Source organism: Salvelinus alpinus, chromosome 23 (genome assembly GCF_045679555.1).
Source record: "Salvelinus alpinus chromosome 23, SLU_Salpinus.1, whole genome shotgun sequence".
Taxonomy (NCBI): Eukaryota; Metazoa; Chordata; class Actinopteri; order Salmoniformes; family Salmonidae; genus Salvelinus; species Salvelinus alpinus.
The window spans coordinates 20,852,802-20,996,980 of NC_092108.1; the positions used below are offsets into that span (position 1 = coordinate 20,852,802).

General features: G+C 42.6%; 7 protein-coding genes and 1 pseudogene across 15 annotated transcripts in view; 5 read left to right on the forward strand and 3 right to left on the reverse strand.

Moving 5' to 3' along the window:
* The first annotated feature begins 12,047 nt into the window (after nucleotides 1-12,047).
* On the forward strand, nucleotides 12,048-13,209 carry LOC139550543 (guanine nucleotide-binding protein G(I)/G(S)/G(O) subunit gamma-5). Its single transcript, XM_071361492.1, has 3 exons — nucleotides 12,048-12,206; nucleotides 12,594-12,757; nucleotides 12,926-13,209. Exons 1-2 carry the CDS (start codon nucleotides 12,126-12,128, stop codon nucleotides 12,717-12,719), a joined length of 207 nt encoding a protein of 68 aa, XP_071217593.1. The 5' UTR covers nucleotides 12,048-12,125; the 3' UTR covers nucleotides 12,720-12,757; nucleotides 12,926-13,209.
* Nucleotides 13,210-13,263: 54 nt separating this feature from the next.
* Nucleotides 13,264-16,340, reverse strand: LOC139550541 (sterile alpha motif domain-containing protein 13-like). Of its 3 annotated transcripts, none has more exons than XM_071361491.1 (5): nucleotides 16,156-16,340; nucleotides 15,540-15,659; nucleotides 14,743-14,785; nucleotides 14,519-14,630; nucleotides 13,264-14,426 (listed from the first exon to the last, which is right to left on the reverse strand). In XM_071361491.1, exons 3-5 carry the CDS (start codon nucleotides 14,778-14,780, stop codon nucleotides 14,277-14,279), a joined length of 300 nt encoding a protein of 99 aa, XP_071217592.1. In that variant the 5' UTR covers nucleotides 14,781-14,785; nucleotides 15,540-15,659; nucleotides 16,156-16,340; the 3' UTR covers nucleotides 13,264-14,276. The 3 variants fall into 3 exon arrangements, with proteins under 3 accessions (XP_071217592.1, XP_071217591.1, XP_071217590.1); XM_071361490.1 differs by having other exon boundaries at nucleotides 15,536-15,659; XM_071361489.1 differs by lacking the exon at nucleotides 15,540-15,659.
* Nucleotides 16,341-16,417: 77 nt separating this feature from the next.
* fuz (fuzzy planar cell polarity protein) lies at nucleotides 16,418-19,175 on the forward strand. The gene is made up of 2 exons (XM_071361488.1): nucleotides 16,418-16,648; nucleotides 17,254-19,175. Exon 2 carries the CDS (start codon nucleotides 17,357-17,359, stop codon nucleotides 18,686-18,688), a length of 1,332 nt encoding a protein of 443 aa, XP_071217589.1. The 5' UTR covers nucleotides 16,418-16,648; nucleotides 17,254-17,356; the 3' UTR covers nucleotides 18,689-19,175.
* Nucleotides 19,176-24,141: 4,966 nt separating this feature from the next.
* On the forward strand, nucleotides 24,142-48,001 carry LOC139550537 (alanine aminotransferase 2-like). Of its 4 annotated transcripts, none has more exons than XM_071361486.1 (12): nucleotides 24,154-24,291; nucleotides 24,789-24,980; nucleotides 38,604-38,693; nucleotides 38,929-39,037; nucleotides 39,532-39,665; nucleotides 39,890-40,133; nucleotides 40,912-40,991; nucleotides 41,097-41,233; nucleotides 41,399-41,573; nucleotides 42,026-42,181; nucleotides 44,110-44,243; nucleotides 44,446-48,001. In XM_071361486.1, exons 2-12 carry the CDS (start codon nucleotides 24,843-24,845, stop codon nucleotides 44,534-44,536), a joined length of 1,488 nt encoding a protein of 495 aa, XP_071217587.1. In that variant the 5' UTR covers nucleotides 24,154-24,291; nucleotides 24,789-24,842; the 3' UTR covers nucleotides 44,537-48,001. The 4 variants fall into 4 exon arrangements, with proteins under 4 accessions (XP_071217584.1, XP_071217585.1, XP_071217587.1 ...); XM_071361485.1 differs by having other exon boundaries at nucleotides 24,155-24,315; XM_071361483.1 differs by having other exon boundaries at nucleotides 24,142-24,980.
* Nucleotides 48,002-52,266: 4,265 nt separating this feature from the next.
* Nucleotides 52,267-55,617, forward strand: LOC139550539 (complement C1q-like protein 3). Its single transcript, XM_071361487.1, has 2 exons — nucleotides 52,267-53,346; nucleotides 53,676-55,617. Exons 1-2 carry the CDS (start codon nucleotides 52,729-52,731, stop codon nucleotides 53,853-53,855), a joined length of 798 nt encoding a protein of 265 aa, XP_071217588.1. The 5' UTR covers nucleotides 52,267-52,728; the 3' UTR covers nucleotides 53,856-55,617.
* A 137-nt stretch (nucleotides 55,618-55,754) lies between these two features.
* Nucleotides 55,755-59,512, reverse strand: LOC139551241 (N-acetyltaurine hydrolase-like; annotated as a pseudogene).
* Nucleotides 59,513-72,926: 13,414 nt separating this feature from the next.
* mmp16b (matrix metallopeptidase 16b (membrane-inserted)) lies at nucleotides 72,927-115,445 on the reverse strand. Of its 4 annotated transcripts, none has more exons than XM_071361495.1 (12): nucleotides 114,990-115,444; nucleotides 106,840-106,988; nucleotides 100,182-100,196; nucleotides 95,576-95,692; nucleotides 93,322-93,488; nucleotides 92,554-92,691; nucleotides 81,840-82,001; nucleotides 81,318-81,535; nucleotides 80,934-81,072; nucleotides 77,054-77,204; nucleotides 76,067-76,182; nucleotides 72,927-75,661 (listed from the first exon to the last, which is right to left on the reverse strand). In XM_071361495.1, exons 1-12 carry the CDS (start codon nucleotides 115,116-115,118, stop codon nucleotides 75,294-75,296), a joined length of 1,869 nt encoding a protein of 622 aa, XP_071217596.1. In that variant the 5' UTR covers nucleotides 115,119-115,444; the 3' UTR covers nucleotides 72,927-75,293. The 4 variants fall into 4 exon arrangements, with proteins under 4 accessions (XP_071217596.1, XP_071217594.1, XP_071217597.1 ...); XM_071361493.1 differs by having other exon boundaries at nucleotides 81,822-82,001; XM_071361496.1 differs by lacking the exon at nucleotides 100,182-100,196 and having other exon boundaries at nucleotides 114,990-115,445.
* A 17,859-nt stretch (nucleotides 115,446-133,304) lies between these two features.
* Nucleotides 133,305-144,179, forward strand: part of LOC139550546 (epidermal growth factor receptor-like) — a 97,852-nt gene continuing 86,977 nt past the window's right edge. Inside the window, exon 1 of the mRNA XM_071361498.1 lies at nucleotides 133,305-133,534. Coding sequence (XP_071217599.1) covers nucleotides 133,441-133,534 — 94 coding nt within the window. The 5' untranslated portion in view covers nucleotides 133,305-133,440. The remainder of the gene's footprint in view (nucleotides 133,535-144,179) is intronic.

Genomic DNA, 144,179 nt, shown 5'->3' on the forward strand with positions numbered 1-144,179 from the left:
CAGAGCACACAGGCTTCAGTGTGGGAAAGAGTCCAAAAAGCTACTGCAGTTTGCCTTACCACTGACTGCTGTGTAATATTCATATGTGTAAACATACTGAATTATAATTGGATGCATTTTACCGCCATATCATACTGTGCTATGATTGGTTAAGACCACCCAAATGGTTAGGTCATGGTCAGTTTGATTCTGGTTTGCGATACGTGAACATGCCAGTTATAGCTAGCTAATAAAGAGCTACGTTAAGAAATATCCTGTAGTACTGCATTTTATTATTTTGTACAAAGTGTGCAAAACAAGACATGGTGTCAGAGTAAAAGGTCTTACAAGATGGATTTTTCTGGAGTTCCTTCACCTCGAATGGACTGGGAGTCTACAAACTTACCCGATGCATGGCGTAAGTTCAAACAGCATGTGGAGCTAATGTTCACGGGTCCTCTGAAGGACAGAGGCGAAGAGGGAAAATGCAGCTACTTGCTCCTCTGGATCGGTGAAAAAGTGAGAGATATTTACAACACATGGACACTTACCGAGGCTGAATCAAAGGTACTGAAAACATACTACGATCGTTTTGAAGCATATGTTGTGCCGAAGACCAATACGATATTCGCTAGGTACAAATTCCATGAGAGAGTACAGGGAGCTAGCGAGTCTTTTGAACAGTTTGTGACAGAGCTGTGTCTGCTTGTGAAAGACTGTGATTATGCAAACAAGGATGAGATGGTCAGGGACCGTATTGTATTTGGAATACACTCACCGCGAGTGAGAGAGAAACTTTTGAATGTTGGGTCTGAGGTAACGCTGGACAAAGCTATCGACATAGCCAGATCTCACGAGCTAGCACAGGCTAGCAAATAATAGGACTCAACATTTTCCACAGAAATACGAAATAACATATAAATTGTTCTTACTTTTGCTGAGCTTCCATCAGAATCTTGTACAAGGAGTCCTTTGTCCAGAATAAATCCCGTGTGGCTCAGTTGGTAGAGCATGGCGCTTGCAACGCCAGGGTTGTGGGTTCATTCCCCACGGGGGGACCAGGATGAAAATGTATGAACTTTCCAATTTGTAAGTCGCTCTGGATAAGAGCGTCTGCTAAATGACTTAAATGTTAAATGTTAAATCGTTGTTTGGTTTTAGAATGTCCTTCTCTCCTTTCTCTCGACGCAGAGAACGGAAAACTCCAAAAGTCCCATTAAACGTTGAATAAACTGATGAAACTCGGTTGAAAAAACCTACTTTATGATGTTTTTCTAATATGTATCAAATAAAAACAAAGCCGGAGATATTAGCCGTGTATACCGAACGCTTATCATAAGACAATATGGAGGTGCTTCCCGCGCCTAGGTAGAGAAAGGAAATTCTGGACACGTCATTCCAAGAGCTCTTGTTCGACCTCAGATCAAGCTAAACACCCCATTTCACCTTCCACTGCCTGTTGACATCTAGTGGAAGGCGTATGCAGTGCATGCATATCCATGATTATAAGGCAATTCAATAGGCAGGCCCTGGAACAGAGCATCGTTTTCAGATTTTTCACTTCCTGTCTGGAAGTTTGCTGCAAAATGAGTTCTGTTTTACTCACAGATATAATTCAAACAGTTTTAGAAACTTGAGAGTGTTTTCTATCCAATAGTAATAATAATATGCATATTGTACGATCTAGAATAGAGTACGAGGCAGTTTAATTTGGGCACGATTTTTTCCAAAGTGGAAACAGCGCCCCCATATTGACAAGAAGTTTTAAGGTAATTTAATACAACAAGGCGGTGAAATTAATATTATAGTGTTATTATATTTTCTTAGATGAATATGGTGAGACAATTAGTTAGGATACGTTTAAAACAAATAATAGACTCATGTTAAGTATTTAGAACATATTTTAAGCCAACAGGGCAGGAAAAAAGATGATGGTAGAAAAAAAATTATTATGAAAATAAATATGTTGCAGTTCTTAGGGATGGTAAATTACTGTAGATAATGGATCCCATACTATGCAACATATTAAATTATTGATGAGACTGATGTAAGATTAACCCAGGTTATTGTTAGATAAAATACAGTGGACTCCCGAAGGAGAGATTTCATTAGTACAAAAAACATATGCTATGTTTAGCAGTATTTTGGCTTTATCTAATCATTTGAAGATTTGTATTTATGTAGTAGAAAGATGACAAGGAGATATGGCATCTGTTGTGATCCAGGATCATTGAGTATCGGGATAATTAAGTTGAACTATATAATTATCTTATAGATTACTACATAGAAATGTTGAGTTTTATAAAATTCATTAGTGCAAACAGGGAGACAGACTAATGACAGTTAGTCAATATTTGGAAAACAGAAACCATATCTGATATTGACTGTAATGGGAAAGAAAATTAAATTTGATCTTCCATGTGTAAGTGAAATTTTTATATATGTGGATGATATTCTGTTGTCAAATCCCTCACAGGAGGGCTGTATAGTTGATACTCTTGCTCAGTTCCTCTTTTTAGCAGACCACGGTCACAAAGTTAATATGAGGAAGTTACAGCTCTGGCAGGAACAAATTATCTATTTAGGATATAATATAACACTCAATTCGACCAGAAAAAAGGCCATTATAGAAGCACTCAAATGCTTAACAAAAAGCAGATGATGAGTTTCTTGGGAATGATTAACTATTGTAGGGCGTGGGTCCCACACTTTGCATTGTATACAGGGTCACTTAGTGATTTGATCTATGGTAAGGCTATGACAGCAAAATACAAAATTGTATGGACAAGAGAGACGGAGAAAGTAGTTCTCCCCAGACCAGATCTAACTGATTTGCCTTTGCCAGATGCTGAAATTACTATGTTTGTTGATGGGTCTTGCAGAAAGAACCCAGATTTGCAGTACTATTGATACATGGGCGGAGCCATGTATCAAAATGGGGATAGTGGAGGAGGTAAAGCAGGTTAGGAAAGACCTACTTATTCTAGCTAATCAGATAGAATAAATGAGAAATTGTTTGTTAACCAAACCTGTATGTCCAAGATTTTATGCACTACAGGTGAATTACAGGAGAAGGTGATTCACGCAATCCAGTCCATGAGGAGAATAGGTGGAATGCAGCCCCGTTGGGAGGGGCCATACCAAGTATTCCTGGTGACAGCCTTTGCGGTGAGAATAGCTGAAAGAGCTACCTGGGGGCATATCACACATGGTAGGAAGGTAAGACACACTGACACTGCCGAACCATCACAGAGTTAAAGAGAAGAACCGAAACCAATATGGCTCAGGGTTGAACTCTCTAACGAAGTTTCCCTGACCCCGCCCTCTCATCACTGTGTACGTTCATAGAAGTGAAAGTGTGGCTTGGCCTCTGGCTGATGATGTGTTCTCTGGGAGAGTGTGGGGCTTTACAGGAGTGCTGGTCGTCCTGAGCTGTCTGATTGTGGGAGCCATATTCCTGATACACCATGGGCCCCCCGAGAAGGCTACAGAGGGTAACCTGACCCATAGTTTAGACGATGAGGATTTGGTATTAACCAAGCATGTGGGATCACTTAATCTGGATAAGCAGGGAAGAAATTGAGATATTTGTGGAACCAGGATAATTGAGCCAAAATGTTTGGTTTTAACATCTGTGTATGGGAGGGTGCCAGTGTACCTGTGTAATGGAGGAGGGGTTATCCATACAGTGTAGGGGATACTTCAAAAGTAGATAGAATGTCTATCTTATGGGGTGGGTCTGGGAATACGCAAGAACCATGTAAAGGTGATGAAATCCTACTAACCATAAAGTCTATTAAACTCACAGATGCAGGTACCTACACCCTGGGATTGGAAAGAACCGGGGCGGATACAATGGGGATGTTTACCATAACAGTGCTGCCTAAACCACCACCAGTTTCAACCGAACAGAGACAGATCCAGGCGAACCGCTCCACCACTCCAGGTCCAGCTCTAAATCCACCAACTAAAATACCAAACCCGGTACAGGTAATTAATGTTAGGGATATTACAGACAGCGATCAATTAGGCACTGAAATGGGATAAGAGGGAAGAGAAAATATGTGGTTGGCATACATGCGATATACAGCTAAAACACTGAAAAGACAGGACTGTGTTATCTGTGGTCATGCTAGGCTCGTTCTGGCAACACACCCATTTGCCTTAAGTGACGGGGAGGGATGGATGTGTATATTGGAGGGATTTTACCATGTTAAACCCAATTCAACCCTGTGTAAAGCTTTGAGTCTAGTGTTCCCAGAAGTTCCTCCCCAGAAGGCCCCGTGGGGTGTTAAGGCATATGGGGGCAACTACAGCTGCATCACGGGTACAGGTAAGGGTATAGACTATGGGCGGTTGCCTGAAGCCGATTGCATCAGTAATGTAACCATTAATGCTACCTGGCCGGTAGAATGGTTGAAACATACTAGAGGCTTTGATATGTGGACCAAACAGGCGCTTAACACCTATTCTTAGAGGTGACTGACAGGGTACGTGCGCCTTAGCCAGTCTGATAATACCATTAACCATTATTGAAGTTACAGCTAACCAACTTCTAGGATCCACACAGGGGGGGCATGCACGTGACCCATCCATTAGGAGACAGAGACGTAGTGCACCGTGGACTGAGGGGATGGACAACATCCATACCAACCTGTTGTGGGTGCCGGTAGGTGTCCCACAGGAATTGGCCCTGAACAGAAATTATGGTTTATGGCATCTGTTACCCATTATTGGTCCAGCAATTGTTGACGCTAAACAAACCTCCTGGATAAATTATATGTATTATAATCAGCAGCGTTTTGTTAACTATACTCATACGGCACTCACAGGTGTGGCTGAACAATTCGAGGCTACCTCCAGAACTGCCAGGCAAAATAGATTAGCCCTAGATATGTTCCTAGCCAGTCAAGGTGGGGTTTGCAAAATGTTTGGTGAACAATGTTGTATGTTTATCCCTAACAATACCAGCCCTGATGGGAGCATTTCGAAACCCCTAAGTGGTTTAGATAAACTATCAGTGGAAATGAAAGGCTTGGCTGGAGTGGATGGGAGCGGACTGTTCTCTTGGTTGGGGAGTGGTTTGGTAAGTACGCTGCCTTAGTGGTTACTGGATTTCTGACACTAATTGTTATGTTTCTTACTTTAATGTGTTGTGCAGCCTGTATCATCCCCTGTTTGAGGAAATCTGTTACAGATGTCGTGCATGCCGCCGGTATGATACCTTTGCTGGAGGCTCAAGAAGGAGATGCAGACACTGAGTCTAACTTTCAGAGGAAAATGGGTTTGACTAAGGATGACCCTTGGTTTGCTGTTGGTGAGGTGGTGGAGTGACACCCGTGAGGGACGCTTGCTTAACGTTTAACGCTCCGCTCGCTCATCTGTGTTTGAAAAGTTTATATATCATTGTTTTCCTGTGTGTATTGTCAGTCCTTCCTTATGTGAGGGTTTGAAGTTCCTGGGTGGCTGGTAGCCAACCCAGTACCAGTTAGGTGTCGCAAGGTGGACTAGAGGGTTTTTATTCTTTATACAATAAATGTGTGTTTCTTTTAATCTTTATATTCTGTGTCACACCCTTGTGGGTGTCAAAAGGGGGAGTCGAAAAGCAGTCGAAAAGCATATCATTTGTTGATTTTTTCTTTGTTGATTTTTTTCTGTTTTTCTGTTTAAAAAAAATGTTTTTTTAAATGAATAATAAACTTTTTATTATTTTCATGAAATGCTATTAACATATTACTATGTTGTGACCGCTGAAATAAAGGATAATGAGTGACACCCTAGGGGGTGTCAAAAGGGGGACTCAAAAAGCGTTCATATATTTAATTAATGAGCTGTTCTCCTTTTTTTAAATCAGTGACAGCACCAGTAGAGACAGACAATGTACTGGAGGAGTTTGCTGATGTTTTTACAGGAATAGGATTATTCCCAGGAGAATGTACCATTCACCTTGACCCAGACGCAATCCCTGTGGTCTACCCCCGAGAAAGATTCCCCTTGCTCTCCGTGCCCGTCTGAAGAAAGAGTTGGAGAGCATGGAGCAATCTGACATAGTCACCAAGGTTACAGAACCGACTGACTGGGTAAATGCGTTAGTGGTGGTGGAGAAACCACTTGAACAAGGCTATCAAACGCCCCCATTATCCTTTACCGACGCTAGATGGCATCACACACAAGCTAGCGGGAGCACACTACTTCAGTGTCATGGACGCTAGATCAGGCATCTGGGCTTTTTGTGGACGACATCCTTGTCTATGGTCGAACCAAAGAGGAGCACGACCGAAACCTCCGCGCGATGCTGCAAAGGTCCCGCGAGAGAGGAGTCCGGCTCAACCCCGAGAAGAGCACAGTCGGAGCTACAGAGGTCAGCTACTTCGGACATCTTCTCACAGCGTCTGGAATCAAGCCAGATCCACAGAAGATCTTAGCCATAAAAGAAATGGAGCCACCAAAGAACCGTACAGAGCTGGAAAGTGCTTGGCATGGTCAACTACTTAGCCAAGTTCGCACCCAGCCTCTCCAATGCTAATGCACCCCTGCGTCAACTGCTAAAGCAGTCCAGTGAGTTTCTCTGGGACAAGAAACACGACATTGCTTTCCAGAATGTGAAAAACTTGATCACGAGAGAACCAGGACCAATCCTTGCCTACTACGACCCCGACAAAGAGCTCAGACTCCAAGTGGACGCGTCGAAGTATGGACTAGGTGCAGTGCCACTGCAAGAAGGAAAGCCCATCGGCTACGCTTCCAAATCTCTCACAGACTGTGAAATGAACTACGCTCAAATCGAAAAGGAGCTCTACGCCATTCTGTTCGGATGTAAACGTTTCTATCAGTACATATATGGACGACAAGTCATTGTGGAATCCGACCACAAGCCCCTTGAGTCAATTATGAGGAAACCACTAGCCGCAGCCCCGCCAAGGCTACAGAGAATGATCCTTCAACTACAAAAATACGACTTCACAATCACTCACCGTCCAGGCAAAGACATCCCTGTCGCAGACACACTCTCCAGGAAGTGTCTTACCTATAAGGACAGCAGCCTCAGTGAAGGCATGGACATGCAAGTGCACACTGTGTACAGCAACTTACCAGTTAGTGACACAAAACTGAAGGAGATCCAAGCAGAAACAGAAAAGGACTCGCAACTCGCACAGCTGAGGAAAGTCATACAGGATGGATGGCCTGAGGAGAGGAGAAAATGCCCTCAGAGCGTCTCAGAATTCTGGAACCATCGTGATGAACTATCACAGATCAACGGAATAATTTTCAAAGGAGAGAAAATCATTATTCCTACCAGTCTCAGAGAAGAGATTTTGACAAAGATTCATGCTGGACACATGGGCATGGAAAAGTGCAAACAGAGAGCACGGGACATTTTGTTTTGGCCCGGAATGTGCAAACAAATAGAGGACATTGTTGGTAAATGCGCCATATGTCTTGAACGACGCCCCTCAAACACCAAAGAGCCAATGTTACCTCACTGTATCCCAGACCGACCCTGGCAGGTCGTGGCAACCGATCTGTTTACCTGGAACAACGAGGACTACATCGTAAACGTGGACTACTACAGCAGATACTTTGAACTCGACAAGCTTTACAGCACCACATCTGCAGCTGTGATACACAAGCTGAAAGCAGCCTTTGCCAGGCATGGCATTGTAGAGACTTTAATATCTGACAATGGGCCCTGTTACAAATCAAATGAGTTTGAATCCTTCACAAAAGCATGGGAGTTCACACATGTCACCACAAGCACGCATTACTCTCAAAGTAATGGCCTCGCTGAAAAATCTGTGCAGATTGCTAAATCACTCATGGATAAAGCAAAAGCAGACAAGAGAGACCCCTACCTCAGTCTCCTTGAATACCGCAACACTCCAGTTGACAACTTCAAATCACCAGCCCAGCTGTTGATGAGCCGCAGACTTCGCTCAATCCTTCCCAGCACCAACCAGCAGCTGCAACCTGAGGTCGTCAGCTACAAGGAAATGCATGAAAAATGTGCACAGAGACAACAACAACAAAAGCGATACTACGACTACAGCTAGACCACTGCCACCACTGATCAACGGAGAGTCAATTAGAATCCAGGAGCATGGCCTCTGGAAGCCAGCAGTCGTCATCCAGCCAGCTGACACTGAACGTTCATATCACGTCCGCTCCGCAGAAGGATAGGTGTACCGCCGCAATCGTCGTCACCTACTGAACACAAAAGAACAACACACTGATGAGATGAACTGTTCCCCTGAAAGAGAACGTGATGGACTAAACACACACACAGCACAACATACACCATACTTACCTGCAACACCACAAGAACTGTTGACTGACACAGAAGCATGCTCAGCATCATATCGCACAAGGTCAGGAAGAGAGGTCAAGCCCAGAGCTGTCCTAGACCTGTGAAATGTCAAAGGGTGTAGGCGGATCGCTGCCCTAAAAGAGTTCCAGACTGTAAACTTGTTATTGAAAGTATACTTGAAATGTTTTCATATTGTATTTGTTTGAAATGTTAAGATGTAATTTCTACTGTAAAAGCTGAGTTGCTGAGAATCCCTTGTTCGAAAAGTAACAGTATGTTGGATCATTGTTCAGAGTCTATGTTGATTCAGTTGGTGTAGTATGCAATATAAATGGTTACTTACCTTGAGTTCAAACTGCAGAGCATGTTTTCAAAAGAAACGCTTAGAATATGTAAACATTTTTCTCTTGTTTTAAAAGAAGGGGGATGTAATATTCATATGTGTAAACATACTGAATTATAATTGGATGCATTTTACCGCCATATCATACTGTGCTATGATTGGTTAAGACCAACCAAATGGTTAGGTCATGGTCAGTTTGATCCTGGTTGGCGATACGTGAACATGCCAGTTATAGCTAGCTAATAAAGAGCTACGTTAAGAAATATCCTGTAGTACTGCATTTTATTATTTTGTACAAAGTGTGCAAAACAAGACATGCTGGACATCAAGGGTAACCACTTCTTACATGTCGGTTACATGTCACTTCATTGAAGATTTTTTTGATGTCTAGCTGTCTTCTGGACTGCTTTGAGTTCAGCGACAGACACACCTCAGATAACTTGGCAGAGGAACTGTTGAGTGGCCAGAGAATGGCAAGTAGATGGAAAAGTGGTATGTTGTGTTAGTGACAATGCAGCTAACATAACCAAAGCCATGAAAATGTGGCCATTGTCAATGCACCTGTTGATGCTCTGACCCAAGAGGAATGGGAGGTGGAGGAGGTGTGCAGAGTCCTGGAACACTTTGAGCAGGTCACTGTGGAGATCAGTGGAGAGGTACAGTAAGCAGTTATTACTACATCATTATTTAATCCAGTATTATATATGTATATGAGCAGTAGATGAGAATGCAGTGTCAGTAGACAAAACATGAACCTGAACTAATACGTTATTGTCTTTTCAGCTATGTGACAGCCTCAAAAATGATACTCCTGTGTAAGGGTCTGCAGCGAATCACAGCCAGTCGCCAGAGAGAAGCAAATGTAACTACAGGACAAGTGACAGAGTTGATGGACACTATGTTCATCAATGGACAGAAAGTTCCACAGAATGGAATATAATCACATGCTATCAGAAACCGCTGCACTTGAGAAGTTAGCTTTCAGTGATGCCAGAGCGATTGATGAGGCTCTTCATAGAATAACCTCAGCAGCAGGGAGGGACAGCCCCAGCAGTCAGCTGTCTCAGGCAACAGGAAGAAGAAAGAGCAGATGGAGCAGAAGCACCAGCAGTAGTGCCACAAACGTCTGCTGTTTGAGGAGAGAGCAACTGGGGATGCAGCGTGAAGGAATCCGACAGCAGATGCCATAATGGAGGTCCGATCCTATTTGGAGGAGCCCCTCCTGAGCTGGTGGGAGAACAAGGCCTCTGTCTACCCACGGCTTACTAAAGTCATGACAGGGAGAAACTGCATAGTGGCCACGTCTGTTCCCTCTGAGAGGGTCTTCTCAAACGGGACAAATAATTACTGAGAGAAGAAACCGCATCAGCCCCTCAAAAGGGAGGCAGCTTGCATTTCTGAATGCAAATCTCTCATAATAGCAAAATATGGTCAGCATTGCTGTGTGCTGCTGGTTATAACATGGCAATAAAGGAGAGAAAAGAGGGACCAGTTTAATGTTTTAAAGTGGGATGCTGCAGTTTTGCACATTGTTATTTATTTTTCTTTGATGTGGTGCAATATTCTGTTATTATGCTGTTCAGATTGTATTCGTTTTGAATTGTTACATTTATATGCACTTTGTTTATATTCATTAAAAAGTTGTACTTTAAATGCAAATGTTTTAATAGCATTCTTTTTCATAAAAAAACAATGTATTTTTAAATACATTGTGGTTAAGGTAGAGTATGATTTCATTTAATAAGAATCGTTTTAACACCAATCATAGTCAAACTATTGCAAACTGTTTGACTTGAAAAAATACAAAACATTTTTTTTAAAGAGCCGTTTGGGAGCCAAAAGAGCCGGTTCTTTTTGGTGAGCTGAGCCGAACGAGCCGGCTCACTGAAAAGAGCCGGAATGCCCATCACTAATGAACGTCTTTACTTCGTACAAAACTCACGCCTCCGTTCATGCACCGTGCCTGATTACATTCTTAAAGCAACTGAGCTACGACACCATATTACTGAACAAAACAGTAAATTATGAGTGTTTGTGTGCCCCAGGCTATTCGTCAATAAAACAAACTGTGCCATCTCGTTTGAAAATATTCACTTTTACTTTTGATAAAGATTATTTTAGCAATTACATTTACTTTTGATACTTAAATATATTTAAAACCAAATACTTAGACTTTTACTCAAGTAGAATTTTAGTGATTGAATTTCACTTTTACTTGAGTCATTTTCTATTAAGGTATTTTTACTTTTACTCAAGTATGACAATTTAGTACTTTTTCCACCACTGCCAGTGTAAGAAATTGTATTAGATACTGGTAACTTGTTTTAACCACTTCTCAGCACAAGCTATACTTGACACAACATGCACCCATCCCCACTACTTTGTCAGACCCACACACACACTCCCCTCCCCCATGAATAGGGCCCTGTGAAAACAAACGCACATGCAGGATGCCTTTGGATGAGACTAGGACAAAGAACTGTGTGAAAAGCCAATGGAATGTCGACATCAGGCCCGGACAGGACTACCCACGACCCAGATCGACCAATCGGAAAGCCAGACTACAAGATCAACCTACTTTGCTTGTTGCCTATATAATCTGTATGAACTGTTTAGAGGGCACTCTTCCGACGATTCCATACGAGTCAGACAGAAGGAGCCGTGCTGCACGATTTACTAAGATATCTTTACATGTGAATAAACGGCCTTATTATATAATTATCCACCTCGTCCTATGTCTCCACTTGATCTCCTGTCTCCAGTAAACGTTTTACTAACATCAGCACACCTGTTGCTTCACAAACTTTTTCTCCATTTCCCATTACCTTAACGCATTTCTGCAATAGTGAAACAAGATTCAACAAATTCAAACATCTCTCACTTGTAGTCAAACAATCAGTCTCATTAGCTTCTAGACTCCTCCTTACACAGTTTAACCGAGAACGTGTCTCTAAGTCATGTCCAAACAATTTAATTGGCTGATAGGTGCACTCCAATCAAGTTGTAGTGACATCTCAATGATGATCAAAGGAAATTGGATGCACCTGAGCTCAATTTGGAGTGTCATAGCAAAGGATGTGAATACTTGTAAATTAAATATTCATATATTTCATTTTCAGTATGTTTGCAAACATTTCTAAAATCATGTTTTCACTTTCATTATTGGGTATTGTGTGTGTAGATGGGTGAGAGAAAAACATATATTTAATGATATATTTTAATATATTTAATTTTGAATGCAGGCTGTAACACAACAAAATGAGTAAGCCAATGGGTGTGAATACTTTCTCGTGTTTATGGTCTACTGTAATTTATAGTATATTTTTACTACTAATATATTAATTACTGCTGGCAAGAAAGGCGTTTCACTACTTCTGCACGTGACAATATTTTGAAAGTTGAGTCGCGGTCGCTTACTGAGCCACACTGCAACTGCGCAGAAGATTCAAAACCGGATGTGTGATCAACTATTCGATTTGTCTCCGCTTCTTTTCTAAGATGTCTGGCTCATCAAATCTCGTTGCGATGAAGAAAGTTGTACAGCAGCTGCGTTTTGAAGCGAGCATCAACAGAGTGAAGGTAATGTATTTCACACTCAAACATACTTGATAAACCTGCTCAGGGAAACTAGTCAGCTAGCATCAGTATCTAGCTAACAGTGGCTAATAGCTAGCTAAGGGCGTGGAATCTAGGCACAAAAATGGTGATCTTGCGATAACACAATATTTTGCTTAATCGTCTCTAATGGAATTGGAATTGTCGGTCATTATAGAGTGTGGCCTACCGCCCTAGGATCATTCATAGCCTAATTTAAGGATCTGTGTTCACACCTGATAGCTAATATTGGCAACATTCAAGGGGGATAGTTGTAGGAGTCTTAAAGTTAACAATGAGTGCAATGTTACCCGTTGAAACAGGTCGTTTTTTTGATCACAACTATATTCCTGTATTATGGTTTCTGTTCAGGTGTCCCAGGCAGCAGCAGACCTTCAGCAGTTCTGCATGCAGAATGCCCTCCAGGACCCCCTACTCACTGGGGTCTCCTCCAGCACCAACCCCTTCAGACCACAGAAGGTGTGCTCCTTCTTGTGAGACAGACCCATAGGACAGACAAACCACAGCATTATTTGGTGAGTCTCCCCTCGTGTCAAAACAAAAATGTGCTCTTCTGGTTGTGTATGTAGTCCTTCATTGGATCCAAACGGAATCAGTGTGGATTGCAGACTAGTATTTGGTTGCAATGCAGAGACATTCAAGATACATGCATGTGCTTATCTCACTCTGTTCCTGTCTTGCAGGCCTTTGTTTTGATGCTACAGGGAAAAAGTTGACCTCAACACTGCTATTCAGTTCCCATGGCATTCCACTGCCACAGAATCTCATGAAGTGTAGAATAACATGTCAGAAATCATGTAAGGAAGACTTGCCATCTATTTTCAGCAAACCACCTTAGAGGAAATGATTACAGGTTTATTTTTCATGGCACAGGATGGTTTAAGTAAATTATTGTGCCTTTTTCTATTTTATTCATTATTGTTCTTGACTTTTTGTATTTAGAAATTAAAACATTCTTCTTTCTCTACATGATTGTTTGCTAATCGTTCTTTGGTCAGACTGATAGTGATATCTCAAATCATTAAAGATGCAAGTAGTTTATTTCATAACAGAATGCAAACAGAGCACCTTAACAATACAAAAGGGAAAGACTACAACTTTTGATAAAAATATCCAAAACAATAAAAAAGCCACCCTTTTAAGATGAAAGAATATGGTGAATAAGGAAATCAAAGAACACTTATTAACCTATATTCCCCACCCCCAAGTGCTTAAATATGCAGTCCGGGATCTTAAGCACAAATTCGTAACATAGTACACAAAACGGGGACCCGTTTTGGCTTGTAAGCACCACTTTCAAAACTACAGGCTGAAATTATACAAAGTTCCCAGAGCATCACTTTAAATAGATCATTGATGTACATGATGCTTAAAGATACTGATTTGATCATCTAATATTCATAGTGGCTCATTAGGGAAAAAATTCACAGTGATGGAGGAACAGTAATTCTAAGACTAGGGTTCAAACACATTTCCTCCAACTAATTACCATGCAATTTTTTCTGAAATCAAAACCGTGTTCAAAAGTTTGTATATAATGAAAATATCAAGACAAGGTTAGGACATTTATCAGCAGGTCAGACATCTAGTGCACCTTTGCGTCCATCTGAAAAGGACTGTCCCCTAAATTAACCAATTCGGTTGAATCCGCTTCAGTAGCATGCTTGATTAGAATATTTTGAAACTAACTCTTAGAAAGGAAAAAAAAACTACAGTGTACTTTAAGACCTGTAAAATAATTGTATTCAAATAAAGGAATCAAGTCCTTACTTTCATAAACCAATATCACTCAGTTAACTAAAAACCGTATGATCACTGCCATGCTTTTGTAAATTAATTTCACGGCGTAAACCATTTGGCATCGGTCATCACTTCAAGTAAAAGAACATTGACTTTGCATAAGGATGCAAATAAGTTTTCTAAGCACCATCTTCTGCTGTCCATAAACGTCTTCGGCCTGGTCTGTCCGTCCAGCCTCTCAACCCTCCTCCATAGATGACTGTCCTGTTGCACATGGAAGAGCATGGGGTGATGCTATGATGCATTAGCATTACTCTTCAGATGCTGGGTCTGGAGTGGCTTCACATGGTACTCGTAGATCTTCAGTGCTGGCCCCAGTTTGATGGACAGGCCTGTCAGGACATCGTTCCGCGTCATCAGAAGCAGAGACTTTCCATCGATTTCCTACGAAAAGAAGGGATTGGGAAGCTCTGACTCACGAGAGAGAGAAGAATGTGTAACTTGCAAGGTTAGTAAATTATGTTCTGTTAATTTACCTGGTCCTGGAAAGCAGTAGCCTGCTCTTCAAATCCTGCAGCTTTGAAATAGTTAACGACATCAGTAACCGCCCAGTCAGCAGGATCCGGCAGCTGTCCATTCTCCACCTTACTAGAAAGACAGAACAGAGAGGACAGGATAATGGGTATAGGGACAAGGCAGAAGGCCATCAATCTTATCCCTCATCTATAGCCTCAGAAGGAAGACCACCCTCTAAACTTACGGCTTGGCTTCCAGTGATCCATTGGTTTTGTTCTCCATTCCAGCTAGTAAAATAAAAAATAAAAGTTAGATTTGTAGAAAAGAGAACACAAGAATCTAATCCAAAACTAGATTAGGTTTACTAAATAAACCCAAGGTCTGTCATGAACTGAATACATTCACTACTTGCATGAAGTTTGTTCAATATAATACGATGTGTTGAGAGGTTATCTGGAAATTGATCAATTTGGTTTCTGAAACCAACTACAGAGCATCTGATGTACTGAGTGTTGAATAGAGAAGCCAGAGTTGATTTGGAACAAAAAACTTCAATGATGCAATACTGACATGCATGAGTACTCAGTTGCTAAGCGATGTGGGGAACTTGATACTGTTGAAATAGTAGGGTAAAAATGCAAAGACCAGAAAGTGCATTTAATGATGCCCAAAAAGCACAGTCTTCATTGGATGATGGATATGGGCCATAAAGGGTATACATAACAAATGTGGAGGATATGATCATCCCATCACAGTAGTGGGCACACTGGAATACAAAGAGAGGTATGTGGGTTCATTAGTTGTGGATTCTGCTCTGATCAAAAGCCAAGGAACTCGTTGTGCTCGGATGAGTCAATTTCAAAGACAGAGGAGCCATTTAAAGTCCCCTTATCTGCATTCTTAGAACTTCCCTATTCAATGAACATCTTCTACATGACCATGTGGTTTTATCATGAGCTGAATAGTCTAGAATTTACCCAAAGGCAATCTGTCTGTATTTGTGAAGCATTGTATATAGTTCATTATTAGCTACCTACCTACCAATCTACCAGATGCTACCTACAGTCTTGGATTTTCAGCAGGTTATCTTTGGATGGACAATTTCCATCAGAAACTTCACTCTCACAGTTCTAACTTTAGACACTGCATTTCATTCAGGACCTATGCACATCAGTGGAAAGAAAGATCGCGGATCGTGATGATATTGTGGACAATATTACAATGTGTAACATAAATCAGATGCAGCATGAAATATGGAGTAATTCATTACAATCTCGGAATAAGGAAAGCGCAATTCAGGCTACTTTATCTATTACTATACCTTGATACCTTAAATTCTATTATTGACACCATGAGCATTTCTTACTGACTTTAAAAAAAAAAAAAAATTTAATCTCATCTAACATGTTATACGTTTTGTCAATAAGTATGTCTTGCTAATGCAGGGTTTCCCAAACTCGGTGAACGTTTTGTTTTTTGCCCTAGTACTACACAGCTGATTAAAAATAATCAACTAATCATCTAGCTTTGATTATTTGAATCAACTGTGTATTGTTAGGGCAACAAAACAAAAACGTGCACCCCTTGGGGTCCTGAGGACCGAGTTCGGGAAACGCTGCGCTAACGTGTTCTGCTTCGGTCTATATTTGACACTTACCTTTTTATTGTTTATTAGTTGGCTTCGTTGATAGTTCTTCTGACAGCGTAAATGAATATCCTGTTTATTCACGAATGTATGCCTGGCGCTGCGCAGTTTATTCGATCTATAAACCACCTAAACTCCTCAAACGAATTAAATTATTCTGTTCTAATGTTGAAAGGATCTGCGAGTTGTCATGCGCCGCCTAGACAATACGCTCGTGAACAGCCGCAACATTCTCGAACCTGACTGGCCAGTTCACCAGAGGCAAAGGCGGAAATAGGAAGAGGGATTATGCACCCGTAAACACTGATCTAAAGTCAGTTTATTTTATTTATTCTCCAAGTGGTCAATTAGGATTGTGGTATGATAAACTGATATAAGATCTGCTTTAGAGACATCATCTGATTGATTGAATGAATGGATCATGTGAGAACGGCCAGTGCCAGTTGCTGTGGAAACGTGAATGGAGTCAACTCGTTTCGTGATGGAAGGAATTCAGCAAAGAAAAGTAAGAGGGAAAAAAACATTAGATAGTGAGCTAGCTATTTGCCGGCAACACGTATTTTGGTAAAATAGATAGCTACCAAGTTTATTTCGATCATTTTGTCCTGTTTACAGTGAAAAAGTTATCGCTACGTTAGCTAGCTAGCTAACACACACACAGGGCACAAAAATAAGTATCATAACAAAAACGTCTGAAATCACGAATGCTCATATTCCTGCCAACTTTCTGAGCGATACAAAATTAATCTGTACAGGCGCAGTCTGGTTGAAAGGCCCTGTGTGTGTGTGTTAAAGACCCTCTTTGTTGGGCTCCCAGTCAGTCTCAGTTGCTCCCAGTCAGTCTCAGTTGCTGTGCACCAGTGTGACGAAGAGAGAACAGAGGGAGATGGATCCTGTCCAGTGTTAGTTGACTTGAAAACAATGAAAAAGAGAGGTGGCATTTTGCGTGTTTGCTTAGTTATAGTAACTAGCTAAATGCTTAAAAGTTGTCTGCAAATACACATCTGCGACATGTTTGCATGACAAGTGATATCTGCTTGTATGCATTATGTAATCACGATCTATTATATAACTTCTTGTTGCATGCATCTGCTCTTGTTTTCTTGCAAGTGTCCCATAACCATGGACTAGAGCTGAATCTTCTCCATCATTAAACCAGAGGGCCAGTCAGTGGATGGTTCAGGACAGCGCCTAGCCTGGCCACCCCAGCCACATGATGCTCCAACAGGCAGGCTCTGTGCAGCTTCTCTGCCTCACTGCCAACAGTGGGGTTCCTCTCTTCACCCGGGGGGCCTCTAAGCAACTCCCCTTCTCCATCATCGGCTCCCTGAACGGTGTGCACATGTTCGGAGCGGGCCAGGGGGTGGTGCTGGCTGGCTGTGAGACTGATCGCGGAGGCCGGATGGTGTGGAGGGTATTTCAGGACAGCGTGATGCTCATAGCGGTGAGCAGCGGTGGGCAGGCCCAGCAGGGAGGTGGTGGTGCAGGAGAAGACCTCCACCTGCGGCGCCTGCTGGAGAACGTGTGGAACTGCATGGTGCTGGTGCTGGGGCAGGATGAGCTGGCCAGCTTGAGGAACGTGGAGCGGCTGAAGAGGGACCTGCGCTCCTGCTACCGCCTCATCGACCAGCTCCTGGAGGGGGGACAAGGACAGGAGGGCACTATGGGGGACCTGACGCATTGCGCGGACTGCCTGCTGCCCCCCAACGCCACCCTGCTTCAGGAGGGCCTAGACGGCTTTACCCAGGCTGCAGATAGCGAGTTTGGTTGCCTGATGGTCCACGGACGGATAGCCACCGCCACGGAAAAATGGTGGCGTCTGGCGCCGCAGGAATTGGTTCTCCTATCCGTTCTGGCCCGCTCTCTCTCCCTCTCAGGCTCTGCGTCCTGTGACACCCCTGTCTTCCTGCCTCAGGGCAGCCCCACGGTGGCACATCGCCTGCTACGCTTCCAGCTGCTTCCGGGGGCGGATGTGTGCGTGCTGTGCGGCCCCAGTCCCACCCTGCACAGGGCTGAGAGCGAGCTGGTGGGTTGTTTCTGGTCTCCTCTACTGGAGGCCCTGAGAAGTAGCCTGGCCGTGGGGGAGCGCTGCCTGCCAGGCTCTGTGACCCTCCGCCCTGATGTCCTGGCTCTGCTGCTCATCAACAGAGAGTCCCGTCGCTCTGTCTCCTATGTGAAAGCCATCATTACTAACCCCAACCATCCTCCCAGTGACCATCCTCTGCCCTCCAAGGCACGCTGCTGGGAGCTGCTCAGGCTCTTCTACACTTTCACCACCACTCGCTACTTTCCTCTGGAGGAGACCCCGGCCCTGACCCCAGGGGAGAAGGCCCAACGTGGGGACTCCCTCCGGGAGGACTTTGCCCTGGGCTTCTCCCACCAGCCGCTGCAGTGCTACCTGGTGACTGAGGAGTGTAAGTGTTTTGGCCTGCAGACTACCCAACATCAGCTCTACCTGCTCACCCCTCTCTCAGTGCCTACCTTCGCCCTACGCTCCGTGGCTACACAGACCCTCTCCGCCATCACTTTAGCCACTGGATTTTAGGCCAGCTTTTATAATGGACATGGGCACATTGCTGTGAAACCTAGAGATAGCGTTACACTGTTCACTATATGTACCACTTTCATCATAGACAACCATTATGGAGCAAGGAATGTTCCTTTTACCTCAATTTGATACTCCAGAATATTCTTGTGTGTGTGTGTGTATATATATATATCACACTTGATGGTTTTTGCGACTGCACTTGAAGAAACTTTCAAAGTTCTTGACATTTTCCAGATTGACTGACCTTCGTGTCTTAAAGTAATGATGGACAGTCGTTTCTCTTTGCTTATTTGAGCTGTTATTGCCATAATATGGACTTGATCTTTTACCAAATAGGGTTATCTTCTGGATACCACCCCTACCACCCCTGTTTAACACTTTCTTTGGTTACTACATGAGTCTGTGTTATTTCATAGTTTTGATGTCTTCACTATTATTCTACAATGTAGAAAATAGTAAAAATAAAGAAAAATTCTTGAATGATTAGGCGTGTCCAAACTTTTGACTGTGTGTGTGTGTTTAAATATATGTATATATATATAAATTGGTGCATGTTGCATTTTTATTTATATTCAGTATAAATGCAGAACCCCTGCAGTACTTCCACGGACCCCTAGCAGGCTGCGAACCCCTGGTTGAATACCCAGGTTCTAGAAGAAAGAAAAAAAATATATATTAAAGATTTTATGGAGTTACAGTTCATATAAGGAAATCAGTCAATTGAAATAAATAAATTAGGCCCTAATCTATGGATTTCAAAGATACCTACAAACAAAATGGGCCTCACAATGGGCTTCAGGATATCGTCACGGTATCTCTGTGCATTCAAATTGCCTTCGATAAAATGCAGTTGTGTTCGTTGTCTGTAGCTTATGCCTGCCCATACCATAACCCCACCGCCAACATGGGGCACTATTCTAAGACAAAATAAGAGCTAAAGAAAATATTTACTAAATCAAAATAAAGTTACAAAAATAACAATAAAATAACGAGGCTATATACAGTCGGTACCGGTACCAAGTCAATTTGGGGGGGTACAGGTTAATTTAAGTAATATGTACATGTAAGTAGGGGTAAAGTGACTGCATAGATAATAAACAGCGAGTTGCAGCAGCATCCCTGCCCAGTCATGTGAAATCCATAAATTCGGGCCTAATGAATTTATTGCAATTGACTAATTTTCTTACGTGAACTGTAACTCAGAAAAATATTTGAAATTGTTGGATGTTTCATTTTATATTTTTGTTCAGTGTGTGTATATATATATATATAAAGTAAAAAATGAAAAAGTACCCGCGAATAGGCTACCAGTGCGGCAAGTACCTCTGCCTGCTGGTAAGCTTTCATGACTCAGACATACATTTTTGCCAATACATGGTTAACCTTTGTTTAACCAGCTAAACAGCTCTTCATAGCGAAAATGTGTTTCAAGTTACCTTTTTAGCAGGTAGTCTAGTGGTTCGAGCATTGGGCCAGTAACCGAACGGTCGCTGGTTTGAATACCTGAGCCGAAAAGCTGAAAAAGCTGTCCTTGTATCTTGATTACTTATTGCCATTAACATTCATTTTTTTGCTAGAGTATGCTTGGGTGTCCCTGGGTCGCCGGTTTGCCTGGGAGGGTGTCCTTGGGAAAGAAAAGGTTGTTTTCTCTCACCGGCTCCTATACTTGACTTACATAAGTGCTGTTGGAAGACCGAGGAAAAGTGTTCAGCTGACCAAACATACCAGCAATGCGGGTTACGCAGGAAAATGTCCAAATAGAATTTGGAGTATAGGTTGTTAATCAACTTCAGTGCTGTTACTGTGTCTATTTTCTTATGATCATAAATAGTTTTGACAAAAACAATGTTTGTTTGAAATATTGTGTTTAAAAAACTCCTGTTTCTATTGAGTTACTGCTGATAGAGATTATGGGTATTTTTCACTGTTTTTATACATCTATGTGGATGAATGTCATCTACTTTTGAGTTGTCTATTGTGTTATTTCTTTGTGTGCAATAGTGATAAATACTTATAACATGGCTAAGGTTGCCCCCTACTGGTAAAAGAAAACAACTTGTTGTTGACCATGGTGAGAAACCAGGACCAGGATTTGTGTGGACATTTTTAAAGGAACTGAAATATTGACTAAACTGTGGTGTCACCAGATGGCTGACCACAGAGAAAATATTGCTGATTGTTGGAAGTAAAGAAAAACTGAATAGCTTTTATATGCTGTAGTGTCCTGAATTGCAACATCAACATCTAAAAACACAGCACAAGAGATCTTTTCCATGGGTACGTGTTTTTGCATGGAAAACCTTAACCATTTTGGGTTATTGACTATTTTTCGACTTCCTATTGATGATGTTGAAAGTATCAATGGGAGTCTGAGACGATGTGGAAGAGGTTTTAGATCACGTAAACGGTCTGGTGTAGGAATCTAAAATGAATGTGCAGCTAAATCTTAATCAACCTGGATCTGTTCCTCAGTTGTGCCAAAATCAAGTCAGGGTCAAATAGTTGGAACATCTGGCCCTACTTTCACACAATAGCTGATGGTATGTCATAACTGTTTACTTTGGCTGCAACACTTTCAAGCATCGCTGATATAATGATGACCGCATAGTTCAGTAAATTAACCATGAGGAAGATGGTTTCCCTCGGCTCTACCTGATTCCACTTTCTGTTCACTTCAGGCATGGATGAATGGGATGATGACTGAACCTATAGTTCTTGATGGCAAAAGCTCATGTCGCAAGAAGGAAACAAATCAGAGTAAGCAGTTGAGCCGCACTGCTTTTACGTTTCAGTGGCTGGTGATAAATAGATGATGCCATATGAGTACATTGAATATACTCAAACTGTTCCATTTATTTCTGAAGTTTCAATGGTGTGAACTTTCATATCTGTCTTGCTGTGTACTGCTCTCAACCCTTATCTTGTTTCCACTCAATGTACCTAGTGTCAAAGACCCAGATGAGGTTGCAATAGATTCTCATAAACTGAGAAGGTATGTTATTTTTTTTGTATGTTGTACAGAGGAACTGAGGAAGTGGTTTGCTCAGTATCTGCCACCAGCATATTGAGTCATTATCTCTGAAGCTTTACTTGGTTCATATGACCCATGGTTACATTTGTTAGAGAAACTCTATAGTTGTGGTCACACACATACACACACTCTAAATACAGTATTTACTTTTTAGTCATTTAGCAGATGCTCTTATCCAGAGCGACTTACAGTTAGTTAGTGCATTCATCTTAAGATAGCTAGGTGAGACAACATAATCTCTGTTATTTTTCCTCAAAAATGTAGCTATCAGCAAAGCCAGCGCTAGTAGGAAAAAGTTAATGAATGAGACTTGTGTGCAGACACTTGAACTGGAGTACGTAAAGGACCTAGTGGAAATGTGGAAAAAAATGAGGTAAGTGATTTTATTGACCTGATGAAAGTTATGTAGAGGTGAAAATATATTATTGAGAGGACTTTGATTGGGAGGAATATAACTCCTTTTCCCCAAGATGGTAGGCCTACGTAGATAAAAATTATCTTTTGGTGGAGTAATTTGGACCTTATCACTATAGTGGGCAGGGTGCTGAGGAAAACTTATTAGGACAAAAGAAACCATTAACAGATTGTATGCAGACGGTAGCAGGTATTTAACAACTCTATCATAACATTAGTTAATGATCACATGTTATCCATAGTTATATAACATCCATTGGGGACAGAGATCAAGCCATTGAGGGAAAGACCAACTGCAAAGCAGGAAAATTGTCTTTAAATAAATCTCCCTGTCTAAAACAATTTGGATCCATCTCATACTGTCCTTGTAACACATATAGTGGTGGATCTAATTTAGATGCATGCAAATCAACAGTGCAATGATTTAGTTACGATAGGGACTGCTGCATATTGGAAGATACATGTATTGATTGTGAGCATAGCCCTTGGTAACTAAGTTGTATGGTTGTATCTGAAACTGAGTGACTGATAGATTTCCAGTGTGGGAAGGGGGGTGATATTGAAAGGCATTGTATGGAAACAATTATGTTGACACACTCAAGAGCCCACGCAAAGCAACTTATCTAATCACACTTATTTTTCAATTGCTACTTGACTCTGCTTTGTTTTTACAACCATTGTGCTCAGTGTGCCTTTTGTACTAAGTTGATTTCAGTTTCATGGATGATTGTTTGGCCATGGAAGAAATTATCAATGGAGTTTTCTCCAGGAAACACTGAAGATATGAAAGGTTGAATGGCTGGACTCTCCATTGGTGTCATGGTAATGCTGTAGTACAATGAGATGCTTACTTGCAGGTACACCCCTCAATTATGTGACAAAAATACAAATAGAAGTTTAAAAAAATACATACAAATAAAAGTTCAATAGAATAAACTGGAATAAAATTTGCCAGAGATATAAATCGCCTAAATGGAAGGCACTCGAAACAAATGTATAGTAAAATATTGACTTACAGTATGTATGGAGAGCAAAGTGTTTGAATTGTGCAATACGTTGTGCAATAATAAAGGTGTGTGTGTATGGGTGCGTGTTGCAGAAGGACAGATGCTGTGTTTCTTCAGCAAATAGACAGGTTTGTTAGACAGCTGATATGTGACCCTATTCCTCTGTCAGGTCTGACCTTGTTCCTACACATTCCCAGAATACCACAGGCCTCAAATAACTGGACTCTGGGAGCTCAGAAAGGAAGCCCATCTTTTTTTATTTTTTTTATTTAACTAGGCAAGTCAGTTAAAAACAAATGCTTATTTAGAATGAAGGCCTAGCCCAGCCAAATCCTAACCCGGATGACGCTGGGCCAATTGTGCGCCGCCCTATGGGTCTCCCAATCACGGCCAGTTGTGATACAGCCTGGAAATGAACCAGGGTCTGTAGTGACGTCTCTAGCACTGAGATGCAGTGCCTTAGGGCTCCCGAGTGGCACAGCGGTCTATCTTAATACAGAACTAAATCACTTTGACTAAATTATGTCCCTTATCAGACCACTTTGATACTTGAAACTTTGTAAGTCAATGGTTGATCCGGTTCTTTGAGTCACTTCTGTCCACACTGTTGCAATGGAAATCTACTATCCACTGTCACCATGCTCATCAACCCAATGATGTAATTAGGAAAATTGCACTGGGGGTAAGGCCTACTGAAAGTAGTCTATATGAATGGTTATTTAGGAATGCTGTATCATTTGAATTTAGCATTTATGTTAAAGAACTATCAGCTATAAATAAAGCAACATCTATCTCAGTCATTCACACTAAAACTTAACTAGCCTAGTGTGGAGGGCCCTTAAAACATCACCAGTTGAGCAAACCAGTTGAGCACAGTGCACATTCCGTGTAAATATGCTGCTGCTACAAGCAGTGGGAGAACGGCTTGAGTCCAATTAGGAGGAGTTGCGCAAAATGTCTGCAGAATGGCCTGGTCCGTAGTCTCCTCCCAGTAGTCTAGAGCGCGCTGCCGTTGTATGTGTTAACAAACGAAAGAGAGGGAGTTCCATGGAAAGCGAGCAAGCTGCGCCCGGTCTCCTCGCATAGGCTTATCGCTTGTGTCTGTCGTCTCGGTAACCGGAGATCCGACCCTGACTGACAACTTATCCGTGCGTAGGCAAATGGGGATGCAGGTTGGATTCAACTCACAAAAGGGGTGTATGTGGGAGTAATGTTACAATGTGTGCGGTGTGCAGAAGAGAAAAGAGTGCACCAATCTGTGAATAACGGGTTTGGGAAACAGATCTACTATCACTTCCCCTGAAATTTTTTTTAAACTCACCTCATTCGATCGTAATTGTAAGGTTCAAAGCCCTGCTTGACTTAAAAAAAAATAAAAAATTGCCTACTGCACAACAAACAGTTGTCTGTGTGTGTGCATTCATTGAGCGTAGATGGGTCGCAGCACTTCACAGCTAAAGGGATATAATATTGTAACATGTCTGCTTCGCGCATAGGACAAATGTTACCATCCAGAAGCGTGAGCGTTTTAAACGGAGGAAATGTATGGTTTTTCGGCGGCAGGGCGCAATACCCCGCGGGGTACCTCGTCTCTGGGGTCCGCTCAATGCTGATTCCCTCTCAGCTGTCACCCTTTTCCCCCCAGAGTATAGCACTTTCAGGAGTCAGTGAACGGCGGCGTGGACTTGCCCAAGAGAAAATGACCGAGAATGGAGTGTTCTCCCGGGACAAGGTGTTGACCATCGACACCATGAACCCCACGGTGAAGAACGTCGAGTATGCGGTGCGCGGACCCATTGTACAGCGCGCCATGCAGATCGAGAAAGAGCTGAGAGAGGTATGCTTAAAATAAACGTTATTAATTAAATAATATTGTGATTTAGACTACCCTACACGCTACCCTCAGTCATCATTTTCATTTTTTTTCATTTAAAAAAATTATTTGTTTCTCTCAGTTTGAAATATATTTAAGTTTTCAAAGTGGGAAAGCAATCTCTGACACTGTCCCATGCACTGTCAGTCTTTCAACTAGACTCACTGCACCAGTCTGACTTTTAACCTACCTGGACACTACTCTCCTGTGGCCTCACTGGCTCTGCTTTTCTGAAATTGCAACTGTAGCAGAGTGACACGCAGCAGCGTGTTAGGCTTGCGTAATATAGGGTGAGCAGCATACCACCCTGCATACCACTGCTGGCTTGCTTCTGAAGCTAAGCAGGGTTGGTCCTGGTCAGTCCCTGGATGGGAGACCAGGTGCTGCTGGAAGTGGTGTTGGAGGGCCAGTAGGAGGCACTCTTTCCTCTGGTCTAAACAAAGATCCCAATGCCCCAGGGCAGTGATTGGGGACACTGCTCTGTGTAGGGTGCTGTCTTTCGGATGGGACGTTAAACGGGTGTCCTGACTCTCTAAGGTCATTAAAGATCCCATGGCACTTATCGTAAGAGTAGGGGTGTTAACCCCGGTGTCCTGGCTAAATTCCCAATCTGGCCCTCAACCATCATGGTCACCTAATAATCCCCAGTTTACAATTGGCTCATTCATCCCCCTCCTCTCCCCTGTAACTATTCCCCAGGTTGTTGCTGCAAATGAGAACGTGTTCTCAGTAAAATAACGGATAAATAAAAAATAAACGAGACGATTTTGGTGGCCTGTCCCCGTAAATGCCCTAAGAAAGAAAAAAGCAACTCTGAAGATAAATTGAGGCTGATTATTTAAATAATCAAATGCTGATTCCAATCAGATTTGCATGTACAAATTATGTACAGTACCTGTTCAAAGTTTGGACACACCTACTCATTGTAGAATAATAGAGAAGACATCAAAACTATGAAATAACACATATGGAATCATGAAGTAACCAAAAAAAGTGTTAATTTGTGGAATTTCTTTCCTTTTTAATGCGTTTGAGCCAATCACTTGTTTTGTGACAAGGTAAGGGTGGTATACAGAAGATAGCCCTATTTGGTAAAAGACCAAGTCCGTATTATGGCAAGAACAGCTGAAATAAGCAATGGGAAACTGTTGTTTACTTTAAGACATGAAGGTCAGTCAATTTGGAAAATTTCAATAACTTTGAAAGTTTCTTCAAGTGCAGTCAGAAAACCATCAAGTGCTATGATGAAACTGGCTCTCATGAGGACCGCCACAGGAAAGGAAGACCCAGAGTTACCTCTGTTGCAGAGGATAAGTTCATTAGAGTTACCAGCCTCAGAAATTGCAGCCCAAATAAATCCTTCACAGAGTTCAAGTAACAGACACATCTCAACATCAACTCTTCAGAGGAGATGCGTGAATCAGGCTTAATCGAATTGCTGCATATAAACCACTACTAAAGGACACCAATAATAAGAAGAGACTTGCTTGGGCCACGAAACATGAGCAATGGACATTTGACCGGTGGAAATCTGTCCTTTGGTCTGACGAGTCCAAATTAGAGATTTTTGGTTCCAACCACCGTGTCTTTGTGAGACGCAAAGTAGGTAAACGGGTGATTCCCACCGTGAAATAGATGATTCCCACCGATGATGCCCACCATGGTTCCCACCGTGAAGCATGGAGTAGGAGGTGTGATGATGTGGGGGTGCTTTGCTGGTGACACTGTCAGTGATTTATTTAGAATTCAAGGCACACTTAACATGGTTACCACAGCATTCTGCAGCGATACGCCATCCCATCTGGTTTGCGCTTAGAGGGACTATCATTTGTTTTTCAACAATGACCCAAAACACATCTCCAGGCTGTGTAAGGGCTATTTGACCAATAAGGAGAGTGATGGTGCTGCATCAGATGACCTGGCCTCCACAATCACCTGACCTCAACCCAATTGAGATGGTTTGGGATGAGTTGGACTGCAGAGTGAAGGAAAAGCAGCCAACAAGTGCTCAGCATATGTGGAAACTCCTTCAAGACTGTTGGAAAAGCATTCCTCATATAGCTGGTTGAGAGAATGCCAAGAATGTGCAAAGCTGTCATCAAGGCAAATGGTGGCTACTTTGAAGAATCTCAAATATAAAATATATTTTGATTTGTTTTACACTTTTTTTGGTTACTACATGATTCCATATGTGTTATTTCATAGTTTTGATGTCTTCACTATTATTCTACAATGTAAAAAATAGTACAAATAAAGAAAAACCCTTGAATGAGGAGGTGTGTCCAAACTTTTGACTGATACTGTATATCCCTGTACCAAGCTCTTTTGCCATCACTGCTTTGCCACAGACCTGTTATGACAACATTTGATCCATAGGCAAAATTTCCACAATATATACAGTTCTTCAGAAAGTATTCACACCCCTAGAGTTTTTCCATATTTTGTAGTGTTAAAATGTGAGATTAAAATGGATTTAATTGTCATTTTTTTGTCAATGATCTACACAAAATACACTGTAATTTGAAAGTGGAAGAACAATTCTAACATTTGTAAAGAAATTATGAAAAATAAAACACAAATATATCTTCATTACATAAGTATTAACCCCCCTGAGTCAATACATGTTAGAATCACCTTTTGCAGCAATTACAGTCTTTAAGAGCTTTGCACACCTGGATTGTACAATATTTGCACATTATTATTTTGAAAATTCTTCAAGCTCTGTCAAGTTGGTTGTTGATCGTTGCTAGACAGCCATTTTCAAGTCTTGCCATAGATTTTCAAGCCGATTTATGTCAAAACTGTAACCAGGTCACTCAGGAACATTCAATGTCATCTTGGTAAGCCACTCCAGTGTATATTTGGCCTTGTGTTTTAGGTTACGCTTTGTATTCAGGACATAAAGTTAATTACTATATATATATATTGGTTGGGTGCCCACTGGAGGTCAGGGGGCCCCCAGATAGCATATGAACATGTTATAAGCAATGTCAAAATGTACAGAATTGCAGGAAATTGAATTTAACTGTCGACTTGACACTCCGGTACTGCTTGCCGTGCGGTAGCAGAGAGAACAGTCTATGGCTAGATGGCTAGATTCACACACACTCACACATACTGTGTACACACTTTCACACTCTTCACATATGCTGCTGCTACTCTGTTTATTATCTATCCAGATTGCCAAGTCCCTTTTACCCCTACCTACATGTACATGTTACCTCAATTACCTCGACTAACCGGTGCCCCCACACATTGACACGGTACCAGTACCCCCTGTATATAGCCTTGTTATTGTCATTTTATTCTGTTACTTTTTTTACTTTAGTTTATTTAGTAAATATTTTCTTAACCAACAATGTCGTTTTAAGAAAATAAGATTTTGTAAGTACACATTTCACGCTAAGGTTTACACCTGTTTTATTCGGCACATGTGATAAATAAAATTTGATTTGATTAGAATTCCTTTTGAGTACCTTTTCTTTCACTGAGACCGGAAGCTCTATTATTACGTACAGGTAAAAATCTGTCGTTCTGCCCTGAGCAAGGCAGTTAACCCACTGTTCCTTGGGTGCTGAAGAGGTGGACGTCGATTATGGCAGCCCCCCGCACCTCTCTGATTCAGAGGGGTTGGGTTAAGTGCAGTAGACACATTTCAGTTGAATGCATTCAGTTGTACAACTGTGTCGTGTCTTTGGCATCATTAAACTGAAGACTTATTTATCAAATAACTCTCTGTAATTATTATTACGCGATTAAACTGATTAATCATGTAACTGTAGTTAACTAGGAAGTCGGGGCACCAAGGAAAATATTCAGATTACAACGTTATAATTTTCCTAATATAACTCTTCAGATATTTTTATATCTGATCAATTAGTCTTATAATTAATGAATTATTATTTGCCTCATGTTTGTCTCATTCCAAACGTCGTAAATTGTTGGTTATCTGCACGAACCCAGTCTTCACTATGAGTCATCCATACATCAATTGTCTTAAATCATTTATTTACTAACTAAGTAATTCACAGAACTGCATAAACAAACAGTAGATAGTTACAAGGAAATGATAACGGAGTTTCCCTAGTGGGATAAACCGGTATCACGCCTTGGTGGACAAAATGGGAAGTTGGGGTCAACTGAGATGAGACACTACAAAGTTGATAATTATAACAATTGAAATGCTAATCCTTTGCACATGAACGCTCACTCATTCGGGAACAATTGCAATCAATATATATATTTACGCTCAGTGTGTCGTCGGGATCTCTGTGGAAAAGTTTGTTTCTGTTGGAGAGTCTGTCCGCCCTCTCTCTCTCTCTCTCTCTGTCGTGGTTAGAATGCATAGTTCAGAGTGACATTCATTCATGTCGTTATAGAATAGATGTTTTGGCGGTTGTCGGTCTTCGCGTTCAATGATACCGAATTCCTAGCTGCAGACTAGTAATTAATATCAAAGACTTGTTCTTATTCTGTCGGTATCGATAGTCTAAGAGTTTAACCACGTGGTGTGGTTAAAATATTCAGCCATCTACTCAAACCTTAGGTTTATGGTCTCCTCTCAAAACCTTGGCCCTCTCGTTATCGAGGTAAGCTGGTCTCCAACCTTTAGCCATCTCGTAATTGAGGGAAGCTCGGTCTGGTGATAGAAAACCCGGGTGGGGGTTTTATTTGGAAGAGCAGAAAAAGGCTGTCTCATGACGCCAGGTCCTAACTGGGCTCATGGGCGGTCCTCTGATTTAGTTAAACTCCCAAGGGAATTGGAGTTTCCTTCATTAAACAGTCCAAAATCACATAACACAATTTCACAAACAGTATCATCCTCACTCATTCATCTTACACAACAATTAGATGTAAACCTCATATCTGAGGCTATTATATAAACAGCGTTATGGTAATGTGGCCGTATTGTCTCCCATGAGTTTCACAAAATTGTACCAAACGGACCAGTTCGTGGCTGGATTCTTCACTGATCTTTTATACATTCTCCAGAAAAATAAATGATGTTCGGACCTCAAGTTCTGTGAGGTGGAAGAAATTCCTTTGTTCTCTCTATGAAAACTCACTCTCTCTCTATACTGTGGCCATGAGGAGATAATCTCCTCCAGGAATTTACGACCTGAGGTCGCAGCAGCCTGAGTGTAGGAGACAGAGAGAGGGGGATGGTGCTCACTGTACCCAAAGAGGGCAACGTCATGACAACTGACTAGGTATCCCCCTTTCCCTTTCTCTTTCCATTTCACTAGAATAAATCACATTTTGATCTTGTGAATCCCATTTGTGTGTAGCCTTGTACTAGTTGTGCAATAACTGGTTTACAGTGACTTGAGCAACTCTTGTCATGTGTTTGCACTTCCCTTTGCCCTCCAACCTAACTGTTCACCAAAATATAGACTTTTTGGGTGCATTTGCGCACACACCCAGTGTGTCACCCTCCTGCCAAAGTCTACTACTTTGAAGGTTAGTTGACATTTTTGCAGGTTTGTTGAGCCTTCTGTTGGTCATCTGTTGATTTTTTCACCTCTGTCTCTGTGTCTCTATCTCCCTCACCCTCTGTGTCTCTCTCCCTCACCCTCTGTCTCTGTCTCTGTGTCTCTCCCTCACCCTCTGTCTCTGTGTCTCTCTCTCCCTCACCCTCTGTCTCTGTGTCTCTCCCTCACCTTCTGTCTCTGTGTCTCTCTCTCCCTCACCCTCTGTCTCTGTGTCTCTCTCTCCCTCACCCTCAGTCTCTGTGTCTCTCTCTCCCTCAATCTCTGTTTCTCTATCTCCCTCACCCTTTGTCTCTCTCTCCCTCTGTCTCTGTGTCTCTCTCCCCCTCTATCTCTGTGTCTCTCTCTCCCTCACCCTCTCCCTCTGTCTCTGTGTCTCTCTCCCCCTCTATCTCTGTGTCTCTCTCTCCCTCACCCTCTGTCTCTGTGTCTCTATCTCCCTCACCCTCTGTCTCTGTGTCTCTATCTCCCTCACCCTCTGTCTCTGTGTCTCTATCTCCCTCACCCTCTGTCTCTGTGTCTCTATCTCCCTCACCCTCTGTGTCTCTCTCTCCCTCACCCTCTGTCTCTGTGTCTCTCCCTCACCCTCTGTCTCTGTGTCTCTCCCTCACCCTCTGTCTCTGTGTCTCTCTCTCCCTCGCCCTCTGTCTCTGTGTCTCTCCCTCACCCTCTGTCTCTGTGTCTCTCTCGCCCTTGTCACTGTTTGTTCTCTGTTATACAGTATCAGAGTTGTTCTCTGAGCTGAGAAAGATTCAGGTCAAAGTCCACAAGTCAAACAGAAAACTGAGAGATTCAGTTCAGTCTGTGGTCTGTTTTTACATCAGCTCTATTTAAACGTCTGACCTCACAATGTCGTACAGTATGTCATCTATCATCAGAGGTCAGAGGTCAAATCCTCACTTTACCCCAGACCAATACCACTGTCTCCTTTAACTCTCTTAAAAGCAATAACTCATCACTCCTATAGCCCCCCTGCAGTCCCGTGACATTTGTTATGTGAAATGGGTGAATGATCTAGACCAGAGATGGGAAACAGTGATGGGGGGTGGTGGCCACAAAAAATCTGAACTCATCATGAGGGACTTTAGTTGCTTGTGGGTCTGTTTACCCACATCCATACCCACACATGCAGTCTGAGCCGGCCTTAGCCTTTTGGGGGGCCCTTAGTAAAATGTAATTCTCTCCCCACCATCGGGTGAAGAGAATGATTAGCAGTTTTACAGAAATGTTCCTGCAATTCTACAACTTCTGCCATAGGGTGGAGAGAAATGTTCGCATTTTTAATATGATAAATGGTTTTAATATGATATCTGATTGAGAGTGACACACAAAATGAATGGGGGCCCCCCGGTCGGAAATCTACTTTTGTAACCGATGTGAAATGGCTAGCTAGTTAGCGGGGTGCGCGCTAATAGCATTTCAATCGGTGACATCACTCGCTCTGAGATCTTGAAGTAGTTGTTCCCCTTGTTCTGCAAGGGCCGCGGCTTTTGTGGAGCGATGGGTAACGATGCTTCAGAGGGTGGCTGTTGTCGATGTGTGCAGAGGGTCCCTGGTTCGAGGCGAGGAGAGGGACGGAAGCTATACTGTTTCACTTGCTGCATAAAGATCCCATAATACCCCATAAGTGTAACCCTTACCTGCCCTATCCCCTCTTGCTTCATTTCAGGGGTTGACATGGAAACACAGAGATAGTTTACTGATTCCAGTGTAGTGTGCAAAGTGGAACAATCTGAGTGCTATTTCCAGGAAAAAGATTGAAGTGTCTCTGTGTTTGAGAGAGAGAGAGGTACACTCTCTAGCTGGGTAGGGGGGTGGAGGGACTGCCATATGGTCTATGGTGACCAGACGGCCCTATGGCTTTACCAAAATGCAAAACGTCATCTTCATGGATTTTCTCTCTTTTATTTGTTCTGACTCATCCTCAAACACCCCAGCCAAACAGGAGTCTACCTGGCTTTGGGGCAGGTTGGTCATTCAGGAGTCTACCTGGCTTTGGGGCAGGTTGGTCATTCAGGAGTCTACCTGGCTTTGGGGCAGGTTGGTCATTCAGGAGTCTACCTGGCTTTGGGGCAGGTTGGTCATTCAGGAGTCTACCTGGCTTTGGGGCAGGTTGGTCATTCAGGAGCCTACCTGGCTTTGGGGCAGGTTGGTCATTCAGGAGTCTACCTGGCTTTGGGGCAGGTTGGTCATTCAGGAGTCTACCTGGCTTTGGGGCAGGTTGGTCATTCAGGAGTCTACCTGGCTCTGGGGCAGGTTGGTCATTCAGGAGTCTACCTGGCTTTGGGGCAGGTTGGTCATTCAGGAGTCTACCTGGCTTTGGGGCAGGTTGGTCAATCAGGAGTCTACATGGCTTAGGGGCAGGTTGGTCAATCAGGAGTCTACCTGGCTTAGGGGCAGGTTGGTCATTCAGGAGTCTACCTGGCTTAGGGGTAGGTTGGTCATTCAGGAGTCTACCTGGCTTTGGGGCAGGTTGGTCATTCAGGAGTCTACCTGGCTTAGGGGCAGGTTGGTCATTCAGGAGTCTACCTGGCTTTGGGGCAGGTTGGTCATTCAGGAGTCTACCTCAGGGGTTTCCCAATAAGTTATTACATCGTTATGTCATACGGAGCACCTAGAAATAGAAACAATGTGTGTTTTGTTATGTATGGGAACATCCAAATATCCAACTAACACACAAACCATGTGCTGTATCAGGTGTATCTGTAGACTCTTCCAAGTATAGCTGGGCCAAACCAGTCTTGTCTTTTGTAACTAGGAATACCTGCTTTTTAAACTGAGCTCTGGTGAGTGTTAGGTTTTTGTGTGAAAACAGGGTACAAAGCTTACAGTCACTTGCTTACCTTTATCTAAAATAGGTAAGGAAAGAACACGCACTTTCAACAAAATACATTTAGTCTTTCTCTGCTCTCTCTATACTCTTTTCACCCTGTGTCTATGTTGTCTTACTAACACACAAACCTTTTTTGAGGGCTCAGAGGAACTGCAGTGTTTCAGTTGCAGATAAAGTTCAGGAAAATGTTCTGATACCTGAGACGACTTAAAACCTCTACCGCTTCTCTCTCCCGGATCCGGGATCGTCCTCATCAAAAAAGCTGACTAGCATAGCCTAGCCTAACGCGACAGGGATATCATATAATATAATTTTCAGGAAATCACAAGTCCAATACAGCAAATGAAAGATAAACATCTTGTGAATCCAGCCATCATTTCCGATTTTTAAAATGTTTTACAGCGAAAACACATGTATTTCTATTAGCTAACCACAACAGCAAAAGACTCAACCGCATATTTTCACCATTTTTCTACCGCATAGGTAGCTATCACAAAACCGACCAAATAGAGATATAATTAGTCACTAACCAAGAAACAACTTCATCAGATGACAGTGTTATAACATGTTATACAATAAATGTATGTTTTGTTCGAAAATGTGCATATTTGAGGTATAAATCATAGTTTTACATTGCAGCTACCATCAAAAATATCACCAAAGCAGCCAGAATAATTACATTTACATTTACATTTAAGTCATTTAGCTGACGCTCTTATCCAGAGCGACTTACAAGTTGGAAAGTTCATACATATTCATCCTGGTCCCCCCGTGGGGAATGAACCCACAACCCTGGCGTTGCAAGCGCCATGCTCTACCAACTGAGCCACACGGGACCGTGTGGCTCAGAGAGCAACGTGAAATACCTAAATACTCATCATAAAACATTTATGAAAAATACATGGTGTACAGCAAATGAATCTTGTGAATCCAGCCAATATTTCCGATTTTTTAAGTGTTTTACAGCGAAAACACAATATAGCATTATATTAGCTTACCACAATAGCCTAACACACAAATGCATTTATTAGCAGCAAAAGGTAGCGATCGCAAAAACCAGCAAAATATATCAAATTAATCACTAACCTTGACCAACTTCATCAGATGACAGTCTTATAACATCAGGTTATACAATACACTTATGTTTTGTTCGAAAATGTGCATATTTAGAGCTGCAAACCGTGGTTATACATTGTGAATATGTAGCATCGATTCACCAGAATGTCCGGAGCTAGTTTGGACACTCACCTAATCTGACCAAAGAACTCATCATAAACTTTACAAAAAAATACATGTTGGACAGCAAATGAAAGATACACTGGTTCTTAATGCAACCGCCGTGTTAGATTTTTTAAAATAACTTTACCATAACAAACAGCTTACGTTATAGCGAGACAGCGCCCGCCAAAACGCGGATAATAGGACTCAACATTTTCCACAGAAATACGAAATAACATCATAAATTGTTCTTACTTTTGCTGAGCTTCCATCAGAATCTTGTACAAGGAGTCCTTTGTCCAGAATAAATCGTTGTTTGGTTTTAGAATGTCCTTCTCTCCTGTCGAATTCACTCCACAAGGCTAGCCAATGTTGATGACGTTCCCAATTTCTCTCGACGCAGAGAACGGAAAACTCCAAAAGTCCCATTAAACGTTGAATAAACTGATGAAACTCGGTTGAAAAAACATACTTTGTGATGTTTTTCTAATATGTATCAAATAAAAACAAAGCCGGAGATATTAGCCGTGTATACCGAACGCTTATCATAAGACAATAGGGAGGTGCTTCCCGCGCCTAGGTAGAGAAAGGAAATTCTGGACACGTCATTCCAAGAGCTCTTGTTCGACCTCAGATCAAGCTAGACACCCCATTCCACCTTCCAATGCCTGTTGACATCTAGTGGAAGGCGTATGCAGTGCATGCATATCCATAAATATAAGGCAATTCAATAGGGAGGCCCTGGAACAGAGCATCGTTTTCAGATTTTTCACTTCCTGTCTGGAAGTTTGCTGCAAAATGAGTTCTGTTTTACTCACAGATATAATTCAAACAGTTTTAGAAACTTGAGAGTGTTTTCTATCCAATAGTAATAATAATATGCATATTGTACGATCTAGAATAGAGTACGAGGCAGTTTAATTTGGGCACGATTTTTTCCAAAGTGGAAACAGCGCCCCCATATTGACAAGAAGTTTTACATAGTCATAATTAGTTAATTCTCCTCTTAGCCAAGCAGAAAGAGAAAAAACAGTGTGAGCAAAACAACGTCACATCAACAAATCCAGCCCAAATCATGTCAGTCAGAGCCTTTGTTCCTTGCTCATCGGTTGGCCGATGAACGGGGAACAGAAGGCCCACTAGTTGGTTCACAGATCTGTTTTTGCTCTCTTACCAACTCCTAGTCATAACAGATCTGGGACCAGGCTAGAGGCCCACGGAGATGCCTTCTACATCCTCAGGGGTAACCGTGGAGACTGCGGGAAGATTGTGGAATAGCACAGCACGCTGTCACTTTCTTTAATGAATGAAAGTCATCATGTTACATCTCCTGCCTTGAAGAGTAAACTAGAATCCATAATGATGTCACTTTCTTTGGCCAGACTTCAAATTTGTTTTGCCAGACCAATTAGAATGCTACTTGTCAGAGACAGAAAATGAGAGGCAAATAAACGTACACATGCAGAAAGAGCAAAAACCACTAGAGAACTGAGTTAAGCATTAGAGAGAGGACAACATCAACCATAGGCTAGTCTCAATCATCTTACAAAGAACATGCAATAGACAGCACTCTGACGAGCCATAGGACTTAATCAGTGTACGTGTCAACAAGGGGTCTGCTAGGTGTTCTTAATCTGTGACAATTTAAAAAGCATTGCTGAGATAAAATACCTTCTTAGGAACTCTTAGGAAGCTTCTTAGGACATTTTAGAAAGTTCCCGTTTTTTTTGCACCTATGTTTTTAACAGTAGTCTGTACTCTCTACTCTCAGAATGAATGCTGGGGACTGACTTTTCTGTTAGCAGTAAAATGTAGGCTACTCTCTACTCTCAGCATGAGTGGAATGGGAGATCCTTTGTATTCCGTGGGTGTCACTCTCCCTGCTGTTTGTGATTGGTCTGGACTGCAGAAACACCTCTGTCGTGTGACCGATTGGAGTGTAGTAGTTTTTTCTTCTGTTGTGTACTCTGGTGGTCATTGCTGGTTCAGCTGGCCCAATTAGATTCGATAAATGTCTCTGGTGGGTAGAACAACAGCGGGCCTGCTTTGCTTCCCACTGAGTTTGAATGAGTTCCACTTGTGGCCACCAACCACTGTCTATCTTGTTATATAGGGTGTCAAATACCAAACATCTGGACACTCACTGAGGAGTCTGTGTTCTTGGCCAGTTCAGTTCCATCATCCATCAAGGGCAGTTTGATACGTTCAACTGCTTGACATATTGTTCTCCGATACTGTATTCTGAGAGAAGTAGCTAAGTAGTGGCATTTTATTGACCTATAAGGACAGAGAAAATGGCATAGACAGCTACCCCCTGTTTCTATTGGCTTATAAGGACATAATGTCACCACACTCCCTAAAAACCTTCCCAAATTCAGTTTTTACCATTATCCATGTCTCTTTTGAGTCTCTTTTTTAAAAACTCTGCAGTTGACACCTGCTTTACTACTTAACGTCTGTTTGTTTCTACAGCTGGAGTCTAGCTGATGTAACACTTGACAAGGCTTTCAGGCAGCCTGGGAATGTGTATGTCTCCTTTTGTTTTCCAGATAGCATTTTCTCTGCTTTAATATACACTGAGTGTACAAAACATTATGAACACCTGTTCTTTCCATGATATAGACTGACCAGGTGAATCCAGGTGAAAGCTATGAACCCTTATTGATGTCACTAATTCAATTCACTTAAATCAGTGTAGATGAAGGTAAGAAGACAGGTTAAAGAAGGATTTTTAAGCCTTTAGACAACAGAGACATGGATTGTGTATGTGTGCCATTCAGAGGGTGAATGGTCAAGACAAAAGATTTAAGTGCTTATAAATGGGGTATGGTAGTAGGTGCCAGGTGCTCCGGTTTGAGTGTTTAAAAAAACTGCAACACTGCTGGGTTTTTCAAGCTCAACAGTTTCCCGTGTGTATCATGAATGGTCCACCACCCAAAGGACATCCAGCCAACTTGACACAACCGTGGGAAGCATTGGAGTCAACATGGGCCAGCATCCCTGTGGAATGCTTTCGACACCTTGTAGAGTTCATGCCCCGACAAATTGAGGCTGTTCTGAGGGCAAAAGGTGGTGCAACTCAATATTAGGACGGTGTTCCTAATGTTTTGTACATTCAAGGTGGTGTTAGGCTAAAATGTCCCATCTTGTTTTGACTCCCTCCACTCTGCTTCCAAACACACGTAGACGCACATTATGTGTATGCATTTGTAGGTAGGTGTGTCTTATCTTATCATTTGCAAACCCTGCCCCCATTTACACATTACACCTTCACAGAGACTGCTAACATTGGATTGTATTACTCCTGTGTTTTATGTTTTTTAACAGCGCTAATGTTCTACATTTTAGGACAAAAGGCAAGGGGAGTGGAGAGCATGTATTGAACCAATGCATGTTGGCATTCTGCCAAGTCATTTCTCCTGGAAAAGACTATACCTGATTTTGTGTTTGTGCTTGAGAGTTGAATAAGTAAAAGCACTTGGTATAGAAAATTATAAAGAGCTGTTTGGCTGTTACTAAGGGTTGTCTATTTTAGTGCATTTGCTATCGACTAACATTGTTTGAGAGAGAGAGAGGTTGGGAGAGGAGGGAGGGAGAGAAAGAAAGAACGAGACAGAGAGTGTGAGAGGGAGGGAGAAAGAGAGAGGGAGAAAGAGAGTGAGACAGAAAGAGAAATATAGCTGACGCCAGTGCCAAGCCTTTTCCAGAGCTCTTGTTTGTTCTCCTGATAGCATGACTACAGTAGATGGGCATCTTTAGCTTTACCTGAGGTAGTGGAGACATCTGAGATTAGAGAGTACCGCCGTGGCTGGAGTCTAGGAGGACGTGACCTCATACTCATGTCTTAGTTATAGAGGGACACACGCAGATTAAGTAGTTATAAATGGGTTTATAAGTATGAGTTTATAAGTTTATAAAGAATAAGGTGACTTATTGGTCTGCATTTCTGCACTGCACACCCCTGGGATCCAGCATATCATTCATCCATCTCTTTCTTCCTTGCCCTAGTCTTCTCATCGTTTTGTGTCTTGTTTCTGTGTCCTGAAGGGAGTGAAGAAGCCTTTCACTGAGGTCATCAAGGCCAACATTGGCGACGCCCATGCCATGGGCCAGCAGCCAATCACCTTCTTCAGACAGGTCTGCTTTTATTCCCTAAGTTCCAAACCATTTATTTAAAACCACAGTTCTCTTTTTGATTACAGGATGTCTTTCATTCTCCTTTATCATTTGAAACCGTTCTGTCTAAGGCAAAAACACATTGTGACCTTTTCATGCAGATTCATGTGGTGTTCCATGCAGATTTGTGTACATTATTCTGCATCAACTCCTGTCTGTTCCTCACCTTACTCTCTGTCCTCTCTTCCTCCTCAAGGTCTTGGCACTCTGCTCCTACCCGGAACTATTGAATGAAAACATGTTTCCAGAGGATGCCAAAAACAGAGCACGACGCATTCTGCAGGCTTGTGGAGGCGGTAGTGTGGGTATGTTGTTCATGCACTGGATAGAATGTGTATTGTAAGGATGTAAGTTAAAATATAATTATGTTTTGGCTAATAGGCCCGTGTTAGCCTTTTGGTGACCGCGTAACCAACGAAATGACCTCCAACTCCGGTCCTGGAGCACTGTAGTGTATTGAGTTCTCTCTCCTCTCTCTCTCTCTCTCTCTCTCTCTCTCTCTCTCTCTCTCTCTCTCTCTCTCTCTCTCTCTCTCTCTCTCTCTCTCTCTCTCTCTCTCTCTCTCTCTCTCTCTCTCTCTCTCTCTCTCTCTCTCTCTCTCTCTCTCTCTCTCTCTCTCTCTCTCTCTCTCTCTCTCTCTCTCTCTCTCTCTCTCTCTCTCTCTCTCTCTCTCTCTCTCTCTCTCTCTCTCTCTCTCTCTCTCTCTCTCTCTCTCTCTCTCTCTCTCTCTCTCTCTCTCTCTCTCTCTCTCTCTCTCTCTCTCTCTCTCTCTCTCTCTCTCTCTCTCGCTCTCTCTCAGGTGCATACAGTGCCAGCCAGGGAATAGACTGCGTGCGGCAGGACGTGGCTCGCTACATCGAGCGTCGGGACGGGGGTGTACCCTGTGACCCAGACAACGTCTACCTCACCACCGGCGCCAGCGATGGCATCGTAGTAAGAACAATACAAAATCTAATAATTGTGTTTTAAAGTAACATTCTCACTGCAGATAAAGAGGAAGGCGGAAGGAGAGCGTTGAGGACTATAGGCTTGATGTGCACCTATCAGTCGGTCTATCTCCCAGCAACTTTATCACCTATTATTCTTGATTTATTGAATTAATTATCTATAATTTGCTTACCAACTCACTCCCTTCTCCTCTCCCCTGTCTTTCCTAGACCATGCTGAAACTATTGGTGTGTGGTGAGGGTGCATCGAGGACAGGGGTGATGATCTCCATCCCTCAGTACCCTCTGTACTCGGCTGCCCTGGCTGAGCTGGGCGCTGTGCAGGTCAACTACTACCTGAATGAGGAGAAGTGCTGGAGCATGGACCTTAGTGAGCTAGAGCGCTCCCTAGCGGAGGCCAGGAAGCACTGCAACCCCAAAGCCCTCTGCATCATCAACCCTGGTAACCCCACTGGTAAGTAGCCAAGCTTAACGGGGGCTGAACTTCCTGATTTAGCCTTGGTTTCAATTCTCCTCATTAAGAAATGCGACTAAGAACAAGATTTGAGTCTTGAAGGCGTGCTTTGATGTGGGTGTCTCTCTTGTGTGTTCGAACATTAGAAGTGTATGTATTTTTGCTCTGCCAAAACAGTACACAGTTACACTCACTCACCCTTCTAGATAACTTGCAACTTTCTAACCAGTTCATGTGTCTGGAGGTAGCCTAGACTAGCTAGCAAACTTATTTTGCCAATTAGCTTCAGCCGGTGGTGTGTGTCCTTGGCAAAATTGGTTTGACTTTGGATAGCCTATCTCTGGGGCTAGTTAGTGACCGTCAATAAATTACACAATGTAAATGGGACAATATTTCCATGTTGCACATCTTTTAGTTGTCTCATTAAATTAATTCAGTATTTGTTTATGCATTTCTACAATTTATTGAATGTCAAACCAATAACCATGGGCATTATTATTGGGTCTTGTGCAACTGCGCTCCGAATTTATGATTACTTGGGTGCTGCCAGCTGTGGGAATGTGAGCAGGATTTAAATAACCCAACCCAAGGAAAACTGTTACGTACCCTTCATTCTGTGACATCCCATTTATTCCTAATTATCTCGCAAAATTTCAGTTTTCCTCCCAGTCATGACACTAGATGGCGCCAGAGGACATAGATCCCACTTGGACAGAAACCAAAATGTCCAGTTCTACTAATATGATTCTGAACCGTTCCCTCTCCAACTCTGTGATAGGTCAGGTCCAGAGCAGACAGTGTATTGAGGACGTGATCCGATTCGCTGCTAAAGAGCGACTCTTCCTGATGGCTGATGAGGTAAACCAATCAGACCTTTTTGTCATCCTCCTCATAAACATAATTTCACCTCTACATTCATCTCTTACCCCCTGACATCCCTCTCTCTCTGTCCCTCTCCTCTAGGTGTACCAGGATAATGTGTATGCGGAGGGTTGCCAGTTCCATTCCTTTAAGAAGGTGCTTTTTGAGTTGGGACCAGAGTACTCTGACAATGTAGAACTGGCGTCCTTCCACTCCACCTCTAAGTGCTACATGGGAGAGTAAGATCATTCTCATTAATTTAACATGACCTGAAATATGAACCATTATATGACCTTACTACTTCAACCAATATAGAAATAGCTAGACCTGTAGATATGGTGCAGTTGTGTCTTGCCTTCTGAATCTCTGTACCTGGTTTCTCTCTCTCTTCTCCTGCCTGCTAGGTGTGGTTTCCGTGGGGGTTACATGGAGGTGATTAATATGGACCCGGAGGTGCAGGCCCAGCTCTCTAAGCTGGTGTCGGTCAGACTGTGTCCCCCCGTCCCTGGTCAGGCTCTGATGGACCTGGTGGTCAACTCTCCCCAGCCTGGAGAACCTTCCCACACCACCTTCATGAAGGTAATAATATATGGTCATTAAGCAGACATTGACTTAAATGACATACCAGACTGTCAACATTGACAGGGACACACATTCAATATACACTGAGTATACAAAACATTAAGAACACCTGCTCTTTCCATGACATAGACTGACCAGGTGAATCCAGGTGAAAGCTAGGATCCCTTATTGATGTCACTTGTTAAATCCACTTCAATCCGTGTAGATGAAGGGGAGGAGACAGGTTAAAGAATGATGTTTAAGCCTTGAGACAATTGAGACATGGATTGTGTATGTGTGCCACACACGCACGCACGCACGCACGCACGCACGCACGCACACACACACACACACACACACACACACACACACACACACACACACACACACACACACACACACACACACACACACACACACACACACACACACACACACTCACACACTCACACCCTCTTCTCCATGTCCAGGAGCGCACAGCCACCCTAAGTCTCCTGGCAGAGAAGGCTAAACTGACAGAGCAGATTCTGAACACAGTACCTGGGATCACCTGTAACCCTGTTCAGGGAGCCATGTACTCATTCCCTAACATCAGCCTGCCAGAGAAATCCATCAACGAAGCTAAGGTCAGTCAATACCACTATAATATACCACGGCCCCTTTTGTGGGGTTAGCCCTGTATACACATCAATAAACAACAATTACTCTATATATATTATATACACATCAATTACCCAATTATTCATATGATTGCAAAACACAATCATATGAAACAAACACAATTACAACACAGCAGCTCTGGTGTTGAGGACTGAAATACTAATCCAGGAAATTAGAAAATTATAATTTGGCAATTTCTGAATTATGGAGTTTATGGTCCCATCACCTGTTGATATATACACACCAATTAAGTTGATATATTTGATTGTGAGATGTGTTTCCTGTGTACAGTATATACAATACCAGTCAAAAGTTTGGACACACCTACTCATTCAAAGGTTTTTCTTTATTTTTACTCTTTTCTACATTGTAGAATAATAGTGAAGACATCAAAACTATGAAATAACACATATGGAATCATGTAGTAACCAAACAAGTGTTAAACAAATCAACATATATGTAATATTTTAGATTCTTTCAAGTAGTCATCCTTTGCCTTGATGACAGCTTTGCACACTCTTGGCATTCTCTCAACCAGCTACACCTGGAATGCTTTTCCAACAGTCTTGAAGGTGTTCCCACATATGCTGAGCACTTGTTGGCTGCTTTTCCTTCACTCTGCGGTCCAACTCATCCCAAACCATCTTAACAGACTCATCTCAACATCAACTGTTCAGAGGAGACTGCATGAATCAGGACCTCATAGTCGAATTGCTGCAAAGAAACCTCTACTAAAGGACACCAATAAGAAGAAGAGACTTGCTTAAGCCAAGAAACACGAGCAATGGACATTAGACCGGTGGAAATTTGTCCTTTGGTCTGACAAGTCCAAATTAGAGATTTTTGGTTCCAACCGTTGTCTCTTTGTGAGACGCAAAGTAGGTGAACGGATGATCTCCGCATGTGTGGTTCCCACCGTGAAGCATGGAGTAGTGATGGTGGGGGGTGCTTTGCTGGTGACACTGTCAGTGATTTATTTAGAATTCAGGGCACACAACCAGCATGGCTACCACAGCATTCTGCAGCGATACGCCATCCCATCTGGTTTGTGCTTAGTGGGACTATCATTTGTTTTTCAACAGGACAATGACCCAACACACCTCCAGGCTGTGTAAGGGCTATTTGACCAAGAAGGAGAGTGATGGAGTGCTTTATCAGATGACCTGGCCTCCACAATCATAGTTTTGATGTCTTCACTATTATTATACAATGTAGAAAATAGTAAAAATAAAGAAAAACCCTTGAATGAGTAGGTGTGTCCAAACTTTTGACCGGTACTGTATGTGTCATCCCACTGTAATACCTCTGTAAGGTCAGGTGATTGTGGAGGCCAGGTCATCTGATGCAGGACTCCATCACTCTCCTTCTTGGTCAAATAGCCCTTACACAGCCTGGAGGTGTGTTGGGTCATTGTCCCGTTGAAAAACAGTTTATCTTTGCTTATTTGAGCTGTTATTGCCATAATATGGACTTGGTCTTTTACCAAATAGGGCTATATTCTGTATACCACCCCTACCTTGTCACAACACAACTGATGGGCCAAATTCCACAAATTAACTTTTAACAAGGCACACCTGTTAATTGAAATGCATTCCAGGTGACTACTTCATGAAGCTGGTTGAGAGAATGGCAAGAGTGTGCAAAGTCTGTCTTCAAGGCAAAGGATGACTACTTGAAAGAATCTAAAATATTACATATATGTTGATTTGTTTAACACTTGTTTGGTTACTACATGATTCCATATGTGTTATTTCATAGCTTTGATGTCTTCACTATTATTCTACAATGTAGAAAAGAGTAAAAATAAAGAAAAACCCTTGAATGAGTAGGTGTGTCCAAACTTTTGACTGGTACTGTATGTGTCATCCCACTGTAATACCTCTTTCCCTCTCAGTCTCTCTTTCTCTCCCCCCAGGCGCTTGGCCAGGCTCCAGACATGTTCTACTGTATGAAGCTGTTGGAGGAGACTGGCATCTGTCTGGTCCCAGGAAGTGGCTTCGGACAGAAGGACGGCACCTACCACTTCAGGTCTGGACAACCCAGTTTACTCAAACATTTTATCACAGCCTTTCACAAACTTAGATGGGTATAATTTCCCTTTTTGATATACCTTTACAAGGTAGAAATGTTTGCAACAGAAAAATAGTATATATGGCTTTTAGTTTCCAATGCCCTGCATTTCGTTCAAAGTTCCCTTTCTCTCTCTCCCTTCCTCCTTCCCTCGTTCCAGGATGACCATTCTGCCGCCCACAGACAAGCTGAAGATCTTACTGGCTAAAGTAAAGGAGTTCCACCAGAAATTCACTCAGCAGTACTCTTAACTATCCTCCTTAACTTCCTAACTTTCACCCAATCAGAAGAGAATAGCACACTGAACACTATGCGCACAGTCTACCAGCCAAACTACCAGAATGTATCTGTCACTAAGTGCCTACTGTGTTAGTGGCTCTGTCGCCAGTCGCCTTGATCATGCACTTTAGCCCCTTAGCCTACAAAATTCCAAGAAATGGTGGACTCCGACTGTACATGTAAAACTGTAGTGATTATGAACACCCGGGATATTGGGAGATGTAGTTTTTAGAAATCAGGATAAGAGCTGTAGTTTTTTATGTTGGGACATATCAAATTCAGTTCAATCTGGCATACTTGATAGAATTTATATTAATTGTCATCTCAGTTGTGTTTGTGTGTGTGCGTGTGTGTGGGAAAGAGGGTATGTGTCCTTGTGTGTGTGTCATGATCACAAGTCAAGGCCAGTATGATGGTACAGTAATGTAGTGCTGTATGAAATGAAGAATCTGAAAGCACTAGTACATTATTTCCAAACTCTGTAGAAATGATTTTGTCAGTATTGTAGACAAAGGCACAGGGAAGTATTGTATATTAGAGAAACTTTCACAATGATTTTAAATTGAAAGATGATTTTATTGTATTGAAAATCTCCATCATATAGTCTTTTATATTCATAGTTTCAGTTTGGCCCTTTTTTGTGTGTACATTTTCACCATCGTACATTCTATATAGCAAACTAATGGAAAAACCTGGACAAAGAAAAGACAGCAGGGAGAAGAATTTTCAATAGCAGGAAAATGAAATTCAAGGTTATTAAAGTGAGAGAAAATGTTTTTTAAACGCTGTCAGGGATTTTCTGAATTATGAAGACAACAGCCGTGCATGACAATTATCATGGGAGTGAGTGAGGAGGTTACTGAACAAACACACACACACACACTCCCCTGGGAGAGGATGTCTGTCCCCTGCGGAGTCTGTCAGATCTAGAAGATAAAAGCACATCATGTTCCACCACTACCTACATTACACAACAACCACCGTACAATACACCAGCCAGCACCACCTTACAACCATACATCCAAACCCTCCTCTCCAGCCGTACAGACAGCCCTCCTGAGCCCCCATACCTACAGAGTGGGAAAGGGAGTTGGGGTGAGTCCATTAAAACTCAAGCTTTTAGTCTGTAAAGATTTTTCTCCCTCCTTCTCTCCACAGCAGCTGCCAGCCTTCATTATCCATGACAAAACAGAGCCCCTTTCTTAATTAACCACCTTTTAGTCTTTCTCTAACCCTTACAATCCCCCCTCACAGCCCTTACAACCCCCCCTCACAGCCCTTACAATCTCCCCTCACAGCCCTTACAATCTCCCCTCACAGCCCTTACAATCTCCCCTCACAGCCCTTACATCTCCCCTCACAGCCTTTACAATCTCCCCTCACAGCCCTTACATCTGCCCTTACAATCTCCCCGCATAGCCCTTACAATTTCACCTCACAGCCCTTACAATCTCCCCTCACAGCCCTTACAATCCCCCCTCACAGGCCTTACAATCCCCCCTCACAGCCCTTACAATCTCCCCTCACAGCCCTTACAATCTCCCATTACAATCTCCCCTCACAGCCCTTACAACCTCCCCTCACAGCCCTTACAATCTCCCCTCACAGCCCTTACATCTCCTCTCACAGCCCTTACAATCTCCCCTCACAGCCCTTACAATCTCCCATTACAATCTCCCCTCACAGCCCTTACAACCTCCCCTCACAGCCCTTACAACCTCCCCTCACAGCCCTTACAATCCCCCCTCACAGCCCTTACATCTCCTCTCACAGCCCTTACAATCTCCCCTCACAGCCCTTACTACTCCCCTCACAGCCCCTCACAGTTCTCACTAATTTAATTGTGTGCGCTTGTTTTACACAGTCACCGTTCTACATCTTTGTTCCCTGAGAGACAGCAAAAATGTTATCTCTTTGTCATTATAGTGGTAACTCCTCTTTCGGATAATAATTCAGATATGCATGATATTCAAGTGGGTGAATAAGTGATTGAAACAATCAAGCCAACAAGTTTGAAACAAATCATTTGAGAGAGAGATAGACTGAGGGGGACCATCTGTCCAGAAAGCCTTTTCTCCGTGTCCAGCAGATGTCCTGATATTGGATGGCATTTAGCTGCATGGTATTAACTCACAAGTGGAGAAATGGGGTGTCAACAACATACTAGTACTATTGTTCAAATATGACAAATTCAGATAAGGCTTGATTCCCAGTGGATTATCTGATCCTTATATCTGACCATAACCTACTTTGCCATACTATCTACATGTATACTTTGGAATATTAACATGTAATAACCATGTAATAATGTTAACTTACAGTTGAAAAAACATTTTCACAACCACTACCAAACTATTTTATATAGCAATACAAAATGACAGAAATCTCTATATTGCAGGCTCTTGGACACAAGAAAACACAAGCTTAACTAGCAATTGTCTCATGATGACACTGTGTCGGTTTCTCTGCCTCTAGTACTACAGACCTGGCCCAATCTATGATTTCCTCTCCTTTCACTACATATTGTCATTTTAGTGCAATTAAAGCGCCGCTAAGATATGTGCTGCCTGTTGCATTGTGGGAACTCAGATCAACTGTTGTACCGAACACTCTCATCTTCAATCAGGGACTCCATTGTTCTCGTACATGCTTATTCAAGGTCATGTGCGACGGATGATAGTGTAGTTTGCTAAGCGTGACTACTGTCAGAGCTGGGACCAAACCCAAATGCAGACACCACTCATGTTGCAATCAGAGAGGGTGTGGTGGAGCGATTACTGAACTGAACTGAAGTGTAATGACTTGAAGAGTGAATGAGAGGGGAAAGCAATTAACTTCTGATTGTGATTTGTGTTTTTCCTGCAATTGTTGTGTACTGTATGTATTATTTGCCTCTCTCTCTCTCTCTCTCTCTCTCTCTCTCTCTCTCTCTCTCTCTCTCTCTCTCTCTCTCTCTCTCTCTCTCTCTCTCTCTCTCTCTCTCTCTCTCTCGCTCGCTCTCTCTCTCTCTCATGTGGACGTCCATGATGTTACGAATTACAATTTGAATATGTTACGAATTGCAATTTTACGTTATGTTACAAATTTGCTATATGAATGATTAGATAAGAATTCCAATTTGTTGTGGCTAACGTTAGCTAGGTGGCTAATGCTAACGTTAGCTAGGTGGCTAATGTTAGGGTTAAGGTTAGGAGTTAACGGACGGGTTAGCTAACATGCTAAGTTGCAAAGTAGCTAAAAAGTAGTTGGAAAGTTACTAATTAGCTAAAATGCTAAAGTTGTCCATGATGACGTTTGCGTTATACCTCTACACATCCACCACGACCAACCACTTTTTTTTTCTTTAGTAACCTTATTGTCTTATGTAACCACTTGCTGTTTTCCTCCTTCCTTTCACACTCATTCATAAACCTCTGCCATCACACGTTAACATGATAGCCCAATGACTCTGCATTTTTGAATAACACATGTATTATTCTACCTAATCTACCTATCATTCTATAATTCCTATCATTCTACCTAATAAAAGGGGTAAACAAATATAAAGCGTGAGAGAGCTAGTGGAGATTGGTGGGAGGTGATCTATCTTTTTATGATCAGGTTTCTCTGTCACTCCAGCAGCACCTCAGAACCTCTTGCAGCCAGAGTAATTAATCAATCTCAGACTGGCTTGATCGATCGGTGTCTCTGTGTTCCCCTGGCGTGTTTACAATCCTCCATCTCATTTGCCACTAAGCTCCTCGCCACCGCTCAATCTCATTGGCAGAGAGTGTGACACCCCGCCCCACTGATGTCACCAGCAAGTGAAGCATGGATCGGTGCCCCTCTAAGAATCCATCCTCTCTTTTTCATTTGGGGGATTTGTTTTTGTCTAGTGTCTACCTGTCACATGCCTTTGCAGTTAGGGTGTGCCAAGTCCATTTTACTGTCTGTTTCAGAAGGCCTACTTTAAAGTCTGTGTAGCACCTCATTTTCAATGCCAGAATGCATAATCAGCTAAGACCCCAAAATGCATTCTCTAAATATATGACCAATACCAGTAGTTTTGCTTTTGAGATGCTTCTATTTCAATCAGTGATAAGAATTGATAGGTTCTAGAGGTGATGTAACCACCATTGATCAGCTAGCCTGGTAAGCTACAAGACACACTTTGGTATAGGACACGCTTTGAGGGGGTGGTGGTGTGGTCACGCTTGCGTCTCCTTCCTGCTGAGTTGAACTGTTATCTATCTGTGCCATTCACTGTTGTATGGAGAGAAAAAGGTTTACAAAGAGATTCTGCAGAAAGAGCAGAATGTGTGACAAGCATCCTTTGAAACATGCAGCCATCCAACAAACAGGACAGATTATTAATTGATAAAATGACAAATTTAATCAATATCTTAACTTTGACACACATACATTTGTGTCATTGGCATGAGATTCCTAACGGCCCCTTACGTGAGGAATATATTGTATATTTTGCTATCCAAACTTGTGGAATAGTAATGACAAGATTCTTTACACTACAATGTTATCCACTTGATCATTCTTATAGGCATATAGAGTTGTATTGACTCAGGCAGCATTGAATACTATTTTGCCACTCTAGTCAGGTTATCCACCTGTCATTCATATTTCATGGAACTCTCTCACTAACTGACAACGAGAAGTTTAGGTGAACTGACAGCGCACCTCATATCTCGTTAGAATACTGAAAAAGTCTTCATTTTGATCAATTGGCTTGATGTTTTATTCATTCATCCTTCGGAGGAGCCACTGTCCCAGGCTGATTGTAAATTAACTGCATATTGCAAAATCTGAAGTCTCCAAGCAACCTATCAAAGCTTAGCATTACGCCTTGTTTATACATCTTACCCACTGAATCTTTTAATAGTCTACAGCAAAGGGGTTCTTATGAACTGAACAACATTCTGGGTTGGATACCTTCAGACACACATAGCACGTTCACATGACATACTGTATATACATTCTTGAAAGTAGATGTACATGTACATACACAACACACACACGTGAGCACGTGTCCACACACCCACATATGGAGGCTGAGTCAGTGAACACTTGTTGCAGGCTGGCCTCTTCCCCCCCATGCTGGCATGGGCCTTCTGTGATTCAGTGTGACTTAAAGATCATGAGTTTAAATTAGACTACAGTAGGCTACTATATCACTGTAATGTCACTGTGATGTACTGTAATGCAGACCTGGGATAACTGTAGTTTCAACTATTCTTTTTGGAAAGTAACTATTTTCCCGGGGTAACAAATAGTTACTTTGGAGGTGACTACAACTATTCGAATACATATCCCAAAAAATGACTACTTTTAAAACTATTTGAATACAGATCCCAAAAAATGACTACTTTTAAAACTATTTGAATACACATCCCAAAAAATGACTACTTTTAAAACTATTTGAATACACATCCCCAAAAATGACTACTTTTTAAAACTATTTGAATATAGATCCCAAAAAGACTACTTTTTAAAACTATTTGAATACAGATCCCAAAAAGACTACTTTTTAAAACTATTTGAATACAGATCCCAAAAAGACTACTTTTTAAAACTATTTGAATACAGATCTCAGAAAGACTACTTTTTAAAACTATTTGAATACAGATCTCAGAAAGACTACTTTTTAAAACTATTTGAATACAGATCTCAGAAAGTGACTACTTTTCAAAACTATTTGAATACAGATCAGAGAAATCAACTACTTTAAAAAAATATATTTGAATACAGATCTCAGGAAGTGATTACTTTTCTGAAACTATTGGATCGGCAGCTTTTAACTAATGGCAGGGCTGAATCTGGAACTACTTGAGATAACATACAATCTCCTATACTATTCCAATCTCTCTGACAGTTATATTTCATCTACACAATACATTTATATCTGAAAATGTCTAAATGTCCATTCTACTGAATGTCCATTGCCCCAGGTGTATTTAATCAAGTCAAACCAATTAACCAATTATATTTTGTACAGATAAGTATAAATAAGTTGTGACACATAACTACCGTAAGACTCTTTCAACATGCCACTGAAAAGGTTGAAAGCTGAAATAAATTGTATGATATCTGAAAATGCTGCAGAGGGAGGAGGTATCTGAGGGTAAGTGTTCTTGTTTCAAACACACACCATGCCATCTTTAAAGGGATAGTTTACTCAGAATACAAACTAACTTGATTTTCAACCTACCTTAGCTGTAGTTGACTCAAGAAGGCAGTTTTGGGATATTTTGTTTCCTTTCAACACTTAACAGCCATATTTTGTTACCGTTAGCATTCTCCTTAACACTTAACATTAAATTGTTCTTGTGCCTGTGTAATCAAACTGTAATTACTTTTGGAGCAAGATTTTATTAGCATGTTGTTACATAATACTTTGGTAATTACATTTTAATTGCATAGAAATGAGCTGTGAGTTTGTGTAACTACTGTACACAAGTGGAATAGTGACTGTTCCTTATTCCACTTGTGCAATAACTCCAATATTATGCAATCATAAAACAATTTCCAAAGTCCTATGTAACCACAATGTTGCTATTGTAATATTTACTAAGTTACTACACATGTATAAGAACTGGATGTTAAGTGTTACTGGATATGTCACTCATTATGAATGTATTAGTCATTTTGTTAGTCTACTCTAATGTAGAGGTGATTCCATGTCCCTCATGTATTTCATTCTAGGCTAAAGGCTATGTTAAGATTAATATCTAAGAGCCTTCTAAACCATGTGCTTGTGATAATATACAGTATTTAGATTAATTCAACTAACTGTTGACGTTTTTGGTTCTTCATTAAATATTTGGCAGCCATCAAGTAAATATTTTTTTATTATTTGGTTTTCTGAGAGGTATCCAAAATCGTTAAAATGTTAAGAGACCTGTATTGGAAAATCAAAGAAAATAGTTGCCTTTTAGTTAAAATGTTATATAAAATCGACTACCTTGAGTATTCGAAAAGTTGTTATTTTCAAATAAAATACAAAATACAACTATTTTCTGCCCAAGTCTGCTGTAATGTACACAACTACAGTGAAGAAACAAACAACTTCTATCAGTACCGTTTTACCTTATCAATATCACCCTATTGCATTGTTGTTGCAATGCCGTTCTTCCCAAAATATGTCTTTCCTCTGCCTCTCCGCAGCCACACCACCCATGGTAACCCATGGCAACATCCTATCGTCATCCCTCCCCGACTGCACCAATTAGCTCTTCATCAGTCACACAACACTCCGACACACCTTCTGTGGTTCTAAAGTTATCTCACATCCATGCCATGGGATCTTTAATTACCACGGTGAGATAGGACAACCTCTCACCCTAAGACTGAATCTGACATCTGAACCTCAATAAATGAAATGTCTCTCAGTTGATTGCGTTATCATTCCGAGGTATCCCGTCATTTCATCTTTCAATGTATATGGGGTCATACACCCACCCCCCACCAAATGCCCTCTGTCTCTTTGACTTTATTGATTTCCTCCGGAATGATTAATTGGACAGAGGGGGAGCTGAGGTGTGACCAGGTACCAAGCGTACAGCCGATGTCCTCTGTGGCCATCCAGAAAGGCCATTCTACAAACAACTCCGTTAGTGGACATTCAAAAATGAGACTGCAAACCCCCCCCCCCCCCCCCCGAGTACCTTTCCCTTAACATCCATCTGATATCAGAGCTAGCCTACTCCCCTCCCCTCTCCAAACATTCACGAAAAGGTAATCACTGTGACCATCTCGAAGACATCGTAGCATGGTGGCAGGTGAACTTGTATGTGTATGCTTTATCCCAATTGGCGTAAAGCGTAGGTAGAAAGTGTATGCTAAATCTATAAACTATTGCGAGTGTTAGTTTAATACACATGAAAGGCTCCAATGTGATGTTATTGAGCCATACCAGTGCGGAAAGGAGAAAAAAGAATGGACTTTGTGGGGCGTAAAAGTTGAATTTATCAATACCATTTCAAGACAAGGACGCGGGACAACATTTCAACAGCCTGCCTTGTATAGATTACGCACACACATTTATTCATTATTTTCTTATTTTCTGATCGTTAAAGTGCACCGGCAACAAGAATCCCTCTCATCCGGCAAGATTTCGTCCAGAAGCAGACTGGAAGACCGTCCACTTCGGAGGTTGGCCGGTAGGACGCGGATGATCGCGACAGGTGTTTGTGGAGTAGTCATGGTGCTAGTGTTGGTTATCCTGATTCCGGTGCTGGTCAACTCCGCCGGAATATCCGCGCGGTACGAAATGCTCGGATCCTGTCAGATGGTGTGTGATCCCCACGGGACCAAGTCCACGGCCACAGACAAAGCCAATACCATCAGAGACAGCCGCTTGGTCCAGTCTCTACCAACCTTAATCCAAGGTCCGAAAGGGGAGCCCGGACGCACAGGAAGAATTGGCCCTAGGGGTCCTCATGGCGAGCCAGGACCACCCGGACCTGCCGGCCCGCCTGGGGAGAGAGGAGAGCCCGGTCCGCCAGGACTACCCGGAACGCCCGGAGCTAACGGAGCCACAGGTGCCATAAGCGCAGCCACATACAACATGGTTCCAAAGATAGCTTTCTACGCCGGGCTGAAAAAACAGCACGAGGGCTACGAAGTTCTGAAATTTGACGACGTAGTCACCAACCTTGGCAACCACTACGACCCCACGACGGGGAAATTCACCTGCTCGATACCGGGCATCTACTTCTTCGTTTACCATGTGCTGATGCGAGGCGGGGATGGCACCAGTATGTGGGCTGATCTTTGTAAGAACAACCAGGTGAGCCATATACTGACTTGTTCAATCAAATTACACTGAAACATAACACTTCTTTCTCATCTATAATGTGTAACTGTTGATTAGGAATCAAAACATAAAACAGCTTAGGCTACAATTTACGCACAGATAAACTGCGTTTTACGCAAGTACCCCGCTTTCATCAAAGCGTCGCTGTCAGTGGTGTTGAAGTTCCAGCTCTGCGCCCCTTTCATTACTGAAACTCCAGTTCACTAACATGACCAAATGATACTACATTGATTGTTGTGTTAACGGAACATAAATAAAACATGGTATCAGAAAGATTGGTGACTAATAACAATGCTCTCCAGGTGCGAGCGAGCGCTATCGCCCAAGACGCCGACCAGAACTACGATTATGCCAGCAACAGTGTTGTCCTACATCTCGAGCCCGGCGATGAGATCTACATCAAGCTGGACGGGGGCAAGGCGCACGGGGGCAACAACAACAAGTACAGCACCTTCTCCGGCTTCATTGTCTACGCCGATTAACAGAACACCATATATTCTACATTAGGCTGTTCACTGCACCTTCATCTGCTATTATTCTCTCTTTTGGATTGGTTACACCGCTGTCGTTAAGAAGACATGTGGTTACAGAGAGACTGGGGGATTTTGACGCAGAAGTGAACATTAACACGCTTAAATAGACCTTTCCTTTCGTGCGTAAAACCCCAAATTATGCAATGCCCAGTGATGAACTTGAACACGTGGAAACATGGAAGGAGATGAGTCAAAGTTGCATGTGTATAAGCCCATATTATGTACAACAGGTTAAACAGGAATGGTGTTCATGCTTCATTGCTTTTGCCATTGGGTCAATTAATTAATGTTTGAATTGGTCTTGTAACGCATCTCAGTTCATGTTAGAGTCTATGGAATAGGAAAACATAGGCAACGCATAGAGGTGATTAAAAGTGTACTGCAGGAAGTAATGATTGGTGTGTTTCTGTCTGCATCTTCTTACTTTACCTTGGGTTACTTACTGCAGTGTTGTTCTGACAATTACTAGTGTTTTATCAGACTACTGCATGAGTGTAAAATAGCTATCATGATCATAATGTATATAAATGCCTTCTGTCCAATTCAACATTTTCCTGGAGAATGAATTAAGTGCTCAGTGCTTGACTAAGATTGATTAGGCCTACAGCCAGTATTTGATATGGAAATAGCTACATTATCTGGAAGAAAAACATGCCATCAGAGAAAATAAATCTAACTATTTTAATGATTTCTGCACAGTATTCATGTTCTACAAAAAACAACAAATCAAAAAGTAAATTCTAATTTAAACAGAGCATTGAAAATAGTAGAAAATATTCCTTGGTCACATTTTTCCTCTGAATGTTCCATTTGGTGATGTATCAGAACACAGGAGACTTTCCTACGGTACCAGCACTTCCTAACTTTTTAATCCTATCACACACTGTCCTGAAGTGACATAATGGTTATGTATTGTCTGCTGTGATGTCATTGCTCATGTGGTGAAGTCACTCTGTGATGCCACCTGTTCCCAGAAGGAGAGACCATGTCCTTCAGGATGACCTACCGGCCAACCAGCTCCCTCCTATAGCCACCCCACCATGTGACACCGCAACAACTCATCTAACAAGCTTTGAATGCCCAGTATACTGATTAAGAACACTTTGAAAGAGTTAGCTCTGTCAGTGCCCTTTTGGTACCCTAGTCTCTATTAGCAATACAAAAATATCAAATGGGAAATACATATTTTTTAATGCTACTACTTATCACAAAGACTGTTTGTGAAATGTCATTACTACTGACAGAGCAGTTACTGCTTTCAATAAAACTAATCAGCACAATACTTACAAGTAAAGCATCATGTGCAGACCATGTCCTTGAGTTTGATTGGACAGAAATCTTGGCTTTGTCTTGTTAAATTATATTGGGCTTCTGTGTTGCCGCCGCATTTACATTTAGTCTTCCATTTCTTTTCAAACGGAGAATTTTGGATGGAAATTAGTCTTTTTGTGCGACTAAGGCTATAGTATTGAGGATCACTCTGCCAAGCAGGATGGTTTTGTTTTTTGCTTACAGTATTAATGATTAATTACAAACATTAATTGAAGCTTTGATTCAGTCATAGCTCTTATGTGAAATAAATTGAATAATTTCCTCACTCAGCTGTCAGAATGTTCAACAATAAAAAGAAATCCCCATGTTTACTTCTCCATAATACATTTCAATTCAGTACATCACAGCGAAGTAGCAAGAATAAAAAGTGTCAACTTCTTGACGTCAATTATGTTTGGTGATTTGCAAGTAATAACAAATGTTTAAAAGCATTTTTTACTGGGTTCAATAGCTGATACAAAAGAGAAAGGCCTACGGAGCAGCCTTCCTCTGTCTGGGTGATCTGATTATGATCCTTCATTTGAATGTGAGCCAGCGTTTAGAGTTTTCTATGAGGGCCTTGTCCACCTGGATCTGGTTGATCACTCTGCTCAGCATCTTGGCCACAATGTTCTTCAGGATGTGTGAGTAGTCCTGGCCTCCGTACTTGGTGAGACGGTTCTTGGTGTGGATGTCATGGGCGATGACAATGTTGTCCTCATAACCTTCCTGGACCAGGAACGCCACACTGGAGAGAGGGAGGTCCACACTTGCACTCACGCACACTCACACACAACGAAACAGATACATGGGTGTTATTTTGCTGTTTACATTTTGTAAAGTATCGTGAAGTAGATAGAGACAACCACATAGACCTTGTTAGGCTGTTGGTTTTCTAGTGCAGGATGTAGGATCTTCATTTGATCACCCTTTAGTTGCAGGAAATGCAAACCTGTAGTGTATTTGAGATTTTAAAAGGCTTCTAAAGTTTGTAATTTCAACTTAAAATTGATTTGTCCTAACTAAACATGTATCAACCCCTACAAAAATGTCCATAAATTATAATTCACACAATAATTCACATTTCCTGTTCCTGCAGGATTATGTTCATGCTGTTGGAAACAGGGTTAAATAAAGATCCTAAATCTGTAGGTAGTTTGGTAGCAACATAAAGAGTTCTCACAGTTTGACTCTCTGGCTGTCACTGGGCATGTCCACCTCCAGGTTATAGGCATAGTTCAGCATCTCTGTTCCAAACAGGTTGTACTCCAGGTTATAGGCATAGTTCAGCATCTCTGTTCCAAACAGGTTGTACTCCAGGTTATAGGCATAGTTCAGCATCTCTGTTCCAAACAGGTTGTACTCCAGGTTATAGGCATAGTTCAGCATCTCTGTTCCAAACAGGTTGTACTCCAGGTTATAGGCATAATTCAGCATCTCTGTTCCAAACAGGTTGTACTCCAGGTTATAGGCATAGTTCAGCATCTCTGTTCCAAACAGGTTGTACTCCAGGTTATAGGCATAGTTCAGCATCTCTGTTCCAAACAGGTTGTACTCCAGGTTATAGGCATAGTTCAGCATCTCTGTTCCAAACAGGTTGTACTCCAGGTTATAGGCATAGTTCAGCATCTCTGTTCCAAACAGGTTGTGTCAGGTTTTGGCCAGGACTGTTTGGTTTTGTTCACTAGATGTCCCCCTTGCACCTTTTTTGTACCTTTTGTTTTTCTTGCCCTAATTATTGTTTGCACCTGTAAGTCATTCCCTTGTTAGTATTTAAACCCTGTGTGTTCCTTAGTTCCTTGCTCAGTGTTTGTATGTTAGCACCCAGCCCCAGCCTTTGTGAACATTTTTCTCTTGTTGGATTTTCCAGAGGTTCTCTGGTTTTGTTCTCGTGTATTTTTGGATTGGTCTTTTGAGGTTTGTTTTTTCCCTTGCTGTTTTTACCACTTTGTGGATTTTCTTTTGTATTTTGGAAGATATCTATTTTTTATTAAACCACCATCTCTAGTACTGCTGTGTCTGCCTCATCTTCTGGGTTCTGCCAATTATTAGTGACTGTTTCTCGCACCGGGTCCTGACAGGTTGTACTCCAGGTTATAGGCATAGTTCAGCATCTCTGTTCCAAACAGGTTGTTCCAAATAATTTACAGTCCCGCATCACAGAAGCTACTGTACCGTTGTCTTCACCAGATGAAAATACTCCACAATAAGCATTATTACCTTGCTAAACATAACAGGTATATAGAAGCTTGATTTATAAGTAGAATAGTTTATACTATATTATAAACCCATGTAGGGCCCATCGTTTTTCCAGACCAGGAAAAACTCTTAGCCATAGCCATATCATAAGTCCTGTCACCCCCTCCATATCCAGTCCAGTCTGGGTCCTGAGAACCCTCACCTGTCCAGGTGTGGCATGACGGTCTTGCTGATGTCTTCTCCAGCCTCCTGCAGGAGGCAGACTATCTCAGTGATGCGCCAGGGTTCCGTCCCAGGTGGAGGATGACTGGGCAGCCCAGCTCGATATGAGCGTGTGCAGTGGCCTGCAGCAACTTCTTCTCACTGTCCATGATTGGCCAGCTGCAGCTGATCTCGGTCCCGTCCACCCCCTGGAGCACCTCGCTGACGATGATGTCTGTGAGCTGGACAGAGACATCAGGTGTTATGCCTCATTCACATTAACTATAGGCACTCCATTACATTGCGCCGGATGTCAATCATTTCAATGGGGTCGTCCACAACACAGTGGACTCGTAACACCCCCTTGTGCAAAGTTGTAATTTTTTCAAAACTTTGTCGCCTTCAGTCCAGTTAGAGTTTGTTGAAGAACAGGAAGTGACCAAACCACAGAAGTTAGATTAAATATGTGGTTTTCAGTGATGGCTTTATAGGATACAGTAGCTAGCAACTTGTAAGCAATGACCCATTTCTATTAGTGAGTACTATTTTAATAGTAATGTTAAGTAATACACATTGGCTGTTAAGCCAATTATGTTATATGACTGCCTCCCGTTTAAGTTTATTGTGATGGTAATCTTGTTTGTTTTTGATGGTGATAAGAATTAACAAAAATTCAGGAGAGAGGACCAGACTTGAATGCAATATTTTAACTACTGTAGTTTCCTTGAATGCAGCTCCCTACTAACTTAACAAGCACCAGCTGTTACTAACTGCCAATCAGTTTACAATACTTTTGCAACACTTTAACTAGTTGCCGTGAACACAGCTCCTCAACAGCATTAGTTGCAACACATTGCTGATCTGCCTTCACACCTGTCCTCACTCTACTTAATCACCACTGCCACCCTACTTAAACCTGACCAAACTAACAGTCCTCCTCTGTCTTCTGCAGTGCATGTTGCGTTGCACGACACTGTGCATTACTAGCCTCATCAAGTTTTGCATCCCCCTTCTATCTATTATCTCCTGGGGGGATTGCCATCCTCACAGCAGTCTAACTAACTATTAGACAATGGACACAAACTGTCCATAACTCCTTCAGGTGGGAGACAGCTGACCAAAGCCAATTGGAAGCGTCTTACTGAGACACCGTCTTCTACAAATAGGCCAGTACACATCAGACACAAACTATACTACACCATAAACCTTCCCCACCTTCTTCACTGTCATCTTCCTGGTGTCCTCAGAGTGGGTGGCATCCACATAGTACCCTTCCCCTTCTATGATGTGTACACCTGTACCTTGGACAGCTGTTTAAGGAAGAGCAGGTCCCTGGCAATCCTCTGGGTAGTGTTTTCTCTGATGGGTCACCCTCCTGCCTTTTGGTACTGTCACGTTCTGACCTTTATTTCCTTTGTTTTGTCTTTATTTAGTATGGTCAGGGCGTGAGTTGGGGTGGGCAGTCTATGTGTGTTTTTCCTATGTTGGGGTTTTGAATTCGGCCTGGTATGGTTCTCAATCAGAGGCAGCTGTCAATCGTTGTCCCTGATTGAGAATCATACTTAGGTAGCCTGGGTTTCACTTTTGGTTTGTGGGTGTTTGTTTCCGTGTGAGTGTTTGTTGCCACACGGTACTGTTTCGGTTTCGTTCGTTTCACGTTTATTGTTTTGTATTTTTGTAGTGTTCAGTTTATGTCTTTAAATTAACATTATGGACACTTACCACGATGCATATTGGTCCTCCGATCCTTCTCGCTTCTCCTCGTCAGAAGAGGAGGACGACAGCCGTTACAGGTACTCACGAAACGCTTCCCGCACAGCACTGGTCTCCTGCAACAGAAGCAGGTTCTCATGGCTAAAGAAGAAGATGATGAAGAAGAATACTTTATTGTCCATTGTCACAGAGATTTAACAGGTTCTAGACTGCCTGCTGTGTGGATTATAGACTACCTGTGTAATAGTTCTAGAAAACTGCCAACTGTATTGGTTCTAGACTACCTGCTGTAAGGGTTTTAGATTACCTGCTGTAAAGATTCTAGACTACCTGCTATAACAGGTTCTAGACTACCTGCTATAACAGGTTCTAGACTACCTGCTGTAAAGATTCTAGATTACCTGCTATAACAGGTTCTAGACTACCTGCTATAACAGCTTTTAGACTACCTGCTATAACAGGTTCTAGACTACCTGCTATAACAGGTTTTAGACTACCTGCTATAACAGGTTCTAGACTACCTGCTGTAAAGATTCTAGATTACCTGCTATAACAGGTTCTAGACTACCTGCTATAACAGGTTTTAGATTACCTGCTATAACAGGTTTTAGACTACCTGCTATAACAGGTTCTAGACTACCTGCTGTAAAGATTCTAGATTACCTGCTATAACAGGTTCTAGACTACCTGCTATAACAGGTTTTAGATTACCTGCTATAACAGGTTTTAGACTACCTGCTATAACAGGTTCTAGACTACCTGCTATAACAGGTTCTAGACTACCTGCTATAACAGGTTTTAGATTACCTGCTATAACAGGTTTTAGACTACCTGCTATAACAGGTTCTAGACTACCTGCTGTAAAGATTCTAGATTACCTGCTATAACAGGTTCTAGACTACCTGCTATAACAGGTTTTAGATTACCTGCTATAACAGGTTTTAGACTACCTGCTATAACAGGTTCTAGACTACCTGCTATAACAGGTTCTAGACTACCTGCTATAACAGGTTTTAGATGACCTGCTATAACAGGTTCTAGACTACCTGCTATAACAGGTTTTAGACTACCTGCTGTAAAGATTATAGACTACCTGCTATAACAGGTTTTAGATTACCTGCTGTAAAGATTATAGACTACCTGCTATAACAGGTTTTAGATTACCTGCTGTAAAGATTATAGACTACCTGCTATAACAGGTTCTAGACTACCTGCTATAACAGGTTTTAGATTACCTGCTATAACAGGTTCTATACTACCTGCTATAACAGGTTTTAGATTACCTGCTGTAAAGATTATAGACTACCTGCTATAACAGGTTTTAGACTACCTGCTATAACAGGTTTTAGACTACCTGCTGTAAAGGTTTTAGATTACCTGCTATAACAGGTTCTAGACTACCTGCTATAACAGGTTTTAGATTACCTGCTATAACAGGTTTTAGATTACCTGCTATAACAGGTTCTAGACTACCTGCTATAACAGGTTTTAGATTACCTGCTGTAAAGATTATAGACTACCTGCTATAACAGGTTCTAGACTACCTGCTGTAAAGATTCTAGATTACCTGCTATAACAGGTTCTAGACTACCTGCTATAACAGGTTTTAGATTACCTGCTATAACAGGTTTTAGACTACCTGCTATAACAGGTTCTAGACTACCTGCTATAACAGGTTCTAGACTACCTGCTATAACAGGTTTTAGATTACCTGCTATAACAGGTTTTAGACTACCTGCTATAACAGGTTCTAGACTACCTGCTGTAAAGATTCTAGATTACCTGCTATAACAGGTTCTAGACTACCTGCTATAACAGGTTTTAGATTACCTGCTATAACAGGTTTTAGACTACCTGCTATAACAGGTTCTAGACTACCTGCTATAACAGGTTCTAGACTACCTGCTATAACAGGTTTTAGATGACCTGCTATAACAGGTTCTAGACTACCTGCTATAACAGGTTTTAGACTACCTGCTGTAAAGATTATAGACTACCTGCTATAACAGGTTTTAGATTACCTGCTGTAAAGATTATAGACTACCTGCTATAACAGGTTTTAGATTACCTGCTGTAAAGATTATAGACTACCTGCTATAACAGGTTCTAGACTACCTGCTATAACAGGTTTTAGATTACCTGCTATAACAGGTTCTATACTACCTGCTATAACAGGTTTTAGATTACCTGCTGTAAAGATTATAGACTACCTGCTATAACAGGTTTTAGACTACCTGCTATAACAGGTTTTAGACTACCTGCTGTAAAGGTTTTAGATTACCTGCTATAACAGGTTCTAGACTACCTGCTATAACAGGTTTTAGATTACCTGCTATAACAGGTTTTAGATTACCTGCTATAACAGGTTCTAGACTACCTGCTATAACAGGTTTTAGATTACCTGCTGTAAAGATTATAGACTACCTGCTATAACAGGTTTTAGATTACCTGCTGTAAAGATTATAGACTACCTGCTATAACAGGTTTTAGATTACCTGCTGTAAAGATTCTAGACTACCTGCTATAACAGGTTTTAGACTACCTGCTGTAAAGATTATAGACTACCTGCTATAACAGGTTCTAGAGTACCTGCTATAACAGGTTTTAGATTACCTGCTGTAAAGATTATAGACTACCTGCTATAACAGGTTTTAGATTACCTGCTGTAAAGATTATAGACTACCTGCTATAACAGGTTCTAGAGTACCTGCTATAACAGGTTTTAGATTACCTGCTGTAAAGATTATAGACTACCTGCTATAACAGGTTTTAGATTACCTGCTATAACAAGTTCTAGACTACCTGCTATAACAGGTTTTAGATTACCTGCTGTAAAGATTATAGACTACCTGCTATAACAGGTTTTAGACTACCTGCTATAACAGGTTTTAGACTACCTGATGTAAAGGTTTTAGATTACCTGCTATAACAGGTTCTAGACTACCTGCTATAACAGGTTTTAGATTATCTGCTGTAAAGATTATAGACTACCTGCTATAACAGGTTTTAGATTACCTGCTGTAAAGGTTTTAGACTACCTGCTATAACAGGTTTTAGATTATCTGCTGTAAAGATTATAGACTACCTGCTATAACAGGTTTTGGATTACCTGCTGTAAAGGTTTTAGACTACCTGCTATAACAGGTTTTAGATTACCTGCTATAACAGGTTCTAGACTACCTGCTATAACAGGTTTTAGATTACCTGCTATAACAGGTTCTAGACTACCTGCTATAACAGGTTTTAGATGACCTGCTATAACAGGTTCTAGACTACCTGCTATAACAGGTTTTAGACTACCTGCTATAACAGGTTTTAGACTACCCTCTGTAAGGTTTCTAGACTACCTGCTATATGGGTTGTAGAAAAGTGCCTGCTGTATTGGTTCTAGACTACCTGCTGTATGGGTTCTAGACTACCTGCTGTATGGGTTCTAGACGACCTGCTGTATGGGTTCTAGACTACCTGCTGTATGGGTTCTAGACTACCTGCTGTATGGGTTCTAGAAAACTGCCTGCTATATTGGTTTTAGATTACCTACTGGAAAGGTTCTAGACTACCTGTTGTATGGATTCTAGACTATTTTCTGTATTGGCTCTAGACCATCTGCTGTATGGGTTCTAGATTACCTGCTGAAAGTGTTTTAGACTATCTGTGGTAAAGTTTCTCGACTAACTGCTGTATGGGTTTTTCAGCAGCAGGGACTGGGAGACTAGTCAAGATCGAGGAAAAGATGAACGGAGCAAAGTACAGAGAGATCCTTGATGAAAACCTGCTCCAGAGCGCTCAGGACCTCAGACTGGGGCAAAGGTTCACCTTCCAACAGGACAACGATCCTATGTACACAGCCAAGTCAAAGCAGGCGTGGCTTCGGGACAAGTCTCTGAATTTCCTTGAGTGGCCCGGCCAGAGCCCGGACTTGAACCAGATCGAACATCTCTGGAGAGACCTGAAAATAGCTTTGCAGCAACGCTCCTCATCCAACCTGACAGGGTTTGAGAGGATCTGCAGAGAAGAATGGGAGAAACTCCCCAAATACAGGTGTGCCAAGCTTGTAGTGTGATACCCAATAAGATTTGACACTCTAATCGCTGCCAAAGGTTGTTCAACAAGGTACTGAGTAAAGGGTCTGAATACTTATGCAAATGTGATATTTCAGTTTTTACATTTTTATAAATAAATTAAATTATGGGGTATTGTGTGTAGATTGATGAGGGGGAAAAACAATTTAATCAATTTTAGAATAAGGCTGTAAAATAACAAAATGTGGAAAATGTGAAGGGGCATGAACACTTCCCGAATGCTCTGTACTATAGTGAGAATACGACTGACACAAAGTATAATAGGTTACTACCAGAATATATTATAACCATATCATGTGATGCAATTTATCATCATAATGACATTACTTATGAAGTCATTAACATAACACTGTACCTGACAATAATAGCCTATTGTACCATGGGTTTAAAGAACCGAGTATTAATACCAACAAATGTTTTTCTTTTTTTTAAAGGTGTAATCTTGATATGAGCCTCAGAAAAGATCTGGTCTCAGTCATAAATTGAGTTGCTTAGCACGCTTCTCTTTCCAGAGTCCACCACGACCCCATCCTGAGAGTAGGCTACTTTCATTTGATCATATGTGACAAGACTTCTTCTCCATTATGTTCATTATACCCTCAGGAGGAGCACTAGATAAGTTATTAACTCACTGCAAATTGTGCCAGGAATCTAATTGACCTCCTTGCCTTTAACAGCTGTATGTATGGGATGAGAGAAAGAAACGCCCGTATCTATCTCTAAAGGATTGATTGCAAATTGAGCATGTTTTCACACTCCTGATTGGTCTCTATTTTTCTCAAGACTGCCAACATTTCCTCTCTCTATCCCCCTTTTTATTTTTTACATAGCCCATTTCTTGAACAGCTTGAAAGACAGATGGATTAGGTAACCACAGTTTATCATTCTCCAACTGTCACTCAGTGACCAGCCCAGTGGATGTGCACTCATACAGCATGTGAGATCATTGCAGAGAGTCTGACATAAGCAACAATTGGAGTTAGGGCCAACTTCTGTGCTCTCTCTGAACACGCTTTTGCCATATCTGTTACAATTATGTTCTCCAGCGTTTGGTTTTTGAGAAATGCCAATGGTTGACCAAATGACCGACTACTGCTGTTCTCCATCTGTAGGCTATGCAAGATCATGACCTATCAACAGTGTCACGTGGCAGAAGGGACAGCGAGAGAGAGAGAGAGAGGCTATGATGAGTAATTTTTCTGATGTACAATAAAAATAAAAGTTTTACCCTGGTTATTGTCTATAACTTGGCCTCTGAGGTTTTTCAGCTCAGATCGCATGATCAGAAAAAACTCAACGCCCTAAAGATTACTGAAAACTAAAACTAGAGGTCCCCTGCCCTATGCACAGTGTTACAGCGGCTTTACACATGCCCCAACGTGCTCCTCGCTCCAGGGTCCCTCGTTAGTGAAGCTCTGTCCTGTCACTGTCATCAGTCACCCTAACTCTGCTCTGCTACACACACACACTCATACAGAGGCATGGGGGATTATGACAAAGAGAGATGACTGAAGCAAGGCCTGATATCCACAGAGACCTCTGTAGAGACAACCCATTTGTTTAGGATGAATCTCAGTGGGACAGAGAGTCGAGAGTTGGAGATGATTGGATTCATAGTTTTGTTGTGCTTTGATACAAGTCATTGTTCATTGCCATTTTTTTATTATTGCGAGTTGGGGTAGGCTGGTGTTGCAACCCATGAGTTCTTGGTTTTCAGACAAAAAGAGGTACAAAAATATGTATAAAAGACATCAAAACTTTAGCATTTAGATGATATCCTGCATTTATAGATGAGTAAATTAATTTACTACATACTATTGTTTATTACGTTTTAAAAGCTCTCCTGTCATGCTAGAAGTGAGGATACTGTGCCATTTTCTGTACGAAAACATTTTGGAATGTAGCAGATAGAAACTCATGACTAGAGCCGGTGTTATTCTTTATTCTACATGTCAGAGGCATGTTTGTTGTACATATGTAACAAAACATCCTGCTGAACGGCCTCTGGGTTAACTATTAGATTCTAGGGCCCTCTGGGGGTGGAAAGGGAGAGCTGCATGCAAACGGACTATTCAATGATCCACAAGTCAATGAATAGACTGCAAGGATGATCACAGACAGGAGAGAAAAATGCACAAAATGAGTAAAAAACGGCTAAATGTGAATATCACTATGATTACCCTATCCATCACTCCCCCCTCTTCTCCATATCCTTTTCCCAGATTAGTACATCAGCTGTTCATTTATTTTAATTTGAATTGAACCTTTATTTAACTAGTTACCTACCATCCCCATGTGATATGGGACCATCCCCATGTAATAGGGGACCATCCCCATGTGATACGGGACCATCCCCATGTGATATGGGACCATCCCCATGTAATAGGGGACCATCCCCATGTGATAGGGGACCATCCCCATACCATCCCCATGTGATAGGGGACCATCCCCATGTGATAGGGGACCATCCCCATGTGATACGGGACCATCCCCATGTGATAGGGGACCATCCCCACGTGATAGGGGACCATCCCCATGTGAAACGGGACCATTCCCATGTGATAGGGGACCATCCCCACATGATAGGGGACCATCCCCATGTGATACGGGACCATCCCCATGTGATAGGGGACCATCCCCACGTGATACGGGACCATTCCCATGTGATAGGGGACCATCCCCATGTGATAGGGGACCATCCCCACGTGATACGGGACCATTCCCATGTGATAGGGGACCATCCCCATGTGATAGGGGACCATCCCCACGTGATACGGGACCATCCCCATGTGATAGGGGACCATCCCCACGTGATACGGGACCATTCCCGTGACCCATCTAAGAGGTTTAAGCATATTTTTCCCAGGACCATCATGCTAATCAATAGACGTGCTCTGGTCAATGAATAGTGCTGCAGTCGCTGATCAGTGGATAAATATTACCACTGAAAACCACAAAATACATCTCTTAACATATTTATGTGTTTAAATGTATTATAGGTCCACTGGAACAGGTGGTCATCCTGTTAAGTATTTGTATTTGTATTTATTAAAGATCCCCCATTAGTTCCTGCCAAGGCATCAGCTACTCTTCCTGGGGTCCTAACACATTAAGACACTTATATAACACATAAAACAAAAGATAAAACAGTACATCATATAACACTGTCACACCACCACATATCTACAATTCAAAATGTATAATACCACAATATTACAATGTACAGTACCAGTCAAAGGTTTGGAAACCTACTCATTTGAGGGTTTTTCTTTATTTGTACTATTTTCTACATTGTAGAATAATAACGAAGACATCATTTACACAGCAGCAACATAGAATCAAGGATGGGGTCAGCATTTACACAGCAGCAACATAGAATCAAGGATGGAGTCAGCATTTACACAGCAGCAACATAGCCTCAAGGATGGGGTCAGCATTTACACAGCAGCAACATAGCCTCAAGGATGGGGTCAGCATTTACACAGCAGCAACATAGGCTCAAGGATGGGGTCAGCATTTACACAGCAGCACCATAGGCTCAAGGATGGAGTCAGTATTTACACAGCAGCAACATAGGCTCAAGGATGGAGTCAGTATTTACACAGCAGCAACATAGCCTCACAGATGGGGTCAGCATTTACACAGCAGCAACATAGGCTCAAGGATGGAGTCAGTATTTACACAGCAGCAACATAGGCTCAAGGATGGAGTCAGCATTTACACAGCAGCAACATAGCCTCAATGATGGGGTCAGCATTTACACAGCAGCAACATAGCCTCAAGGATGGAGTCAGCATTTACACAGCAGCAACATAGCCTCAAGGATGGGGTCAGCATTTACACAGCAGCAACATAGCCTCAAGGATGGGGTCAGCATTTACACAGCAGCACCATAGCCTCAAGGATGGGGTCAGCAGTTACACAGCAGCAACATAGCCTCAAGGATGGGGTCAGCATTTACACAGCAGCAACATAGGCTCAAGGATGGAGTCAGTATTTACACAGCAGCACCATAGCCTCAAGGATGGAGTCAGTATTTACACAGCAGCACCATAGCCTCAAGGATGGAGTCAGTATTTACACAGCAGCACCATAGCCTCAAGGATGGGGTCAGGCTGCAGTTCCAACAAAAGTATGTGACTTTATTATTGTCATAAGTCATTCTTACAACAAGTCATCATAAACCCATCAGCTCATGACACAGTCAGGCATTGGTCTAATGACCAATCAGTCTCAACTTTATTCCATACAACTCTTATACTATTGCTTTAAGTTACCCCCTTTGATGTATCGAGTAGGTTGTGCACATAAACATTTTTAGATACGTAAAAATTAGCAACAAAACAAATGCAAACGAATGAGAATAATGCATGATGGGTGAATACCTAAACTGTCCCAAAACCAAGAAGCCAGGCTGTCCCAAAATCAGGAAGTCACACCCTGGCTCCTGGTCGGACTAATTCATGCTGTGTTGCTCCCTTCATTATAGGCCTAGGCCATCTGGAGTAAAAGATCTTTAACAAAACTGGGAAAGATCAAGCAAAACCTTCCCAATACCAAGACATCATGCATGCCATTGTCTTACAAATCCATGTTGCGAGTATCTATTTTCTGTTACACATGACAAGCCTATGGTGTTGAAGAAGTTTTGGAAACATCCTCTATAAAGCCTGGGTTTGCACTGCTTTGGCACACACAGACAGGCTTCCCAAAAAGCCAGAAAACAGCAACTACTGAAGAGGATGCCAAACCAACTCCATCATGTATGTGAAAACTTTACTCCTATCATCTGCTGTGATATCAACTGCTGCATCCATCCATGCATTCTGCAATGTGGTCTGATAAAGTCTCCCTGATCTCTGATTCCATTCAACTAACAGTTCATTGTATGTCTGTCTCTGTCATAGTAGCATCTTGAGTAATTTGGAATGATGTTAATAACTAAGATGAGGATGATGATGCTTTTGGGAAATTAATAAAAAACTAACAGTACAGTAAGTAGATTGAAAACATAACATGCCTAATAAATATAGTCACATTACTGCAGCAATTGTATATCGATCTACAGTATACACTGAGTGTACAAAACATTAGGAACACCTTCCTAATATTGAGTTGCACACCCTTTTGCACACAGAACAGCCTCAATTCATTGGGGCATGGACTACAAGGTGTCGAAAGCGTTCCACAGGGATGCTGGCTCATGTTTACTCCAATGCTTCCCACAGTTGTGTCAAGTTGGCTGGATGTCCTTTGGGTGGTGGACCATTCTTGATACACATGGGAAACAGTTGAGCTTGAAAAATCCAGCAGCGTTGCAATTCTTGACATAAAATGGTGCGCCTGGCATCTACTACCATACCCTGTTCAAAGGCTTTTCAATCTTTTGTCTTGCTTATTCACCCTCTGAATGGCACACATACACAATCCATGTCTCAATTGTCTCAAGGCTTAAAATTCCTTCTTTAACCTGTCTCCTTCATCTACACTGATTGAAGTGGTTTTAACGTGACATCAATAAGGGATCATAGCTTTCACCTGGATTCACCTGATCAGTCTCTATCATGAAAAGAGCAGTTGTGTACACTCAGTGTATATAAAACACAGGGAAAGCATGTTTTGACTGCACGGGACCTTTAATATATCCTCCGGAATCCTAGCTCACAATTCCACAACTTACATTGAAACAATTTAAAACAGTATAGCATTACAAGTAATTGAATAAACACTAGTCTTTCTGACATCAGCCTCTCCAGTAAAGATAACAGCCAACCACGTCTCCAGATTACCTCCATGTCCTCTATCCAGATGACTATGGGCTGCCGGTTGTCGGTAAATCAGACATTTTCAATGTGAATCAAAAAATGGTGCATCATCCCAGAATTTTCCTAGCCCAGTATTTTCATACGATAGTATCGCAGAGCCATGCTGTGAAAGACTAAATATATATATGTATATATATGTTGCAAACCATTACATTTACATTTAAGTCATTTAGCAGACGCTCTTATCCAGAGCGACTTACAAATTGGTGCATTCACCTTATGATATCCAGTGGAACAACCACTTTACAATAGTGCATCTAACTCTTTTAAGGGGGGGGGGGGGGGGGTTAGAAGGATTACTTTATCCTATCCTAGGTATTCCTTAAAGAGGTGGGGTTTCAGGTGTCTCCGGAAGGTGGTGATTGACTCCGCTGACCTGGCGTCGTGAGGGAGTTTGTTCCACCATTGGGGTGCCAGAGCAGCGAACAGTTTTGACTGGGCTGAGCGGGAACTGTACTTCCTCAGAGGTAGGGAGGCGAGCAGGCCAGAGGTGGATGAACGCAGTGCCCTTGTTTGGGTGTAGGGCCTGATCAGAGCCTGAAGGTACGGAGGTGCCGTTCCCCTCACAGCTCCATGTGAGCAAACCATGTGAATATAATGTACTGTATATTTCTACTTATCAATGATTTCAAAAAATTATAATTTATTACTCAACTTGACCATTCCCACTATGAAATCTCAAAAGAGAGTCTCTCAGATTAAATTGTGTCTTGTATTTCATGGTCCCCAAGTAGGCTACCTATGTAACTACTTTACCTTGGTCAGAGACAACTGTAAGTATTCCACTAGAAGGAGTGAAACAGACGTTGTTCCTTTCAGATTTAAGAGTGGTATGGGGAAAGAAACCTTTTTGTACTCAGCTGCCATTCTTTTTAAGAGTGGTATGGGGAAAGAAACCTTTTTGTACTCAGCTGCCATTCTTTTTAAGAGTGGTATGGGGAAAGAAACCTTTTTTGTACTCAGCTGCTATTCTTTTTAAGAGTGGTATGGGGAAAGAAACCTTTTTGTACTCAGCTGCCATTCTTTTTAAGAGTGGTATGGGGAAAGAAACCTTTTTGTACTCAGCTGCTATTCTTTTTAAGAGTGGTATGGGGAAAGAAACCTTTTGTACTCAACTGCCATTCTTTTTAAGAGTGGTATGGGGAAAGAAACCTTTTTGTACTCAACTGTCATTCTTTTTAAGAGTGGTACAGGGAAAGAAACCTTTTTGTACTCAGCTGCCATTCTTTGGAATAGTCTTCCAAAGAACTTGAAGTTCATGGTCGGTTTCAAGTTCTCACTGAAAAAATGACTAAACAACAGTAGCATGTCTCAAAACTGAGCTGTAAGACTACAGTACGTGGATGAGAAGAAAATGCACAGTTTAGCATATGGGCTGACTTTTGGTGCCTATTGTGTGTTATATTGTGATTGTCTTTTATATATTTGGGATTGATTGTTGTATATATTAAGGGTACATGAGACAAGGGTGATGTACCTTTCCAGTGTTGTTTTCTATGTAACTGTACAATTAGCTCAATTTGTGAAACAAACATTGTTTGTTACCACTACCACCCCCCCCACCCCCCCCCCACCCCCCACCCCAAATGGAAATAAGACCACAATGGAAATAAGCTTTCAAGATTTATTGTGTTATCTATCCTTGATGATTAAGGTAGGTTAAGTATTTTTCCTCAAAGCTACACCATGATTAAAGCTTTTAATTACATTTTCAGGAAAGCTTTATGAACCTATATTATGCTATAACCTTGTTTAATAAAATATATAAAACCACATAATTTTTATTGAAATATCAGACAGTTTCATCCTGAATGATTCTCTGATGGCCCTTAGATAGCTGTAGATCCCTACAGACACTCCTACTGGTCCACCCGCCTCTACTAGGGTTGCAAAATTCAGGGAACTTTCAATAATTTCCCTGTTTTTCCAGAAATCTTGGTTGGAGGATTCCGGTTTTCCTGCTTATTCCCTCCCGATTCCTGGAATCCTCCAAGTTCACGGAATTTTGCAACCCTACCTCAACTCACTGCAGCTAAGGCAGCGTTTAGACAGGCAGCCCAAGTCTTTTGACCAATCACATCACATCTTTTCACATCAGATCTATTTCAGAGCTGATCTGATTGGCCAAAGTACCAATTAGTAGAAAAAAGATCAGAATTGGGCTGCCTGTCTAAACACAGCCTAAGACATACACCATAGAGGCCTCAGTGTCATTCTGTAAAGGAGGGGTTGTCAGATCACAGAAGACTGTGTGTAGGTGGTGTGTAACTGCTATGAAATCTATTACCATGGTCTAGTTTACTTTACTGATCCACCTCTCTAAAGTGGTCATGGATATTCTCCATTCATTCATCATCATTCACAAATTGGATGACACGCCATTTGAGGAGTCTGCACTCTGTTGGGCCTGGTATGATCATTTCCATACATTATTTATCATTCACTATATTATATGGTGTTCGGTCAAGGGACGAAACGGCTGTGACATTAGTAATGTGTCCCGTGCAGTACAGCCATTAATAATTGGTTCTGTGAGGATGATATTATCCTCTTATATGCCTCTATTCTGTGATGCATGTCAAATTACCCGAGCCTGATTCATCTGCTACCTGTCACTGTTAATCAGAGATATAGGGCCTGCTGCTTTACTGCAGTAACACCCCTGGACAAGACATATCTCAAACCTTATGTTCACCATCTTTGACTTTAACTTCATTAGCATATGGTTTTGCTGTAACCATCCCATCACATATCACGTTGCTTTCACAGTGTGCTTTTAGTTTTTTGGTTTGTTCAATCTCATTAACTGTCAAGGACAAAACAGATGGGTATTCATATATGGGTCTGTGCTGTGTTTGTGTGTTTGTGTTTGTGTGTATGTGCACCTGTACGTGTGTGTCTGTTTACATTTTCCTAGAATTTTGCATTTGGGTAAAGCCATAGGGCCGTCTGGTAAAGGTCACCATAGACTTACTATGACAGTCCCTCCACCTCCCTCCACAGCCAGAGTGCACCTTTCACTACTCTCTCTCTCACTCTCAAAAGTCACATTTCTTGTATCGAATGCTGTGTAATGGCCTCTACCCACTTCCATTAATGGCACTCCAAATGATCCCTAATGGCTTAACAGCATGTGTCAAAGCAGAAGAGAGGCACTCAAGAGGCTGGTGAAGATACCACTTATCAACTTCCAGACCGACAGACGAAGCTGGCAACCATGCCAGGCAGTTTGAACATTTAATGCTCCTGATTTTTATAACATTTCCTTTTGTCCTTAGTGGAGAAGATCTCAGTTTATTTGACTATAAAATGATAGTGTTTGGCTTGTTTTGGCATTGATGCTGATCCTTTGTACACACTTATGGAATTCTGTGTGCAACCAAACAGGCTTCAAAGGCAAAGTCTTTTAATTAACATCGTATTCATCCTTTTGGTTTTGCCTTTTTCAAATGTTCTCTTTTGAGCTCTCTGCTTTCAAAGCTCTCTGCTTTCATTGTATTTTATTAAATCATAATTCCTGTTGATACTACTAATACTGTATTTTATTGTATGATAACTTAGAAATATAATTTTCTTAGATTTAAACACTTAAAATGAAAATAACATTTACAAGAATGATGTGACTGTACTGTACAATGCCAAAAACAACCAACAAAAAAAACAAGCACGAGGACGACCAAACACTGCACTGCTTTTTAAAATCAATTTTATTGACAGACGTTATCTTGCCCTCAGAACAATGCAACGAGATTAAGGTGCTGATGAGCACAGAGGAATAAATACACCAATAAATGCAGTACTGGCTGAACTGGCCTGACTGGCTCTGCTTCAGAGTCGGGTTCTAGTTCTATTTCATTCAGTCCATTCAGGAAGTACACTGAATTCCAAATTCTCATTGAGGAAAATTGGAATTGAAATTTCAGCATACTTCAGGAATTGACATGGACTTGACCCCAACCCTGCCATGCTTTCAAACCTGTCTTTCAGACCCTCACCACAAGCACACTTACCATTAAGACATGTAGAACATGGAAAGCTTTCTTCTTCCAGCTTAAATCATATGAGAATGCATAACCAACAGAAACTGCATGTTTGAAGAAAGTAAAGATATCTCTTTAGAACGTCTCTGCCAATGTGAACATAATATTTAATGGCCTGCAAACGAGGAGAGGTCTGGGGAGCAGAACATTTAACATGGTTTAGAAAAAAATGATGTCTCTGCCATGTAAATCAAATACAAAACTACAATTACCATCAGTACTTTAGTTCATGAATAGCAATGCGTTATGACCCTTTTAAATGATCCATGGAGAAGAACAATGAGAAATGAACTGAGGCTGTTATAAGATAGTTATAACATGTTATTACACATTAGTCTTATGGTTTGATAATGATTTTGAAGGGTTAAGATATATTATTGATATAGCTGTTGATATAGAGTTCAATATCCTGATTTCATAAGAGACCATATCCTTTTTAAGTAAAAAAAATGTTTTACCACAAACGTGGCAAACTCAAATCCCTAAAAATGCTAATATATGTTTTCACATTCACCGGGAATCTCACATACTGAGTCATTTTTCACACGTCGAGAGGAACGTGACATAACAGAGCTCTACAGTGCGACCATTTTACTCGCATATGCGCCTAAATATTTGGCTGTGCGACCTGGAATTTTAATTGAGGAGCACCAGTGCGCCTAGAAACAAATCACCCAGATGATAATTGTTGCAATGATTACTTCACTGTACCACAGGCCCTGAGTGCCATGGAGAACACACTGAGACCAGATTCATGACCATCATGCTTGCACCATTACTAAAAAGAAAACGGCTTGTTACCTCAAATATTTTTGATTGTGCTCCTAAATGTCTTTGTGTGCTCCTAAATGTCTTCGTGTGCTCCTAAATATATTTGTGTGCTCTTAAATGTATTTGTGTGCCCCTAAATTGTTTAACTGCTGCTGCTTCACTTAGACCACAGACATTGTCAATTTGGTACTGGCACTTACCCTGTATATAGCTTCCTCTCTTATTTCTTATTTCTCTCTCAAAAAAAAAAAATTGTATTTTTTATTAGTTATACTATTTTGCTTTAAATACTGCACTGTTGGGTAGGGCTTGCAATATATGCATTTCACTGTACTTGTGCATGTGACAAATAAAACGTGAAACTTGACAGAGAGCAGAGCAGACCAGAGCAGACCAGAGCACACCAGACCAGAGCACACCAGACCAGACCAGAGCACACCAGACCAGAGCAGAGCACACCAGACCAGACCAAACCAGACCAGACCAGAGCACAGCAGACCAGAGCACACCAGACCAGACCAGACCAGACCAAACCAGACCACACCAGACCAGACCAGACAGATGGTCACAGGCAGATATGGAAAAGACATGGTCAAAGGAAACGTGAGTGTGATGTAATGTCATAATGATCCATGGATTAGAATTAAACATCCCAACAAAGAATCCAGAGTCATAATCCTTTCTGGGAAAGGAAGATAGGTCAAAGGTCATATTTGGTTTGGGTATGAGACAGTCCACCTCACAAGTACTAATCTTTTAAAGATAATTCAATCAAAAAGCACAGAATCTGGGCAACTTGAACTTTACTAGGACACGAAAATAAAAAGTAGTAGCCTATTACTAAATGGTCCACTGTACTGTAGTTAGTAAGGGCTTGTTAGGGGCGTGCAGAGACAGAGATAAACATAGGTCCCACACAACTTTCCTCTTTCTCCAATAACTACTGAGTGTACCCAAAGATAGTCGAGTCAAAGCAAATGCCTCTCAGTTGGAATTGGCAGCCACAGTCCCTCATAGTGTTGAATGAAGAGGGCTAGCATCACTCCACCTTGCATGTCACAAAGAGGGCAAAGCACAGTTTTGACCATGTTAGGAGGACTCCTCTACTGTACTGTATATACTGTCCATCCACAGAAGGGCTTAGTTCAACAACTACAGAACAATAGGAGTTTGATAACTCTTCCCTACAGTGCCTAGTGGGAGTTCCATACACCTCTACAGTTCCAGTCCCCTCTCTGGTTTAGATCAGACCCACTCCTGCATGGAGCGCTTGCAGTACAGTATGTGTCTCTGCGTGCTCTTCCTCCTGAACTGGAACACGGTGTAGAGCAGGACCATCATGCACAGCGCCAGGATACAGGGTATGGCGATAGCCACAGCCTTCTCTGTGCCCCCCGTGCTGTCCAGCTTGATGATGATGTCCACGTCACCACTGCTGCTGTCGTAGTGGCGCTCCTCCACCTCCGGAGGGCTCCAGTCCCAGTCGGCGTCAGCTGGTAGGCCGTCACAGCCCATGAAGTCCCTCAGGATTGAGCGGGGGTAGCCCGGCTCCACACGCAACCGCTGGTTGTTGAACTTCCAATACTCCTTCCCCTTGTAGAAGTAGGTGAATCCTGTTCACAGGAGGAGGAAAAAAACTCAACATTTAAACATTAATACAAGCTAATAGTTTCTCCTTAACTTTGGTTTGCTAATTTTATAACCCAATCTTTACTTTCTGTACTGAGAAGCAAGGCATAAGTAGACTATATAAAGAGAAAAGAGGCCTATTTTAGTCATTATAAAGAGATGTGATGCAGAAATGGAGGATGATATAGAGCAGGGGTATTCAGCTCTTACCCTACGAGGTCCAGAGTCTGCTGCTTTTCTGTTCTACCTCATAATTAATTTCACCCACCTGGTGTGCCAGGTCTAAATTAGACCCTGATTAGAGAGGAACAATGAAAAAACGCTATGGAACTGGCTTAGAGGTCTGGAGTTGAGTTTGAGGGGTATAGAGGGAGGAACGGATGGCCTACCGTTGGCCTTGTCCACAAAAGCTCCCTGAGGAGAGTCAGGGATGCCCTTCCACACTGTGATGGGTTTGGGGTAACCAGGGTCCATGTTTCTCATGTCTTCATTGTATCTCCAATATCTAATGCCAGGTAGGAAAGAAACACTGCGGTCAATATCCAGAAAGACTACACACACGCACGCACACACACACAAACACACATAGTCACATGCACCAACATTATAATCTCATGATCTACTACACATACACACAACTGTTTAGGATCAAGATAATGGAATTCTGTCAAACCCAGAGGGATGAAGTCATGTTTTACAAAACATCATAACAGTGATATGCAACAGTTTGCTGCAGAATGATGACAAAGCATTTTATCTGCTCTCACAACAGGGTTAGGACCTCGCATGATTTCATCTATCATGACAGATCCACCAAATGTTTGAGTCACATTAGTGTACAGTAAATCATGTACTAATTATAGCATCTCACAGTGAACTTTATATCAGCTAGCCTTTTTTCACAGTCAGTGGTGTACCACAGTTTAGAGAAAAAATTGAAGTTTCATAGCTAATCTCATAGATAACATTTTGAGATGATAATTTTTTCAATTTTAAAGCTAATTTCCTGTAATTCTAAACATTTTGCTATGGCTTATGACGTGTTCCTATGCTATCTGGGGAGGGGGCCCAACCTCCAGGGGGACCCCAGAGCTCGTGGGCCCCCCACATTGCCAGGGCTGCGGGGGTGAGTGATACGCCAGTGATCATTGTCATTGACAAAACTAATACAGTATCATGTATAACCTATAATTCACAATCTAACCAATTTAATAGACAAATGGAAAATTCTAGAATCAGCTACACTCTACCTTCACTACGGATAAAACCAATGTAACGTAACAGATAGATTGATAATTCTAGAATCAGTTACACTTTAACTTCACTATGGATAAAATCAATGTATTGTAATGGATAAATGAAAAGGTCAAACAGACCTGTCTCCCTTGAAGAAATATGTCTTGGCTACGTCCTCCCACCACACAGCAGTCTCTATACTCTGGGTGGGCATCCCACTCCCAAACAGAGAGATGTCCTGAGGGTAGGTGGGCTGCAAAGTAGTGTCCTTGAACACCCAGAACCGGTTTCCTAAAACAAACACAGTCACAAATGGATCAGTGGTCATAATTGTCCAGTAATCACAAACAGAGCCTGGGTCCAAACATTATGTTTTACACTTTTGCTAGGAAATAGCCCTTGCTTTTTGCAGTAACATGATGAGCATTATTGCCGTAAAGCTGCTTAATTCAGTCTAATAATAAGGCCTTATTAGCATCGTATTAGAGCTACTATAGTGTTGTGGGTATATAAGAGCTAAGATAGTGTTGTGAGTATATTAGAGCTAAGATAGTGTTGTGAGTATATAAGAGCTAAGATAGTGTTGTGAGTATTTTAGAGCTAAGATAGTGTTGTGAGTATATTAGAGCTAAGATAGTGTTGTGGGTATATAAGAGCTAAGATAGTGTTGTGGGTATATAAGAGCTAAGATAGTGTTGTGAGTATATAAGAGCTAAGATAGTGTTGTGAGTATTTTAGAGCTAAGATAGTGTTGTGAGTATATTAGAGCTAAGATAGTGCTGTGAGTATATTAAAGCTAGGATAGTGTTGTGAGTATTTTAGAGCTAAGATAGTGTTGTGAGTATATTAGAGCTACTATAGTGTTGTGGGTATATAAGAGGTAAGATAGTGTTGTGGGTATATAAGAGCTAAGATAGTGTTGTGAGTATATAAGAGCTAAGATAGTGTTGTGAGTATATTAGAGCTAAGATAGTGTTGTGAGTATTTTAGAGCTAAGATAGTGTCGTGAGTATATTAGAGCTAAGATGGTGTTGTGAGTATATTAGAGCTAAGATAGTGTTGTGAGTATATTACAGCTAAGATAGTGTTGTGAGTATATTAGAGCTAAAATAGTGTTGTGAGTATATAAGAGCTAAGATAGTGTTGTGAGTATATTAGAGCTAAAATAGTGTTGTGAGTATATAAGAGCTAAGATAGTGTTGTGAGTATATTAGAGCTAAAATAGTGTTGTGAGTATATTAGAGCTAAGATAGTGTTGTGAGTATATTACAGCTAAGATAGTGTTGTGAGTATATTAGAGCTAAAATAGTGTTGTGAGTATATAAGAGCTAAGATAGTGTTGTGAGTATATTAGAGCTAAGATAGTGTTGGAGTATATTAGAGCTACTATAGTGTTGTGAGTATATTAGAGCTAAGATAGTGTTGTGAGTATATTAGAGCTAGGATAGTGTTGTGAGTATTTTAGAGCTAGGATAGTGTTGTGAGTATATTACAGCTAAGATAGTGTTGTGAGTATATTACAGCTAAGATAGTGTTGTGAGTATATTAGAGCTACTAAGATAGTGTTGTGAGTATATTAGAGCTAAGATAGTGTTGTGAGTATATTACAGCTAAGATAGCGTTGTGAGTATATTAGAGCTAAAATAGTGTTGTGAGTATATAAGAGCTAAGATAGTGTTGTGAGTATTTTAGAGCTAGGATAGTGTTGTGAGTATATTACAGCTAAGATAGTGTTGTGAGTATATTAGAGCTAAAATAGTGTTGTGAGTATATAAGAGCTAAGATAGTGTTGTGAGTATTTTAGAGCTAGGATAGTGTTGTGAGTATATTACAGCTAAGATAGTGTTGTGAGTATATTAGAGCTAAAATAGTGTTGTGAGTATATAAGAGCTAAGATAGTGTTGTGAGTATATTAGAGCTAAGATAGTGTTGGAGTATATTAGAGCTACTATAGTGTTGTGAGTATATTAGAGCTAAGATAGTGTTGTGAGTATATTAGAGCTAGGATAGTGTTGTGAGTATATTAGAGCTAAGATAGTGTTGTGAGTATATTAGAGCTAAGATAGTGTTGGAGTATATTAGAGCTACTATAGTGTTGTGAGTATATTAGAGCTAAGATAGTGTTGTGAGTATATTAGAGCTAGGATAGTGTTGTGAGTATTTTAGAGCTAGGATAGTGTTGTGAGTATATTACAGCTAAGATAGTGTTGTGAGTATATTAGAGCTAAAATAGTGTTGTGAGTATATAAGAGCTAAGATAGTGTTGTGAGTATATTAGAGCTAAGATAGTGTTGTGAGTATATTACAGCTAAGATAGTGTTGTGAGTATATTAGAGCTAGGATAGTGTTGTGAGTATATTACAGCTAAGATAGTGTTGGAGTATATTACAGCTAAGATAGTGTTGGAGTATTTTAAAGAGCTAATAATAGTCTTATGCGCGTATTAAAGAGCTACTCTACAGTAGTTTTATTATAGTGGATACGGTAAGGGGCAACTATAACGTTGTGCGTAAGTCCAGTCCAGCAAGTAGCTCCTCCACCAGGGAATAAATAAAGCATGAGACTCTTTGTGATCCTGCTGGAGGACAGATGTCATGTCAATCTGCCTGATGGAGGGAAGGAGGGATGGAGGAGGGGCTGAACTCTCACCCGTTATTATACAGTACAGTATCATACAGAACAAAATGGATGCTATTTAGAACATACAAGCAATATTTCTACTAATTGAAGTGGCATTCTCTTGTATACTTATTAATACATTATAAAAAACAACAACAAAAAAACACACACAAATCTAGTTGTTTCAACTAATTATTATTAAGTAACTGGTTCCACTGCCTTTTTTTTTGTTTACCCAACTTTTTGGTCTAAGTTTAACCTGAATGTTAGGTTGCCCAACATGAGAAAACATACGCAAAAATTCGGTCCACTTTAAATTATGTGTTTGCTCAATTAGTCTCATATGTTCATTCAACTAGACATTTATATTTTTGGCATCTTACAAAAAAATATGTGGAACTAGTTACACAGCGCTTTTAACATACAATGTTTTCAATTTACATATTTGACACACGTTGACATACACGATTACATTTTGTATGTTAATTTATACAGTACTTAGTATTCAACATGTCCTCACCTGGGATTTGAACTCACAACCTCTTGGTGCTGTCATTCCGATCTTCCTGCAACGCCACCATGTCTGTGTCAATTATCAGTTCATCTGACTATTCTCTCATCATTCATTTGATATACTTATTTAAGCCATTTTAGGTTTTTCTGTACAGTTGTCTAGTGTTGGTGGGGAATATTACTTTGTTTTAATGTTATCCATTAATCGCTATGATAAATATAATCGTTTTTTCTTGAGTGAACTTTTAACAGAACTGAGATTTACTTTGAAGTGCAAAGTGTAGCAATACAAGTGAAAGCAGTCACTGACACAGACATGGATGTCGTAGCAGGTAGATCGGAATGACATCAACCTTGAGGTTGCGAATTCCAATTCCAGGTGAGGACATGTTGAATACGAATTACTGTATAAATGAACATGCACAATGTAATCATGTTTGTCAACGTGTGTTAAGTTAAAAGCACTGTGTGTGTAACTAGTTCCAAAGCATTTTCTGGCATTTCTGCCAAAATAATAATTTCTAGTTGAATGAAGATTTGAGACAAATTGAGAAAACACAAAAATTAAGTTGACTTCGTTATCTCATGTTGGAACTAAAAATGTTAAATTCTGGTAACACTTTGACCAAAAAGTTGAGTAAACAAAAACATTTATAAAAAAATTTTACAGTGTAAAAATGACACTGTTTGTGATGACCACAAACAAAATACTTTGCTTTGTCTTTCTCTCTAAATTGCTCTCCTCTAACGAACCTTCAAACCTAATGCTACTTTCTGTTGATACAAGAGCTAGCATAAGCTCCATTTCATCTCCTCCATCTCTCTTTCTCTCCCCCCTCTCTCTCATTCTCATCTCTCCTCCATCTCTCATTCATCTCCTTCTCTCACCTTTGAAGAAGACAAACTTCCCCTCGCTGTTTTCGTAGACGGCGTCGATCTTGGCGGGCAGGCCTCTCCAGAAGAAGTTGATCTCCATAGGGTAGCCAGGGACCACCGAGTTGTCCCTCACCCTCCAGAACCACTGGTCCTACACACATGTAGACAAAAACACATGATCTGTTTCATCATATTCATCCCCTTCTCTCTACTGTAGTATTACCTAAACTCTGAAATTTGCTTTGTTGTTTAATACCAGGAGTGATTGATTCCACTGAAACCCTTCAGTGCCCATCTCTACCTCCTCATGCAAACATACCTTTTTAACACTGTGTTCATGAGATTATATAGGTTAGACAAGGATACATCATACAGTATCTGTACATGCCAACCTACCTTGAATACGAACAGCTCCTGTCTGAGGATGGCCAGGGTGTTGAAGCCTCCGTCACAGATGTTGGGTTTGGCGTTGGGGTTGGAGGGTTTTGCGCCCTGAGGAGGGCGGTGGGGCCGGACCTGACGGTCGTGCTTACGGGGTTCCGAGGGGGGGTGGAAGCGTGGAGGAGGGGCCGTGGGTGGGGCTCTGGTGGGCTGGGCGGACCTGTCTGGTGGACCTGGAGATGAATGGGACACATTAGCCTAGCCAGCTAACTAGCTAAGGGCATCAAAAAATAACATTATCATTGTAATTATTTTGTCATTGAACATTATCATTGAACATGATCATTTAACATGATAATTTAACATGATCATTTAACATTTGTTCCTTCAATGAAAACAATGAAACTCGTTTAAAAAAACATGTACACAAGACAAATATTAACATACTACTTGGTTTAGTGTACTGAACAGATATTGAGGGCATGCTTATAATATAATAAAATGTAGGAAATTCAGTACCATAGATAGACACAGTACCATAGATTTTCTGGATGCCCTGAAGGTCATCGTGAGGTAGTTTAAAGTTCTCTGTGTCCATGTACTGATAGAAGGGAGCCATGATGGCTGTGGGGTCGTTGGAGTGCTCCAGGCCAAGGGCATGACCCAGCTCATGGACTGCCACCAGGAACAGGTCATTACCTGGGAAGCGCGATAGAGACTATGGATTAGAAACACGCACGCACACACCACAGGAGGTTGGTGGCACCTTACTTGGTGGAGGACAGGCACGTGGTAATGACTGGAGCGGAATAGGTGGAATGGTATCAAATACATCAAACACAAGGTTAGAAAGAGGTTATTGAGGCTGGGAGATGTCCTCAGGAGCCACAGCTTACACCATGCCCAGAGCATTAGAACACTCATCATGTCCTGCTATACAACGCACGCACGCACGCACGCACGCACGCACGCACGCACGCACGCACGCACGCACGCACGCACGCACGCACGCACGCACACACACACACACACACACACACACACACACACACACACACACACACACGACTCCATGGTACTGTCAGCATTCAGTGTAATAATAGTGTCAGGTTGATTTTGTGTTAGCTTTGGAAAAATCTACAACATACAGTTTCTCTCTATAGCATGTGACTGAAGATATCCCCGGGAGGTGGCTGCCCTTAACAACATGATATCTAATCCAGCCAGGAGCACAGAGATCCAGGAGCATGGAGATCTAGGGGCACGGAGATCCAGGAGCACGGAGAGCCAGGAGCACGGAGAGCCAGGAGCACAGAGAGCCAGGAGCACAGAGAGCCAGGAGCACAGAGATCCAGGAGCACAGCGATCCAGGAGCAAAGAGATCCAGCTATGATTTTACACCCTTTAAAGTAATTGATTTACAAACACAAGCTGAGTCAAAGGGTTGAACCATATATATTGACAGGCAGGCGGCCTAGGAGGGGAGTGTCTATCTAAGTGGCAGTGTTGTGCCGTGCACATATCCATTCTGGCTGCCTTGGATGCGGTTAGTGCTTCCTGACGGGCCTCTGGCTTTGACAGCCCTCTAGATGTGCTGTCCCGCAGGCTTCACTAACAGCAGTCAGAGCAGAGCAGGTTGGCAGCAGGGTAATTAAAGTAAAGTGCTGCCTGACGGTGGATGGATGGAGGCCGACAGGGCTGAGAGAGGGATCTGATTACCGTCTTCAAGCTGCACCTCTCCAGGGCTGCAGGCTGGATCCACCCTCCACCCTGCCCTGCCCTGCAGCTACGGTACAATACACTCCCTCACCATAACACAGTAGAAATGTGAGTGTTTATTCTTGTGGCAGGGATAGGCTCTGCACTATGACCTGGGCCCAGATTCACAAAACACAGCTTACTAAAAAACGTAAGAAGCTTCTTAAGAAAAGAACGAAGTTCATAAGTGCAATTCCTCAACAATATCTTAAGATTTCACGATTTTCTTACAAACTTCTCGAATATCTTCTTACGAACTTATTAGCCATCTTCTTAAAAATTGTCACGTATACTCCCTCTCTGGCCTCTAGGTCATCAGGCTGCTGATTATCCCGCACTCGTGTCACCATCTTCAAGCGCACCAGCGCCTCATGACACTCCGCACCCAGGTGGTAAGGGTAGGTAACAACACATCCGCTACGCTGATCCTCAACACAGGGGCCCCTCAGGGATGCGTGCTCAGCCCCCTTCTGTATTCCCTGTTCACTCATGACTGCATGGCCAGGCACGACTCCAACACCATCATTTAATTTGCCGATGACACAACAGTGGTAGGCCTGATTACCGACAACAACGAGACAGCCTATTGGGAGGAGGTCAGAGACCTGGCCGTGTGGTGCCAGGACAACAACCTCTCCCTCAACGTGATCAAGACAAAGGTGATGATTGTGGACTACAGGAAAAAGAGTACCGAGCATGCCCCCATTCTCATCGACGGGGCTGTAGTGGAGCAGGTTGAGAGCTTCAAGTTCCTTGGTGTCCACATCACCAACAAACAATCATGGTCCAAGCACACCATGACAGTCATGAAGCGGGCACGACAAAACCTATTCCCCCTCAGGAGACTGAAAAGATTTGGCATGGGTCCTCAGATCCTCAAAAGGTTCTACAGCTGCACCATCGAGAGCATCCTGACTGGTTGCATCACTGCCTGGTATGGCAACTGCTCGGCCTCCGACCGCAAGGCACTACAGAGGGTAGTGCGAATGTCCCAGTACATCACCGGGGCCAAGCTTCCTGCCATCCAGGACCTCTATACCAGACGGTGTCAGAAGAAGGCCCTAAAAATTGTCAAAGACTCCAGCCACCCTAGTCATAGACTGTTCTCTCTGCTACCACACGGCAAGCGGTACCGGAGCTAAAAATGTGGTTAGATTTTTTTTTACACTCACCTGGACTCCATCACCTCCTTGATTATCTTCTCTACATCTGTCACTCCCCTTGGTTCTTTCCTCAGGTGTTATTGACTCTGTTTCATGTCGGTGCGTTGTTTGTGTTTCGTGTTTATTTATTAAAACACTCACTCCCTGTACTTGCTTCCCGACTCTCAGCGCACTAGATACAGAATAACACCTCACCTAAAGGAAGCATCAGGGAGGGTTTTTTGTTTTTGTGTCAATGTAAATGATATCGGGTCCGGGAGCCACTACAGGCTCTCATGCCTCAGCCGGATCGCCAGGCTCCCCTGCCTCAGCCGGATCGCCAGGCTCCCCTGCCTCAGCCAGGCTCCCCTGCCTCGGGCCTTCATGCCTCAGCCGGATCGCCAGGCTCCCCTGCTTCCACCGGCTCGTCAGGCTCCCCTGCCTCAGCCGGATCGCCAGGCTCCCCTGCTTCCACCGGCTCGTCAGGTTCCCGTGCCCCAGCCAGCTCGACAGGTTCCCGCACCCCAGGTCGGCTCGACAGGTTCCCGCGCCCCAACCGCACGCGCCCCAGCCAGCTCGACAGGTTCCCGCGCCCCAGCCGGCTCGACAAGTTCCCGCGCCCCAGCCACCCGCGCCCCAGCCGGCTCAACAAGTTCCCGCGCCCCAGCCGCCCGCGCCCTAGCCAGCTCGACGGGTTCCTGCGCTTCAGCAGGGGTGAACGCTCCGCTCCTGATCCCCGGGTTCGTTCCCTTTGTCGGTGTCCTGCGGCAGGAGCCGCGCGTCGGGGAGGGGGTACTGTTACGTATACTCCCTCTCCGGCCGCTAGGTCATCAGGCTGCTGATTATCCCGCACACCTGTCACCATCGTCAAGCGCACCAGCGCCTTATGACACTCACCTGGACTCCATCACCTTCTTGATTATCTTCCCTATATTTGTCACTCCCCTTGGTTCGTTCCTCAGGTGTTATTGACTCTGTTTCATGTCGGTGCGTTGTTTGTGCTTCGTGTTTATTGTTTTGTTTATTTATTAAAACAGTCACTCCCTGTACTTGCTTCCCGACTCTCAGCGCACTCATTACAAAAATATTGTCGCTAGGCAACCAATTTAGCTTGCTATCTAGTATTTTTTTGTACAGCAGTTATTGTTCTAAAACATGTTTTGGGGTTTAAAATAATCAATACTGAAACTTTCAGATGAAGTTTGTGAGTGACTTAAACATGTTAAATTGCTTTCATTAGCTTTTTATCTCACTGCCCTGAGTTTAAGACATGGATTTAGATATCTTGGAATTAAGAACATTTACAATAATCTAATTTCTTCTTCACTTTTTGCTTACGAAGAAATATTATATGTTAGATTTTTGGGGATTGCAATTTCAGAAAATGTCCATAATATATCTGCAGTACTAGTGATACTTACCCACAGCGTATCACTACATGTACTTTTTCCAAAGCTACATTCATTTGACAGACCTAACTTGAATGATTGTCCCTCTTTATTCAAAGTAAAGGCCTAGTCTATGATAGGCCTATTCATATTTGAATTAATATTTTGTTAAAGCCTATACACTATAGAATAGATTCAGGTAATGCCCTCATTATACATTAACATTTCAATTGATTACAATTATTTCTTAAATTCCCATCAGGCGTTATTGTCTCGGTTTCCATGTTCAGACGCATTCCTTGTTTTTGTAGCGGTACGTGTTCGTTTATATTAAACTCTCAAACTGCTTCCTGACTCCCTGCGTCCACATGACAAAATAACACCTCACCACATGGAAGCAGCAGTTGATCAAGACATCTCCCAGATGGAGATCCTAACTAGCTGGCTCAACTGGGGACGGGTATGGAAGAGGTCCTCCGTTCTTCAATGTCTCAGGCGGAGGATTCTCTCCTATGTGTCGACCCCTCGAGCCAGCATCCCGGCCCATCCAGCAGTTGATCCAGGTCAGCAAGGTCCGTTTGTCCCTCCCGGACAAATACGACGGGACTCCATCAAAATGCCGTGGCTTCCTACTCCAGTGCTCTCTCTATTTCGCTCATCAGATGGGAGCCCCCACCACTGAGGTGCAAGGTTGCCATGGTTATTTCCCTGCTGACTGGACGGCCATTGGAGTGGGCTAGGGCCATCTGGGAGAGAGGAGAAGAGGAGCTGGATTCATATGAGGGGTTCTTGGCTCTGTTCAGGGGGGAGATTGAGATGAGCACTTACTCCACCTACGGCAGGAAGGCCAGACAGCTGCAGAGTACGTCCTCACCTTCAGGACAGTGGCAGCATCCAACGGATGGAATGCACCCTATTCTGAAGAGGATTGCGCGAGGATATCCAGACGGAGTTGGTGTGCCCGAGATGACACCCTCTCCTTGGACGCACTTATCGTGATGGCCATCTGTCTGGGTAACCTTCTGCGGGAGCGTCGGCACCACCATCACCTCTCTCCCTCCTTTGTTGACCAATCTGAGTCAGAGCCTGAACTTATGGAGGTAGGGGCCAGGCGCCTCCCTGCGGCTGTGCGACACCGTCATAGACAGCTGGGGCTCTGTCCCTATTGTGGACAGGAGGGGCACCAGCTTCAGCAGAGTCCGATATGTCCCAGCCCGGGGTCCATAAGAGCAGAGGGAAGGTCCCATGATCATCTGTCTCCTGGGTTTGGCGTGAGTATTTCACCATCCTCACTTTCCACCAAACCCTTTCTAGTGTCTATCACTAGCTGGCTGTCCCTCATATGTTGTATCTACTGCTCTAGTGGACTTCTGTGCCACTGGGAATTTCAATGACCAATCCCTCGCCGCCTCACTGAACATCAAATCAAACTTTATTTTCCACATGCGCCGAATACAACAAGTGTAGACTTTACCGTGAAATGCTTACTTACAAGCCCTTAACCAACAGTGCAGTTCAAGAAGAAGAAAATAGTTACCAAGTAGGCTAAAATAAAAAGTAATAATAAAAAGTAACACAATAAGAATAACAATAACGAGGCTATATACAGGGGGCACCGGTACCGAGTCAGTGTGCAGGGGTACAGGCTAGTTGAGGTAATCTGTACATGTAGGTGGGGGTGAAGTGACTATGCATAGGTAACAAACAAACAGCGAGTAGCAGCAGTGTACAAGAGGGGTGGGAAGGAGGGAGGGGTCAATGTAAATTGTCCGGCGGCAAATTTTATGAATTGTTCAACAGTCTAATGGCTTGGGGGTAGAAGCTGTTGAGGAGCCTTTTGGTCCTAGACTTGGCGCTCCGGTACCGCTTGCCGTGCTGTAGCAGAGAAAGTCTATATGACTGGAGTCTCTGACAATTTTATGGGCTTTCCTCTGACACCGCCTATTATATAGGTCTTGGATGGCAGGAAGCTTGGCCCCAGTGATGTGCTGGGCCGTTCGCACTACCCTCTGTAGCGCCTTACGGTCAGATGCCGAGCAGTTCCCATACCAGGCAGTGATGCAACCGGTCAGGGTGCTCTCGATGGTGCAGCTGTAGAACCTTTTGAGGATCTGGGGACCCATGCCAAATCTTTTCAGTCCCCTGAGGGGAAAAGGTTTTATCGTGCCCTCTTCACGGCTGTCTTGGTATGTTTGGACCATGATTGTTTGTTGGTGATGTGGACACCAAGGAACTTGAAACTCTCGACCCGCTCCACTACAGCCCCATCGATGGTAATGGGGGCCTGTTCGGCCCGCCTTTTCCCGTAGTCCACGATCAGCTCCTTTGTCTTGCTCACATTGAGGGAGAGGTTGTTGTCCTGGCTACACACTGCCAGTTCTCTGACCTCCTCCCAATAGGCCATCTAATCGTTGTCGGTGATCAGGCCTACCACTGTTGTGTCGTCAGCAAACTTAATGATGGTTGTTGGAGTCGTGTTTGGCCATGCAGTCGTGGGTGAACAGGGAATACAGGTGGGGACTAACTGTGGGGCCCCAGTGTTAAGGATCAGTGTGGCAGACATGTTGTTGCCTACTCTTACCATCTGGGGGCGGCCTGTCAGGAAGTCCAGGATCCAGTTGCAGAGGGAGGTGTTTAGTCCCAGAGTCCTTAGCTTCGTGATGAGCTTCGTGGGCACTATGGTGTTGAACGCTGAGCTGTAGTCAAGGAACAGCATTCTCACATAGGTGTTCCTTTTGTCCAGGTGAGAAAGGGCAGTGTGGAGTGCGATTGAGATTGCGTCATCTGTGGATATGCGAATTGGAATGGGTTTAGGGTGTCTGGGAGGATGCTGTTGATGTAAGCCATGACCAGCCTTTCATGAGTGCCACGTGGCGGTGATCATTTAGGCAGATTACCTTCGCTTCTTTGGGCACAGGGACTATGGTGGTCTGCTTGAAACATGTAGATATTTCAGACTCGGTCAGGGAGAGGTTGAAAATGTCAGTGAGGACACTTTACAGTTCGCCACGCAACTTTGAGTACACGTCCTGGTAATCCGTCTGGCCCAGGGTCTTTGTGAATTTTGACCTGTTTGAAGGTTTTGTTCACATCGGCTACCGAGAGCGTTATCACACAGTCATCCAGAACAGCTGGTGCTCTCATGCATGCTTCAGTGTTGCTTGCCTCGAAGCGAACATAAAAGGCATTTAGCTCGTCTGGTAGGCTCGCGTCACTGGGCAGCTCGCGTCTGGGTTTCCCTTTGTAACATCCCCTCATGCCCTCTTTCCTCTACATTTCTGGTTCAAGCGTTGGCTGGTCGACCTCTGGGAATGTCACACATCACAGCACCCCTCACCCTCACTGTGGGACGTATGCATCAGGAATGCCTTCACTTCCTCATCAACGGCTGTCACGTTTACTCCTGCTCCTCCCCTCTGGTGTTCGACTTCGCCGGTTTACTAACCACCAGTCCTGGCAACCCTTCATTACGCACACCTGCGCCTCATCATCAGGCACACCTGGACCTTATCACTTCCCTGATTACTCCCCCTATATATAGCACTTAGTTGTTATTTCCCATCAGGCATTATTGTCTGTTACAAGTTCAGACGCATTCCTTGTTTTTGTATTGTTACGTGTTCATTAATATTAAACTCTCCAACTGCACCTGCTTCCTGACTCCCTGCATCTACATTACAGATTGTCCCTCTTTATATACAGCAGCCTATTCTCCTATAAAGTGTGTTTATGATAGGCCTTTTAATGTGTATTTATTTTTGTTAAAGCCTAGTAAGGCTGAATTTAAGTAATTCAATCATTATACATTTTGTCAAAACTTTTTTATTAGAAAAAACACATAGGATATTGTATTCTATTATACACATGCTAATAATGCTGTTATTGATGTTAATCAGAGATGTTCAGAATAAAGAAACTGTCACAAGATATGCTGCCCATTGCGTTTCATTTCTCATGATTATAACTAACATTGTAACATCTGCATTCTTTTTCAAAATAACACAGGTAGGATTTCCTAGCATAGGATTTTGTTTGGAATAATATAACGCTTGGAAGCCTACATTCGGCCTAGCGCTTGCACAGGTGTGTTGGGAAATGTGGTAAAGTACTCATTTATTCATTCTCCACTATTTATAAAAAACCCTCACTTGGTGTCAAATTTTGTTTTTAGGGGGGGGTGCTCGCCTCACTTTTCTAGAAACAAATTCTGTTAAACAGTAAATCAACTTTGTCCATCCTAAACTGAAATTGAGCAAAGAGTGTAGAATTTTAGCAACCAGGAAATTACAAAGCGATTTACACTAGTTAACTCAGCCACAAAGTCAGATCCGCTTTCCCATATTGACAACGGATGCCACTATGGCGGGAAAAATCAGTAGGTGAATATCACAGCGTATCAAAACACTGGCTGCTAAGTAATACTGTGAAAAACTATCATTCCACTATTCCACTAGCGTCAGATACATGTACAGTACCAGTCAAAAGTTTGGACACACCGACTCAAGGGTTTTTCTTTTTACTATTTTCTATCAAAACTATGAAATAACACATATGGAATCATGTAGTAACCAAAAACGTTTTTAACTCCAGAGTGGCGCAGCAGTCTAAGGCACTGCATCTCATTGCTACTTGCGTCACTACAGACAACCTGGTTCGAATCCAGGCTGTATCACAACCGGCTATGATTGGGAGTCCCATAGGGCGGCGCACAATTGGCCCAGCGTCGTCCAGGTTTGGCCGGTGTAGGCTGTCATTGTAAATACGAATTTCTTCATAACTGACTTGCCTTAAGGTAAACATTTATTTTTTATTTTTAAACAAATCAAAATATATTTTATTTTTGAGATTCTTCAAAGTAACCACCCTTTGCATTGATGACAGCTTTGCACACTCTTGGCATTCTCTCAACCAGCTTCATGAGGTAGTCACCTGGAATGCATTTCAATTAACACGTGTGTCTTGTTAAAAGTTAATTTGTGGAATTCCTTTCCTTCTTAATGAGTTTGAGCCAATCAGTTGTGTTGTGACAAAGTAGGGGTGGTATACAGAAGATAGCTATATTTGTGAAAAGTCCATATTGTGGCAAGAACATCTCAAATAAGCAAAGAGAAATTACAGTCCATCATTACTTTAAGACATGAAGGTCAGTCAATTCGGAACATTTCAAGAAACTGAAAGTTTCTTCAAGTGCGTTAGCAAAAACCATCAAGCGCTATGATGAAACTGCCACTCATGATGACCGCCATAGGAAAGGAAGACCCAGAGTTACCTCTGCTGCAGAGAATAAATTCATTAGAGTTACCAGCCTCAGAAAATGCAACCCAAATAAATGCTTCACAGAGTTCAAGTAACAGACACATCTCAACATCAACTGTTCAGAGGAGACTGCGTAAATCAGGCCTTCTGTCACTCCCTGATCTGTTTCACCTGTCCTTGTGCTTGTCTCCACCCCCTCCAGGTGTCGCTTATTATCCCTGGTGTATTTATCCCTGTGTTTCCTGCCAGTTTGTCTTGTTTGTCAAATCAACAAGCGTTTTTGTGTCTCAGCTCCTGCTTTTCAAAGTCTCTCTTTTCTCGCCCTCCTGGTTTTGATCCTTGCCTGTCCTGACTCTGAGCTCGCCTGCCTGACCACGAGCCTGCCTATCGTCTTGTACTGTTTGGACTTTGACCTGGTTACTGAACCCCTGCTGGCCCTGACCTCAAGCTTGCCTATCGTCTTGTACCGTTTGGACTCTGACCTGGTTTAGAAACTCTTGCTTGTATCCAACCTGCCTTTTGCCTACCCCTTTTGCTATAATAAATAACGGAGCTCAACCATCTGCCTCCTGTGTCTGCATTTGGGTCTCGCCTTGTGCCCTTATACCTTATACCTTCGTGGTCGAATTGCTGCAAAGATACCACTACTAAAGGACACCAATAATAATAAGAGACTTGCTTGGGTCAAGAAACATGAGCAATGGACATTAGACTGGTGGAAATCTGTCTTATGGTCTGATGAGTCCAAATTTGAGATTTTTAGTTCCAACCGCCGTGTCTTCGTGAGACGCAGAGTAGGTTAACGGATGATCTCCGCTTGTGTGGTTCCCACCGTGAAGCATGGAGGAGATGTGATGGTGTGGGGGTGCTTTGCTGGTGACACTGTCTATGATTTATTTAGACTTCAAGGCACACTTAACCAGCTTGGCTACCACAGCATTCTGCAGCGATACGCCATCCCATCTGGTTTGCGCTTACTGGGACTATCATTTGATTTTCGACAGGAAAATGACCCAACACACTTCCAGGCTGTGTAAGAGATATTTGACCAAGAAGGAGAGTGATGGAGTGCTGCAAACAGATGACATGGCCTCCACAATCACCTGACCTCAACTCAATTGAGATGGTTTGGGATGAGTTGGACTGCAGAGTGATGGAAAAGCAGCCAACAAGTGCTCAGCATATGTGAGAACTCCTTCAACTGTTGGAAAAGCATTCCAGGTGAAGCTGGTTGTGAGAATGCCAAGTGTGCAAAGCTGTCATCAAGGTAAAAGGTGACTACTTTGAATTATCTAAAATATATTTTTATTTCTTGAACACTTTTTTGGTTACTACATGATTCCATATGTGTTATTTCATAGTTCTGATGGCTTCACTATTATTCTACAATATAGAAAATAGTAAAAATAAAGAAAACCCTTGAATGAGTAGGTGTGTCAAAACTTTTGGCTGGTACTGTATATTATTGACATTTTCAGAAATTACAATGCAAAAAATGTGTTGCACCTTTTAAGAAGAAATTTCTTAACGTTTTGTGAATCTGGGCCCTTGTGCTGTGCAATTCAGCATGATCAAATGCAGACTGTATATATTTGTTTTCTTCTATGGCATTAGTCTTTGATATGATTCTCTCACAACCATATTCCTTTTTCCATCTGTTCCTCTCTCTCTCTCTCTCTCTCTCACCCCCACACCTCCATCTCTCACCGTCATGGTTGGGGTTCCCTAGGGTCCAGGGTTCATCTGAGTCGAAGTGGGTGTCCCCTCCAATCCCAGGGCCCGGGAAGTAGGCGTGGGCTAGGAACCCCCCCTCGCCGTCGAAGGGTGAGCTGTCACCGTGGAAACCTTAGGTGAGATCAATTTATTTTAACTTCAAAGTTTACATTAGGAAAACGGAATTAGGGCAACAGACATACACTGAGTACCCAAAACATTAGGAACACCTGCTCTTTCCATGACATAGACTGACCAGGTGAATCCAGGTGAAAGTTATGTTCCCATATTAATGTCACTTGCTAAATCCACTTCAATCAGTGTTGATGAAGGAAAGGAGACAGGTTAAATAAGGATTTTTAAGCCTTGAGACATTTGAGACATTATGTATGTGTATAATTCAGAGGGCGAATGGGCAAGACAAAAGATTTTAGTGCATTTGAACGGGGTCTGGTGGTAGGTTCCAGGCGCACCAGTTTGAGTGTGTCAAGAACCGCAACGCTACTGGAATTTTCACGCTCAACAGTTTTCTGTGTGTATCAAGAATGGGAAGCATTGTAGGAAGAATTGGAATCAACATGGGCCAACATCCATGTGGAACACTTTCGACACCTTGTAAAGTCCACATCCCGATGAATTGAGGCTGTTCGGAGGGCTAAACGGGGTGCAACTCAATATTAGGAACGTGTTCCTAATGTTTTGTACACTCAGTGTTGTTTCAGATAGTTTCCTCTCTCCAGCACCATTCCATACAACTCTCACCTGAGGCGAAGATGATGGTGATGTCCACGTCCCGCCGGCCGCTCTCCAGGGCGCTGTAGGGGACAGCCTCGAAGCGGAGCGGCGTCACACCTTGCCACACATCAAACGCACGCCGGATGGCATCGTGGGTCTCCCTGGCGCCCACTTTGGGAGTGACGTTCTTTATGCTGAGGGAGGAAGAGGAGGTGAGTCAATTAAGAACATATTTGTATTTACATCGACAGCATGTTTTTACAATAAAGACCTCGGCTCCGATTCCCAAAACACTTCTTATGCAACAATTAAGAAACTTCTTAAGAATAAAAATAAGAAGTTCATGGGATAATTTGTAAGTGCAATTACTCAACAATATCTTAAGATTTAATGATTTTTTTATGAACTTCTCAAATATCGTCTTACAAGTCCCCCCATATTCTGAAATTGCATTTCCCCCACAGTTTTATTGGAATGTGATACAAAACAAGGAAACGGTGTGCTTTAGGACCATGCGGATGCCTCCGAGCGGTCGGGTAGGCTATTTGGAGTGTTTATCCATCTAGATAAAAAATGATGTCCCCCCCACTTCTAAAACCAAAGTTGCGCCCCTGCTTCTTAAAATGTTTGTTGCTAGGCAACCAATTTAGCTAGCTATCAAGCTAGAAATGGCAATCATGTTAGCATATTTCCTACTAAGATTACTGTTCTAAAACATGTTCTTGGGTTTAAAATAATCAATACTGAAACTTTCAGAGTTTGTGAGTGAATTAAACATGTTCAATTGCTTTCATGAGCTTATTCTCTCACTGCCATGAATTTAAGAAAAGGATTTAGCCATCTTGGAATTAAAAAGATTTAGAATCTAATTTCTTCTTCACATTTTGCCTAAGAAGAAACATATGAAATATGTAAGATTTTTTGGGATTGCAATTTCAGAAAATGTCCATAATATATCTTCAGTAATAGTGATACTTATCAAACAAATCCCTCCCCCCAACATTTTAAGAATCACATTTTTGAAACATAAGAAATAGAGCAAGAACATTTCCAATAACCTTTTTGAGGAATAGCAACTTTGCTTAACTTGATAACTAAACTTAAGGAAAAAATAGCAGTAAAGAAGTGTATTCTTAGGTTTTGTGAATCTGGGTCCTGATGTTAGGAGACAAATAGAGACAAAATATAAAAGAGTGGAAAACAGATTGTGTGATCCATCCTGGGTGGGGGGGGGGGGTGTTATTGTAGGGTTGGATGGTACCACCAGTTAGACAAGAGCCATTGTGCACTGGTAAGACAATATAAGACATTGACAATAATTGGAAGAAAATATTTAACACCTTGCTACATTTCACATCATTAAAACAAAGCTTTAGCACAAAGCAGCCCCCCACAAAAACAGCATTTTAAATATAGAAAATCAGACAGAAGCACATATCTGCCCAAATTCAAACCACCTCTCCCACTATTGCCTGGGGAGAATATTCTCTAAAATGGATGATGAGGCACTCTAAAAGTTTAACTTTTAAACTATTCCAACAAGCCCAGCAGCTTTCAGTGCACTTTTAACATAGCTGTTGTTATCAGTCGTTTGCAGACGGCGAGAGAGAGAGAAATCTTCTTCCCCTCGTTTTCTCTCCCCAACTTATTTTTACAGAGCGAGTGCAGCCAGACAGCACAGCCAAGCAGACTGACATTCCATTAGAATAGGTGCCTCATCAATTCACATGCAAGAAGGAAGGAAGGATTTGAATAAATTGACAGAGTTATCATCTCTGACGGCTGTAACCTGTCAATTTCCCACTGCGCTGAGGAGGACCCGTTATCCTGCTCTCTCAGACCCCATTAGCAATCACGCATGATAAGATGGGGAATTTGAATATTTTGGTTAAGATTATTGGATGATTTACATAGAGGATCTTAGAGAATTGGACGAGAGAAAAGTTGTCCTTGTCCTCGATCATCCTTGCTATTAAAATGAAGTAGTTTGTCTGCTGGTATTCTTAAAATGCAAACAAAAGTTAACTGCAAAGGAATGCAAAGAAGAGGTTGAAAAACATTCCATAACTTTATTCTGTTCTCTGACATGACTTCTATTTACACACAAAATGTTATTCTGTGTAAATCAATGTGTGTGTGCCCGTATGTGCTGTATCCAAGGAAATGCAGAGGGCATATGAGACCAAGGAGAAAGAGAGTGGAAGAGAGAGTGAGAGCACAAATGAATAGCTACACTGACAAACACGGAACCCTATAATAATAGTTGACTAACGTCGCTCACCTGTAGGTGATGTGTGTTCGTTGCCACTTCTGCCCCGTCAGCGCGTACCTCCTCTTCCGCGACCTCGAGTTGCCTTTTAGTTTGTCTGGATTCCCACACCTCGGCCTTTTCATCCAACTAAGAAGGAGGGAGGAAGTGGAGGTTGAAGAGAAGGAAAAAGAAGGGATGGGGGACAACAAGAGTTGGTTAGATAAGTACAAGAATGAGGTGACACATATACCTACAGGATGTTTAACTGGTTATATTTGATGCCACAACAAGCACAACTCTGAACTAGAATACCCTACATATTGCCTTACATACTGCAGTTCAGTGGACAATGAGACAAGTGGTTCCCATTGTAAAATAGAGCTGCTTCCTACTACCCCTAATAACTACATAATGTACAGTATGTACCTTTTTCAAATGTATATTTTAGAAATCATCAACTAGATTCAGCCGTGGGCTGATTTTTTCTTTTTTTCCCTTCTTTTTTTCTGGAGACGATGGTCAGGGGGCCGGAACATACAGTAATGACAAATAATTTGAAGACCGCAAACTGACCGCAAGAAGCCAAAACAGATATAATATTTGACAAAGATCACATATCAAATCAAATTGTATGAGTCACATGTGTCAAATACAACAGGTGTAGACCTTAGTGAACTGCTTACTTACGAGCCCCTAACCAACAATGCAGTTTAAAAAAACAAATCTATATATACTGTATACAGTGGGGCAAAAAAGTATTTAGTCAGCCACCAATTGTGCAAGTTCTCACACTTAAAAAGATGAGAGAGGCCTGTAATTTTCATCATAGGTACACTTCAACTATGACAGACAAAATGAGAAAAAAAATCCAGAAAATCACATTGTAGGATTTTTAATGAATTTATTTGCAAATTATGGTGGAAAATAAGTATTTGGTCAATAACAAAAGTTTATCTCAATACTTTGTTATATACCCTTTGTTGGCAATGACAGAGGTCAAACATTTTCTGTAAGTCTTCACACACTGTTGCTGGTATTTTGGCCCAATCCTCCATGCAGATCTCCTCTAGAGCAGTGATGTTTTGGGGCTGTTGCTGGGCAACACAGACTTTCAACTCCCTCCAAAGATTTTCTATGGGGTTGAGATCTGGAGACTGGCTAGGCCACTCCAGGACCTTGAAATGCTTCTTACGAAGCCACTCCTTCGTTGCCCAGGCGGTGTGTTTGGGATCATTGTCATGCTGAAAGACCCAGACACGTTTCATCTTCAATGCCCTTGCTGATGGAAGGAGGTTTTCACTCAAAATCTCACGATACATGGCCCCATTCATTCTTTCCTTTACACGGATCAGTCGTCCTGGTCCCTTTGCAGAAAAACAGCCCCAAAGCATGATGTTTCCACCCCCATGCTTCACAGTAGGTATGGTGTTCTTTGGATGCAACTCAGCATTCTTTGTCCTCCAAACACGACGAGTTGAGTTTTTACCAAAAAGTTCTATTTTGGTTTCATCTGACCATATGACATTCTCCAATCTTCTTCTGGATCATCCAAATGCTCTCTAGCAAACTTCAGACGAGCCTGGACATGTACTGGCTTAAGCAGGGGGACACGTCTGGCACTGCAGGATTTGAGTCCCTGGCGACGTAGTGTGTTACTGATGGTAGGCTTTGTTACTTTGGTCCCAGCTCTCTGCAGGTCATTCACTAGGTCCCCCCGTGTGGTTCTGGGATTTTTGCTCACCGTTGTTGTGATCATTTTGACCCCACGGGGTGAGATCTTGCGTGGAGCCCCAGATCGAGGGAGATTATCAGTGGTCTTGTATGTCTTCCATTTCCTAATAATTGCTCCCACAGTTGATTTCTTCAAACCAAGCTGCTTACCTATTGCAGATTCAGTCTTCCCAGCCTGGTGCAGGTCTACAATTTTGTTTCTGGTGTCCTTTGACAGCTCTTTGGTCTTGGCCATAGTGGAGTTTGGAGTGTGACTGTATGAGGTTGTGGACAACACATACTGATAACAAGTTCAAACAGGTGCCATTAATACAGGTAACGAGTGGAGGACAGAGGAGCCTCTTAAAGAAGAAGTTACAGGTCTGTGAGAGCCAGAAATCTTGCTTGTTTGTAGGTGACCAAATACTTATTTTCCACCATAATTTGCAAATAAATTCATAAAAAATCCTACAATGTGATTTTCTGGATTTTTTTCCCCTCATTTTGTCTGTCATAGTTGAAGTGTACCTATGATGAAAATTACAGGCCTCTCTCATCTTTTTAAGTGGGAGAACTTGCACAATTGGTGGCTGACTAAATACTTTTTTGCCCCACTGTATATATGAATAAAAGTAACAAGTAGAGCAGCAGTAAAATAACAATTGGGAGACTATATACAAGGGGGTACCGGTACAGAGTCAATGTGTGGGGGCACCGGTTATTCGAGATAATCTCTCTATTATGCCTGGGAATACTTTGGAACAGATTTACAAAATGTAAATGCCTTGGAGCTGGTTTTCTGGGGGTTTTATTGTCCAACAATAAAACAAACAAAAAAAGGTACGTATTTTATTTATTTTGGGCTCAAAACTTTGGGGGCAAATAAAATCACCTATTGGCCGCCATTTGGGGTACTCTGGTATATATATTACATTTTTGAGTGCCAAACAAAAACATATGAAGTTTCATTCCAAAACGCGATATATGCATTTTCAGACATATTTTGAGAGAGTTGCAAGGTAATTTTATTTTAGAGAGACAAATAATCATGTTTTGTGGTAAACGCTATAAACCCACCCCAAACAACAGAACTTCAATATAAAAATTATCCTGATTGGGTTTTAGACAGTATCGATACATAAATAAATATAAAAATACTCAATTTGTATTTAAGGAATAATAAGGACATTGAAAGTCTGTTGCAATTCATTTGCCGGTGAAAGATGGATTGATTCTTATTGTCGGAGTGACATAGCCCGCTGTTTGCAGCCTCTGTATGTTAGCAGACAGTAGCCTATTGTTTCCCATTAGTGGATCTTGGCTCTCTCCTTTTGTTTAGAAAGTTTATATGGGCCAACAGGAATAGATATCACAGGCTTCAAACTGTCAAAGGGATCCATAACAAAAAAGTCCACGACACTCAAGAGCTCAAAGCTTACGTAACGCTAGGTAGCATGGGAACAGCTGAGAGTGACAGCGGTCTATGACCGCATCTGGCTGACTAAGCCACGGGTTAGCCTAAATGAATAAGATAAGGTTCTGATTATATTCCTAAGTGTGGCAAAAATATTTAGGGAAACCTAAACCTATGGGATCGGTGTTCCCCCCCCCACGGGACGGTTGAGCTAACGTAGGCTAATGTGATTAGCATGAGATTGTAAATAACAAGAACATTTCCCAGGAAATAGACATATCTGATATAGGCAGAAAGCTTAAATTCTTGTTAATCTAACTGCACTGTCCAATTTACAGTAGCTATTACAGCGAAATAATACCATGCTATTGTTTGAGGAGAGTGCACAGTATTGAACTTGAAAATGTATTAATAAACCAATTAGGCACATTTGGGCAGTCTTGATACAACATTTTTACAGAAATGCAATGGTTCATTGAATCAGTCAAACTTTGCACATACAATGCTGCCATCTAGTGGCCAAAATCTAAATTGCACCTAACCTGGAATAGTACATTATGGCCTTTCTCTTTGCATTTCAAAGATGACGCATGTTTTTTTCTTTGTATTATATTTTTACCAGATCTAATGTGTTATATTCTCCTACATTCATTTCACATTTCCACAAATTTCAAAGTGTTTCCTTTCAAATGGTATTCATAATATGCATATCATTGCTTCAGGTCCTGAGCTACAGGCAGTTAGATTTGGGTATGTCATTTTAGGCGAACATTCTTTTTTTTTAAAGGTTCAATCCTTAAGAGGGTAACTGAACAGACAAATATAATGGACATGATTCGCTAAATGACTGACTTTTGCGCCAGCGACAAAAACCTGGACAGTGGATAAAGATAGAAGCATTTTTTAAATATTGTTCTAATTCTAGATATCCAGTTACATAGCCTTTTTTTTTACATTGCTGCCATATAAATTTTGAAGTATCATGTAAATGCTTCATAATGCTAATTCTGTTCAAGGGAGCTAACATAGCTGCCATAGGATGTTGTAGTGTCATGTCAATGTATCCTACTGAAGAAACCTCAATGTCCCATCTCTCTAAACACATGGCTCTGGTATGAAACAAGTGTGTCGGATATCTTATTTAGCAAAAAACTCATTCTAAAGCACACCTAAAGTAAATGTTTCAAAAGTATGAAAACAGACATAATTAACCCACATAGAAAGGGAACCATAAGCATTCATTTCAGATGAAAAAATGCAAATGTAATTTTTTTTCATTTATCACGTTTTGAAAATAAACCCTTTCATATTATAGTACTCCACAAAAGTGAATGTATTACCATAAAAATGTGACATCTAGTTGAATTAAATGGTTCTTTCCATTCTGAGAAAAAGTGGTGAGACTGAGTGTTGGCCAGGCTAGAGCTTCAATGACTGATCTATTTCCATTCAAACCCATGCAACACATGGAATTCTGTGCTCACACATAACATGTCAAATATAGAGCCTCACCTTAGTGTGATATCACTTCATCAATTAAGCAAGAAGGGGAAGAATGAAAAGTGTTAAAATCTCACTTGGCACTGGGCTGCTGGTTAGAGGTCAAATCAAAACAAATGTTATTTGTCACATACACATGGTTAGCAGATGTTAATGTAAGTGTAGTGAAATGCTTGTGCTTCTAGTTCCGACAGTGGTGTTGGAGCTAATTCGGGTTAATAAGTGTAGGCTACAGATATTTATTTGGTGCTAATTACTTTTTTTGTGTTCCTATTTTCCAGTGGTGTAAAAAGTACCCAATTGTGATACTTGAGTAAAAGTAAAGATACCTTAATAGAAAATGACTCAAGTAAAAGTGGAAGTCACCCAATAAAATACTTCTTAAGAAAAAGTATTTGAGTTTAAAAAATACTTAAGTAAATAAGTAAATGTAATTAGTAAATATAGTAAAAAAAGTTTACTTTTTTATTTAACCAGAAAGTTTGATACTGTAAAAGTAAAAGTATAAATCATTTAAAATTCCTTATATTAAGCAAACCTGATGGCACAATTTTCATGTTTTTATTTTATTTACGGATAGCTAGGGGCACACTCCAACATTTAGACATAATTTACATACGAAGCATTTGTGTTTAGTGAGTCCGCCAGATCAGAGGCAGTAGATATGACCAGGGATGTTCTATTGATAAAAGTGTTTGAATTGCATTCAAAATATAATGAGTATTTTTAAGTGTCAGGGAAAATGTATGGAGTAAAAAGTATAATATTTTCTTTAGGAATGTACTGAAGTAAAAGTTGTCAAAAAGATATATTGATATATTCAGTCCCATTCTGTTTTTAAGTAATGAAAAATGGTTTATTGTGATTTAGATGACTCAATGGTCCTCAATGTGAGTGTATTATACATTTACATTTACATTTAAGTCATTTAGCAGACGCTCTTATCCAGAGCGACTTACAAATTGGTGCATTCACCTTATGATATCCAGTGGAACAACCACTTTACAATAGTGCATCTAACTCTTTTAAGGGGGGGGGGGGGGGTTAGAAGGATTACTTTATCCTATCCTAGGTATTCCTTAAAGAGGTGGGGTTTCAGGTGTCTCCGGAAGGTGGTGATTGACTCCGCTGACCTGGCGTCGTGAGGGAGTTTGTTCCACCATTGGGGTGCCAGAGCAGCGAACAGTTTTGACTGGGCTGAGCGGGAACTGTACTTCCTCAGAGGTAGGGAGGCGAGCAGGCCAGAGGTGGATGAACGCAGTGCCCTTGTTTGGGTGTAGGGCCTGATCAGAGCCTGAAGGTACGGAGGTGCCGTTCCCCTCACAGCTCCGTAGGCAAGCACCATGGTCTTGTAGCGGATGCGAGCTTCAACTGGAAGCCAGTGGAGAGAGCGGAGGAGCGGGGTGACGTGAGAGAACTTGGGAAAGTTGAACACCAGACGGGCTGCGGCGTTCTGGATGAGTTGTAGGGGTTTAATGGCACAGGCAGGGAGCCCAGCCAACAGCGAGTTGCAGTAATCCAGACGGGAGATGACAAGTGCCTGGATTAGGACCTGCGCCGCTTCCTGCGTGAGGCAGGGTCGTACTCTGCGAATGTTGTAGAGCATGAACCTACAGGAACGGGTCACCGCCTTGATGTTAGTTGAGAACGACAGGGTGTTGTCCAGGATCACGCCAAGGTTCTTAGCACTCTGGGAGGAGGACACAATGGAGTTGTCAACCGTGATGGCGAGATCATGGAACGGGCAGTCCTTCCCCGGGAGGAAGAGCAGCTCCGTCTTGCCGAGGTTCAGCTTGAGGTGGTGATCCGTCATCCACACTGATATGTCTGCCAGACATGCAGAGATGCGATTCACCACCTGGTTATCAGAGGGGGGAAAGGAGAAGATTAATTGTGTGTCGTCTGCATAGCAATGATAGGAGAGACCATGTGAGGATATGACAGAGCCAAGTGACTTGGTGTATAGCGAGAATAGGAGAGGGCCTAGAACAGAGCCCTGGGGGACGCCAGTGGTGAGAGCACGTGGTGCGGAGACAGATTCTCGCCACGCCACCTGGTAGGAGCGACCTGTCAGGTAGGACGCAATCCAAGCGTGGACCTTGCCGGAGATGCCCAGCTCGGAGAGGGTGGAGAGGAGGATCTGATGGTTCACAGTATCAAAGGCAGCCGATAGGTCTAGAAGGATGAGAGCAGAGGAGAGAGAGTTAGCTTTAGCAGTGCGGAGCGCCTCCGTGACACAGAGAAGAGCAGTCTCAGTTGAATGACTAGTCTTGAAACCTGACTGATTTGGATCAAGAAGGTCATTCTGAGAGAGATAGCAGGAGAGCTGGCCAAGGACGGCACGTTCAAGAGTTTTGGAGAGAAAAGAAAGAAGGGATACTGGTCTGTAGTTATTGACATCGGAGGGATCGAGTGTAGGTTTTTTCAGAAGGGGTGCAACTCTCGCTCTCTTGAAGACGGAAGGGACGTAGCCAGCGGTCAAGGATGAGTTGATGAGCGAGGTGAGGTAAGGGAGAAGGTCTCCGGAAATGGTCTGGAGAAGAGAGGAGGGGATAGGGTCAAGCGGGCAGGTTGTTGGGCGGCCGGCCGTCACAAGACGCGAGATTTCATCTGGAGAGAGAGGGGAGAAAGAGGTCAAAGCACAGGGTAGGGCAGTGTGAGCAGAACCAGCGGTGTCGTTTGACTTAGCAAACGAGGATCGGATGTCGTCGACCTTCTTTTCAAAATGGTTGACGAAGTCATCCGCAGAGAGGGAGGAGGGGGGAGGAGGGGGAGGAGGATTCAGGAGGGAGGAGAAGGTGGCAAAGAGCTTCCTAGGGTTAGAGGCAGATGCTTGGAATTTAGAGTGGTAGAAATTGGCTTTAGCAGCAGAGACAGAAGAGGAGAATGTAGAGAGGAGGGAGTGAAAGGATGCCAGGTCCGCAGGGAGGCGAGTTTTCCTCCATTTCCGCTCGGCTGCCCGGAGCCCTGTTCTGTGAGCTCGCAATGAGTCGTCGAGCCACGGAGCAGGAGGGGAGGACCGAGCCGGCCTGGAGGATAGGGGACATAGAGAGTCAAAGGATGCAGAAAGGGAGGAGAGGAGGGTTGAGGAGGCAGAATCAGGAGATAGGTTGGAGAAGGTTTGAGCAGAGGGAAGAGATGATAGGATGGAAGAGGAGAGAGTAGCGGGGGAGAGAGAGCGAAGGTTGGGACGGCGCGATACCATCCGAGTAGGGGCAGTGTGGGAAGTGTTGGATGAGAGCGAGAGGGAAAAGGATACAAGGTAGTGGTCGGAGACTTGGAGGGGAACTGCATTATAGATGTGTTTATATGTGAATGTGTCCGTGTAACTCAGTAACCCAATGGCACCGACAGAGATGCCTCTTCGTGTTCTTAGGGAATTATGCAGTATTATTATTTTTTTATTAATTATTTCTTACATTGTACCCCAGGAAATCTTAAGTCTTATTACATACAGCCGGGAAGAACTATTGGATATAAGAGCAACGTCAACTTACCAACATTACGACCAGGAATACGACTTTCCCGAAGTGGATCCTCTGTTCGGACCAACACCCAGGACAATGGATCTGATCCCAGTAGGCGGCCCAAAACAACGACGCCGCAGAAGGGGCAGATGGAGCGGCCTTCTGGTCAGGCTCCGTAGACGTGCACATCACTCACCGCTCCCGAGTATACTACTCACCAATGTCCAGTCTCTTGACAACAAGGTAGACGAAATTCGAGCAAAGGGTTGCCTTCCAGAGAGACATCAGAGATTGCAACATTCTCTGTTTCACGGAAACATGGCTCTTTCGGGATTTGTTGTCAGAATCGGTTCAGCCACCGGGCTTCTCCATGCATCGCGCCGACAGAGATAAACACCTCTCTGGGAAGAGGAAGGGCGGGGGTGTATGCTTTATGATTAATGACTCATGGTATAATCATAACAACATACAGGAACTCAAGTCCCTCTGCTCACCCGACCGAATTCCTTACAATCAAATGCTGGCCATTTTACCTACCAAGAGAATTCTCGTCAGTTATAGTAACAGCTGTGTACATTCCCCCTCGAACGAACACCAAGACGGCCCTCAAGGAACTTCACTGGACACTATGTAAACTGGAAACCATATATCCGGAGGCTGCATTTATTGTAGCTTGGAATTTTAACAAAGCAAATTTGAGAACAAGGCTACCTAAATGCTATCAGCATATTGATTGCATGACTTGCAGGTCTAATACTATTGATCACTGCTACTCTAACTTCCGCGATGCATACAAAGCCCTCCTCCGCCCTCCCTTCGGAAAATCCGACCACGATGCCATCTTGCTCGTTCTGTCTTATTGGCAGAACCTCAAAGAGGATGTACCAGTGACGAGAACCATTCAACGCTGGTCTGACCAATTGAAAGCCACACTTTAAGATTGTTTTGATCACGCAGACTGGAATATGTTCCGGTCAGCCTCAGAGAACAACATTGACCTATACGCTGACTCGATAAGTGCGTTTATTAAGAAGTGCATAGGAGATGTTGTACCCACTGTGACTATTAAAACCTTCCCTAACCAGAAACCGTGGATGGATGGCGGCATTCGCGCAAAACTGAAAGTGCGATCCACCGCATTTAACCATGGAAAGAGGTCTGGAAATATGTCTGAATTTAAACAGTGTAGTTATTCCCTCCACAAGTCAATCAATCAAGCGAAATGCCAGAACAGGGACAAGGTGGAGTCGCAATTCAACGGCTCAATATCGAGACGTATGTGGCAGGGTCTACAGGAAATCACAGACTACAAAAATAAAAACAGCCACGTCACGGACGTCGACGTCGCGCTTCCAGACGAACTAAAACACCTTATTTTCCCGCTTTGAGGCTAATACAGTGCCACCGTCGCTACTCACTAACAAAGACTGTGTCCCCCCTCTCCTTCTCCGTGGCTGACGTGAGTAAAACATTTAAACTTGTTAACCCTCGCAAGGCTGCTGGCCCGGATGGCATCCCTAGTCCTCAGGGCATGCGCAGACCAGCTGGCTGGTGTGTTTTACGGACAAATTCAATTGCTCCCTATCCCAGTCTGTTGTCCTCACATGCTTCAAGATGGCTACCATTGTTCCTGTACCCAAGAAGGCAAATATAACTGAACTAAATGACTACCGCCTGGTAGCACTTACTTCTGTCATCATGAAGTGCTTTGAGAGGCTAGTCAAGGATCATATCACCGCCACCTTAGACCCACTTCAGTTTGCATACCGCCCCAACAGGTCCAAAGATGATGCAATCACCATCAAACTGCACACTGCCCTATCCCATCTGGACAAAAATAATACCTATGTAAGAATGCTGCTCATTGTCTACAGCTCAGCATTCAAACCCATAGTACCCTCCAAGCTCATCAAGCTGGAGGCCCTGGGTCTCAACCCCGCCCTGTGCAACTGGGTCCTGGACTTTCTGACGGGCCGCCCCCAGGTGGTGAAGGTAGGAAACAACATCTCCACTTCACTTACCCTCAATACTGGGGCCCCACAAGGGTGTGTGCTCAGTCCTCTCCTGTACTCCCTGTTCAATCACGACTGCGTGGCCATGCACACCTCCAACTCAGTTTGCAGACGACACAACAGTAGTGGGCCTGATCACCAACAACGACGAGACAGCCTATAGGGAGGAGGTGAGGGCACTCGGAGTGTGATGTCAGGAAAACAACCTCTCACTCAACGTCAACAAAACAAAGGAGATGATCGTGGACTTCAGGAAACAGCATAGGGAGCACCCCCGATCCACATCAAAGGGACAGCAGTGGAGAAGGTGGAAAGTTTTAAGTTCCTGGGCGTACACATCACAGACAAACTGAAATGGTCCACTCACACAGTGTGGTGAAGAAGGCGCAACAGCCCCTCTTCAACCTCAGGAGGCTGAAGAAATTTGGCTTGTCACCCAAAACCCTGACAAACATTTACAAATGCACAATCGAGAGCATTCTGTTGAGCTGTATCACAGCCTGGTACGGCAACTCCAGCCCCCTCAACTGCAAGGCTCTCCAGAGGGTGGTGCGGTCTGCACAACGCATCTCTGGGAGCAAACTACCTGCCCTCCATGACACCTACAGCACTGATGTCACAGGAAGACCAAAAAGATAATCAAGGACAACAACCACCCAAGCCACTGCCTGTTCACACCGCTATCATCCAGAAGGCGAGATCAGTACAGGTGCATCAAAGCTGGGACCGAGATAGAAGCTGTTTTTCAATCTCAAGGCCATCAGACTGCTAAACAGCAATTACTAACTCAGAGAGGCTGCTGCCTACATTGAGACCCAATCCCTGGGCACTTTAATAAATGGATCATTAGTCTTTTTAAACAATGCCACTTTAATAATGTTTACATATCTTACATTACTCATATCACATGTATATACTGTGTTTTATACCATCTACTGCACCTTGCCTATGCCGCTCGGCCATCGCTCATCATATACTTATATGTACATATTCTCATTCGCCCCTTTAGATTTGTGTGTATTAGGTAGTTGTTGGGGAATTGTTAGATTACTTGTTAGATATTACTGCACTGTCGGAACTAGAAGCAAAAGTATTTCACTACACTCGCATTAACATCTGCTAACCATGTGTATGTGACCAATAAAATTTGATTTGGTGTGTGTGTGTCCGTGTGTTTGTGTGTCTACTCACTCTGTGGTCCTCTCATCCAGTGTCCCTGTAACATTGAGGCCGTAGATGCGCTGCATGGCTGCGATGGCTTGTTGCATGGTCTGGGCTGAGCGCAGGACAGCCATTCTGGGGTCTGTGTGGGGAAGGTAGCCATACTTCTGTAGCCATCCCTACAGGAGAAAGGAGGGAGGAGAGAGGGAGAGATTCATGCATTACTGTCCTTATTCATATCTGAAAGAAAGCTGACAATGCTGCTATTATATCGTTATTACATGAGTTATAACAAAGCTACATTTTGGTAATCGTAACCGAGAGAAATGATAGGGAGAAAGGTCTGTCCTTGTTCATAAAGTCTCTAGTATGAGTCAAACTGATCTCTGCATCAAATACATTTTTATTTGTCACATGCGCCGAATACAACAGGTGTAGACTTTACTGTGAAATGCTTACTTACGAGCCCTTTCCCAACAATGCAGAGTTAACAAGTTTTTTAAAAACATAGTAAAAATGAAATAGTAACACAAAATATTTAATAACGGAAGAGCGGTACCGAGTCAATGTGCAGGGGTACAAAACAGTGGAGGTAATTGAGGTTGTATGTACATGTAGCAGCGTCTGTGAAACTATGTCTGTGTGTGTGGCGTTAATATGCATGTGTGTGTTTTCTGTGTGTGAGCGTATGTAGTTTGTGTGTGTGCGGGTGTCAGTGTGGTATGTGTGTGGGGGTAGAGTCTAGTGAGTGTGCATAGAGCCAGTGCAAGAGAGAAGTGTTTTTAAAGCGGGTCAATGCAAATAGTCCGGCTGTCTATTTGATTAACTGTTCAACAGTCTTATGGCTTGGGAGTAGAAGCTGTTCAGTAGCCTATCATACAGGGAATCTCTGCATCATACAGTTCAGGTTCATAATTGATGGAGAACTCTTTGGATAGAAGTACCTCTGTTCCAACCTGAACATTGTTAGCCACATCCAACAGTATCCAGAGTTACAGTAACACTTGTTTTCTATAACCACCACCGCTCCGCTCAAAGCTGCCACCCACACACAGTGACACTGACAGAGAAAGGGCCTAGTTCAGGTTCATATTTTCTGCATATTAAGATGGACAAAAGTCCAGTATTCAAGGATGAACATTGTAACCCATATGGCTATGCCCAGTTACCCACATCCTTTCCAGTAACATTCACTCAGTGTTTCTGCCTATAACCAACACAGCTCAAAGCTGCCGCCCACACAGAGTGACACTGCCACTCCTTCATTCAGTAGAGATTGAGTGTCGACCAGGGGTCATTGTTAGATCCTATCCCCGTTGATGGGATCCGAGAGCCACGAGGCAGCTAGGCAGGCGGCCACGCTCCACCACAGCTGTCCGCACGCCAACCAGCTGCTGTTGCCTCGCCATCACCATCATTACCCATCCTATGAGATGCTCCCGCTAATCCTCCATATATCTCTCTCTCCCTCAATCCCTGTATCTCTATCTCTCCCGCTCCGCTCCTCATTGAGCCAAACACATTGTTGTTGTTTGTCCATCTTTCCACCATCCCTTAATCATATGTAGCCAATGGTTGGTTGGTTGGTTGGTTGGTTGGTTGGTTGGTTGGTTGGTTGGTTAGTTAGTTGGTTGTTTGCTTTGTCTGTGTATAGCTAAGGCCCGGGTTCTGGTTCCCACGACTGAATAAGGAATTTGATTGTGCCATTTGACTTGGGATGGGATGAGAGAGAATAGCCTATGGTAGGCTAGGCCTATGCAGAGAATATGACAGCAGCAATTAATATGGTACAAGATATTCAACCCTATCCCATTACGCAACTTGGATCACATCTTAATCTGCACAACCATAAACCCACCAAATTTCCCTTGACAAAGAATAATAGTTTATAGCATAGTAGTCCCTTGCAAAAGTATTCAGACCCCTTGGATTTCTTCACATTTTATTGTGTTACATAGTGGGATTCATTTTTTTCTCAACAATCTACACAAAATAACATTATAAAAATGTAATAACTAAAATATAGTCGTTGCATATGTTTTGAGTCAATACATGTTAGAAACACCTTTGGCATCAATTACAGCTTAGAGTCAGTCTTCTTGGGTAAGTCCAGTGGTGTAGCAGAGGGTATACGCAGGTATAAGCCATATACCCACTTTCTTTTGTGGGCATTGCGTATACTCACTTATTAAGCCCCACGATGCGTATCAAAGTAGTATAGTGGAGATATAAGACATATCAATTAATAAGGCTGATGGAACAGATCAGAATGTTTAGCTTAAAAATGTTGATAAACTATTATTTCTTCACATTTTAAGTGCAGCAATGTGCACATGGCAGTAGGCCTATGCGCAAATGTTCCAAAATACAATTTGAAAAAACATTCTAAAATGCGCAACACACATGCTAGAGGTTTCATGGACAGAGATTGAAATATCCATTAGAAATTTAGAAAGACAGGAGATCTAAAGATGCTACAACGATCATGGGTTGCTAATATGACTAGGATAATGCCTTTTGCTGCTAGACAATGAAAAGTTGATTTGAGTCTTTACTAAATAATTGCTTCCACCTTTCTATGGTGGAATTTTGTCTATAGGTGACTTTAAAGCAAGGTAAGACATGAAGTAAAAGGAAAAATATAGCGATGCTAATGATAGGCCTAACCGTCTTCTGGTAGATGGAAAGTCTTTCCCAAAAACCTTCTCAATTAAATGTTAACTAGCTACAAAGTAGCCTATGCCTACCTGGCAGAAAGATATTGTGATTATTTGCATCAATCCAGTGGCCATTTGTTTTGCCAACTCCATCTCATGTGCGTTATAGAAAGAACCAAACAACAGTGCTAGGTGCCTGAAAGGGAGACCACTCTTTAAGTCTTATTTTTCCCAGACCTAAAAAGTGGTCTCCTGATGTGGTTTAAGCATTGTTGTGGACTTAGAAATACAACAAAATTGGATGTTCTATGTAAAAAAAAAACTGGGGAAAAAAAAAAAAATTCTGAAACCTGTGAATTTCTGAATCAGTTGACATCCTAATTTATCTATTTCAATAGTAGGCTGGCACGCCCTGATCTGTTTCACCTGTCTTTGTGATTGTCTCCACCCCCCTCCAGGTGTCGCCCATCTTCACCATTATCCCCTGTGTTGTTATACCTTGAACCCGCCCGCCTGACCACTCTGCCTGCCCCTGACCCCGCCTGCCGTCCTGTACCTTCGACTCTGTTGCTGTAATAAATATTAATACTTCGACACGGTCTTCATCTGGGTCTTACCTGATCCTGAAAGCAAGAACTGGCCATGACTGACCCAGCAGACCCGTGCCAGCTGCGCGACGCCATCTCCTCCCAAGGAGCCACTATCGGGAGGCACGAGGAACTGCTTCGTGGCCTTATGGAGGGGGTCCAAACTTTGGTTGATAGCCATGACCGGGCATTGGACGGTTTGCTGGAGCAATTCCTCGGGTTGTCTGGGAGGCAGCCTAGCACGGTGGTAACCCCACAGCTCCTCAGTAACCCCACTGCTAACAGTGCCGTCTCATCGGCCACTCCACCTTCTCGGTGGAGAGTCGAGCACCTGTCGGGCATTTCTAGCTCAGTGTGCCCTCATTTTCGAGCTTCAGCCTTCCTCCTTCCCCTCGGATCGCTCCAAGATAGCCTATCTCATCACGCTGATGTCCGGAAGGGCTCTCACCTAGGCTACTGCTGTATGGGAACAGCAGCCGGCCATATGTGTTAGTCTGGAGGGATTCAGACTAACCGTTCTCCGGGAGAGAAGCTACCCGGAGGCTAATCTAGCTTCGGCAGGGCTTCTGCAGTGTAGCTTACAATACGGTGGAATTCCGCAAGTTGGCAGCGGAGAGTGTTTGGAACCAGGAAGCACTGTTTGATATGTTCCTGCACGCGTCTCGGAGGAGGTCAAAGACGAGCTTGCTGCCCGGGAGTTACCTACGGATCTCAATTCCCTTATCGCTTTGACCATCCGAATCGATGGGCGACTACAGGAACGATGGAAGGAGAGGAGATTAGATTTTACTCGCACGCCCAAGGATCCCACCTTGCCTCCGAGTCAACTTGGAAGCTCCCGACGGTCTCGTTGCCAAGAGGACCAAGGATTCCCGACTTGCCCCGAGGGCTGCCCGAAGACGGCCGACTCACTGCTTCCTGAGCCTATGCCACTAGGCAGAGCTGGGCTGTCGCCAGGGGAACGGAAATACAGGATCAACACGAAGAGTTGTCTGTATTGCGGGACTCTTGGTCATTTTGTGTCCTCTTGTCCTCTAAAGAAGCCAGGCTCACCGGTAGGAGCAAGGACTCTGGTGGGCCATATGGAGAACATTCCTGCTTCCCCTGCTCACACCCATTTTCATGCCATTCTACTGTGGGGAGACCAATCCAAATCTCTCCGGATTCTCATTGACTCTGGGGCCGACAAGAGTTTTTTGGACGCTACCCTGCCATTCCCATGGACGTTAGAGAGCTGGACGGGCGCTCTATAGGCCGAGTCACCCACAACACCACTCCCATCCACCTACGTGTGTCAGGGAACCACAGCGAGGCTATCCAGTTTCCTGCTCATCAAGTCCCTTCTGATTCCCGTGGTATTGGGATTCTCCTGGCTCCAACCACACAATCACCTCATTAACTGGTCTACTGGTGCCATCGTGGACTGGAGCCCGTTCTGCCACACTTATTGCCTGAAGTCAGCACAACCTGCCCCGGGACGTCTTCCTGGGGGCTCTGAACGTGCCCCGGACCTCTCCGCCAGTCCCGCGGAGTACCAGGACCTCTAGGAGGTGTTCAGCAAGGCCCGGGCGACGTCGCATCCACCGCATCGACCCTATGACTGCGGGATTGACCTTCTTCCTAGCACCACGCTTCCCCCGAGGATGTCTGTACTCTGTCGGGACCGGAGACCAAGGTTATGGATACCTACATTGGGGACTCCCTAGCTGCTGGATTTATCCATTCCTCTTCCTCTCCCTCTGGCGCAGGCTTCTTCTTCATGGAGAAAAAGGACAAGACCTTGCACCCGTGCATTGACTACCGGGGACTCAACGACATTACGGTTAAGAACCGTTACCCGCTACCACTCATCTCCTCGGCCTTCGAGCCGCTCCAGGGGGCCACTGTGTTTTCCAAGCTGGATCTACGGAATGCCTACCATCTGGTGCGGATATGAGAGGGGGACGAGTGGAAGACCGCCTTCAACACGGCCAGTGGCCACTACGAGTATCTGGTCATGCCCTTTGGCCTCACCATGCCCCTGCTGTGTTCCAGGCTCTGGTGAATGATGTTCTCCGCGACATGTTGAGCCAGTTCATTTTCGTCTACATTGATGACATCCTCATCTTCTCCCGCTCTCCTCAAGAACACTTGCTCCACGTCCGGCAGGTCCTTCAACGCCTTCTGGAGAATCAGCTGTTTGTGAAGGCAGAGAAGTGCGAGTTCCATCGCTCCACCACCCCCTTTCTGGGTTACATCATCTCTACTGGGAGTGTCCAGATGCCGGGAAGGTGAGAGCAGTGATGAAATGGCCTCAGTCTACGACCAGGGTGCAGCTGCAACGTTTTCTGGGATTAACCAATTTCTATCGCCGCTTTAACCCCGCCGCTTTTCCGGGGTTACAGCACCCTGGCTTCCCCACTGTCAGCACTCACCTCGCCCAAGGTTACATTCACGTGGTCCCCAGCTGCTGACCGGGCATTCCGGGACCTCAAACATTGCTTCACCACAGCTCCCATCCTGGTTCATCTGGACCCATCTCGTCAGTTCGTGGTGTAGGCCATGCTTCGGATGTCGAAGTGGGGGCTGTCCTGTCCCAGGGTTCTGCCCTTGACCTCAAGCTACATCCCTGCGCCTTCTTCTCCCATCGCCTCAACGCCACGGAAATGAACTACGATGTGGGGAATCGGGAGTTTCTCGCGGTGAAGACGGCATTGGAGGAATGGAGGCACTGGCTGGAGGGGGTGGAACATCCGTTCATCATGTGGACTGACCACAAGAACCTGGAGTATCTCCGCACCGCCAAGCGCCTCAACTCCAGGCAAGCCAGATGGGCCCTGTTGTTCACACGGTTCAACTTCTCCCTCTCGTACCGGCCGGGATCCAAGAATGTCAAGCCGGATGCACTGTCCCGCCACTATAGCCCCACGACTACTACCCAGGAACCCGAGACCACCCGGTCAGCCCTCCTCAAGACCACCTCCAGGTATCGACGACAAGCGGATTGCCATCGGACCCCGGCTCCCCGGTATCGTCTCGGGCAGAAGGTATGGCTCTCCACCCGGGATCTGCCCCTCCGGGTGGAGTCTCGCAAACTGTCCCCCCGGTTTATCGGCCTTTCCCAATCTCCAAGGTCATTAGCCCCTCTGATGTTCGTCTTCTGTTGCCCTGTACCCTTCATATACACCCCACCTTTCATGTGTCCCGTATCAAGCCTGTGACTCACAGTCCCTTGTCTTCTATTTCCAGGCCCACCCCTCCTCCCCGTGTCACCGATGGCCGTCCGGCGTACACGGTGAGACACCTCCTGAGGGTTTGATCATGGGGCAGGGGTTTCCAGTACCTGGTTGACAGGGAGGGTTATGGCCCGGAGGAGAGGTGCTGGGTCCCCGCTAAAGGCATCCTGGACCCAGCCCTCATTGCCGAATTTCACCGCCGGCACCCCGGTCAACCAGGTAGTGCACCAGGTGGAACCCCTAGAGGAACCCCTGTCTTTTCCCAGCCTCTCTTTTTCTCGCCCTCCTGGTTTTTGACCCTTGCCTGTCTTGACCTTGAACCCACCCGCCTGACCACTCTGCCTGCCCCTGAGCCTGCCTGCCGTCCTGTACCTTTATTATTAGCCTACTTTTACAGTACAGCTTGGGTTGGCCTGACTGTGAAAGACCAATATGGGATTTATCATTTTAGGAGTATAGCCTATGTCACTGTTTGTCATAGAATTTTTCAAACAGGGCGCCTTTCCCTCGCCACAGGGACCGTTTGGGAAATGTTTGTCAAAATTAGAGTATGCCCACTTCCACAATTAGAGTATACCTACGTCTCAGGCACCACTAAACCACTGGTAAGTCTATAAGAGTTTTGCACACATGGATTGTACCATATTTGCCCATTTATTCTTTTGAAAAAAATATTCTAACATTTTCAAGAGGTTGGGGATCATGGCTAGACAGCAATTTTCAAGTCTTGTCATAGATTTTCAAGCAGATTTAAGTCCAAACTCTAACTTGGCCACTCAGGAACATTCACTGTCTTCTTGGTAAGTAACTTCAGTGTAGATTCGGTCTTGTGTTGTAGGCTATTGTCCTGCGGAAAGGTGAATTCCTTTCCCAGTCTCTGGTGTAAAGCAGACTGATGTCAGTTTTCCTCTTGGATTTTCCCTGTGTTTAGCTCCATCCCATTACTTTTTATCCTTAAACTCACCAGTATTTGCAGATATTAACCATACCCGTACCATGATGCAGCCACCACCTTACTAAGAAAATTTCAAGCTGTGCTTGAAATGTAATACTTGAATGAATGACTTTACAGTTGTTGTATGTATGGGGGACAGAGGAAGGGTTAGTCCACGTAACTTATGTGATTTGTTAAGCCACATTTTACTCTTGAAATAATTTAGGCTTACGTAAACAAAGGGGCTGAATATATAACGACTGTATTTTGGTTCAGAATGTTTTATTTATGGTAAAAAAAAAAAAATCTCCCACTTTGACACTACAGAGTATTTTGTGTAGAATGTTGACAAAATATGACAAATGAATGCATTTTTATCCCAGTATAAAATGTGAAGAAATCCAAGGGGTCTGAACACGCAAGGCACTGTATGATGATAACAAATATTGCAGTGAGATCGAATGAGAGGATGGGCGCTGGACCATCTCGTTCATGGTCGCCCATCCTCCCTCTCACCCGCTGTACAAAGCAATGGGAAAAGCATAGGATGTTGTTCTTCTGACTTGTAAAAAAATATAGAACGGATAATAATTTCGACGTTCCATGCATCTTGAAACATGCATCAAATACAATGTTGCTATGTCATCTGGTCATGTTATGTGATAATGTAGCCAGATAAATAACAGCAACCCTCGTCCACACGCAATGTTCTGCCACTCGAGCACAGGAGAGTGCATTGTCATTTATTATGAACCACCGCGAAGCAATAGCAGGCCATGTATCTTACCTCAACGCTGAACTGACGAAGCTCTTCTCCGGACGCGGCGCATAAAATCCACAGCAAGAAATGCAAGCAGAACGCTGTTGCGTAAAGGCAATCCAATGGTTTTCTTTTAGAGGAGGATACTAAGGTCATAATGACCCGTTTTTCCCAAATGGGTTATTAGGAAAAACCGCACGTCGTCTGATTTTATTCGTGCGTCAAATGAAGAAAACCATCCGGCGAGCTGTCAAAGCCAAATTCCGAGACGTGCATAAAAGGACGGCCGCGGTGGTTTTGTCAACCGGATAAAGTAAACCCAGATGACATGTATTATCTTCTCATGTTAAGCTGTGATAGAATTCGGCATGTTAGCTCCACCGCCCCAGTCACTATTATTTACATAGCTGATTTAGTTTATCCAGCGGCATCAATGGCCATGTACAGTAAGCATACCCCCCGAGTCTACGCCTGCGCTATGATGTCTCCAGCAGCGCAACACTCCCCTTGACGGCGTAAAGACCAACGTCATTTAATGTACCCTGGTACAAAATTCTTTATGTACTGTGAGAATAGAAATAGCCCGAGACAGATGGAGCAATCATCCTTCAATATGCACCGATATCATTCAAGTATACACTATTAAACGGTTATAACAATGTCATGTAATAACGGGCATATTAACAGTATTAATCATATGGCCTATTCATGAAGATAAACATATGATATTCAGTGAGAAGAATGTCCCTTGCGGGTGTCGAACCTTTGTCTCCCAGCTAAAGACGTGGGGTCATAACATGCCTACTTAGGCAAGGCTCATTACACTATCCCCTCCGGTCGGGAGAGCGTGTCCCCACGCTGCACTTTACCAAGTACTTCACGATTCACTATACCAAGTACCTCGCGTGTGCACTCCTCTCCAATGGCCCCCAAGGCACCATCCCACTCCTGCCACCAACGTAGCGATCGTTGCGAACGGCGACAGTGTAACGCCCATTGCCAGTCTCAAACACGGGTCTCCTAGCCCGTAGACCTTAAAGGTTAACCCATTTGGGGGGGATCGTAAGTCGTAACAGGCCTAGCTAGTCAATGTTCGTTACAGGCCTACCCTAACTATGCTGTTGGCTAAAGAAGACTACACCACTCCAGGAAATACTCAATTAGCAGGTTCATGGTGATTGGTGAATTAATGCATGGAGACAAGAAACCTCAGCTGAGTACCAAGCTCAGGTTCTGCACGAGACAGAGACTGTACTTTAACCACAAGGTGGCAGTGTTCTATTGAGAAACAGGTTCCCAACTACTACTCAAATGGGGTCAAGAGAAATACACTGAGACAAGCCAAACATATCTTAATTAAATCATAATATGGTGTACAATATCCCCACCCTACTCATTAGATATTAACGATTAAAGAGGCCTTTAATCCAATAGGAAACCCTTTCAAAAGTGGTACACTAGTCATGTCCTGTTTCAATCCTTAAAAGGAAAATACTGCACAGTACAAAATGCCCTTCATATAGTACATACAGTTGAAGTCGGAAGTTTACATACTTAGGTTGGAGTCATTAAAACTCATTTGTCAACCACTCCACAAATTTCTTGTTAACAAACTATAGTTTTGGCAAGTCGGTTAGGACACCTACTTTGTGCATGACACAAATCATTTTTCCAACAATTGCTTACAGACAGATTATTTCACTTATAATTCACTGTATCACAATTCCAGTGGGTCAGAAGTTTACATACACTAAGTTGACTGTGCCTGTAAACAGCTTTGAAAATTCCAGAAAATTAGGTCATGGCTTTAGAAGCTTCTGTTAGGCTAATTGACAGTAATTTGAGTCAATTGGAGGTCTACTTGTGCATGTATTTCCAGGCCTACCTTCAAACTCAGTGCCTCTTTGATTGACATCATGGGAAAATCAAAAGAAACCAGCCAAGACCTCAGAAAAAAATTGTAGACCTCCACAAGTCTGGTTCATCCTTGGGAGCAATTTCCAAACGAAGATATCACATTAATCTGTACAAACAATAGTACGCAAGTATAAACACCATGGGACCATGCAGCCGTCATACCGCTCAGGAAGGAGACGCGTTCTGTCTCCTAGAGATGAATATACTTTGGTGCGAAAAGTGCAAATCAATCCCAGAACAACAGCAAAGGACCTTGTGAAGATGCTGGAGGAAACAGGTACAGAAGTATCTATATCCACTATAAAACAAGTCATATATCGACATAACCTGAAAGGCCGCTCAGCAAGGAAGAAGTCACTGCTCCAAAACCGCCATAAAAAAGCCAGACTACAGTTTGCAACTTTACATGGGGACAAAGATCGTACTTTTTGGAGAAATATCCTCTGGTCTGATGAAACAAAAATAGAACTGTTTGGCCATAATGACCATTGTTATGCTTGGAGGAAAAAGAGGGAGGCTTGCAAGCCGAAGAACACCATCCCAACCATGAAGCACGGGGGTGGCAGCATCATGTTGTGGGGGTGCCTTGCTGCAGGAGGGACTGGTGCACTTCACAAAATAGATGGCATCATGAGGCAAGAAAATTATGTGGATATATTGAAGCAACATCTCAAAACATCAGTCAGGAAGTTAAAGCTTGGTCACAAATGGGTCTTCCAAATGGACAATGACCCCAAGCATACTTCCAAAGTTGTGACAAAATGGCTTAAGGACAACAAAGTCAAGGTATTGGAATGGCCATCACAAAGCCCTGACCTCAATCCTATAGAACATTTGTGGGCAGAACTGAAAAAGCGTGTGCGAGCAAGGAGGCCTACAAATCTGACTCAGTTACACCAGCTCTGTCAGGAGGAATGGGCCAAAATTCACCCAACTTATTGTGGGAAGCTTGTGGAAGGCTACCCGAAACATTTGACCCAAGTTAAACAATTTAAAGGCAATGCTACCAAATACTAATTCAGTGTATGTAAACTTCTGAACCATTGGGAATGTGATGAAAGAAATAAAAGCTGAAATAAATCATTCTCTCTACTATTATTCTGACATTTCACATTCTTAAAATTAAGTGGTGATCCTGACTGATCTAGACAGGAAATTTGTGTTTGGCTAAGGTGTATGTAAACTTCCGACTTCAACTATATTTCTCTCTCGTTGTCTCTCTCTCTGGCCTACACACAAACACTTCATAGGTTCCGTATATATTAAAAAGTAAATGAAGCCATAGAAAAAGACAAATAAACAGACTCTGTTTAGATGCTTCCTAGTGTTCATAGAACATTTCTGATGGTGGTCTGGTGAATGTTTAGATACTCCAATACCAGTCTATTTTAAACCAACACACTCCATGGAACATCACCCCAAATCTTTTACACCTTTTCATGATGAAATGCGATTGATTACTCACAATACTATATGATGGACATTCTGTACTGTGCAGTATTTAAGGGTTGAAACAGGACATGACTAGTGTACCACTTTTGAAAGGGATTCCTATTGGATTAAAGTGAGCAGGTTCATTAATTTACTCTGAATGTTTATTGAATAACCCAATGGGCTGCTATGGAGACCACATGCTCTAACAAGAGCTGCATTGGCCTGGGGAGATCGTTGGGAAAGGGTAAAACCACCACCATGCAATGGAACATGTACAGTACTGTGCAAGTCTAGTTTCACCGTGTCAGCACAAAAGTGTGCACACGCCAGAGTACCTGCATATTCTATACCATTAACTATCCACCACAAAACACTGTTGTTGCCATTAACAGTAGCGGAATCTACCAGTAAAATATTGCTCATCTTGTGAAATAAGTCCCCATTGCGCATTCAAATATTAGCTAGCCTTAGCTGTGTGAACACAATGGAAACGCCTTGAGGAAAGCAGATGCTTTAGAGATATCAGGTGGTGCACTGTAATCTCTGCAGCTCTGCTAATTACCTCCTCATTCATTGGCATTAGGCTGTTTGTTCACCGTGCCTGGAGCCATCTTATATCACTGTATCGTTGACACAGCCTGGTTAAACCAGACTGAATGATGCGCTCAGCATTTGTGAATGAACCATTTGAGTATTCAGTCTGGCTTCACCAGGCTACCACTGACAACAGGATTCAGTTAACACTTTCAGCACTTCAAGTCTGCTGTGTTTGCACACTACATTTTAGTGTTATCCTACAGTTCTGAAAAGAAAAGGGCCCAAAGCTGGAACAACAAAACCTAAAGGTAGGAACAAGAAAACCTAGAGGTAGGAACAAGAACTGCCATCTTCTTGTAATGCTCATACCAACCCAAATCCATAACAATACCTCTCTTAAAGTAATTGTCCAGTGTCCATATTTCTATGAAATATGACCTATAATTACAATATGAGTGAAATAGTTTTCCTTCAAAAAATGGTTAGCAGCTTTTATGTGTTGGAATGGTATGGGCGTAACCCAATGTACCTCTCCCCCTATATACTGGTCATAAAACATATTCACGCAAGTAGACAGCTGATTTGCCAGCTCATCGTCCTCTAGACTGCTGATTGGCCAGCTCATCCTCCTCTAGACCGCTGATTGGCCAGCTCATCCTCTAGACCGCTGATTGGCCAGCTCATCCTCCTCTAGACCGCTTATTGGCCAGCTCATCCTCCTCTAGACCGCTGATTGTCCAGCTCATCCTCCTCTAGACCACTGATTGGCCAGCTCATCCTCCTCTAGACCACTGATTGGCCAGCTCATCCTCCTCTAGACCGCTGATTGGCCAGCTTATCCTCCTCTAGACCACTGATTGGCTAGCTCATCCTCCTATTGTCCAGCTCATCCTCCTCTAGACCGCTGATTGTCCAGCTCATCCTCCTCTAGACCGCTGATTGGCCAGCTCATCCTCCTCTAGACCACTGATTGTCCAGCTCATCCTCCTCTAGACCGCTGATTGTCCAGCTCATCCTCCTCTAGACCGCTGATTGTCCAGCTCATCCTCCTATTGTCCAGCTCATCCTCCTCTAGACCGCTGATTGTCCAGCTCATCCTCCTCTAGACCACTGATTGTCCAGCTCATCCTCCTCTAGACCGCTGATTGGCCATCCTCAGCTCATCCTCCTCTAGACCACTGATTGGCCAGCTCATCCTCCTCTAGACCGCTGATTGGCCAGCTCATCCTCCTCTGACCACTGATGTCCAGCTCATCCTCCTAGACGTTGTTGCCAGCTCATCCTCCTCTAGACCGCTGATTGTCCAGCTCATCCTCCTCTAGACTGCTGATTGGCCAGCTCATCCTCCTATTGTCCAGCTCATCTTCTTCTAGACCGCTGATTGTCCAGCTCATCCTCCTCTAGACCGCTGATTGGCCAGCTCATCCTCCTCTAGACCACTGATTGTCCAGCTCATCCTCCTCTAGAACGCTGATTGGCCAGCTCATCCTCCTCTAGACCACTGATTGTCCAGCTCATCCTCCTCTAGACCGCTGATTCTCCAGCTCATCCTCTTCTAGACCGCTGATTGTCCAGCTCATCCTTCTCTAGACTGCTTATTGGCCAGCTCATCCTCCTATTGTCCAGCTCATCCTCCTCTAGACTGCTGATTGTCCAGCTCATCCTCCTCTCGACCGCTGATTGGCCAGCTCATCCTCCTCTCGACCTCTGATTGGCCAGCTCATCCTCCTCTCGACCGCTGATTGTCCAGCTCATCCTCCTCTAGACCGCTGATTGTCCAGCTCATCCTCCTCTAGACCGCTGATTGTCCAGCTCATCCTCCTTTAGACCGCTGATTGTCCAGCTCATGCTCCTCTAGACCGCTGATTGGCCAGCTCATCCTCCTCTAGACCGCTGATTGGCCAGCTCATCCTCCTCTAGACCGCTGATTGGCCAGCTCATCCTCCTCTAGACCACTGATTGGCCAGCTCATCCTCCTATTGTCCAGCTCATCCTCCTCTAGACTGCTGATTGGCCAGCTCATCCTCCTATTGTCCAGCTCATCCTCCTCTAGACCGCTGATTGTCCAGCTCATCCTCCTCTAGACCGCTGATTGGCCAGCTCATCCTCCTCTAGACCACTGATTGTCCAGCTCATCCTCCTCTAGACCGCTGATTGTCCAGCTCATCCTCTAGACTGCTGATTGGCCATCTCATCCTCAGGAGTATTTTATTTTGTATTTTTTTTGTTATGGATCCCCATCAGTTCTTGCCAAGGCAGCAGCTACTCCTCCTGGGGTCCAGCAATATTAAGACAATTTACATACAGTTAAAACATTACACTTCACAACACATCATTACATACTACTACAACATATCTACAATACAAAATCCTTACGAACGTGTGTGCAGAGTGCGTGTGTTAGCATATGTGTGTGTGTATGTGCACCTCTTCACAATCCACACTGTTCCATAAGGTGTAGTTTTATAGTTTTTTAAAATCTGATTTGACTGCTTGCATGAGTTACTTGATGTGGAATAAAGTTATGTGTAGTCATGGCTCTATGTAGTACTGTACATTTCCCATAGTCTGTTCTGGGCTCGGAGACTGTGAAGACACCTCTGGTGGCATGTCTTGTGGGGTATGCATCGGTGTCTGAGCTATGTGCTAGTCATTTAAACAGACAGCTCGGTGCGTTCAACAATTACGTTTTTTTATTTCACCTTTATTTAACCAGGTAAGCCAGTTGGGAACAAGTTCTCATTTACAACAAAGTAGTGCGACAAAAACAACAACACAGAGTTGCGTAGAGGTGGATCAGAGAATCACCAGCAGCAAGAGCGACATCATTCATATATACAGAGAAAAGAGTCGGCCCGAGAATTGAACCCTGTGGCACCCCCATAGAGACTGCCAGAGGTCTGGACAACAGGCCCGCCGATTTGACACACTGAACTCTATCTGAGAAGTAGTTGGTGAACCAGGCGAGGCAGTAAGTTGCTGCGGGGGGTGCAGAGCTGTTGGCCGGGGTAGGGGTAGCCAGGTGGAAAGCATGGCCAGCCGTAGAAAAATGCTTATTAAAATTATCGATTATCGTATATTTATTGGTGGTGACTGTTTCCTCACCTCAGTGCAGTGGGCAGCTTATTCTCCATGGACTTTACAGTGTCCCAAAACTTGTCAATACATCTCACAAATACAAGTAGTGATGAAGTCAATCTCTCCTCTACTTTGAGTCACATGCATATTATTCATGTTAGCTCTCGGTGTACATTTAAGGGCCAGCCGTGCGGCTCTGTTATGGGCCAATTGTAAATAGCCCTCTTTGTGGCACTTGACCATATGACTGGACCAGTGGAGACTGCTGAGGGGAGGACGGCTCATAGTCACTCCATTCCAGCCATGACACTCCTTTCCAGCCATTACTATGAACCGTCCTCCCCTCAGCAGCCTCCATTGGACAGGACAGTAGTCCAGGTGTGACAAAAATACGGCCTGTAGGACTTTTTTTGTTGATAGCGATGCCAAGAAAGCAGAGCAGCACTTCATTACGGACAGACCTCTCCCCAACTTAGCTTCCGCTGCATCAATATATTTTGACCATGTCATTTTACAGTCCAGGGTTACACCAAGCAGTTTACTCTCCTCAACTTGCTCAATTTCCACATTATTCATTACAAGATTTAGTTGAGGTTTAGGGTTTAGTGAATGATTTGTCCCAAAAATGTTGGAGAGGCTTCCATTAAAGAACACCCTTTATGTTCTATTAGACAGGTAACTCTTGATCCACAATATAACAGTGGATGTAAAGCCATAACACATACGCTTTTCCAGCAGCTGATTATGATCAATGATGTCAAAAGCTGCACTGAAGTCAAACAAAACAGCTCCCACAATCTTCTTATTATCAATTTCTCTCAGCCAATCATCAGTCATTTGTGTAAGTGCCATACACATTTAATGCCCTTCCCTATAAGCATGCTGAAAGTCTGTTGTTCATTTGTTTACTGTGAAATAGCATTGTATCTGGTCAAACAACATTTTTTCCAAAAGTCTACTAAGGCTTGGTAACAGGATGATTGGTCGGCTGTTTGAGCCAGTAAAGGGTGCTTTGCCTTTCTTGGGTAGAGGAATGACTTTTGCTTCCCTCCAGGCCAGAGGGCACACACTTTCCTGTAGGCTGATATTGTAGAGACGGCAAGTACTGTAGGTGTGGCAATATAGTCCGCTATCATTCTCAGTAATTTTCCATCCAAGTTGTCAGACCCAGGTTGTCATTGTTGATAGACAAAACATAAATGTTCACCTCTTCCTCCTCTTCAAAATTACAATGCTTGTCTTTCCTAATTTGGTCAGTTATGCATGGATGTGTTAAGTTCAGAGTTTCTTGTTGGCAGGTCATGCTAATCTTGCAAATTAAAAAAAGTATTAAAGTTGTGGCAGTATGAGTGGGTTTTGTGATGAATGAGTCATCTGATTCAATGAATGATGGAGCCGAGTTCGCCTTTTTGCCCAAAATGTAATTTAAGGTGCTCCAAAGCTTTTTTGCTATTATCCTTTATCTTTGTTTCATAGTGCAGTTTCTTCTTCTTTTTGTTCAATAGTCACATGATTAGACACATGATTTAATTTGCCAAAAAGCTGTGCAGCCAGACTTATTTACCATTCCTTTTGTCTCATCCCTCTCAACCATACATTTCTTATATTCCTTATCAATCCACAGGAATTTATCATGCTGTTAGTGTCTTAACGACCGTTCCACAGGTGCATGTTTATTAATTGTTTTTGGTTCATTTAACACGCATTGGAAACAGTGTTTAAACCCTTTACAATGAAGATCTGTGAAGTTATTTGAAAGACAGGGTCCTGAAAAAGGCACTTTTCTTTTTTTTTGCTGAGTTTATATTATGATCACTACATCCAATGGATGTGGATACTGTTTTATAGCAGATTTCTGGAGAATTAGTAAATACATGTGGATCATTTCATTCATGTGCTGTTTGTAAATACCCTGGTAGGTTGAGAGATAACCTGAACCAGTTTGCAGGCACTGGTTACAGTTTGAAGCTTTTTCTTGAGTGTGCAGCTTGATGAAAACCAGTCAATATTTAGGTCACCCGGAAAATATACCTCTGTTGATATCAAATACATTATCAAGCATTTCACACATATTACAGTATCCAGATACTGACTGTTGGCCCTTGGTGGTCTATAGGAACATCCCACCAGAATGGGCTTTAGGTGAGGCAGGTGAACCTGTAGCCATATTACTTCAACAGCATTTGACATGAGATCCTCTCTTCTCTCTCTGCTTCAATGAACCACTTAATTGGTTTGACTTCTTTGTCCAGTTATTGTTTAATAATTAGGTGTTACATTTTCCTTGATGGACAGGTAGCTATCATAGTTGAGTTGCTTCTCTTTTAGTTACTGTAGACGCTGCTAATACCTTCTTCAGTCGACATTGTGTGTAGGCTATAGACCTGCTCCTTAACAACTTCTCCCTTCTTTATATGAAAACATGTTTCTCCTCCAACAGGTCTTTCCCTGAGTAACAGTTCTTGAATACCTGAGGAGTGGTTGAATTGAAAGGTGATGAATGAAAGCAAGGAAGGATAACCAGCCACTACCTTCATTCAGCCATCACACTCCCTTTCAGAGAAATCACCAGTAGACTAGCTGGTCATTATGTTGTGTTTGTTTGGACCTTTCACAGCAACATGTTTTCAATATGGCCATACATTTCTATTTGGGGCAATATCGTCATGGACCAAAATAATGTTGTTTCTTTTGCTTGTGTAAATGCAGATCTAAAATGCCATTGGTGTGCATATTTTCTTGTTTTCAAAAGTGTTAAGATTTACAAGTAGTCTACATGTGTGTCAGTAACATAAACAACAACATACCTTGATATTAACGTAGACAATGTGTCCCCTCTTTTCCATGTCACCTGACATTGTTGCAAATTTGAATCATCCTCTTGGAATACAGAGCACGTCTAACCACCCCTCTCTCCTTGTACCTTGCACAATGCACACACTCGGTCTACATATTTTCCACTTATCTTGGCAAATACAGAGACCATAGACATGATGCGTTTAATCTTCCATAGTGGTTAGTGCAAGGGTGTCAAACACGCGGTCCCACGGTATCATTTAATATGGCCCGCCATGATGTGGCGGGCCATATTAAGTACATGTATATACAGTCAGGTCCATAATTATTGTCACCCTTGATAAAGATGAGCAAAAATATTGTATAAATAACACAAATACTGAGCTATATTGTACGCTGAAAAAGAATGGGGAAAATATATTATTTTATACTAACACAATTGTTCCGAGAAAGAGATTTTGTTTAACAAGTAATACAAAAGAATCTAAAAAGATAAGCATCAAAATTATTGGCCCCCCAGTTTGCAATACTCTAGCACCCTCCCATTGCCAGGATAACAACAACAAACCTTTTCTATGTTTTATGAGATTGGAAAAGACCATTCCTTCATACAGAAATTCTCCAGATCCTTAATATCCTTAGTCTGCTCTTATGGACTGCCCTCTTCAATTCAAACCACAGGTTTTCAATGGGGTTCAAGTCTGGAGACTGAGATGGCCATTGCAAAATGTTGATTTTGTACCCATTAAACAATTTCTTTGTACATTTTGATTAGTGCTTGGGGTTATTGTCTTGCTGTAAGATCCACTTGTGGCCAAGTGTCAGCCTCCTGGCAGAGGCAACCAGGTTTTTGTCAAAAATGTCCTGGTACTTGGTCAAGTTCATTATGCTGTTGACCTTAACAAGGGCCCTACGACCAGTGGAAGCAAAATATCCCCATAACATCAAAGATCCACCACCATATTTTACCGTAGTTATGAGGTACTTTTCTGCATATGCTTCTGTTTTTCAACGCCAAACCCACCACTAGCGTGCATGGCCAAAGAGCTCTATTTCCATGGCATCTGACCATGAAATGTAAAGAAATATATATACAGTATATCCAAACAGCAAGTGGTCTCAACCCCCCAGGGGGAAAAAAGTCAATGCACCTGACAGCTATCACATTGCAGCAGCGTCAGTGCACCCATGCTCATGTCTTGCATCACTCTTTATCTGCTGTTTACCCTGTTGCTCTGTGTCATTTTTTATTCCCTTTTGAAAAAACAGGTACAAACTTTGCATCAGCAAGCAAGCCATAGTAAAACCAGCCCAAATAGAGCAATTCAGATTTGAGTTCCGTTGCATATTTGCAAGTTGTTTGCGATTAGAGTCCATACAATATAATGTCCTCAAAAACATGAGGATTTGTATTTCCATTCGCCTAATCAGTTTCGGAAACCACCTCTATTTGAGAGAAAATGTAATTGGTGGATCTATAATATCTGAACAGACCAAATAAAACGACAATAAGCAAGTACCAGAGCTAGTCTGCGTGTTAAATGGCACCTTAATCCCTGTATAGAGCACTACTTTTGACCAGAGCCCTATGGGCCTTGGTCAAAAGTAGTGTACTTTGTAGGGAATAGGGTTCCATTTGGGACACAACCCTTGTCTACAGTACATCACCCCTCCCCCTAATTCAATGTGACAAACCACTTTGGGTGAGGCCACCATTTCTACACAACACTAAAACACTTTGCATGGTTTGTTACAAATGTAAATGAGCCAAATCTAAACTTCAGTCACACTTTAAACAAACTACCGCTACCTAAAGGCTTTATGGCAAAGTGCTTATAAGTACTACATAAATATTTCACAAATGATGCATAGGCTGACCAAAGTCATACTACATACATACTGTACTACTGGACCTCATTGGAGCATTCGACACGGTCAGCCACGTCATCCTGCTGGACCGCATGGAGAAGCTCCTGGGTCTGTCAGACACTGTCCAGGACTGGTTCAGGTCCTATCTCACTGATCGCTACCAGTTTATAGCCATCAGTCCTAGTACAGTAGGTCAGAAACAGCTGTGGTCTGACAGGGGGTCCTTTAAGGCTCGGTCCTGATGCCACTAATGTTTTGTATCTACATGGTGCCACTGGGAAACATCTTGAGGAAACATCGACTGGGCTTTCACTTTTATGCTGACGACACATAGCTGTGTCTCGACAAACACTGACACTGCCAATACCACTGCACTCCTGCTCAGCTGCCTGCAGGTCATCAAAGCATGGATGCAGTTGGGTTTCCTGCAGTTAAACTGCAAAAAGACAGAGGTTGCCCTGATTGGCAGTCACACTATCATAAACAACAGCAGCAGCTTACAGCCTCAATATTGATGGTGTCAAGGTCCTCCCCTCCACTGAGGTTCGCTACCTGGGTGTGATATTTGACAGTCAGCTCTCGTTTGAGGTCCATATCAAGAGTATGACCAAAGTCTCATTTTTACATCTACGGAACATTGCCAGGTCATCCACGCCTTTATTTCATCCCGTCTGGACTATTGTAACACCCTTTTTGTTGTCTGCCAAGTGTCCAAAATTGTGCTGCACGTGTCCTAACCCACACCTCCTCCGGCAAGCACATCACTCCAGTGCTGTTCAACCTACACTGGCTCCCATGCTCATTCATCGACTACAAAATCCTGGTCCACACTTACCAAGCTATCCACAACTCTGGACCCAAGTACCTGTCTGACCTTATTCTACCCTTCGATCACATACGCACCCTTCGCTCCTCCAGGTCTGTCTCCCTTCAGCAGCCCCACAGAAGACTGAAAACTATGGGTGACAGGGCTGTCAGTTGCACGGCTCTGTGGCTGTGGAACACACCTCCATACACTATTAGGGCTGCAGACTCTATGTCCTCCTTTAAAAGGCACAGACAGTGCTGTTCAGAAAAGCTTTCATGGACCTCTGCTATTTCTGTTCTGGGATTGTTTTTAGTAATGTAATATATATACACACTACCGGTCAGAAGTTTTAGAACACCTACTCATTCAAGGATTTTTTACTATTTTCTACATTGTAGAATAATAGTGATGACATCAAAACTACGATATAACACTTATGGAATCATGTAGTTAACAAAAAAGTGTTAAACAAATCAAAATATGTTTTATATTTCAGATTCTTCAAAGTAGCCACCCTTACCTTGATGACAGCTTTGCACACTTTTGGCATTCTCTCAACCAGCTTCATGAGGTAGTCACCTGGAATGCATTTCAATTAACATGTGTGCCTTGTTAAAAGTTAATTTGTGGAATTTCTTTCCTTCTTACTGCGCTTGAGCCAATCAGTTGTGTTGTAACAAGGAAGGGGTGGTATACAGAAGACAGTCTTTTACCAAATAGGGCTAAGTCCATATAATGGCAAGAACAGCTCAAATAAGCAAAGAGAAACGACAGTCCATCATTACTTTAAGACATGAAGATCAGTCAATCTGGAAGTTTCTTCAAGTGCTGTCGCAAAAACCCTCAAGCGCTATGATGAAACTGGCTCTCATGAGGACCGCCACAGGAAAGGAAGACCCAGAGTTACCTCTGCTGCAGAGGATAAGTTCATTAGAGTTACCAGCCTCAGAAATTGCAGTCCAAATAAGTGCTTCAAGTAACAGACACATCTCAACATCAACTCCTCAGAGGAGACTGCGTGAATCAGGCCTTATTGGGCGGATTGCTGCAACAACAAAAAACACTACTACACCAATATTAAGAGAGTTGCTTGGGGCAAGATTCATGAGCAATGGGCATTAGACCGGTGGAAATCTTTCCTTTGGTCTGATGGTCCAAATTTGCGATTTGTGGTTCCAACCGCCGTGTCTTTGTGAGACGCAGAGCAGGTGAACAGTTGCTCTCCACAAGTGTGGTTCCCACCATGAAGCATAGAGGAGGAGGTGTGATGGTGCTTTGCTGGTGACAGTGTCAGTGATTTATTTTGAATTCAAGGCACACTTGACCAGCATGGCTACCACAGCATTCTGCAGCAATACGCCATCCCATCTGGTTTGCGCTTAGTGGGACTATCATTTGTTTTTCAACAGGACAATGACCCAAAACACACCTCCAGGCTGTGTAAGGGCTATTTGACCAAGAAGGAGAGTGATGGAGTGCTGCATCAGATGACCTGTTCTCCACAATCACCCGACCTCAACCCAATTGAGATGGTTTGGGATGAGTTGGACTGCAGAGTGAAGTAAAAGCAGCCAACAAGTGCTCAGCACATGCTGGAACTCCTTCAAAACTGTTGAAAAAGCATACCTCATTAAGCTGGTTGAGAGAATGTCAAGAGTGTGCAAAGCTGTCATCAAGGCAAAAGGTCGCTACTTTGAAGAATAAAAACATCTATTTTGATTTGTTAAACACTTTTTTGGTTACTACATGATGGTTTGAATTGAAGTGTGCAGAGAACAGAAAGATATCAAGGATCTGGAAAGATTCTCTATGAAGGAATGGTCTAATATCCTTCCCAAAGTGTTCTCTAATATCATAAAACATTTGAGAAAAAGGCTCAGTGTCGTTATCCTCGCATGGGCAGGGTGCTGGAGTATTGAAAACAGGACTGCCAATCATTTGGACCCCTATCTTTCTCTGAGCAATTGTATTAGTACAAAATTATATAATTTCATAATTTTTTTATCATACAATATATCTAATTATTTCAATGTATTATATGCAGTCTTTTTTGCTCATCTTTATCAAGGGTGCCAATAATTATGGACCTGACTCTATATACAGTCCCCTACTATAAAACAGATATGTATGAAAATGCCCTCAAATAAAAGGTGACATTCTGTAATGTCGCCTCATATAAAACATTCAATCTCAAATCCAAAATGCTGGAGTATAGAGCCAAATTAAACGTTTTATCTTCACTGTCCAAATGTATACTCATATCTATATGCTCATGTGATGAGTACCTTTGCCTTAGACCTGAAGACTTGTGTTGGTTCTACTTGTGTCTTTATTCCCAGATATGGGTTCCTCCAGCCAGGGGCGCAACTTTGGTTTTAGAAGTGGGGGGGTCATAAATATATGTTATTTTTTATCCAGTCGGATAAACATTCAAAACCGTCTACCCGACCGCTCGGAGGTGTCCACACGGTCTTAAAGCACATTGTTGCCTAATTTTGTATCACATTCCAATTATAAAACTGGGGGGGACAAAAATGCAATTCCAGTGTCTGGATGTGTTCACTGAGCCAGTCTCCATTCCATCTGGACACAACTTCTGCAAGACCTGTATTAGTGAAAACTGGGACAGCAGTGACCATTACCAACGTCCACTCTGTCTGGAGATATTAAATCAAAATCAAATCTAATTTTATTTCTCACATTCGCCAAATACAACAGGTGTAGTAGACCTTACCATGAAATGCTTACTTACAAGGACTTAACTCGTATTTTTCTTAATTGCATTGTCGGTTAAGAAAAATATTTACTAAATAAACGAAAGTAAAAAATAAAAGAGCAACAATAAAAAAACAATAACGAGGCTATATACAGGGGGTACCGGTACCGAGTCAATGTGCGGGGGTACAGGTTAGTCGAGGTAATGTAGGTAGGTGTAAAGTAACTATGCATAGATAATAAACAGTGAGTAGCAGCAGCGTAACATAAAGGGGGGGGGGGGGGGGGGGGAGTCAATGCAAATAGTCCTGGTAGCCATTTGATTAGCTGTTCAGCAGTCTTATGGCTTGCGGGTAGAAGCTGTTAAGAAGCCTTTTGGACCTAGACTTGGAGCTCCAGTACTGTTTGCTCTGCAGTAGCAGAGAGAACAGTCTATGGCAATTTTTAGGGCCTACCCCTGACGCTGCCTGGTATAGAGGTCCTGGGAGGCAGGAAGCTTGGCCCCAGTGGTGGGCCTGCCACACTACCGTCTGTAGCGCCTTGCGGTCGGAGGACGAGTAGTTGCCATACCAGGCGGTGATGCAACCAGCCAGGATGCTCTCGATGGTGCAGCTGTATAACTTTTTGAGGATCTGTGGACCTATGCCAAATCTTTTCAGTCTCCTGAGGGGGAATAGGCGTTGCCGTGCCCTCTTCACGACTGTCTTGGTGTGTTTGGACCATGAAGACAGATTCCACAGAATACCTGAGCTATATGTCAACATAACAATCAGAGAGGCTGTTGATAACCATATAGCCCCAGGCAAAGCCCTAGTCCCAGTCAGACCTCCAGGCACTGCCCCAGCCATAGGCACTGCCCCAGCCCTTGTCCCAGCCATAGCCCTAGTCCCAGCCCGAGCTCCAGGCCCTGCCCCAGACATAGACCCAACCCTAGTCTCAGCCATAGCCCTAGTCCCAGCCCTAAAAGTGAGTCTTAAAGACAAAACAAACCATCTGGGAGAAAGAGGCCAGTGAGTGTTAAAGACAAGACAAACCATCTTGGAGAAAGAGGTCAGTGAGTGTTAAAGACAAACCATCTTGGAGAAAGAGGTCAGTGAGTGTTAAAGACAAACCATCTGGGAGAAAGAGGTCAGTGAGTGTTAAAGACAAACCATCTTGGAAAAAGAGGTCAGTGAGTGTTAAAGACAAACCATCTGGGAGAAAGAGGTCAGTGAGTGTTAAAGACAAACCATCTGGGAGAAAGAGACAGTGAGTATTAAAGACAAACCATCTTGGAGAAAGAGGTCAGTGAGTGTTAAAGACAAACCATCTTGGAGAAAGAGGTCAGTGAGTGTTAAAGACAAACCATCTTGGAGAAAGAGGTCAGTGAGTGTTAAAGACAAACCATCTTGGAAAAAGAGGTCAGTGAGTGTTAAAGACAAACCATCTGGGAGAAAGAGGTCAGTGAGTGTTAAAGACAAACCATCTGGGAGAAAGAGGTCAGTGAGTGTTAAAGACAAACCATCTTGGAGAAAGAGGTCAGTGAGTGTTAAAGACAAACCATCTTGGAGAAAGAGGTCAGTGAGTGTTAAAGACAAACCATCTTGGAGAAAGAGGTCAGTGAGTGTTAAAGACAAACCATCTTGGAGAAAGAGGTCAGTGAGTGTTAAAGACAAACCATCTTGGAGAAAGAGGTCAGTGAGTGTTAAAGACAAACCATCTGGGAGAAAGAGGTCAGTGAGTGTTAAAGACAAACCAACTGGGAGAAAGAGGTCAAACCATCTGGGAGAAAGAGGTCAGTGAGTGTTAAAGACAAACCATCTGGGAGAAAGAGGTCAGTGAGTGTTAAAGGCAAACCATCTGGGAGACTGGATATATAAGGCACAACAATACAGTGGAGGCTGCTGAGGGGAGGACGGCTCATAATAATGGCTGGAATGGAGCATATGGAATGGCATCAAACCACGTGTTTGATGTATTTGATATCATTCCACGCCAGGCATTACCACAAGCCCCTCCTCCCAAACTAAGGTGCCACCAATCTCCTGTGCAACAATAACTACCTTCCTTCAAAACAGGCAGTTGGAGTGTAGTCCACTTGAAAGAGTATTGATGTTCCTCTCTGTCCACAGCTGAAGAATGCGAAGGCAACAGCAGATCCAGGAGAAATTTAAGGTTACAGCAAGGTGAGTCCTAACCTCTCATATCAGGTTCAATTGTGTTCAGGGTAGGCTGCCATAAACTACAACCACATGCCATAGATCAGCCATACTCAACAGACAGACTGTGGTCTGGATCTGGACCCAGAACGGGGTCAATACGGACTGTGTAAAAAAAAGAAGAAATGGATTCCTTTTTCCTAAGAAACAGTTGCAACACATCCACATTCTCAAAATAGCATAAAAAATAAAACCCTACTGTACCTATTTGTCTTTAGCCAAGCACTCTGTGAGGAGAGTAGAAATGGTAATAACTTCACTGATACACATGATATCCTCTTCCTCCTCTGTTCTGCAACCAAAGACAATTTGCAGAGCCATTAGATTCCAGCATAATGAGATAACGACTGATATGACAAATGTTTTCTATCACTCCTGTCCCCATAGAGTCTGCTCTGTGTACAGAAACACACACACACAGCTCTGTGTACAGCAACACAAAACATCTCTGGCTCGGCGGCCATTTAGATCACTTTGACCAGGCTGACCTTCTGTCAACAATTGTCTGCACATGCTATTAATTGGGCCATTAACTTGTCAGCCCCTGACAGTGTTACTCTAATCACTTGTTTGTTTTAGGTCCAAAAAATAAGTGAGGAAGACTGAGGGTGATAAGATTGCAATATATTGTTGCTATGGTTTTAGTCAGAGTAACACTTCCTATGAATACCCTCTTCATAATGCATTAGAAGAAGCACATGCATGCCTCTATTTAACTAAAGGCTTATGCATGTCAATTGTAGTTAACTATTTATATAGTCTATCAAATTAATTATGTCTTCTGTATTTTCGTTAATCATGCAAATTACATTAGAATACGTAACTTCATATAGAAAAATTGAAAAGGGACCCTTTGTAATTTCTTATCTGGTGACCTGAGAAGATGCATGAGAATGTACACCAATGGTCCTCCCTACTGATGACGTCAGATATCCCTTCGGTTTCTCTCGCTTTCCTTCGAACCTCTCGTACTGTTGAGAAATACAGGAGGAGAAGGAGCTGTCAAACTTACAAGTAAAGAAAAGTCCTTCAGTTGACGCCACCTCACAGTTTTAATGTAAAGTTAGTTGGATTTTATGCATAATTAGTATGGACTGACACGTTTTCATACATTCGGGGAGGAAGAATGAAGACGAGTTTAACAAATACCATGGCTACACAGTTTCAAATCTGGATCATTTTCACCTCTTTGGTCTCCTATTCTTTGCCGGAAAAGAAAGGTAAGATAAAGAAATATCTTGTGCTTATATTCGCCTATTTTAGTGAAATGTTTTGGAATCCTGGTTATATTTCTTTAGATTATCAACGAAAGTAAAGGCATTTCACTACCGCGAGCGTAAAACACTTTCAAGATTTAGAAACTCCAGACAACCAGCATGGGAAAGAATCCAGTAACCTTAGTGAAGAAGTCTTGCTGGTTATTACTTGTCTGGGACTATGTAGCCCACTTGTAAAAAATAGTTCACTCAAGGTATATTATGATTGCCTACATTTATAGAAAGTTCGATGATAGACTTTCATAGTAGGTACTGTTTGAGGTGCCAAGGAACACAAACATGGACCAATAGACCACTACAGCGCAACTACGGTACGCATCCCATGCGAAACGAATAACTTATGCTGCATTCATAACCAAGTGGGAAGGTGGTATTTACCACATACGAATTCGAAAAATCCACTTGAAAGCCCCTCCAACTGGTAATTACTAGGTATATCATCCCTGAGCTCCGACTTCGCCCACATGCTGACCTCTGACGTCACCTACTAAGGAAATGACATCAGTAACAGCATTTTCATCAGTTAAATGCAACAACATTATTTATAAAAAGCAATCTATTCATATGTTTTTTGAACACTAATATCTTTACAAGCATGTACTTTTAGTGTATGGTTGATGCAGCTTGTTGGCCAATGAGTTCAACGCATGTGAATGCATCCAACTGGTCTTTACAACTTGATAACTGGTAATTACCACCTTCCCGCTTGGTTAGGAATGCAGCATTAGGCAACGCACCAGAATATTCTAGCCATTGATGATGCCCTGGAAAGGGAGGAGAGTTGTTTTTCAATGACTTCCACTGTATCACATTTTACATTGTAACATATACTACATGACCAAAAGTATGTGGACACCCGCTTGTCGAACATCTCATTCCAAAATCATGGGTATTAATATGGAGTTAATCCCTCCTTTGCTGCTTATAACAGCCTCCATTCTTCTGGGAAGGCTTTCCACTAGATGTTGGAACATTGCTGTGGGGACTTGTTTACATTCAGCCACAAAAGCATTAGTGAGGTTGGGCACTGATGTTGGGCAGTTAGGCCTGGCTCACGGTTGGTGTTCCAATTCCTCCCAAAGGTGTTCAATGGGGTTGAGGTCAGGGCTCTGTGCAGGCCAGTCAAGTTCTTCCACACCGATCTCAACAAACCATATCTGTATGGACCTCGCTCTGTGCATGGGGGCATTGTCATGCTGAAACTATAAAGGGCCTTCCCCAAACTGTTGCCACAAAGTTGGAAGCACAGAATTGTCTAGAATGTCAGTGTATGCTGTATGTAGCATTAAGAATTCCCTTCACTTGAATTAAGGTGCCTAGCCCGAACCATGAAAAACATTCCCAGACCATTATTCCTCCTCCACCAAACTTTACAGTTAGCACTATGCATTGGGGCAGCTAGGGTTCTCCTGGCATCCGCCAAACGCAGATTCGTCCGTCGGACTGCCAGATGGGGAAGCGTGATTCATCACTCCAGAGAGTGCGTTTCCACTGCTCCAGAGTCCAATGGTGGCAAGCTTTACACCACTCCAGCCGACGCTTGGCATTGCGCATGGTGATCTTAGGCTTGTGTGTGGCTGCTCGGTCATGGAAACCCGTTTCATGAAGCTCCCTAAGAACAGTTATTGTGCTGCCGTTGCTTCCAGAGGCAGTTTGGAACTCGGTGGTGAGTGTTGCAACCGAGGACAGACGATTTTTACATGCTTCAGCACCCGACGCCCCCGATCTGTGAGCTTGTGTGGCCTACCACTTAGCAGCTGAGCCGTTGCAGCTCCTAGACGTTTCCACTTCACAATAACAGCACTTACAGTTGACCGGCGCAGCTCTACCAGGGCATACATTTGACGAACTGACTTGTTTGACGAACTGACATCCTATGACGGTGCCACGTTGAAAGTAACTGAGCTCTTCAGTAAGACCATTCTACTGCCAATGTTTGTCTATGGAGATTACATGGCTGTGTGCTCGACTTTGTACACCTGCCAGCAACAGGTGTGGCTGAAATAGCCAAATCCACTCATTTGAAGGGGTGTCCACATACTTTTGTATATATAGTGAATGTTGGAGAACAATTTTTGGTGCATACTTAATTGACCAGTGTTTTATTTTGTTTGAGTATGCCAGTATGCCACTCACTTTACCTGCTGGATGATTTGTGTATTAGCTTTGAGAAACTCCAGGTGGTGATTGTTCCGCTTTACTTGGTCAGTTGCCATTGTCCTCTCTTCTCTCCTGTTCTTTGGGACTTCACATTTTATACTTGACGTTAACATAGTTTTCTTATTTTGGGGTGTTTTTTGCTCTCCCTACTATGTACTTTTGACACCTCAAATGCATTTAAACCAGGAGCCAATAAGACTAACATCCAGTGAATTACATGTTATCCCTCAGCTGACAAGAAGGCAAATTGATTATTTTATGGTGGCAATATCTTGGAAAAAATCTTTATTGAGATCAAAACATTTATGTTTCATTTGAGTCATGTTGGGTAGCTTGCGGATGTTGTTGTTTAGAGCCATTTACAATAAGTGCACTCAAACTAGGAGGCCAAAAACATGGTTCCTGACTAGCTCCAATTGCAACGGGTTTCATCAGCTGGTTCTATTAAGTTTAGGGCTGGGAATTGTCAGGAACCTCACGGTATGATATTATCACGACACTTGGGTGCCGATACAATATGCATTGAGATTCTATTTGTATTGCGATTCGATACTGTGATTTAAAAAAAATATTTTTATTTATTTAACTTGATGTTTTAAACATATTGCTCACCATATGGCTGCCTCAGAGCGACAAGAGAACATGAGAAAACGAGTTTTGATCAGTCAGGGAAATAAAAGTGCTAAAAACAAATTGGCTCCTTATTTAAAAAGAAGATGGAGAACAAGCTATGGAGGAAAAACACTTTTTGTGCAGGTACCCCCCCATCACTAATTAAGATACAATCCTTTCCCAGTCCTAGCCGGTGTTCACAGAATCATAACAAGGCAGGCATGTTTGTGAGCCAAAAGACAGATTTCCTAAATATTTCAGAGCAGCTAAACAAACCGGACAGCGCACATTGGCCCCCTGTTGTGAAAGGACCCTAAAAAATGCTTTTAGAGAGCCAATAAAAAGAGAGAGAAGCAAAGAAATAGTCACTGGACTGGAGAATTTGTCTTTTTAAGTTTCAGTACATAGAACATATGTTTAGAAAGATGGTGTTACATAGAATTTCACAGTCCTGCCGTATGGTTTAAGAGGACGAAGGCAAACATGTTTTTGTTTGGCCACGGGCTGTGACAGATGTTTCTTTTACTCGCAACTTTTTCATGACACACACTCACAGTTCGCAAAATATTCAAGCCAGAATGAACATGGTGCGAAATTACAGTATGTTATAGTCTGTTAATTTTACATAATTCTCCTCATTTTGGCTGATGTCAAAACAACAATCTGAAACGTTTCAGTATGTCTTATAAAAGTAGCTGAGAGGTTCAGATTGCTGAGTGTTTGTGGTTACACATAAAGTGATGAGTTACTCAGTAAATAGAGAAGATGTCAAGAATGTCACAATATGTTAATGAGGTTCAGGTTGTGCCTTGTCTTTCCCATTCAACTCATCTTTTGAAAAGTACTCTAAACTAGTGGATTTTTCTAGAATTCAAGAGACTATTCTTTCTCTCCTGGGGCTAAATGTCAGTGTTGAATTGGTGGGAGAAAAACACTAACAAACCTCCACAGTACTGTTCTTCCTAAATTAGTGACAACTAGAGCTGAAAGTCCTGCCTGAGTTTGCACTGGGGATCTGAAAATATTTAGTAGATGTGGTTATCCTGTATGCATGGGGATGACATCAAGGCGAGGCAGTGGGCTAATGTGCTCCCTATCCCCTCTTTGAGATGAATGGGAGATTTGACAATGCATTTAGCAACAATTACCCATCTCCCACAGGAAGGGGGCCATGTCAATTATTTTTATTTATTTATTATTTTATTGAACCTTTATTTAAACTAGGCAAGTCAGTTAAGAACAAATTCTTATTTACAATGACGGCCTACCCCGGCTTAACCCTTCCCTAACCAGGACGACGCTGTGCCAATGGTGCGCTGCCCTATGGGACTCCCGATCACGGCCGGTTGTGATACAGCCCGGGATCGAACCAGGGTCTGTAGTGACACCTCTAGCATTAGAACGCTGTGCCACTCGGGAGGCCAAAGCGTTCTGCCAGTCCTACTGTGAAAGCCTGGGCCCAGCACCCCATTTAGTGCTGCTGGTGATGGGATTTAGGTAGAACTAGTGTTGAGAGATCTTCCCATGTTTATTTCTGCAAGTTGGTGCTAACCTGGTCCCAGATCTGTTTGCACTGTCTTGCCAACGCCATTGCTGTCATTGTCATGCCAAACAGACTACGTTGGCGCAGAGTTTCCCCTAGATAGTTTTTCACTGGCGGGGTCCCTAAATCAATAACCATGGACTTTAGTCAAGGGCCTGCCTACAATATTTGGTAAAAAAAAGTTCATCTGAGAGCTCATCTGATGTTTCTTCCTGCACGCCATTGGTATCAATGATGATAAACTGTTATCTTCTGAGAGGACGCTAATATAACCCAGATAATTATCCTCATCATCCACCCAGAAGCAATCACTCCAGCAATTATACATTACTGGGCTCGAATGCATTTCAGTCAATGTGTCTTCCAGTGGATCTCTATTTGGAGAACTCGGAGATGGTTGAGATGGTTCTTGTTGCAGTCACCCCAAAATTCCTGTTTTCGAAGGTAGAGATGACACATCGAATTTGCAAATAGATGGCTGACATATTTTTCTTATTGCAGGCAGTCCTAAAGATTCCTCCCATCTTTTCGATGTGTCATCATATCACATGTCTCCCCATGCCAAGCTGTCAGAGAGAGAAGAGAGATAGAGTAGGAAGAGGTCCCCTCAGGTCCTTCCTATCTGTCTCTGTGAGTCTAGAGATAATAAAAGATTACCTGTGACAGATCAGTCTAATCATAGGGACATGTTCGCCGCTAAATCCTTAATCCCCATCACAACACCAGGCTGCCTGCAAAGCAAGGGCTGGCCTGCGTGGGCACAATCTACCAAGCCCGCTTATATCAATATGCTGCAATATTCTGCTATTCCCAGTTAGATGACTGGAGCTCTTGTATGATGGTAGGTCTGGGTGACTGAGAGCATGTAAAATGTGTAGGTATATGTCCAGTGAAAGTGCCACAGCCAAACTGCTATCTTTTAATGAAGCTGTGTGAATAGTATCATATATTCAGACTCATATCTCCCCTATTCTTGTATGAGAGAATATTACATATTGACACAGCAGGTGCTGGAGGTCAAAGATTATGTTCAGGTCTGACCTGATGAAGAACTAAGGGATAAAATATTTTCAATAAAGCATAGATTGCATTGTGCTTACTATTCTTTTTTACCTTTGGCCTTCTTGCACACCTTAATTATCATACCTCAGTGCCACTGTACCATACCAGAAACCTTATCTTCCATAACACTTAATGTTCTCTGTCGGATTCCAACCAACAACATCTCTCGAGTCTCTCCATCCATCATCTATTGTTTTCCATAATTTCAGAAAAACATTTTATTTTCATTAAGGCCCACTCTGTAGGATCAGATTGATATTGCCGTTGTCAGCATTAGTGAAATATAGGTTACAATACTTCAGTAACCCTAGAATCTCAGCTTGGCTGTTCAGTAGAATCTAGGGGGTGCTTGCCTGGTTATTGTAGCCTCTCTAACAGACCTGGGTTCAAACAGTATTGGTTTTCTTTCAAATACTTTTGAGTGTTTGATTGAGCCCTGCTTAGAGAGCCAGAAGTGAGGGGGTTGCACTTTTGGGACTAACCCATTGTTTCCATTGCGCCAGGGCAAGCTCAGTCAAGGGCAGGTAAAGTGTTTGAAAGAAAACAAACACTATTTGAACCCAAGCGTGTTCTCTGACCTTCCCAGATTTCTCATCTGCTCAAGCCATTGTTGTGGATATGGCTTCTGGAGCATGGCCATGAGAGCTAACTGCGGGCTGGCAGCTGGGGGAAAACTCACTCTGTTTCTGCTACTCTCTTTGATAAACTAATCTACCTCAGAGTGGCAGAGAAAGATTACATTTGGAGTACAGTTTCACAGAGGGACAATGGTGTTTCTGTAGATTGCAGGTATCCAGGAAGCAACACCTATAGATCTGCTGAGCATTGTGATCTATGGCCAACACGAGCAAGGGCACCAAGCTGTGGTTCACAATCAACAGCCTAGCCTCTATGCAAAGGAGATGTGTCGTGCTGCATGAGGCAAATGGTGGTCACACCAGATACTGACTGGTTTTCTGATCCACACCCCTACCTTTTTTTAAAGTTACCTGTGACCAACCGATGCATATCTGTATTCCCAGTCGTGTGAAATCTATAGATTGTCCTAATGAATTTATTTAAATTGTCTGATTTCCTAATATGAACTGTAACTCAGTAAAATCTTTTAAATGTTTGCATGTTGCATTTATATTTTTGTTCTGTGTACAGTATGTAGAATATTGTTGGCCTGTTGGAAACTACAATTCCCTACAGTTCTGGCTTGATCTGATCTATCTCTAGAGAAACTACGCAATGTGTGCATTGAGCTCACCAAAAAAAAGGTAAATTGGCTGTTTAAAAAATAACAGGATATTCGGCTAATCGCTCAGCACTATCATAAGCTGAAGCTATAGGAGCCCATTGTTATTCTTGAGTTCCATTATGTCATTAGGACACCATTAATACCAGCGTGTTATCATTAATCTGGCTTCTGTTCATGTTTTCTGTCATGGAAATGAATCAATGTGTCATGATAAGCAGTTCTTGTGCTGTTAGGCATACCAGATGGTCAATAGTGATGGAAAGTATTGAACAGTCCCTATCTCACACAGACAGACACACTTACCGTTGATTATCAATAAACACACTGTTTGTATCCCTAGGTAGACTACTGTGTCATCACCAATGCAGAATCCTGAAGATATGCATGGGAAAAGTGACTTTGTCTGCATGTAGTTACTCATTGAGCTTATTTCTTTGTTTGTGGTAACAGAGTCATGGAGTTCTTTTTTAGCCTTTCCATGATCCAGTGGGTCACCTGTGGCTGTGTGAGAGGCTCCAGTGGAAAGAGACGCATGAATTTAGTCTGGAAAAACCAGCTAAAGGTCCTGCTGCTATCTTACCATCTCAACAGGTGCAGCCAATCTGGTGTACCAGGAAAACAGCCCACTGTTCACTTGAGTTCTTCGACCCCCCCCCCCCCCCTCCTTATAATTACTGCATTCAAGCCATATTTTACCAATAACAAAGTTTATCAGATAATACAGATTGTGAATTGAATGCTTTGACTGAATATGAATGTTGTCTTCCCCATAACCAAAATCACTCCCAACATCCATTAATACAACACACAGATAACTTACAATATTTGTATATGTTGTTGCATGATTTATAAATGTAGCATATTCGGTAACCGTAGGCCTGCATCAATATACAGCAGCAAACAGCTATTCAAATATTGAACAGCAATAATGGCACAAACATTGGCAGTTGTTCCTCCGTGTTGTAAAAGAGACAAGACCAGTGCCATAAGTGCAAAAGGGGTTGTATGTCAATAAAACCATATTGATGACAGCTAATTGAAAAAGCCACTTCCAGTTCCCTTGCTTGGTTTTTGTCTGCTTGGTTGGCTGAAAGCACTGAAATGGTTTATGCAAACAGAAGTAGTATGTAAAGATGGAAAGTGGCAAATAAATGCATTTTCCATCGTGGCTTAGGCCTATCCTGTGGGTCTCTCACCCTCTCTCTCTCTCTTCTCTCTGTCCCTCTCTCGCTCTTTCTCGTCTTGACTCATCTCACTACTGAACCTTGGTCTTCAACAGATAAGTGACTCATATTTCTTCTCTTTTGACCAAGAAGGAAGATCTGATCACCTAAAAACAATGCACATTTTCCTGACAGTGGCTTGCAAAGGATATGCATTTTCATACCTTTTTTGTTATTGTGCATATTAATTTGAACATGGTTATACAAATTAGAGGTCGACCGATTAGAGGTCGATTTTTCAACACCCATACCGATTATTGGAGGACCAAAAAAAGCCGATAGCGATTAATCGGCCGATTTTTATATATATATATATATATATATATATATATATATATATATATATATATATATAATAATATATATAATAATAATGACAACAATACTGAATTAACACTTTTTTATTTTAACTTAATACATCAATAAAATCTATTCAGTCTCAAATAAATAATGAACCATGTTCAATTTGATTTAAATAATGCAAAAACGAAGTGTTGGAGAAGAAAGTAAAAGTGCAATATGTGCCATGTAAGAAAGCTAACTTTTAAGTTCCTTGCTCAAAACATGAGAACATATGAAAGCTGGTGGTTCCTTTTAACATGAGTCTTCAATATTCCCAGGTAAGAAGTTTTAGGTTGTAGTTATTATAGGACTATTTCTTTCTATACCATTTGTATTTCATATACCTTTGACTATTGGATGTTCTTATAGGCACTATAGTATTGCCAGCCTAATCTCGGGAGTTGATAGGCTTGAAGTCATAAACAGCGCAATGCTTGAAGCACAGCGAAGTGCTGCTGGCAAATGCAGGAAAGTGCTGTTTGAATGAATGCTTACGAGCCTGCTGCTGCCTACCACCGCTCAGTCAGACTGCTCTATCAAATATAAAATCATAGACTTAATTATAATATAACACACAGAAATACGAGCCTTAGGTCATTAATATAGTAAAATCCAGAAACTATAATTTCGAAAAAAAAATGTTTATTCTTTTAGTGAAATACGGAACCGTTCCGTATTTTATCTAATGGGTGGCATCCCTAAGTCTAAATATTGCTGTTACATTGCACAACCTTCAACGTTATGTCATAATTATGTACAATTCCGGCAAATGAATTACGGTCTTTGTTAGGAAGAAATGGTCTTCACACAGTTCGCTACGAGCCAGGCGGCTCAAACTGCTGCATATACCCTAACTGTGCTTGCACAGAACGCAAGAGAAGTGACACAATTTCCCTAGTTAAAAGAAATTCATGTTAGCAGGCAATATTAACTAAATATGCAGGTTTAAAAATATATACATGTGTATTGATTTTAAGAAAGGCATTGATGTTTATGGTTAGGTACACATTGGTGCAACGACAGTGCTTTTTTCGCGAATGCGCTTGTAAAATCATCACCCGCTTGGCGAAGTAGGCTGTGATTCGATGATAAATTAACAGGTCCGCATCGATTATATGCAACGCAGGACAAGCTAGATAACTACACATGGTTGATATTACTAGTTTAACTAGTGATTATGTTAAGATTGATTGTTTTTATAAGATAAGTTTAATGCTAGCTAGCAACTTACATTGGCTCTTGCTGCACTCGCGTAAAATGTAGTCAGCCTGCCACGCAGTCTCCTCGTGGAGTGCAATGTAATCGGCCATAATCGGTGTCCAAAAATGCTGATTACCGATTGTTATGAAAACTTGAAATCGGCCCTAATTAATCGGTCATTCCGATTAATCGGTCGACCTCTAATACAAATGATGTGCGTTGTTGACAGATGACCGAGAGATAGACAAGATCAACAGGTCAAGGAGAGAATCATGATCATAGAATACAAACAGAAAAATCAAAGATGCACAAATTTCAGAAAGACAGGGTCAGATTTTTTAGTCTTTCTAACACCAGCCTCTCTACGTGGGTTACGTATCAGCCAGGCTACATATTCTTCACTTTATATTTGGAACATTTCAATTTCCTTGCCATTCCAGAGTTGCCTATCATAGAGTCAGTAAACCATATCACATTTCGATACCACAGTCTGGAATTTCTCATTTTCTCATCAGTCTGGAATTTCAAATTTTCTCGTCACTAGGTGTGGCAACTTTAGTTACAAGCCTACTCTTGGGTCTTTAACCAGAACATTTCTGTTGAATATGGCACAAAAAGGGAATCCCCCACTGGGAAGAGAACAATGGCTCCACAAACCAAACAAAGGGGTTGGTGGTTGTTTGATTTCAATAATGGGTGCGCTTTCCTAATACCATTTAGTGTGTTCCTGTGTAGTCCTGCCATCGGTCTAATAAACTACATGGTTATATGACATCTCTACATGAATCTCATGTTTGTCATTCATTTTTCATGTTTGTGATGGATCCTATCATGACCTGCTCCATTAGTTCATATAGCCTACAGTGCATTTGGAAAGTATTCAGACCCCCTGACTTTTTCCACATAATGACAAAGCAAAAACAAGTAAAAAAATAAATAAAATGTGCACAGCTATTTTCAGGTCTCTCCAGAGCTATTTGATCGGGTTCAAGTCCGGGCTCTGGCTGGGCCACTCAATTACATTCAGAGTCGTTGTCCTGTTGGAAGGTGAACCTTCACCCCGGTCTGAGGTCCTGAGCGCTCTGGAGCAGGTTTTCATCAAGGATCTTTGTACTTTGCTCCGTTCATCTTTCCCTCGATCCTGACAAGTCTCCCATTCCCTGCTGCTGAAAAACATCCCCACAGAATGATGCTGCCACTACC

Coding starts and splice junctions, on each gene's coding strand:
- mmp16b (XM_071361493.1), bottom strand. CDS start 115,118: ATGACCTTAGTATCCTCCTCTAAAAGAAAACCATTGGATTGCCTTTAC. Junction 92,692..93,321: donor CACCATCATCTTCGCCTCAG/GTGAGAGTTGTA, acceptor ATCTCACCTAAG/GTTTCCACGGTGACAGCTCA. Junction 75,662..76,066: donor TTTTGTGGACAAGGCCAACG/GTAGGCCATCCG, acceptor TCCTGTGAACAG/GATTCACCTACTTCTACAAG.
- LOC139550539 (XM_071361487.1), top strand. CDS start 52,729: ATGATCGCGACAGGTGTTTGTGGAGTAGTCATGGTGCTAGTGTTGGTT. Junction 53,347..53,675: donor ATCTTTGTAAGAACAACCAG/GTGAGCCATATA, acceptor AATGCTCTCCAG/GTGCGAGCGAGCGCTATCGC.
- fuz (XM_071361488.1), top strand. CDS start 17,357: ATGATGCTCCAACAGGCAGGCTCTGTGCAGCTTCTCTGCCTCACTGCC.
- LOC139550543 (XM_071361492.1), top strand. CDS start 12,126: ATGTCTGGCTCATCAAATCTCGTTGCGATGAAGAAAGTTGTACAGCAG. Junction 12,207..12,593: donor CGAGCATCAACAGAGTGAAG/GTAATGTATTTC, acceptor GTTTCTGTTCAG/GTGTCCCAGGCAGCAGCAGA.
- LOC139550541 (XM_071361489.1), bottom strand. CDS start 14,780: ATGGAGAACAAAACCAATGGATCACTGGAAGCCAAGCC. Junction 14,631..14,742: donor GGATCACTGGAAGCCAAGCC/GTAAGTTTAGAG, acceptor CTGTCTTTCTAG/TAAGGTGGAGAATGGACAGC. Junction 14,427..14,518: donor CTACTGCTTTCCAGGACCAG/GTAAATTAACAG, acceptor TTCTTTTCGTAG/GAAATCGATGGAAAGTCTCT.
- LOC139550537 (XM_071361483.1), top strand. CDS start 24,621: ATGTCTGCTTCGCGCATAGGACAAATGTTACCATCCAGAAGCGTGAGC. Junction 40,992..41,096: donor TCTTCCTGATGGCTGATGAG/GTAAACCAATCA, acceptor CCTCTCCTCTAG/GTGTACCAGGATAATGTGTA. Junction 42,182..44,109: donor AATCCATCAACGAAGCTAAG/GTCAGTCAATAC, acceptor TTTCCCTCTCAG/TCTCTCTTTCTCTCCCCCCA.